This window comes from Gastrolobium bilobum, unplaced genomic scaffold, assembly GCF_033153095.1.
Source record: "Gastrolobium bilobum isolate Gb01-03AN ecotype WA unplaced genomic scaffold, APGP_CSIRO_Gbil_v1 utg14062, whole genome shotgun sequence".
Taxonomy (NCBI): Eukaryota; Viridiplantae; Streptophyta; class Magnoliopsida; order Fabales; family Fabaceae; genus Gastrolobium; species Gastrolobium bilobum.
This window is the reverse complement of record NW_026898155.1, coordinates 107,533-251,711: the sequence shown is the minus strand read 5'-3', so window position 1 is coordinate 251,711 and position 144,179 is coordinate 107,533. Positions and strand designations below refer to the sequence as shown.

Sequence of the window (144,179 nt, the reverse complement as noted above, 5' to 3'; positions counted from 1 at the left end):
TTACACGTCGATCCTAACAGATCTGAGAAGAAGATGATCCTATATGCGATTCAACTCGTTTGAAGGAAAAAGACATAGAATCATACGATCCTAAGATCTTCCAAGCGATTTTAATAACCATGGTTGACCCTCTCCTCTCTACTGCATTTGGCCTACGACTGAATTGCGACCCTTTTCTTCCATTGGCGCATGCTTCTGACCTATGACCCTATTTTTCCCTTTGAGTTGCTAATTTGTAAAAAGCACTTTCTATTGCATATATTGAGTTGACTTCCGACTGGTATAGGCTGCAAATTTTATTTTGTTTTTATTGTGAGCTTAATATTATTTGAATATTGAGTGGGTCTTGTTTGCTTAAGTCTTGAGTAGGTCTTATTTGTTTGTTTGCGAATTCGCCTGCACTTTTTTTTTCTTAAATGTTAAATGTTAATTCTTCACTTTCTATTATTTTCTTAAATGTAGTTATTTAAAATTGAAATGCTTAATATATTATTTTTTATAATTAAAATTAGGATGAAAATACTTAATATATTACTTTTATTATTAAAATTAGGAATGTAGGATCTTACGATCCTTGCGGATTCCAATATTTACGATCTTCCTATCCCCTTCCAATCTTAGGTAAGTTCTCAATCTTAGCAACCTTGGTAGTGTCAAAGCTCCAAGTCAAAATCCAATTAATAAAGCATTTTAAGGGGAATATTTCACTTGTTAATGACACTGAAGACCATACCTCTAAAGAATTGTTGATACACCTGTGCTGATAACAACCATTCCCCTGGGTCATAGAACCTCTTACAAATCCTGTACGTACTAATGATGAGGCCATACACCTGCCATCCAAAAGGGAAAAATAGTTAGCAAGCAACTCTATATCTCCATGTTGTCAATAAAATAAATGAAAAGCAAACTAGGGGCTAGGGCATAGGTTGGCCGTCACAAATCTGACCTAGAGTTACTTCCTCTGATTTCACCTAGCATTCTATCAGGTGCTCGTGCACTGTTAATGTCTGTACATGATCCATCAGAGTATGCAACAAAATAGGTGCAATAATCAGCCAATGAGGATTGTCCACCTGCAACAACCAGTGAATACCGAAACTTCAGCCAGATCACATAATTTACTAACAAAACATTACAAGGGCCACAAAGGTGTAGTGACAAGAAAAATCAATGTCCTGTAATGGGACAATAAAAACAGCAACTACACGTCAACGGGAATGCAATAGCCTAGAATGTACAACAATTTTTTGACAGTTCAGCATTGATATCAAAAGAGAAAAGGCATGAAAACAGAGCATCAATGGATTAGCATTGACTTACATAAAAGAAATGCAGACATGATTCTACATACCTTTATTGGCTTGTGGAAAATACTGAGCCCACTGAGGGAGGTCTCCGCTATAAGTTACGATAGGACAGTATCCCTCTGCCTCCCTGTTATACGTACAGCCAGAAAACTGTGTTGTGTTGCAATGATAGGCTCCCTTCCAGAGATTGCAAGGGGAGGTAACAAACTCAGTACCTTGGTTGCGACCCCAATCAAGACTGTCTGCCATGCTATAATTGGCCATATACCATCCACTATCTTCTAAGAGAGCTAGTGTCATTTTTGAAACTACAGATCTTGTATCCACAGAACCAGTCATAATCTCATTCATCAGAAGCCTTTTTTCCCAGTGAGACCCTGCAAGTCATTTACAAATCTTGGATTAATCATATACAGTGCCTCTAAGACCATGGTTTTGTTGTTTGATTATTTTATGCACCTCTTGGACAAGATTTTAAACAAGCAGAGAGAGGGAAGGTGAATTCTTTGTTAAGAATCTTACCAAGAAAGAGGATGGAATTAACTTAATATTCCATTTTGCATATAGGAAGTTTAAATAAGCAAATTCTCTTAAAAAAAGATATGGTAACATCAATAGTCTTGCTACAAACACGGGCTGGATACTTGTATTCCTTTAGCACTTATGGTAGTTATTCTTACAAACAAAATGTTGGTCTTGGAGAGCAATTTAAACTGTGATGTAAATGTAAATGTAAATTGAGCTTTTGCCTGCTAAAGGAGAAAAATACAGATGGCCACGGTAATAAATTCCAAAGGAAAGGACAGAAAGAAAAGGATGACCTAGGCATATTTATTAACAAGAAAAAAAATTAATGAATTAAAAACCTGATGTGCCACGTCCTCCACCATCTTCCAGCTCTAAACCAGTAAAGTTTTTTGAGAACGCCTGCCAACAATTCACTCATCAGTCAATTATTGAATCTTTTGATTTGATGAAGAACACCTTAGGTATAAAAACAGTAAACAGGCAATGAAAAATATCAAAGCGGATATGTTCCCAAGCAAATACCATATAATGATATCGTGAATGCATGACAACACGAGGAAGCACCACACGTGTTACCATCCGTCCAAGTTTTTCATCCATAAGTTGTTCAGTAACCTTCAAAGGCAACAAGTAATGATGAAAATTATAAAAATGTGACATTATTGAAAGCACTGATGAACAGAAATTTTTTTAATATACATATTGGAAAGAAAAACAGCATATTTCTAAAAATTAGAACAGACACACAAATGAGTCACTCAATTAAGCGCCAGGAAACTTTGGTATCATTCATTCACTACTTTTCCCCCTAAAATATTTTATATTCATTATAATTCCTCAATTTATTTTAAAGACAAATCAAAGAAATTGGGTAGAATCACCAGAACCATTAAAATTTCTGTCTCCACAAATACAAGCAGAAATTTTACTCAACTTTCAGGTATATCACATTTCATGTCTATGTGACATGTAATAATTATTATTATTATCATAATAAGAATTTGAGAAAAATAATCACCATTCAGGATCTCAAACATTGCGAAACAGACACATTATTAAAAAAAGGAAATAAAATTGATCTTACGTCACAAAAGGCAGCCTATACCTGATTACGCCGTCTTTTCCTTTCATCTCTAAAATGAGCGAAGGCATGTGGATCAAAACCAAGAACATGCATAACCTAAAAAAAAAAAAAAAACTAATATACTGAATACTACCACAAATTGCCTTCCATTCTTCCAATATATATATACGTATTATAAATAAATAAGCTAGAAACAAGCAAACCTCATGTATCAGAGTAGCTGAAAGCAAAGTTTCTTCCTCAGCAGTCAAATGGCGAGGTGCAACATTAACATGTCCTGCAAAAAATAAAATTACTTTCAGCTCTGAAACATCCCAAATGCAAGATTAAAATGGCCATTTAAACCAACATATGTTTCTAGGATAGTGCACCAGCTATAGCACGGCCCCATTGATCCCGTTCACATGCCACTGCCCAAGCGAGTGTATTTCCAATTGTAGGTCTTGTAGTCACCAAAAGAACTAAGTCGGCATCAGAGACACCCTCTGAGGAAGGTGACGAAAAAGGTTATCCTTACATTCACAAGTACAAATCTTATATTTAAGTTTTACAAGAACTACAATGCATGCAACATTGCAACAAATAAATTGTACCCTCAATATATCTACGAGGAAGCTGTACTCCTCCATCTTGTCCACATGCAGAATATCCACTTAATTGCAAGTTCCCCTTGACAGGCTCAACAGCCAATGCTCTCCTAAACCAGTCTGCTGTCTGCCCTAATGCCTGCAATAAGTCATCAAGGGTAAATAAGATTGCCCAAAGAGACATAACAAGATGCCATAACTGACGCAGCACCAAGTAATCTTCATATAGGAAAAAGATTATCGGCCTAGTGAAAAAATTGACCTTACGAAGGCGACATTTTTTGTCCTCTCCTGAGATATCTTCAGAAGTGCAGTTATACCAACAATCACCAGAGATTGGAGGACAACCATGAGGATTACAAGAAGGGAAACCAGGAAGAGAAGTCATGGGAGGCTCCCCAAGCTGTTCACAGAAAATTAAATATTTAATTTAATTAAAATCCATTGAGAAATAGAATACCAATGTCATGGCTAGGTAATATACGTTCTAAATTTTTTTTTTCATTCATATTAAACACTCACTTTGACAATATCACCAATTTCTCGACAATCTCTCTCAGGGGAGTGGCCAACAGCATCATAATTTAGATATATTCTGATAGGTTTCTTTGCATCCTTTTGAGACCCTGATGATGTTGACGCTTCAAGTAATGCCCTACCTTTATGCTGAAGGGGCTTCAAGAGACCAGGCTCGTAAACCTGAGGGGTAATTGAATACACCTTGTGACCAGGTCGCTTCCTCTGTTCAAGAATCTGGTCATGTATGCAAGAATGAGAAGCAATGTTCTTAGTATTCATTTCCAAGTCTCCCCGTTGAGGTTCGTGTTTGTGGGGCTTTGCATTGTGGGCTTCCACCCATGCCAATATCAATATAATCTGCAGCATGAAGCAGACGTTTAGTAAATATCAAACTTGAGCAACCATGGCGCCTATATTCATATATGCAAAAAGCAAGCAATGAGTAAACTCAACCGTTGTTAAAAACATTTGTTAGGATATCAAAATGGAAACATGTGAACCCTGTACCTATGTCTATAAGAAGGTACAAAATCTTTTTCCTTTTTTTGGGGTCATACAAACAAAATTTATTTTAAACTTCGCGCATCAGAGTGCCACCACTGACAAGAGCCAAACCTAGGATCAGCAGAATTTCAAAATTAAACATGTAAAACAGAAGGCAAAGGGGGACCCAGAAACGACCAATGAATACTCCGCCAGAGAGGCCAGCTGAATAACTTTCATTTAAATTTTGAATAAAAAAATATATAGAGAGAGCAAAAGATAGAGACGCTAGGAACCAAATAAAACAAAATCTTCAAAACGGAAATAATATGCATGACTAAACCAGCACCTCCAAGATCAATCATTGCTCATACGACAAAACCCTAACCTTCAGAGTTCTGTTTCAGGACAAACATAACAAAAATATGGTGTACATATCAACTTCAAATATTTAATTTCTTACTATTTACAGCAACCAATCATGTTGAGCAGAGTATTCAGAAAGGCCTGAACCCAAAACGACAGAGTAAAATTGAACTACAAGAAATTCAATATAAATAAACAAGCAGAAACTCACGAACTAGCAGAAAGTTTACCTCCAAAGCAACTACGGCAAATCGAACCTTGCAATGAAATCTGGACCGCGACAATGAAGTGCGCCGAACCATTAGCTCCATGAAAAGATGAACACTCAAAAACATATGGCGCCGATTCCATCAAATCGCCGGTGAATTTTCGATCGGCTTTAAAACGCACGAAAATCTTCGGCTCGTACACATTTTGGACAGACAAACAAAGCGAAAAAAGAAGTAACCTTTTCAGGTAACAGAGGTTTTGATTTGAAAGGGATAAGCAATGTTCGAAGATACAAGTAAAGTGCAAGGACTCTGACTGAGGAAAAAGTGCTATTCTGGTGAAGAGTGATTCAGAGAGAGAGAGATGGGAGCTTTCAACTCATATTGTGACTTCAGAAGTAACTGTTTCTGATATCTGGAAATGAAATAGAGGACACTGACAGTGAACGGAAGAGAGAGGAGATGGACCACAAAAATCAAATAATTTCAGAGGAGTGGGTGGACAACATCTGTGTTTTTTCTTAATCTTTTTGTGTTTATCCAATTGATAAAAAAAAAAAAAAAAAAAGGAAATATAAACACATATTACTTTTTGCCTTGTAAGGTTCTCTCAGTTTCACCTCCTTAATGACTAAGTTTGCTGTTTATTTTAAAATAAAGTAACAAAACATTCAATATTTTACTACATAATAAAGTTAAAATTTCATATTCAATTATTTCTATTAAAATCTTGTATCTATCTCTTATTCTCATTAATAATGATAAATTTTAATTAAATCTCATGTATTTATTACGTGAAAACAGATTGATAAACTTAAATTTTAATAAGAAAGAATTTACTCTGTTACTAAATATATTTCTTGATAAAAATGATAAAGAATGCAACTTTAAAATTAAAATTAGTTTATTACTCGTGCGATGCATGCACGGTGAAAAAATTTGATTTGTTTATCTCATAAAAGTAAACATAAATTTTAAATAATTTTTTTCATTTGAATTTTATAGCACATAATTATTAAAGAAATAATTAAAAGATAAAATAGATAAGAGATTTGCAACTTAATATTGGATTGGATGTAATCTATAATAGACTTTAAGAATATTACATTAATGATGCCAAACTTCTTCCTCAACAGCTTTGTTCATACTCAATTTTCTCTTCTACAACAAGGTGTATCGTACTTCAGCAATAAAATAAATAAATAAAATTGTTGTGGTCTATATAGTGTATTAATGATATAGAATATAGAAATAATAGTTTATTGCTTATGCGTTGCACAAAGAAAAAAAATTAATATGTTTGTCCTGTAAAAGTTAACGTAAATTTTTTTGAATCTACAGTGACGTCATAAACGTCTACGATTGAGATTTATTCTTAGAGTAGAACCAATGTGTTTAGACTGAACCAAAACAATTATCATTAGTGTTTGTAATGCAACTTCAAAAAAATATTACAAGTAAAATTTTATAGGACATAACACCCAATTGCATCACATAATGTACAAAAAAAAAACTAATGCCCTTCTTCAGTCTTAAATTAAACAATGTTGCTCAACAGTACTTTAAAATAACGTATTCATGCTTTCACATATTTAATTAATTATCAACATGATCATGATAAAATAATAGAGAGCAATTGTTAGACAAATAATTAAAAGACAAAATAAGTAAGTGGTTTGCAACTTAATATTAAATGGTGTCTATAATAGATTCTAATCATGCAATATATGAAGAAAAAGAAATTAAAATGTTGTGTTTGACATCATGGTAATAATAAAAATGGCCCAACTTGCACTTGCAAAACTAATAAAATCGATTTCACGATGCATTTTGATCTTGCTCCTGTCAAAAATAAATAAAAAACAATGCATAAAAGAATGTCAAATAAAAAAAAGTGGCATGCAGTCGAATTAAGATGATAAAAAAAATAATTGATTGTGCATGGTATAACGTTTATGCATAACAATAAAAAACTGGAAGAAAAATAGATCAAACCACACAAAAATGACAATAAAAATAATAAAAAAGGACCCTTTTGTTATTTTTTCCCTATACCAAACAGTAATGTTCTTCTGCACAGGACCAAATCAATTACGCTAATAAATATTTCATGGTAAACTATGTTAGATATAAAATTAGATATTTTATAATAAAAAAATATCTAATTTACAAATCACTAAAATTTTAGTTTGGATTGGATTGTACATAATCCACGTATAAAGGCAATGGAGAAAGGGGGCAGGGAAGTGCAACTTAAAACGCGCATCTCTTGTTTAAAAATAATAATAATAATACGCGCATCTCTTATGTGAGGTTGAACTTTTTGTTATGTGACAATTATTTATCTGTTCACGTGCATTAAATACTCATCTCCTAGCAAATGTTGATTTTGTGTTTTTTATGGGTATTTTTTTTATCATTTTAATGCGTAATTGATGATTTTTATATTCTCTCTTTTTTATTTTCTCATTCTTCTTTATTTTAGAGAGAGAAAATATAAAAAATTATAAAATATGTACCAAAATGACATTATTTTATCTAAAATTTCAAACACTTTTCTTTTATTTATATTCCTATTATTTGTCCTATCAAGGGTTTGCAGTTTATTAAACCCGCCCCGATTATTTACCCAATTGAGATATTGGGTCACTGATTTAACTAGTTGATCACTGGTTTAATTGCATGACTAGACAAGTATATGTAAATCCATAATCTATATTAAAAAATAATAAATATTCTCAAATACATGTAAAAAAATTATACTAATTTCGAATATTTTAATATGAAAAATAATAAATTACACATCATTGTTCAACAAATGATCAATTAAACTTATAATACTTGTGATATTGATACTTTAAGTCGACATCTATAAATCAAATTAAGATTCGTTGAATATTGTATAACTAAGATAATAATTAGTATTGTAAGTACACAATTTATGAAACTCAATAAGTAACAACAGACTACTCAAATATTTTCAAAAAAATTATTTGTGTGTGAAAGTGAAAAAAATGCATCAATTGATAAGAATAAGTTATTTTTTTTTTTTTATAAACCAGGCTGGATCACCGGTTGAACCAACTAGATCACCAATTTTTACAAAAACAGTCTTGATCATATCGGGTCGCACAATTCCATTACATAACCAATTTAATATAAAAATCGAATCAATTATACGATCAGTTCATCTATTTTCAGGTTGACCCGATTGGATCGAATCTATTTTAAAAACATTGGGTTGCAGAACTCATAGCAATAAATAAAAGAGAATGACTAAAGTTATTTTTTATTTTTTATTAGTCGAACCTATAATTTGCAAAATCCAAATGATGCCGATTACTGTTTTCCAAAACTACATGTGGAGGATTTGAATTTTAATATTTTGGATATAAAAGGTATGTTTCCTTCTTCAAATAAAAATTGCCTAACAAACACTTGGATAAGAAAACTACTTATTACCAAATGAAAGAAGATAACATAACAGAAATTGAGGAAACTATATTCTTTACTTACAACCTAATACCTGAAATAAATTTCTAGAAATAAAGAATTGATTTATTATGATAATAGATTTTTGTGCATCAGACAATGATAGGATTTTAGTTTGATATATACCACAGATAATTATTTAAAACACGTCATACTTAAATATTCACTCACTATAATACTAAAATAAATATTATTATTTTTTATAAACTACAAATATCCTTTACGGGAATCAATTCTATCCGAAACAGGTTCAAGATTAAAGTTTTAAATTCCTTTCAAAGATAATATTAAAATAGATATTTATCTAAGGATGTACAACGTAATGATTCTATTCTCTTACATTTTTGGAAAGAAAAAATATTTAATAAATAATATTTTTATTAAATATGATGTATTTAATGTTGATAACATGTTATACGATTTTTATATTTAAAAAACAATGTATTATAAAAAAAAGTAAAAAATAAATAAGAATTTTATTTTTTATTTCTGTTAACTTATGCCTCCGGGAAATCCGTTCATTCTCCAGAATAAAATAAATAAATAAACTTTATCAAATGCTATTTATAATCACTATTTTTCTTGACTAAAAAATATCACGCACACCTTAATTCATCAGGAGTGAACAAGCGGCAAACGACGTGGCAAAAGCTATATCTGACGGCCGTCATTGAAATTTGTTTATATCTGATGTTAAAGTTCTTAATTCCCAAGACATCATATTTCAAAATATTGTAAGATAAAACTGAATATTGTGTACTCATAGTTTTAATTTATAAAAAAAAAGTATCTGACTTCTTGGCCATGCTGGACTGTTTAGTACTTTAGTGAAGCCAGCAAAGACAAGGAATCATCAATTCATCATAGTCCTTTGCCTTAATAGATGCAAGTAAGGGAGGGGTCCACATTATAAAGAAGGACCAATGATTCATTTTAAAACACTTGGCCTTTTCCTATGAGCGACATAAATGAATGTTATATAACACTATAACATGGCCACTCAGGCACTCACAACAGAAAATGGTTTCCTGGTCGCGAATCGCGAATCGCGACTCTCTCATTTATTGAATACCGGCCAAAAATATGTGATGGATTTATTTAAATATATTACATATAAATATATTATATATTATAAATTTATACTTTAAAATATAATATGTTCAATTTTGCTACTCTAATATATATATATATATATATATATATATATATATAATTAGTATTTCTTATATTATAGAAGATAATTTTATCTCATACACACACATAAAAATGTACGAGATCAATGTTTTCATTTCCTCTTTCGTTTTTTCATATTGATCTCACACACTTTTATATGTGTACAACATATAAATTTATCTCTTACAACATCAAAAACATTAAACCCTAATGTTCATTTTTCTCATGTTACTTGAGAAAATTTTATCTAATGTTCACCGAAATGACGTCATTTTAGGGTAGAAATCATGTAACCTTTGTAATTTTAATTTATTTATGGGTTATAATAGTGTTTATCATTCTAATTTTTTAATATTTCAATCCCAAAGATTAAACATTAAACAAAGTTTTATAAAGTAATATTAGATATTTATTTCCTATATATATATATATATACATACAGAGTTCATTTTTTTTGCAGTGGATGTAGATAAGTTATTTACATTAAATCCAAAACGACGTCGTTTTAAGGGGGAAATCAACGTATTTTTGTAATTATAATTTATTTCAGGATTATAATAGCTTTTTTAATTTTAATTTTTAATTTTTCAACCCAAAACGACATCATTTTAGAAGTGAATGTAGATAACTTATCTGCATTTATTGTAAAAACATTAAAGTCATGTATATAATGAAAAAGACAGTACATACAGTGAATGCAGATGAGTTATCTACATTCACTGCTAAAACGACTTCATTTTGGGCTAAAAGATTATAATAAAAAAACTATTACAATCCTGAAATAAATTATAATTACAAAAATACATTGATTTCCACATCAAAACGACGTCGTTTTGGGTTCAATATAGATAAGTTATCTACATTGACTGTAGAAAAAGCCAACCATATATATTCTTACACTAAGTTCAAATCATGATGATGAAAAAGGTAATATTACGAAAATTACAATTTACATTAGTTCATCAATATTCAAATCAGATTAATTAAATTTTCAAACAACGGGATAGAAAAAAACAAAATAAAATATTTTATAGGAAATTAACTTGTTATATAGCAGGAAAATTACTGTTCGTACATGCAGATAGAAAATCATAGTGAGACCTACTAAAAAATTAAACCAAAAAAATAAATAAACACAATCCCAATTTTGAATGTGTATGCAGATAAGAACACTAATTTTCCTACAATATGACAAGTTGATTTCTCATATTTTTTCTCATACTTTATAACGTGAAATACTCATCAAATATATTCTTAGAGAATAATATAAAGTATTAAAAAAGAACATCACCTAATATCTTAAGATTTTGGGTTAAAATGATTCTTTAATATAGTATCAAAGCTTCGGGAACCACGAGGTCACGAGTTCAATCCTCATCGAGTCATCGTCCCACTTTCAGGTGGAATTAAGAAAAGCACAAAGCAAACCAGACCAACAATGGGCTTGTGCCATATCCATACTTCAAGCCCAAAGGGCTCTTGAGTAAGGGAGTGTGTTAGAGAATAATATAAAATATTAAAAAGGACAATCACCTAACACCTTAAAGTTTTGGGTTGAAATAATTATTTAATATATATTATATGCTATACAAAACAATGTTTACGCTTTCAAGTCTCATGTTACATGTTATTATCCCACTACTTTCCCCCCTCCAAAAACAAGTTTGTTTTTGTAACCTACATATCCTGTAGTTTCTCAATAATCCAATTGACTTTTAAAAATCAACTAAAACATAATTTCTTTATGATCAAATGCAATCAAACAGTTATATAATAAATGAATAAAAACATATACTTTCAATATGCGTATTTTCATTAAAATAGTTTACATGTTATTGCAAAAAAAATTAGTGGTGATTAAAGTTATGCAATTATTTGACAACTTATTATTTCCCAATATAAGTAAGTTATTCTTTATTGTACAGTAGCATATAAAACATCTCATTGTTACATGATTTAGTCATCAGGACACAAAAAATAATAATTTAATTAAGTGAATTTTTTTAATTAGATATAAAAAATAAGAATGATTTACCCACAATTTATGTTATCTATTACTACCTAATTAGTGATGTCAAATTACAGAAATAATTTAAATTATAATTAATATCAAAACAAACAATTTTTTGTCTCTTATAAATTAATTATGATTTCCATGATTTTTATTGTGTTAAATGTTCCCTTTTACTTCAGTCATTTTCTTTTGAACTAGTTTTGCTAATGATGTGTAACGAGATTTTCAGTGATTCTTCTATACTAACATGAGACGACGACAGTTGCCTAAATTCCTATTATGAATAATTAGGAACAAAAAAAAACCAAATTAATTTTTATTTCATATGATTATGTTATGTAAGAAGATCTTGACATACAAGAGTGGATTCATCGTAATAAAAGAAGAAAGATAAAAAATATTAAAATAATTAAATAAAAGACTATAAAATAATCATTAAAATATCTCATATGACATAATCATGTTAAATAAGAAATTAAATGATTCATTTAATATAAGAAAAGGACATTTATTTGCAAATATAGAATGCTCAGTTGCGTTGAGCCGTTGAAATAGTTGCTCCCTTATTAACAATAACTAGTGTCCATCTCTCCTCTTTAGAGAAGGGAAAGGGGGACCGCAATGGGTAGGAGTCCTTTCGTGTGAAGTACTCAACATTAGAAATTAGTGCCCCCACCCCACCTCCCTTTTCTTCTTTTATTTTTCAATTTTAGCTTCAAAGTTCAAATTATTGCATTTTTAAACTATTAGGTTGCCTACCACCACGTCACCAAGTCTATGGGTTTGTGTGTTTTCAACTACAACACTACTGTATTTGACTCTCGTTCTTTCATCCCAAGGAGGTTTGTGTGCAAAGCTAGGTGGCTACGGCACTGTGATGAGCTTTCATTTGATTGTCCCCAAACATCTTTCGTTTCCAGAGTTGTTTCAGAGTATAATAATACTAAGATAAAGAAATACCATTTAATACGTTTCCAACAAAAAAAAAAAATACCATTTAATATTAAGCAGTGAAATCAAGAAGACAAATTTAGCACTGTGTGATGACTGATGACAGATCATAGGAACTGTACATACTGAGGCCGCGCCAGCCAGTACTTTCAATTAAAGCTACGGTCAAATTAATTATTAGATGAATAAAGCTCAAGAAGTTTATGATAGCTACCCACGTCAGACGAATGGCAAATTTATTTAAAAGAAATGTTGTCAATATATTTTTTTAGGCAAAATATTTTCTTATATTATATTATGGGAAAAGTGTCTATACATTTAAATTACACAACTTACATCCTTTCACTCTCACAAAGAGGTGGGACCCACAACTTTATTTTTTTTGTCAACTCTCTCTCCTCCTTTATCTATCTCTTTCTCTCTCTTAAAATGACACAACTTTACATCCTTCAAAATTATACACACTTTTCCCTTATATTATAGGAGAGTTGTTTCTTCTGCCAATTCTTCAATTTTCATGGAGCATTGTTTTTTTAATAAATATCAACGTTATATAAGATGTGTCTATAATATAAAATATTTATCTCCTTTTAGATGAAAAATTGAAAACTCAATTTTTTAACTATTGGGGTCATGTTTTACATTTATTTAATAATTAAAAATAAAAAGGGATACAATTAAATAATTAAAAACATTAAAAATATATGAATAGCATTCCTCCATGTAAAATCCATCTAGCTAGGCTGACATCGTAATTAAGGTTATGTTTGATTGTTGTTTTTAAAAATAATTTTTTAATTTTCACAACAAAAAAATTAAATACTGGTTTGGTAAGATCTATTTTGTAATTTTTTTTTTTGAAAATTATAATTGTTTTTTTGTTTTTAGAATTAAATTTAGAGAACATGTCTGAGTTATTTTTGTTTTCTGTTTTGATTTTAACTTTCAAAAATAAATAAATATAGAAAATAACTATTTTCATAACAATTTTACAAAACAGTTTTAAGAACAAAAAAATCAGAACACAATCAAACAAGCTCTAAATTTCGGTGATCTTGGATGTACATAATAACTTTCTTTTTACTTTAGGGAACATAAATAATTATATTTGATAATTATAAAGAATCAATACTAGTCTAAAAATATAAATTAAAATATTAAATAATAATTTATTGTTAACTTAAAACACTTTCATACCTCTGTTAAATTAAGAAAATATGAAATTGTTTGAAATCTGTTTTGAAAAATAATTTTTTGATTTTACGAATAAAAAAAATAAAAAATCTGTTGTTTTGTAAAAAAAATGTTTTTAAAACTGTAGCTTTTTTTATTTTTAAAATTAAGTTTTGACAACATTTTTGAGTTATTTTTATTTTGTGTTTTAATTTAAAACATTCAAAATTAAAAATTAAATAAAATATTTATTTCATTAACTATTTTACAAAATAATTTATAAAAAAAAAATCAAAACACGATCAAACATGTCCTATATTTCTGGTTTTAACTATATGAGTTCCCACATCGAACCCTTAAGAATATTATATTTCTTTTGAATTAATCTCGTAAAATTATATTAAAAGCTACAATTACAGTAAAAAAATAATAATAAACTATTCATTTGCTAATTGTATCCGACAGTGATACAGTGATTCCGAATCTGGTAGACGTAACCTGTAAGTTCTTAACCGCACAGAGAATGAGGAGGCAGAGGATGAGTTTGGGAAGCATTTGGTTTTGTGCGACGTTCAAAAAGTGTGCAAAAAAATGAAAATAAGGGAGACAACATATTAATAAAACTACCAAGTAAAAATTATTTTTTTAACGGGCATTAAACAAATCACATATTCGATTATACATTAACTAATGTAAAATATAGAAGTTGACGTAGCTATCAGAACCTTTTTTTTTTTTTTTTTGGTGTTTATTCAATCATTAACAGTCCAAAGTACAGTTGGGCTCTCCACACATTTTTATTAGTTATTAGTTGCTATCTTCTATATACATGTTGCCAGCGCAGGGCTTTAGAAAAAACAATTTTTATACTTTTAAATGTTTGCAGTATACAGAATTATGCATCAGCAGGACCTTCTTTATATACCATCTAATCTAATCAAACCAGTATCTTTGGTCCTCGACCTGAAAAGATATTAACTAATGTTACTGAAAGTTGACTATTTTGCCTCATAGAAACCATAATTATATTCCTCTCGTACCATGGACATGTTATGATACTCCTTACCATTGTTTTTTTTTTTTTTTTTTTTTTTTTTTTCCGTATACTACTCCTTACCATTTTAAACTACAACTAATTAACCATGATTTACGAAAATTTCATGGATAACACGATTGGTGACTTACCAACTTAAAAGTGTTACTTTATGAAAATCTGATAGAAATGATTGCTTTTACGTTGTGTGATTACATATATTTCCCTTATTTATGCTCCAAACGAAAATGACAGACTAATTTACTCCGTGAGAATCAAATTCAATGCTCGACGACCTATGTACGAATCATCGAAACTTTCCAAAATAACACAATGAGCGTTGCAGCGAAGGGAAGTACTGTTTTACCCGAGGCCGAGTTTTATCGTTCAAACATTAATTTAGTTTAGCATTACAACCTTCAATGAGATTATTTCAATTAGATTAATCCCAACTACAAGTAGATTTTTCGGTGCCAGAGCACATGGCTGTGTGGGCCTGTGAGAGGGAGACAAGGTCGATGCTGTGTTATAAGATAAACTAATGTTTGGATGAGATCAGAGTCAGAGAGGTGCATGTTTCTGAGTTTTGACTTATTAAATTAGAAACTACGCAACCGTCATTTTCAGTGAGAGCATGAATGATACTCGAATAATAATCTCAGATTCAACCAAAATGGTGGGTCATGCTTTAGCTACAAGTTGGTCAACTTTTTATTCTCTTCATATATATTCGTAAGTTGATACTGTACGAGCTATCGACTACATCTGAGTCACACTACTACACTGTCGCGGTTTTACGTTTAGCGATTCAATGACTAAAATAATATGCTAGCTAAACAAAGCAAACAACACATAAAAGATACAATACATTTTGGACTATATATTGAGTTATTTTTTTTTATATCAACTAATCTTCAACGTCATTAGATCAGAATTTTAAGTGTTGAAAATTGATAGACAAAGTAAGCGTAAAAAAAAAAAAAAGTAAATAAAATAACTTATCGTATATGTATGGGTTATACATGTATAATGTTACATGAAAAATACTATTTGGTCTTACACAAATATAAAAGAAGAGAGAGAAAATGAGTTGACGAAAGAAAAAATAAAAAATTGTGGACTCCATGTCGGTTTGTTTGTGTAGGAAAACAATCTTTTATCATGTTACATAATAGATACATTTCCCTATATATATATATATATATATATATGGTCAAGATCATTTTACACCAGTGTAAGTTACTCTCTTAATCTTATCCGTTAACTCCACTTATATTTAAGGGCTCAATTTTTTTAGTAATGTGAGTCATTGCATATAAGTGGATCAATGATCAAGATTGAATGTAAGACTTCTAACTCTTACACTCGTGTAAGAATATCTTGTCCTATATATATATATATATATATATATATATATATATATATATATATATATATATATATATGTTGGAGTGGGCTGTTGATTAATCATGACATTCAAAACAATATAATATGCACGCAACTGGATGCTCAAGTAAATATTTGGTAGGGGTTTACCTAACAAAAATCGGGGTAGGAACGTTCTCTCTAACTCCCTAACAAGGGACGATTTTTCAATGAGACAAATGAGAATCTTGCAAAAAGTGAAAGATATACTTAACTAATATGTAACAAATCTTCGTAGGATCTTCCATCATGGGTCAACATTTGAACCAAGGTTTAAATTGATATCATCCAACCACACCAAACAGAAATAAGTTATGCACAATTCATACAATTTTAATATATCACTAATAGTATTGATTTTATAACATTTATCCAAAATCATAAAACATACAGTGATCAGTCTGTTTTTTTAAAAGAAAAGTCAATTAAGAAGATCCGAAAAAAAAGTATTTCACGTTTTTTTTAGGAAGATTCTATTGGATCCATGGAGGAATAGAAAATAGAGCTGTGAAAATCTAACTCACAATCATATAACGACAGCCCTTGATAAACAACATCATGACCAGTTAAGCTACGCCCTACTGATAATATTTCAACATCATTTTTTTTTTTGTATATAAATATATTTCAACATCATTATTTATACAATTTCTGTCCGATGAACAATATTACCCACGAAACACACACCGTCAGCTTGTTATGCGAGTACAGATTACAAGCTTAGGCTTAGCATCTAAGAAAAGTGATGTTGTGCCGTCGATGTGATCACCATACCTAAATATAATTTAGGATTCTCAAATGAAAGGGAAAGCAGAAAAAGATTGCATGTCCATAATTTAACTCAAGTGAGCGATTTAGTTTCCTTTAATTCAAAATAAGCACTACGAAAAAATTTCATGTCTGATGAAAGTTATGCTTTAAAAAATTGGAGGGTAAAGGTAAGTAAGTGACCTGCTTAGGATTTGATTTGAAATTAATATATTAAAATTAGTTCCACTTGAATTATCTCTGAAGTATAATAGTAATATTATATTTTGTTTGTGTGCCGCGCCTCAGATCCATCACAAAATGAATTAACTTGTCACGTTTTACCAATCCGTCTATAACTTAAAAAAGTGATTTTTTTTTTTTTCAATTTGTGTTGTCTAGAAAAATAAAGGGTATCAAATAAAGATCAAAGGTGTTTAAAATGATCAATGACTGATATTTTATTAAAAAATATAAAAAAAATCTTGACGGATCAACCCAACTCATTGTAGGTTTAAAATGTTTTGACCCGCGTTTACATGGAAAAGGTTTAAACGGATTGACGGTTTGAGAATCACAACTCAACCCAAACCAACCAACCATATTATATATTTTTTGGTAAACTTTTTTTCTTTTTTAAAATTAACTCAACTTTAATTATCTCTTTGAGGTGAGTAAGTTCTCCTGGTATTTTCATAAACTTCGATTCTTTTTGAGTTAGTTATTGGACTAATCCGGAATGCGGAGTAGGTCAGGGATGAAGATATTTAAATCTCTCTTAAAAGTGATATATGGGTTCAAATCGATATCCTTTCTTTTCTATTTATTCAGCTCATTTGCTACCAAAGTACTATTCTTTTTTTTAATATAAACTTTAACTGCTATAATCATCGATTACGTTAACACAGAGCTTGGTCCATTTGAATGATTTTGGTAACTAGTGGAATGATTATTCTGTATTTTAAGGCCCACTCGACCCCGAACACAACGACTTGAGAACGTGCGACGGTGCTAATGGGCAAGTCCTGGCCCCAAAAAAAAAAAAAGACCAACGGAGTTCATCTTTTTGCTAAAAAATTAGTGTAATTCATTTGCAGCGAAAGTGATCTCACATGATAATAATGACCTTGAGTTAACACCCAAAAAACTAAACTTCGAATAGTTTGTGGAGTAGGGATTTGAAAATCTTAATTTTTTTTAAGTACATTTGAAAATCTTAACTTAACCTAAAGCATTTATGATAATTAAAGAAATAATTTGAAATCAACTTATGTTCGCAAAAAATATATTTTGGACTAGTTAATGGTGCGAATAACTATCCATCGTCGGGGATTATTCCATTGGAGGCGAGAGATGGTGATACACCTTATTCCGGGGCTTAAGTAATCATATGATCAAGGATAAAGTATATAAAATCAAGATCCATACCTCAAAGAGTTAGAATATACAGCGGAGTTGTGTGATGAGTTTCCTCCTAATACTTTAGTTTAATTAAGAGTCGTTTCCTCCTAATACTTTAGTTTGATGAGATCTTCTATCAAGTAGTTATTTGTTTGTTTTTTTTTTTTGTTTTTTTTTTTGTAATACGTAGTTATTTGTTTTAATATGATATGGTCTAATTACTGTCCAGAACAATTTATTGGGAAAAAAAATTAATTTATTATTTTTTAAAGAAAAAATTATGAAGTTACGGCTGTTTTGAAAATAATTACACATTTATTGCACAATATTACATCCAATTTGGGCATCACCAATCACGCCTAAATTGAGCGTCACGTCAAGAGGCAATCACGCCTAATTTAAACGTCATTCATCAGGTATCAGGTGTTGACCCCTGTCATATTTTTTTTCCAAAAAAAAAAATTAACAATTTAATCGTAAAACTTCTGAAGGCCATAACTTTTGACTCGGGTATCCAAATCAGGTAATTCTTTTTTTGATTACATATAACTTTTCGAGATCTACGCAATGACATCTCATTTGATATATTTTATTTCTCATAAAACAATTTAAATTTGCAAGAAATGTATTATAAGAGCGGTTAAATCCATAAGCCTCTGAGTTCTGGGTTTGTGATTTAATATAAAAAAATAAATAAAGATTTGGTTTGTGATTTAAATTAAAAGTAAAAATTAAAATTATTATTAAAAAGAAAATAATTATAAGCTTCTGGGTTATTATTCGTGGTCTGAAATTAATGATGGCTTATGAATGTTTTTCAAAAATAAAATCCTTCTTCCTTAGAGATTTAGAATATTTATTTAATTATTTCCTTTATTAATACAGATTTTTTAAATTAATTTTTAAATTTAAATCACAAATCAAATCTTTATTTTGTTTTCCTTTTTAATTTTAATTTTAATTTAAATCACAAATCAAATCTTTATTTATTTATTTATAGTAAATCACAAACCTAGAACTCAGAGACTTCTGGATTTGAAAAACAAACCCAGAACTCAAAAATCAATTTGAAAAATCTGTATTAATAAAGGAAATAATTAAATAAATATTATAAAAATCTAAGGAAGAAGGATTTTATTTTTGAAATTAATGATTAATGTTATAAGCTTCTGGGTTATTATTCGTGGTCTGAAATTAATGATGGCTTATGAATGTTTTTCAAAAATAAAATCTTTCTTCCTTAGAGATTTAGAATATTTATTTAATTATTTCCTTTATTAATACAGATTTTTTAAATTAATTTTTGAATTTAAATCACAAATCAAATCTTTATTTTGTTTTCCTTTTTAATTTTAATTTTAATTTAAATCACAAATCAAATCTTTATTTATTTATTTATAGTAAATCACAAACCTAGAACTCAGAGACTTCTGGATTTGAAAAACAAACCCAGAACTCAAAAATCAATTTGAAAAATCTGTATTAATAAAGGAAATAATTAAATAAATATTATAAAAATCTAAGGAAGAAGGATTTTATTTTTGAAATTAATGATTAATGTTATAAGCTTCTGGGTTATTATTCGTGGTCTGAAATTAATGATGGCTTATGAATGTTTTTCAAAAATAAAATCCTTCTTCCTTAGAGATTTAGAATATTTATTTAATTATTTCCTTTATTAATACAGATTTTTTAAATTAATTTTTGAATTTAAATCACAAATCAAATCTTTATTTTGTTTTCCTTTTTAATTTTAATTTTAATTTAAATCACAAATCAAATCTTTATTTATTTATTTATAGTAAATCACAAACCTAGAACTCAGAGACTTCTGGATTTGAAAAACAAACCCAGAACTCAAAAATCAATTTGAAAAATCTGTATTAATAAAGGAAATAATTAAATAAATATTATAAAAATCTAAGGAAGAAGGATTTTATTTTTGAAATTAATGATTAATGTTATAAGCTTCTGGGTTATTATTCGTGGTCTGAAATTAATGATGGCTTATGAATGTTTTTCAAAATAAAATCCTTCTTCCTTAGAGATTTAGAATATTTATTTAATTATTTCCTTTATTAATACAAATTTTTAAAATTAATTTTTGAGTTTAAATCACAAATCAAATCTTTATTTTGTTTTCCTTTTTAATAATAATTTTTATTTTTATTTTTAATTTAAATTACAAATCAAATATTTATTTATTTATGTATAGTAAATCACAAACCCATAACTCAGATGCTTCTGGATTTAACTGCTCTTATAATACTATTCTTGCAAATTTAAATTATTTTTGTGAGGAATAAAATATGTCAAATGAGATGTCATTGCGTAGATCTCAAAAAATTATGTGGAATCAAAAAAAGAATTATCTGATTTGGATACCCGAGTCAAAAGTTATGGCATTCAGCAATTTTACGATTAAATAGTTAAAAAAAAAAAATTGAAAAAAAAAATGACACGTGTCAACGCCTAACGAGTGACGCCTAAATTAGGCGTGCCTCCTGAGTGACGTTCAATTTAGGCGTAATTTGTGATGTCCAAATTGGACGTGATATTATGCAATAAATATGTAATTATTTTCAAAACTGTTATAAATTCATAATTTTTTATTTAAAAAACAATATATCAAATTTTTTCCCAATTTATTGATCAAAATAGCATTCTTATCATGCTATAAACAAACACCGAAGGAATGCCGTCGTTTTCAAAATTCAAACGATAATGATCCCTATTCCCTGGTCACTTCCAAGATATGTCATATCATATATTAGACCCTGCTTTCTCATCAATCGGTAAATTTTAATTAAAAGTTCACGACAAGGGCCAAAACCAAAAAATTGCAAAATAATACTATTCTTGAATGAAATCATTTGGCACATAAAAATTTCGACTAACACGAGAAAACATTATTGGTGAAATATACCATTTAAAAAAAAATAGAATCACTGCAAATACTACCAAATAATTTTTTTAAGTGATTTGATTTGAAATTTCATACTGTCATGGATAGATGATGGATTTGTCTATGTTACCGCGTACTTTGCAATGGTTGAAGAGAGGAGCTAGTTTACATGTAAGACATTCAATTTAATAGATCTCAGAGAATGAGTCTATGAGAGCGATGATGTTCAACCTTTGCCTTATTTAATGGAACATGAAATTAAACTGTGCCTTTCGATCTCTTTATTTCATATATCTTCATTTTTACTAAAATCAATACTTTATGTCCAATGATTCAATTTAGTATGTTCTTCTCTTCTGCAATTCTACATTTCTTTTTTCTTTTTCTTTTTTTTTTGTTTAGACACTTTTTATATAAGCTCGGGAAAATAGATAAGGCCTAGGGAGTTTGTCAATTTTTGAAAATCAAAGATAAGATGAGCAAATATATAGTGGTCCCAGCTCATGTGAACCGTTCAAAGAGGACAGAGAAGAGAGATAAAGAATAAAGAGAGAAAAAGAATTAATTTTAGACAAAATATCCTTATCATTGCCCACTTTAAAGTCCATTTTCATGTTAATTCTTTTATTGGTCCAACAAGGCATGACAGAAGACGAGCTCATCTTACGTACAACAGGATTACAAAGTTCCTTTCCCAAAGTGAGAAAACATGAGACATGAATGAAAATAACTTTAAAGACGAGGGTAGTGTAAAAGTATTACTTTTTACTATATTTAATAAAGGGAAAAATGTCTATACATTTAAATTACACAACTTACATCCTTTCACTCTCACAAAGAGGTGGGACCCACAACTTTATTTTTTTTGTCAACTCTCTCTCCTCCTTTATCTATCTCTTTCTCTCTCTTAAAATGACACAACTTTACATCCTTCAAAATTATACACACTTTTCCCTTTAATAAATAATGTATTGAGTATTCAGTGCAACGAAAACACTGAAAATAGTTTGACTAAAGACAGATGACGATGAAATTCATACCATGCCCTGTGAAGTTTACTTTATTGTACTTTGGCTTTAATATTTTTACGATGAATATAAATAAGTTATCTATATTCACTCCTAAAACGATATCGTTTTGGGTTGAAAAATTAAAAAATTATAATGTCAAAGACTATTATAACCCTGAAATAAATTTAATTATAAAAGCACCTTGATTTTCACCTCAAAACGATGTCGTTTTAGACTTAATGTAGATAACTTAACTACATTGACTGCAGAAAAAACGAACCCATGTACTTTTGAGTCAAAATCATTGTTGTCAAAATCAAGTTTCTAGGTAAAAACGAAAGAAAATGGTAGCAACGTAAATCGCAAAATTAATACGAAATATAAAATTTCTATTACTTAAGGTCAAGATACAATAATATATATATATATATATATATATATATATATATATATATAGGGTTATATTTATTTCATTCAACATGAGATAAAACAAATTTCTACATACACATAATAAAGATGGATCTCACCTCTATTTTTTATCTGTCCAATTATTTGTGGGTTTCTTTTATAATTTTATTTCACTAACATAAGATATCACATCTCTGACAATATAAGAAAAATATTTTCCCTATATATATATATATATATATATATAGGGATATATATATAGGGAATAACATCTATCCTTTTAAAGGATATAAACTTATATCCTTTTATATCCTAACCGTTGATTTCTGCCCATCAACGGTTATAATTTATTGGACTAAAATTATTAATTAATTAATAATAAATTTAGCCCATTAAGTTTGGCCCAATAGATTATAACCGTTAATAGACAGAAATCAACGGTTAGGATCTAGAAGGATATAAACTTATATCCTTTAAAATGATAGATATTTTTCCTATATATATATATATGCATTTAATTTGGGGAAATGAAAATAAGTTTTTTATTTTATTTTAAAAGAATGTTCATGAGTTAAAAATTGACCCGGTTCAGTTTTTTGGTTTAAGTAAAAATGTAAAAATTTATATTTCTACCGTTTTTATGTTTTTACATGAAATTTTTATCATTTTTGTCTAGGAGAATTTTTACTTGTATTTTAACATATATCATTTCAATAAAAATATACAAATTTTTTAAAGGTTTTATAAGAGTTATGTTGTAGGAAAAGTGATTGTGTAATGTTATAGAGATTCATTTTGCGTGCCTTAATTTTTTATTTATTTTTTTGTTTAAAAAAGTGTGGGCCCCACAAAATATTATGAGTGTAGGAAAGTTTGTTGTGTTATGTTAAAGGATAAAACGAAAACCCATTTTTTATATATTTACGCTAATTTTTAAGAACAATATTCAATACGCAATTTATTTCATATTGGGCCAGCGTAACAGTACTTAAAATAAGGCAACGAAAAAGAAAAAAAAGGCGACGAATCAAGGGACAATGTTGTGTCATCTTTTTACAAATGCTGCGCCATAGGAAATATATCTCACGACTCACGACTCACGATGCCGCGTTCGAGTCTATTGGCTTCACGGTTATTTTTTACCACATTCTCGCAATCCATAACCTATGTTGCATCATATTAAGACAGGATGTGGGATATGATTAAGTTTAAAAAATATCATATTTCAAATATCTTACGACATGTTTTGATATTAAATAATAATTTTAATATATATAACATAATTTATATTTAATACATATAGCAGTTTATAATAAATCTTATAATCAATTAAATATTCAAATTCTAAATATAAATATAAAGTAAAAATAATTTTCTTATCAAATTTTATAAAAGAAAAAAATTGGTTTACAAATTATTTTTCATGATTAGTTAATAAAATAAAATAAATAAAATTTAGACATAAAAAAAAACGTGCTGGATGCTTGTCAAAAAAAGTTGACCACACGTCGAAAATGCAAGTTGAAATATGTTAAAGCGTTGTCAGAGCGTATCGATGTCTGAAACGCAATTTAAAAAAAAAAATACATGTCGGCACCATTTCCCTTCGTGGGTCACGTTTTAAAATCTTTACTGTCCATATTAAATGACATTATTTGTTTCATACCTATTTTTTCACTTCATATGTGTTGTATTAAATTAAAGGAAAAAATATTTATTCTTTTAAAAGACATATAATTATATTATTTTAAATGAAAAAAATACAAATTCGTATTTTTAATTTAAAATTTAAATTAAAAAAAAATCTCACTTTCTCTCCCGTTATTTCTATTGCTTGTGTATTTCTTCTACTTAAAATGATATAATTTTATGTCCTTTAAAAGGACAAATGCTAAACCCATTAAGTTAATATTATTATTTTATTAAAATTAAAAATTAATGTTAAATTAATTATGTAAAATAATAATTAACAACATAAATAATTCTATTTATATGATGATGTTTAAAATCCTAAAAATTTAAATATACCAAATTTATTGCGCAAAATCAAAGTTGTTAAATATCAATATGTATCGTGTATCGTATCGAATCATAAGATATAGAAACATAACAAAAATAATAATTTCAAAATATATACAAAAATATTTGTTTAGTTATTTCCTTTATTAGTACAAATTTTTAAGATTGATTTTGAGTTTAAATCTTAAATCATAAATCAAATATTTATTTTCTTTTCCTTATTAACAATAATTTTTAGATTTTTTTAATTTAAATCTTAAATCAAATCTTTATTTCTTTTTTATATTAAAAACTATAAATTATTATTTAACTGGTAGATAAATAATTTTGCATACAACTACATCATAATACACCATAATATGTTATAATACACCATGTTAACATGAGAAAGGAATATAAAAAGAAAAATGCGTACAAAGCATTGCTAACTATAACATTCATCAACAAAATCAAGGTAACAATAACACCAAGCAAATATGGATTTAAAATATTAGCTTTTACCTATAATATGAAAATGCTATTCATTTAGTGTCATTTCATAGCAATCATTGGAGAGATGAGTTCAACACTTACTAAATATGTCATTTCTTTTCACCAAAAAAAAAATATATGTCATTTCTTGTGTGATTTTCGTTCCTTGTGCCTACGATACAGAAGGAAAAAAACTCATTAAATAAGTAATACTAATATGTTAACACCCAAAATTAATAGTATCAGCAAAAAAGAAGAAGAATGGATTAAATTTTTGTAAGGACCAAAAAAAATGTTGTCTAAACGGGATTTGAATGCAACTTAATCAAATAAGTAAGTATAAGTCATATTTTTTGCTTACATTGCAACAAAAGCATATGAACAGAATCAAACCAACTACACTAACCTTTGAGATAGACTTTCATTTATTGCAATCAAATTTAAAAATAATAATAAATAAATATTATTTGCAAGGATTGGTGTCGTTAGTATTTGGAATTCTAAAAATTTGTATTTACAAAAATTAAAATCAGATTTAGAAATTTAATTATAAAAGAAAAAGTATGAAATTTTAATTTAATTATAAAAATGTGTTTGTGGGTCGGAACTCCGGGCCGAGTCCAGTTTGTCACCTCTAACTATCAGCACATAATAGATTTTTATATTTATCCATAAAAATATATTTTTATAGTTGCGTCTAGGTTTTTATAATTTATCTCGGAGATGAACATTTATTTACTACAATAAGATTTATAAAATAATAATAAATAATTTTTTTTTGCAAGGATTTGTGTCGTTAGTCTTTAGAATTTCACAAATTTATATTTACAAAAATTAAAATCAGATTTAGAAATTTAATTATAAAAGAAGAAGGATAAAATTTCAGTTGAATTATAAAAATATATTAGCGGGCCGGCCCTCCGGGCCGAACCCAATTTTTCACCTCTAACTGTCAGCATTTTATACTTGCAATTTTTTTGGCAAGGATTAGTGTCATTAGTCTTTGGAATTTCACAAATTTATATTTACAAAAATTAAAATCAGATTTAGAAATTTAATTATAAAAGAAGAAGGATAAAATTTCAGTTGAATTATAAAAATATATTAGCAGGCCGGCCCTCCGGGCCGAACCCAATTTTTCACCTCTAACTGTCAGTATTTTATACTTGCAATTTTTTTGGCAAGGTTTAGTGTCATTAGTTTTTGGAATTTCACAAATTTGTATTTACAAAAATTGAAATCAAATTTAGTAATTTAATTATAAAAGAAGAAAGATAAAATTTCAATTGAATTATAAAAATATATTGGCGGTCCCGGCCCTCCGGGCCGAGCCCAATTTTCCATCTCTAACTGTCAGCATTTTATATAAATAATTATTTTTTGCAAGTATTTGTGTTATTACACTCTGCAATAAAAAAGAAGAAGTTTGTTTATAAAATAAAAAAAAAAAAAATTTAATTTCTTTCTTATGTTCTAAATTAAAATTTTAATTTTTATAGTTCTTAAATTTTAACAATTTTTTTTTACAGAGTGACAGACGTCATTTTTTATTTGAATTTAAAATTTAAATATTTTTATATTAATTATACATATTCTTTTATATAATTTTTTTCTATTTTAATTTATGATTTCTATATATTTTTTTTAATTGGTTATACATGTATATTAAAATTTTTATGTTAATTAATTTTTTTAAAAATACATGTATATTATTTTAATTGGTTATACATGTATATTTAAAAAATATATGTTAGAATTTTAATTTATTTTTTGTAAAGGATTAATTATGCCATTTTTTATTTTTCCTTTTAAATTTGAATTTTTTTAAATTTTTTATCGACTATAAATGTTTTTTTATAATTTTAAATATTTTATTGTTTAATCTATAGTTTTATATTAAATTCAAATTTATTATATATATCTTTTTCCACTGCATAAATATTAAATGCTGAACTCTTTTCCCGCATATCAAGTTCACATAATTTTTCATTTAATTTATTTTCAAATTTCAAATTTATTTTACAATATAAATAATTTTGTTATTTTACAATTTTTTTAATGGTTTTTTTTTTTATTCAGCATTAATAGGGCTAACAATTATCCATGTAAAAAAAAGTGGATATACAACAAAAGAAAAGTATAGGTCTTTTTTACTCATAATATACAACAACAAAAAAGTAGTGGGACATTAAATGAGTTGTCTGCCTTAACAAATGATTAACTTAATTTTTCATTGATTTTTTATTTTGAATTTTAAAATAAATTATTATTTATATAATTTTTTCTTTCCAAATCCTTTCCCACCATTCAAATTTGAAATTTAAAATTGAAATCCAAAATTTGAAATCAATTCAGAATTTGAATTTCAAAAGAGTGAGCAATTCCAATATAGAAAGCATTTAAAAGAGCTGAGTAATTCAAATGTACAAATCAGGAAGACATTGAATGAGTTGTCTGCCACCATAAATGATTAACTTAATTTTTCATTATATTTTATTTCGATTTTTAAAAGAAATTATTATTTATTTAATTTTTTATTTCCAAATCCTTTCCCACCATTCCAATTTGAAATCCAAAATTTGAAATCCAAAATTTGAAATCAATTCAAAATTCGAATTTCAAAAGAGTGAGCAATTCCAGTGTAGAAAGCATTTAAAAGAGCTGAGTAATTCCAATGTACAAATCTGTGTGACATTGAATGAGTTGTCTGCCACCATAAATGATTAACTTAATTTTCCATTGATTTATTTAAAAGAAATTATTAATTATTTAATTTTTTATTTCCAAATCCTTTCCCACAATTACAGTTTGAAATTTAAAATTGAAATCCAAAATTTGAATTCAATTCAGAATTCGAAATTCAAAAGAGTAAACAATTTCAATGTAGAAAGCATTTAATATACAAATCAGTGGGACATTGAATGAGTTGTCTACCACTATAAATGATTAACTTAATTTTTCATTGATTTTTTATTTCGATTTTTAAAAGAAATTATTATCTATTTAATTTTTTATTTCCAAATCCTTTCCCATCATTACAATTTGAAATTTAAAATTGAAATCCAAAATTTGAAATCAATTCAGAATTCGAATTTCAAAAGAGTGAACAATTTCACTGTAGAAAGCATTTAAAAGAGCTGAGTAATTTCAATGTACAAATCAGTGGGAAATTGAATGAGTTGTCTGCCACCATAAATGCTTAACTTGATTTTTTATTTCGATTTTTAAAAGAAATTATTATTTAATTTTTTATTTTCAAATCCTTTCCCATGCAACAAAATCCCAAGATTCATAATATTTGTATTTTAATAAAAATCATTTCTTTTTTCAGTTTCAACAAAAATTGGAAAAGCTTGAAAACTTTTACCTTCTTTTGATATTGAAATCTCGAATAAACTGAAACGCGGAGCGTTAAATACTGGACAACAATTGAAATTTTATCTTATCTTACATTGTTTAAGTGCAACCTTTATATTTATATTAATTAAACCTCAACGAAAATGCCTAATACATGATTGTTAAGCATCAAATGGCTTTACAACAACATCAACAAATTCCAATATTTACATTATAACAAATTCAAACATCATGCACCATAACTGAACACCACACAGATGCAGCATAACATCTCACAAATTAAAAATATTCAAGAACAGCTTCAACGATTAATTTGTAAATATAGTTCAACAACAGCAAAAAATAATAATCCCAAATCGTCATCACAGACGTTCTTAAATTATCAAGCACGAAGAAAATATATCCACAACTCGCAAAATACAAAAAAAATCCCCAGCAAGCCTTAAAAAATCCTTGCAACTTTTGCAGTAGTATTGCAAAGATCGACAAACCCTTCCATCCTAGCACGTTTGCAGAAGAATGACCCTCGATGCAGATAAATTTTAAACTCTTCACCCGTTGACATTTAGTCCATTGATTATCATTCAATTTTTGTATCGGGTAGCAAAAAAACGTAGGAAAGCATTATGCAGCATTCAGGGCGTTTACTACGTAAATAACTAATCACAGTAGTATGAAACCTTCAGCCCTGGAAAATGAAAAAAAGAGAATTAGTATACAAAAAATGAAAACTAAGTCATAACAACTTCCTTGTAAAGTAAACAATAATAATAATAATAATATAACATTAGCTACACATATGAATGAAGAAAAAAATGTAGGCAAGAACCACACAACTTGAAATACAACGAAACCTTATGCCCTACAAAACGAAAAAAAGGGAATTAGTATACAAAAAATGAAAACTAATTCATAGCAACTTGTTTATAAAGTAAACAAAAATAATAATAATATAACATTAGCTATACATATGAACGAAGAAAAAAAATGTAAGCAAGAACCACACAGAATGAAATACGACGAAACCTTCATCCCTACAAAATGAAAAAAAGATTATTTACGTCTTGTTTATAAGAAAATAACATTGCAAAGATCAACAAACACCTTCCTCAATCCTGGCACGTTTGCAGAAGAATGACCTTCCATTAAAATATGAAACGAATCGGATAAAGCCAAAGAAAACAAAAAATAATACCAACACAACAACCCCTACAAATAGAAATGAAGAAAGAAATCGTAGGCAAGCTAAAAAAAATAAGAAACACAACTTCTCTATTTATACAAAATGAATGCCACCCAAAACTCTCCAAATCTTTTCCCACCATCCATATTTTAAATTCAAAATTTGAAACCATTTCAAAATTCGAATTTTAGATCAGATGAGCAATAAGCAATTAAAACAGCTGAGTCATTCCATTTCAAAATTTAAATTTTAGATTTCCAATGTAAAAAGCAATTAAATCAGATGACCAATTCCAATGGGACATTCAATGACTTGTCTGCCACCACAATTGTTTTATTTTTTTCGAATTTAAAAACTGATTTTCGATTTTTAGAAGAAAAAACTTTTTCCAACTTACCAAAGAAGGAAAGTTTGCAGGTGCCATATAGTGTGAACAGAAATCTCAGAATTAAGCAGGGAGTAACACATGGCAAAAGCTTCCAACATTGAACTCTCCTTTATATATATATATATATAGATTTTCGTATGGTATGGTACACGATACGTATTGTGCAGTACAATACAGTATCATATCGTTCGATATTAAACCCCTTCCCGATACACCCTACGTTACATATCATTATGCTTGTGAATCTTATCGTATGAATCGCATCGTTTATCATACGATACTGATAATTATGCTTATAATAACAATATAATTATTGATTTTTCTTTAATAATAAATTTAATTTTTTTGAATGTTTGGGAATTTTAAAAGATTAAGCTCAAATGAAAATTATTTATGTTTCTAAATATTATTTAACTTAATGAAATAATATCAATTTATAATTTTAAAAAAAAAATGTAAATATTGTTAATTTACCACAATAAATAATTATATATGAGATTTTTTTTAGGTTAGGAAAGAAAATATTCAATTATAAAATTCTTATTAATATTGTTAATAAATATATGTAAATTATAATTTGACTCAGTGTTTTCTATTGAGTCACGTGGAAAAAACCAATCACGCCGATGACGCCAATAGGACTCAAATCTGACACCGCGAGCTATATTTCCCAGGTCTTGCCATTCTGGCGTATCTTTTGTAAAATGATGACACAATAGTCTTGTTCCCAAAATTTGTTAAATTTATTTTACAGATAATGCCTTTGCAAAGTCTATATTGCAAAATCTGGAAAAGCAAGTCGCGTATCTCTTCCTAATTTTAGAGGATAGTTAAACGGATAAAGCAATAGATGAGAAGATTAAAATAGCTTTCTATAATCCATGAATTGTTATTCAAATAATCAGTTTTCTATATTTTATGAATTGGTATCAAGTTATTTATAGTTTACACAAAGATATATGAATTGGTATCAAGTGATCCATTTTGTATTATAATTTAGAAAGTGGGCATTTTTTAAATTATTTACCGGCATACTTTACTATTTTACAATCTTTGAAGTTTTCAAAAATTAAAATAATTGTTATTGGTTTTTTGTATCATCCTACTGCTAAAAAATATAGTAAAGGTATTTGGAATTTAGAAACCTCAATATAAATTGGCAAACTTTTCACCTCAAATGAACACATTTAGCACCTTCAGAATAACAATTAACAAAAATTATAAAGTAATATTTTTGCTAGAACAGTTTACTTTGACAATGGGAAAATGAAAAAGAGTGACATAAGTTAAAAATAACTTTTATTCTGCGCCTAAGCCTTTTGAAGCACTCTCAGTGATGCCACGCCAAATCAAGCAAGCAGAAACGGTGGTGCTGGAATTGTTAACGGGCCCATAGACCTTGGAAGTTTAGGAGTACGAGCAGGGCTAGGAGGTGGAGGAGAGAAGAAGTAGAATGAACCCAGTCGTGGTGACGGTGGTGGCGGTGAGGAGAAGAGGAACGACGACGGTGGCGGTGGTGGTGACGATGGTGGTGGCGGTGAGGAGAAGAGGAATGACGACGGTGGTGGCGGTGGTGATGATGGTGGTGGCGGTGATGAGAAGAAGAATGACGCCGGTGGTGGTGATCCCGCCAGTTGTGGAGTCTTGCTTGGCATAAATTGAAGAGACAGCTGCGGCATATGCTGGTTGCTGGCTGGTGTTGTCCATGGTTTGGCTTCGCTGTCCATGTATTCTTCGTTGTCCATCATGTATTCACCCTCTTCAGGGTTTGAGAAAGAGGGCATGGTGGTGTAGGAGTAGACAGGAGCACATGAATTGCAGAGTAACAGAGCCAAGAGAAACACAATCAACATTTGAAAGCTACTCATATTTTTTTTCTTCACTCGTTACACCACACTCAAAACTCAAAAGTCTTAGGGTTACAATAAAAATGGAGGTGTATGGTACGTACTTATAGGGCAAAGGGTCAAAAGCGGTGACATAGTCCACCCATTTCCATCTATTAATTTGTTAGTATGAACAACCAATCAATGATTTGGGAGAATCTTGATTTGCTCCAATCAGACGTATAAATAGGGGAATTTTTTTCAATGCATTTAGTAGTATCGTATTTCTTTCTTAAATAGTGATTTTTTTTTTTTCCATTTTCACCCTAGTTTTTATTTATAATTTTCTTTAAATCCCAATTTTTTTTTTCCCTTTTAGTATGAAATGTGGGTATTACATTAGTATCCAAAAAGTTCTCATAATTACTAAATTAATTTTCAGAAATTGTTTTCCTTATTACAATTAAAATCACACATTTGTTGAATTAATGATGATAATTATTTTTTCTATTAAATGAATATGTAGTAGGTTATACTTTTTCTTATTTGATCTATATTATTTTCTATATTGATTTTTTCTTCTTGTGTATATTATAAGGGGTTTATACTTCTCCTTTCATAGTAGAAGTTTCAAGCTTGTAGCAAAGACAATAAAAAATGTACCGCACATATAAAAAAAAAGAAAAAAGAAAAAAGAAAAACTCAAATGGATGAGTCTAGGCAAAAAAATTGATATATTGTTTTTTAAATAAAAAATTACGAATTTATGATAGTTTTGAAAATAATTATATATTTATTGCACAATATTACGCTCAATTTGGTCATCACCAATCACGCCTATATTGGACGTCACTCAAGCGTCAATCACGTCTAATTTAAGCATCACTTATCAGGTGTTGACACGTGTTACATTTTTTTTCCAAAAAAAAAATTAACAATTTAATCGTAAAACTTCTGAAAGCAATAACTTTTGAGTTGAGTATCAAAATCAGGTAATTCTTTTTTTGATTCCACATAATTTTTCGAGATGTACACAATGACATCTCATTTGATATATTTTATTTCTCACAAACATAATTTAAATTTGCAAGAATGATATTATAAGAGCTGTTAAACCCAGAAGCCTGTGAGTACTGGGTTTGTGATTTGATTCGTGGTCTGAAATTAATGATGGCTTATGAATGTTTTTCAAAAATAAAATCCTTCTTCTTTAGAGATTTACAATATTTATTTAATTATTTCCTTTATTAATACAGATTTTTTAAATTGATTTTTGAGTTTAAATCACAAATAAAATATTTATTTTGTTTTTCTTATTAATAATAATTGTTATTTTTAATTTAAATCACAAACCAAATATTTTTATAATAAAAATAATTTTTTTTACTTTTTTTATTTAAATCATACATCAAATCTTGATTTATTCTTTATATTAAATAACAAACTCATAACTCAGAGACTTCTGGGTTTAACCACTCTTATAATACCTTTCTTGCAAATTTAAATTGTACTTGTGAGAAATAAAATATGTCAAATGAGATGTCATTACGTAGATCTTGAAAAGTTATGTGGAATCAAAAAAAGAATTACCTGATTTGGATAACCGAGTCAAAAGTTATAGCCTTAATAAATTTTACAATTAAATTGTTAATTTTTTTTTTTAAAAAAATGTGACACGTGTCAACATCTGATGAGTGACGCCTAAATTAGGCGTGATTGCCTCTTGATTGACGCCCAATTTAGACATGATTGATGACGTCCAAATTGGACGTGATATTGTGCAATAAATGTACAATTATTTTTAAAATTACCATAAATTAATAATTTTTATTTAAAAAATAATAAATTAATTTTTTTACCGTAACCTGAGGTTAAACTTCTCTCATAAAAAGAGAATAATAAAACTCATACTATAAATGTGCTTTCGGATTGCTCCAAGGATGATTGAATTGTATTCTATTTCTACGTTTTATTTTTTTCTGGTAAACTATTTGTATGTTTTAATTGAGAGGGTGATGAGCAAGGTATATGATTTGATCACTCGATACACAATTCAAGGAATATAATTTAAAGACTTGATAGTTGATACCATTCCATCACAGAATTCATCCAGCTGTCATATTCAGCGGGATTCGTCGTAATTTTTACTCGTTCCAAAGTTCAAACTTTCATCCTAAATTTTTCTCCTTTTCCCACCTCATTTTCTGACTATACATAAATTATATTAAATTTGAAATTAAGAACAAATGAATTAAATTAAATAACAATTAACAATGTAATATTTTAAAATTCTTATAAATTCAAAAATACAAATTTGTTATCCATAAAGACACTTTATGATTAGCTTTGTCTTTATTTCTCTATAAAAAAATATATATTCCCAAATAAATCATTAAATTGTCATTACTAATAATAAAACATTTTTTAGAATTTTCAGTAATCCAAAAGATTGTGTCCAAAGAATAATTATTTATGATTTTAAATCTTATTTTATTTAATAATTTATGCCAAATTAAAAAAAAAATTGGTAGAAAGGCCAAATTTCAATTTAAACCCAAATAAAAAGTTATCTGTCCAGTGGAAACTATGGTGTGTGGTACAAATATACCCCGTTATCTGTCCAGTGGAAACTATGGTGTGTGGTATAACGCTAATCATGCGTAAACAAGGCAGGAAAGCAGCTGTGTCACAAATTTATTGCGGGATTTCTCATTCAACGCGTTTCATTTTGTATTTCAAACGAATGTTATTAAATTCGACTCGGTTATTTATCTGGTTGAGATACTGAGTTATTGGATCACTGGTTCAACCAGTGGGATACTAGTTTAACCGCATGTCTCAATAAGTATATGTAAATCTATAATTTATATTAAAAAGATTATAAATATACTTAAATATTTGTAAAAAAATATACCAATTTCAAATATTTTAATATGAAAATAATAAATTACACATCATTGTCCAACAAAAAATTAATCAAACATATAATATTTGTGATACTAGTGTTTCAGGTTCAGTAAATGACATCTTTAACTGTAAATCAAATCAAAATTATCTGCATATTACATAATCAAGATAATATTAATGTTGTAGGTACATAATCTATCTAAGTTAATAAGTTACATATTACTCAAATATTTCAAAAGAAAACAAATCATTTGTGTTTGAGAATAAAAAAAGAAGACATTAATTTAGAAAAATAAATTAGTTTTTTTTTATATAGACCGAGCTGGATCACCGGTTGAACCGATCGGGTCATCGATTTTTATTAAAACCGATCGGGTCGTACCGATTCTGTAACATGGCCGGTCCAATATAAAAATCGAACTGATTACCTGACCGGTTCCGATTTCTGAGTCGACCTGGCCAGGCGATTTTTATAACATTGATTTCAACGATCAAAATGAGAACGTCACCTTCTTTCTTAGTTAAAAAATTATCTCCCACCACCACTATAAAAAAATAAAAAATATAGAAATTATACTTTATTAAAAAAATCATATTATCAACCAGGGCATTTTACTTGGAAAATTTTCTCTCTCTCTCCATGTATGTGTGCTTTTTTCTTTCTTTCTTTCCTTTTTTTTTTTTTTTAACGGAATTGCGTTTATATGATGCCAAAAGTACTAGGCATCTCACTTTATAAATCCTATATCTCATGTTGAGTCCCATTTAAAGTCAATTTTCATGTTAATTCTTAGATTGGTCAAACAGTGCATGATGAAAGACGGACGGTGATAAAAAATTCGCACCATACTCAAAAGATCTTAGCCCAGCAATATATTAAATGGTCCATGGAATTTGAGAGTCAAAAAACAATACGCGGTTTACTTGATTTGGGCCAACGTGACAGTACTCTGAAGCAAACAACGGATCTACCGGGCCCTCTTGAAGCGATTTTCAATTATTCGAGGCAAATTAAAAAAAACTAAATTGATGAACAGGTTTATAAACCCAATATTATTTAATAAATATTTCTTAGAAAAAAATGTGTGTCATTTTAAATAACATAACTTGTATCATTTCATAGACATAAAGCGATGGGATTCACATTTTAATTTTTTTTCTTTATTTTTTCAGTGAAACTTACATTTTTTTTTTTTTTTTGATATCCTTGGAACTTACATCTCTTTGTGTCTATAAAATGACACAATTTATATAATTTAAAATAAAATACATTTTTCCCTATTTATTAACATCTAAATTCGTAACACGAGCTCTGATAAATTTAGTTTACCGATCATGCATTTTTATTTTTATTTTTACATTACATAGGAATTGAACACACACCACTATACTACAAACACCTAACACATACCCCACACCACTAGGCATCCTAGTGGATCCCGATCATGCATTTCCAATTATGTAGTCTTGGAGTTGTTTTATATGAATATATTACAAAACAACCACCTATGCCAGCTGAATCGCCAAGATGCTGTTGTGTGATACAATTCCGGGCTCCGGCCATCCGTCCAAAATTATATTTTCTTTCTCATTTCTATACAAATATTAACTAGGATCATATATAAATAATTATTATTATTTTCAAAATTAAAAACATAAATAAGCTAACTATTATTATGTTATAAATTAAAATTACATTTATTCAGTCAAATAAAATATTTTTAAAAAAAAAAATACCAGAGACTTTAATCTTCTAACAAATTGTAAAAATAAAATAAAAATTCGGATAATGAACCCAACAAGTGAGGTTCTTAATAATTTAGAAACATCATTATAAATTGGCAAACTTTTTCACCTCAAATAAACCCGTTTAGCACCTTCCAGAATAACAATAAGAAAAATTACAAAATAATATTTTTACTAGAACAGGAAGCTCTGACAAAGTGGAAGAAAAAGTGAAGTATTTATTATTGGGTTTTATAATTTTCATTTAACATGAGAATTTGAATTTTCCTACACACCCTTCGATTTCCATGCCAACGTAGGTTCTACATATAATTTTTTCTAACATATGATCCCACATGCTTTTTGTGAGAATTCAATTCTCATATTGCATGAGAAATATAAAACCCTTTATTATTATAGGTTAACCATAACATTTACTCTTCGCCTAAGCCTTTTGAAGCACTCTCAGCGATGCTATATGCCAAATCAAATTACCCCATACGGTGGTGGTGGAACTGTTAACGGGCCCAGCGACCTTGGAAGTTTAGCAGAATGAGGAGGGCTAGGTGGTGGGGGAGAAAAGAAGTAGAATGCCGCCGGTGGTGGTGGTGAGAAGAAATAGAACGCCGCCGGTGGTGGAGGCTTACGTGGCCTATATTTTGGAGGAAGTGGCGGCGTATGCCGGTTGCCCGCTGGTGGTGTGCATGACTTGGCTTTGAGGCCCATGTATTCACCACCCTCTTGAGGATTTGAGAAAGAGGTCAGAGAGGGATAGGAGTTCACAGAAACACATGAATTGCATAGTAACAAAGTCAAGAGAAACGCAATCCACATTTGAAAGCTATTCATCTTTTTTTCTTCACTTCTTACACCGCACAGTCACACTCAAAAGCCTTACGGTTACTACTTACAATCAATAATGGAGGTGGATCGTACTTATAGGGCAAAGGGTCAAAAGTAAGTAGTGACATAGTAAACTCTTTCCCCACTATTATTTTTTGTTATATTGTACAAAATAAAATTATTTTTTATACGTAATGTATCGAATTCATATTTTATCTTTTGCTCACATGACTCGTATAGGTCTATACGTAAGAAATAAATTTATCTCATGTAACATGAAAAATATTAAACACTTAATTTTTTTAGTATGTGCAACCAATCAAATGATTTCGGAGATTCTTGATTTGCTCCAATCAGACATGTAAATAGATTAATTGTTAAATTAATTATGAGAAATTATTTTCCATATTACAATTGAAATAACATATTTGCTGAATTAAAGGTGATAAATTGTTTTCATTATTAAAATTAATATGAAGTAAGAGATATTTTATCTGATTTGATCTATATCTTGTTTGTTTCGTGTATTGTTATTATTATTTATTTATTTTTGGGTTCCAAGGATGATTGGAGGTTGCTCTTGGTATTCTACTATTCTTTATTCGATGTTTAATGGCATGGTATTTGTTGGTACCTGACTCAATATATGAACAATCATCTCAATGATAAAACTCATTCGTGTGGGGGTTAGACACTTTAGTTGAGACACATAAGATTTGTTAGTTTATGTATTCGTATGAAGAAAAGTTTGAATGAGTGACATTTTCGGAGAAAATTTTTGTATACTACCATTGTTAGGTGAAGTTTGTGTGTGTATGCTTACTAGGAAAAAATTATTGTAATTCATTATTCTTATAATGAAAGTTTTTTTAGATTAGGTTCCGTAACTTTTATTACTATGTCTTAAAGGTAATTTTTCATGTTAAAAAGTATCGTGTTTTTTTTTTTTCTTTTTCTTCATTTTCTGCATTTTTTTGATTTTTTGCGAATAGGGCCAACTTGTTGATAATAGGCCAACCTCTAAATGTCGAATTTATGTGCTTCACTTGACGAGTTAATGATTTATGATTATATTCGGGGAGAGATGTCGTTTCAACATATGGCACTTTGTAAATAATAAAATGGTGAATAAAATATGGGGATAATATTTATCATTTTAAATGATATAGAATTGTGTCATTTTAAGTGAGAGAAAAACATAAACTAATATTTTTTATTTAAAATTTAAATTAAAAAAATCATTCACTTTTTTCCCTTATAATTTTTATTCATTGTATCTTTCTCTCACTTAAAATAACACAATTCTATGTCTTTTAAAACAACTCATAAAATAAAACAGTGACTTGTTTATTAGGCACTGAGCCAAACCGGATAAATTAATATGTTGTGGGCTTGTTTTTTTATTTGTTAGGAGGAGGAAGAGTAACAAGAATAATGAATGTCAAAGAAAGCACCAACCATCCAACAAACTTTTTTGGCGTGTCTTATATTTTTCTCCTTTTGGGCAGGCAGGTATTGATTTTTCACCGGAACAATATTCAGTACTTCCGCTGCTCTCTGTCCCCACTACATAGTGCCCACTTTCCGGAGAATTTCAAACAAACTTCTAATCTGAAGAGTTTGTGGCAATCGATATTTAATTGTTTTTTAAAATATAAGGACATACATGATTACGCAAGACTATACTTTTTTATTTGGATAATATAATATAGGAATTAGTATTTTTCATATCATAATAGAGAATTTTATCTCCTACATATATATAAAATTGTATAGGGCTCATGTTTTTTTTTTCTTTTTTTTTTCTTCTTTTCTCATGGTCTCATATACTTTTATGTGTATATGAGATAATTTTATTCCCTCCAACATGAGAATTTTTTATTTTTTTTTGGTAACTAAACCTGTCATTTAATTAGATTCAATTTTAATTGATTTAATCAGAGTCTAATATTTCAAAAAAATATGTAATATATTAAATGATAAATTAATCTATTAAAAAAAGTATTACAAATTTATTATTAAATAATACAATAATATATTTAACTTTAAACTATAAATATAATATTTATAAGTTTAGAACTTTAAAAATTAAATATCATAACAATTCTAAGACATCACATAATGTTTAAAACGAGTTGGGTAGCCCATTAAAAAAACAAAACCCTGTCAAAATAGTTTCGTATTGATTTTCAAAGCTCCTAAATAGTTTTTGTCTAATTTTGACGGGTTTAGGCTGTTCTTGATCATTTTTAGAACATTTAATTTTGTGAATTGCTTAAGCTAAAAACTTAATTGATTAAAAAAATTAATTCTGTCTAATTTTTTTAACCATGATATATTCAAAGTATAAAAAATAAATAATTTAAAGAATTAAGAGTTTAATTTTGAAGATAGATTGCAAGATCTTGCAAATTACAAATCACAAATTGTAATCGAAATACATGAACAATTATAATAAATTATAAAATGAATAGTACATACCTTTTTTAATTTAAACTTTTTTACCATTATAGTATAACTAAAAAAATATTAAGATAATATAATTCAAAAAACAATCAACCAGCAAAATCAAGCTGTTACTTGGCAATTATGATGCACCGACACTGATATGGGATACCGGACACGTCATGACACTTCGACACGTTAATTCTAAAAATAATATATTTCGAAATGTTGGGACAAGTTTTGATATTATATAATATTTTTAATATATATAATATAATTTATATTTAATAAATATAACAGCCCATAATAAGTCATATAACCAATCAAATATTCAAATTTTATAACATAAATATAAACAAAAATAATTTTTCGTATTTGTTAATTTTTCATGTCAAATTTAATAACAGAAAAAAATTGATTTATAAATTATTATTATTCTTAGGAATTTTTGGCATTTGAATTTTTTCTTGGTTACAAAAAAAAAAAACCTCTTTTACTATAACAATTTTTATAAAAATCGATTTGGCCTAACTTCTACTTCTAAAAGGGAGTGAAGCTACTAAAAAAGGCACTAAATTTTAACAGGGGAAAGTCCAAAAAATTCTTTGTGCTATTGCTTTAAATCACTTACACCACCATGTTTTTTTAATCACTTAATCTGCTATGATTTTTTTATCCACACCACTGCTTAACGTTATTAGGAACTTAACTAAATATACTTATTTTACCTTTTTTAGCACAAGAAAATAAAGTGATGAAAAAAAAGATCATATGTTATAAAAACTTAGAACACTTACTAAAAGATTAAAAGAAAAAATAAATATGTCTAAATAAAAAATAGAATGAAAAAAATGAAGAAAAAATAAGGTCAAATATGTTATAAACCACACAACACTAACAGAAAACACTAAAATTAAAAAAAAAAATTAGTCCACATAAAAAAATTACTGAAGACGAATAATAGAAGAAGAAATTGTGATAACAAATAAATTAAACAAAAAAAATCACAATTATGAGTTTTCAATATATTTGATTGTATATTTTGTCCTTGATTTTTTTTTTTTTGGTTGAAATGTGCTTGATCTATTTTATTCTCTATCTTTTTGTTGGTAAACGTTTTTATTTTTATTTTTGATATGTTTGTGTTTTTTCTATTTTTTTTCAATTTTTGGTCTATTTTATTATGATTTCCTTCTTATTTTTTCCACCCTTCTGCCACCCCATCTCCTAAGATTTTCATTAAAAAAAAAAATTAAAAAAGAGAGTGAATAAAATATAGATATAAAAAAGATCAAACATATCAAAATAAAAAGAATAAAATAGATCAAGAATAAAAAAGAAAAAATAAACAAAACCAAATATATTGAAAATTCATAACTGTAATTTCTTTTTATTCTATTTCTTATTTCATTTCTTATCTTAAGTTTTATTATATTTTTATTGTATTTTATATACATTTTTGTATTTAGACTATTTTTTATATTTTTAGTTTTAGGTTTTTTCTGTCATTGTTGTCATTTATAACATATTTAGTCTTGTTTTTCATCTATTTTTTCTTCTAATTTTTTGTGCTTATTCTATTTTTTAATTTAGACATAATTTATCTTTTTATCTTTTATTTTTTTTTATTAAGTATTATAAGTTTTCATAACTTTTGGTATTATTTTTTCTTTTTTTATCACTTTATTTTCTTCTTCCAAGAACGACAAGGTAAATATATTTAGTCAAGTTTCTAACAATGTTAACCAGGGGGTGGATGAAAAAAACACAGGGGTTACGTGATTAAAAAAATGCAATGATGTAAGTGATTCAAAACAATAGCACAAGATTTTTTTTTACTTTTCCCATTTTAATATTAGGCAATTTAAAATTATAATAAGTATCAATCATTATAGTTAATTGATTTGATAATTATGTTTGCCTAATTCTATATGAAATCGAAGATTAATTTCATATATTTAAGTAATTGATATGTAATTGCGGTGATCAATTTGGAATTCACGGGGTTGAATTAGAAGTAATTAATTCCATATTTATGGGTGATTAATTATGAAATTATGTCAACATAGAAAATATCAGGCTTTTACTAAATTGGCAGTGTTATTGAGCCAGGCCCTGTTGTTGCATTGTAATAGATTTTTAAACTCAATAAATATCCAATGTTAATTTATTACTTATTTAATTCTATCCCAAGTGTCATGCCCATTTGATTTTTATTTTCAAAAATTAAGAAAATAATTTATCCAAAGGTACATTTTTCTTTTCTTTTTTATAAATCACATGTATCCTTTGGCTCACGAGAGGCAATTCTGTTTGGGGCGGGTACAATATTAAAGTTTTAAACCCCTCCCATATATGGTAATAGGAGCATTCATCAACCGATTCAAACTGCGGTAATCGATAACCGAAAAAAAAACACAAAATTTAATTGGATCAGATCGGATCGATTTTCAGTTTGGTTGGTGAAGCACAATCTTACCTTCTACCTACTTGGACCTCTCCTCAATCGTAAATCTAAAGTAATATAGCAAAATTCTAAACCCAAGACCCAATAACCCATCATGTTAGAGAAAGTGGGTTCTATTTGATCTATGTTATGTTTTTTATTTTGGGCAAGATACATCATATATTTTTATTGCATGGTTATTGTTATATAACAGCTCCTCTATAGGATGAAAATTTGGGTTACTTCGTATCTCAGGCAACCACATTGTAAATTTTCTGCTGGAGGTAAAATATGATAATTCAACTTTTTGATGTACTATATTGAAAATTAGATTATCGTTTACTGATTTATTTATTTTTTTTGGAAATTGTTCATAGGGTATTCCTTAGCCGAAAGCCAAGGACTAATCCTCTCCAGACGGAGAGATCACGCAATCGTAGGTACAACCTCTCCCAACAACGCTTTTTTCATACCCAGAGCCAGGGGTCGAACCATGTCAGAATGTTTAAAGGATCCAGCTATCTACCAATTGTGTCGGGCTTTTTTGGTACTAATGCTTTTAAATTGCACAATAATCATCATGCAAACCTTACAAAGCCGATACATATAAAAGATATGTTATTTGCACAAAAATCACCATCCAAATTTTAGGATTTTCAAAAAATTAAAAAATCGATCCAATCCAAACTGAATAAAACTGGATTGGATCAGATGATTTTTACTTGCAAAACCGATCCAATCCACATCCCTAGACGGTATTGGTGAGAATTGAACACATGCTCTCACCCATTTGCTAAGCTCTTATACGCTAATTAAGCTACCATTATTTGATATCAAAAGGTACCTCAACTCCCGCATATATTAGTCACAACATAGAGGTTATATGATCATTGATTCTACATTTATGTAAATTTGATCCTGTATTGATGGATAATTTTTTTATAAATAAGTGAGAAGTAGGAAATAGATTTTTTCATGTGGAAAAAATGACATTGTTATATGGAAAGATCACAATCATACAAAGGTGAATCAATAATTTTGATTTTGTAACTATATTTTTCAATATTTTCTCTCTCTTATTTTATTACCATCATAATCCACCTTTATATGATTATTATTCTCCATATAATCATATCCTTGTTTTTTTTAATATGAGAGGATCTATCCATCACTTATAAATATAGGATTACCCATATATAAAAAATTAATCACCCATAATTACGAATTCAATTAATAAAATGATTGATACCAATAATTACTTGGATTTGATCCCTACGTCTATACATGAATTAAAGGAGATATCATTAATTTTTACTGGTATTAATTGTTTTTCAAGATTTACGGATTGAATGCTTCTACATTGGATACTGGTGGGGCCCTATGATGCACGGACACGGACACGGGACACGACACGACACTCCGACACGTTAATTCTAAAAAATGCTAAATTTCGACACGTTAGGACACATTTTGATATTAAATAATATTATCATCAATTTTAATATTAAATAATATTTTTAAGATGCAAAAGTATATTTAAATAAATATATATATATATATATATATATATAATAACAGATAAAATTATATTTAAATAAGTACAGAATTTAATTAAAATGAATAAATTATAATCAAATAATTTAACATTCAGTTTTTATTTAGGAAATTTAATTATATAAATTTTTATTTTGTTAATTTGAATCAACACACCGGCATGAGAAGTTAAAGTTGTGAAAGTACAAAACTAAAAATTCAAAAGATCAAAAAAAAGGAACACGAGGTGAAGGTGAGAACTAAGGAGTAAATTACATCTGTCATTTTCTCTCTCTTTAATAAAATAAGAAACGTGTGGTAGTGTGGCATTGAAGATGAAAACCGCATTCTCTCTTTCACTCTTTCACTCTCTCTTTTTTATTTAGTCTTTCACACTCATTTTTCTCTAACATTTTCTGAATCACCCCAAAAGTACCTCTGATTTCTCTTCTTTTTCATAGTTGATTGATAGTCCGCCTAAATCGAGAACCCACTCAGGAAACACTCACTATAATATAAAGGCTAGAGGGAGCGATTATATTCCTTATCTGCGCGAAGAGGGGCTATTCCTCACTAAGAATAAGAAAGGAAGCTATCTTTATATGCTGGAGCCTTACAGAGACTTTTCCAATGGTGTTAAAAGGGAGCGAGCAAGAACTGGGGGGGGGGGGAATGCTGTGACTACTGATATAGATTATTATTTACCTTTCTCGGAATCAGAGGAGGTTTGAAGATCTCGATTGTAAGGAGAGGATTGACCAAAACGCGTCCATGGTGAACGATTGTATTTTTCCTTTTTTTTAATTGTAATTTTATTTTATTTTACAAAAAAAATGTCAAAACGTGTCCACATACGTTGACCGCGTGTCCGATTCGGTCAAATTCGCGTGTCTCACTAATCAACATGTCCCAAAAAGTCAACCATGTGTCGGATGCGTGTCCGAACGTGTCGGTGTCCAACACGTGTCGGACACGTATTTTTTTCCAAAAATCACGTGTCCGTGTCTAAGAGGTGGGGCCAATGTGATCACAACATATCAAATTGATAAATAATTTTCAAATTAAATTATTTTAATAATTTTTTAAAACAATTGTAATATAATGATAAAAAGTCCATTTTATTTTATATTAATGGAAAAGTGTTTGTCATTTTAAATAATACAAAGTTATCTCATTTTTAAAGAAACTATGTCGTTTTGGTGTATTTTTACATCCTTTCTCATCCACTTTCTTTTTCTTCCTAATTTTATAAAAAAGAGAAAATGTAAAAACATACAAAAATTATGTAGTTTCATTAAAAATGACATAACTTTGTATTATTTAAAATTACAAACACTTTTCTCAATATTAATAGTTATAATTTATTTTTTTAACCAAATTTATTTTTATTTATTTTTATCAAATTAATGTGTTTTTTAAATAATTTATCAATATAATTATAACTCATTGGCCTTATTAGCGAATGCAGCATGCCACGTGGCTGCACTCTGACAGTCTCAATAGGGTGGGTAGTGAGATTTGTTTCAATACATACCCTAGCAAGATTATCAAATGCGGCCATATAACACAACTGTCGTTGATATTCACTTAATTTATTATTAATTAATGTGAAACTTCCATGAATTTGAATAACCCTAGTCCTCTATAACAAGGACTCAGGAGAAATAGAAGAGATCGAAGAAGGAGAAAGAAAAAGAACTCAAGGGAAGAAGGGAAGAGTTTTGATGCAATTTTCTAATATCTTCACATTACCCCATTCTCAATATGTATATGACTAGGTGGTTAGTGGTTACAACTAACGTCGTTCCTATTAGCAATAATAAAAAATCAAAAACAAAGCTGAAATGTGTTTTTAATCACTAAGAAAATTGCTAAAATAGCTATAGGGCCTTGCCACTAATTTTGTGCTGCAAGTTGCTTTTTCATCATCGACTTATGAATTAGGTTTATACTATTATTCAAATTATGAGTGTAAATAGGTTGGATCGGTTAGGTTTTCACTTAAATATGTTAAGTATGTGTAAAATACTTTAGACTTGACTTGACCTGTTAATTTGTTTATGTCCAGATTATAAATCTGAGTCTGATTTATATTTAAAATATAAAAGTCTTGACCGAAGTTTATTAGTCTGTTTAAGCCTATTAGACATTTAATAATTAAAATAATATTATTTTATTATTCAAATCATTAAAATAATTAATTATTTATTTTATTTAAATTAAATAATATGATATAAGCTGGCGTATAGACTTATAGGGCCGGCATGCAATAAAGGACCTAGAATTTTTTTTTTAAAGTCTGCACACTTAGAATAAAAGAATAAAAGATAAAAAATTTAAAGAAAATTTTAAATATATTAAAATACAAAAGAATATAAACAAAAAAAGAAAAGAAAACTTTAACTTAATATAAAAAATAATAATCAAGAGTCAACTAAACTGTTACAATAGAACATTTTGGATCCTCAACAAAAATTACAGGCCACAATTTAATCTCTTAGGAAAATAATTTCTACTTGTGATCCCTCAGAGTTCAAAATAGATCCGGATAATCAAAATTATAGTCTCTAAAATTAAAAAAGATTCATATTAATCCTTCAAAAGGACTAACACGGGCCTATTTCAGAATTTAAAGGGATCACAAGTCGACTTTTTTTTTAAGAGATTAAATTGGATCCTGTAATTTTTTTTAATGACCAAAAATATATTTTATTCTTTTATTTCCCAAAAAATTTGTGTGTGCACTTGCACACATACAGATCTGCCACTTCCGGCATGTTAAAAAAAGCTAATGAACTATTTCAAAATATATATTTTTTTAGATTTGAGCTTGTTCTATTTAACATTATGCAATAAGCTGAGTTTGGCTTGTATAGTTTGAACTGTAGGCCCTTGTTAGATCATCTGATCCATTTACATCCTTGTCAAATTAGTTAGTGTTAGATGAGACTTGATACGTTTTCATTAAAATAAGAAAAAAAAGTTAATTGCAACCCACAATCGTAATAAAAAGTATAACATAGGAAGCTCGGTAAGTTATATATCCAATTTTTGTTAGAGTTATTATGATATCTTGTTTTATTTAATAAATATTATGTTAGTTTTTTTTAATGCATCAATATCTCTAGTGAAATATCAAATATTTGTTCATTATTAATTTTCATAACAATATTTAAAATCAAACAAAGGGTTTGTTTTTTCTGATGTTACTTTAAATAACTTTATCTAATGTTCATCAAAACGACATCGTTTTGGGACGGAAATCATGGTATTTTTGTAATTTTAATTTATTTCAGGGTTATAATAGTCTTTATCACTCTAATTTTTTAATTTTTTAACCCAAAACGACGTCGTTTCGATGAACATTAGATAAAGTTATCAAAAGTAACATCGAAAACTTTTTTCCCTTAAACAAATTATTAACTAAATAACCAACAAGCAGCAATAGTCAGTAAAAACATTCAAATATCTTAGTATACTCGAATAAATAATGGTTGGTGAATATAATCGGTATAGGGGTGTCAATATGGATTGACACGACACGAATACATCAACACGAACACGACACGAATTTTCATTCGTGTCAAAATCTTCAACACTGACACGACACGAATTTTTTGCGGGTTGACACGACACGACACGAATAACACGCAAAATAGGAGACAAAACGGTAATTGACAAAAAAAATTAAAAAAATAGATCGAAAATAAATAAAAAAATAAAAAATAATAATAATAATAATAATAAAAAATAATAATTAAAAATAATACGGGTCGACACGAACACAAATTCATAAACACGAACACGACATGAATTTTTTGCGTGTCATTTTTTCCAACACGAACACGACACGAATTTTTTTACGGGTCAACCCGAACACGAATTTTCGTGTCGTGTCGCGGGTCGACCTGCGTGTCAAAACCCATATTGACACCCCTAAATCGATAGACTGCAACCAAATTATGCGATAACTCTATTTAAATAATATAAAAAAAGAATTTAGTTTTTAGTCAATGTTTGTGTCAGTTTTTAACTTTTAGCAAATTTGGTAGTGTATTGTTAAGACTTAGTAGTGTTTGTTAGAAGATTTATTTTGGGATTGATGGGAAAGTGTAAGTGGGTATTGAAAAATATCATGTTTGGTTCAGGTTTTTGAAAAGAATACTAGGCAAATAGGATAGATGGGGAAATGACTTTTGTGTTGATTTTTGGATGAAATTCACTGTTACAGAATACCAATTGAGATAGTATTTTGAGATAACTAGAGAAGTGAAAGAACAGGTGTGAAGTTTCTCCCGAACATAGATTTTGCAAATTTAAATAAATTTTTCTGGTAATATTTCGGTCAACCAAACAACTTTTTTTATATTTTTCTACCAAATTCACTTTACAATCATTTTCCTAATAATTACATTTCTCTAATCTTAAAAAAATTTATCCTTAACTAAACGCCCCGTAGAACCATCTCCTAAGTAGAGATTCATAAGAGTAGGGTGGGCCTGAGCGGCTGACAACATCGTTTTGTGAGTTTGGCTATTATAACAACATTTATTCAAACTATTTTAATGATGGAGTATAAATAAAAGATTTCATGATGCCATAATATATAATTTAATGCTATAATAATAAAAAATTAGAATCAAAATATCCATCGAAAAGTACAATTTTTTCTTTATTTTATTTATCGTTTCGTAACTTCTCTTCATTTATTTAATGAACATTTCAAATGGAGAAAAGCTTGAACAAAAAAATTATATAAGAAAAGTTAACAAATATTTTTTTAATGCTTCAGATTGAAAAAAAAAAAAAACTTAAAATTGTATTTACTTTTCTTTAATTTAATTTATAGAAATATTAAAACTCTCCTTTTCCTCGCATGTCTTCACATCTTCAACTACATTTCATAAAGACTGAAAGTAACTTGACAAGTAGCTAGTTAGAACTGCTTGGGATACGATTTTTTTTTTTTTTCAACGAGGCAGTGGATCTAAAACCTTATTAGCTTATTTAGTGGTGATTTTTCTTTTTCTTTTTGTGACGCTGTTTTTTATTTGAAGTATAATAGTGGGGCCGTATCTACTTTTGAGAACTGGACCGTATGTTATAATCTATAATTGCATCGATTAGATGCATTAATTAAGAAAAAAAACATTAAGATAATAACCAAAGCAATCTTTTTAATAGAAAAAGGAAAAGCAGTTCGTATAATAATTTGTTTGAAAACTTTGCCGTCGTAGTTTGACTATTCTCGTTATGGGCAATGACCCTACCATAATCCAAGGGGGCAATGAACATGAACACTGTCTTTCCTTATTAAATTTGTTGTGGAAGTTACATAATTTGATAGAATTCAATTTAGTTCAATGTTATAAATATAATTATAATAATATTTTATTTGCAATCAAAGTTTTTTTTTTTTTTTTTTTGTCAATCAATAGTAAATCAGATTAAATCAAGCTGATATTTTGGTTCTGCCATTGCGCGTGGAGAGTGGAATGAGTTCAAGCCTCTAAGGTCCAAACAAATGCATGGCTTATTATCTTTGCATGTGTCAATGGGCCCCGTTTTGATCCTAAAATCCCCTGATTTTGACTCACTTCGGGGTTGGGATGATGGGTATGACCAGCGGTGGGTGGATCTTATTTTATTTATTTATTTATTTTAAAGTAGGAAAATGATGACCACGCTCAACAAACGATCACTGACCCTCGTTCGCAAGGCCTAAACGGCGTCATTGAGCTGCTACCACAAGATAAAATCATAATTAAAAGCCCCCCCTCCCTTTCTCCTCCTCTTCTAACACATTTATGTGTCCGTTTTTCAATTAAATTTTACGAATTTGATTTTGTTGATGAGAAGGTTTGTAATTAATCATGTATATTTAAAACTTTTATCTAAAACACAATTCTGATAAAGTAATGTTATTTGAGTTTACTGTTATCAATTGTTTTTTGAAGTAATTATTAAAATGAGTATGTACATATTGCTAAAGTAATAATATAATATTAAATTTTAAAGATATTTTTGGCAATATACATTCAAGTGAATTTTTTATTATAAAAATAATAAAGTATTGTTTTTACAATTGATTAATAGTATCATAATTTTACTACAAAATTATCAAACTTGTTAGCACAAATTCCGGAACATGTTTACGGGTATCCAAATATGCTTCTAATTTTTTTAAGAGCTTTCCTTTTTCATCAAATAGGGAGACTGGTTTTTTGTCATAAGCCCTGGAAACTAGAAAGAATGCTTCAAATATTGTTAGTATTATATTTATTATTTTCTTTTGATAAGATAAAGTTTAGAAAACGAAATGTTATCCCAATCTAATAACAGCACTCTCCATTCAAATAAAAGTGAACTTTGCTATTCTTTTTTGTTACATTTAAGATGCAAACACTAGAGCTTATAAAAAAAAGTTTGATAGATTTTAATACTTCTTACATTAAAACGAAACTCGAATCTTAAATACTAAGGGGCGTTTGGTTGAAGATAAATTTTAAGAATACTAGAGAAATATAATTATTAGGTATCCATAGGGAAAGTTGAATAGATGATGAAGTTAAAAAAAAGTAGTTTGGTTTGACAAAATTTTACCAGGAAAATACATGACAAAAAGTGTGTCAACAGTGCTTTATCCGGGTTTTCTCAAAAAACCACTCTCAAATCGAGTTTCTAAATAATGCAAATTACTATCTTTCTCAAAAAGTCATGCATTTCACATAGATGAGTTTTGGTCAAAAGCTGTTGAACCAAACATTATTTTTCTAAAAATCAAACTTCATTTACCTGGGAAAATCTAAAAAAGCATGAAACCAAACGCCACTAAATTAAATGTCAATTGAATTACAAGCTCCGAACAATATTAAGAGAAAAGTTAATAATACATTCTTCGCTATTATCTTTTTAATTATTTCTTAATATTAGGTAAAATTTTGGGATGATCCTATATATAGTAAACTCAAGTCATTTGTGAAACTAATATGAAATTTTATCTGCTAATAAAGGGAATTCTTAAATAATTGTGTTAATGTTAATTCCTCAACTTATTATATAATTACTTTTTTTTGTTTAAAGACTATTATAGCAATACTAAATGAGCGTGCTCCTACTTTATTATTTAGAGGAAGGTTATTCTTATATTTTTTTTTACAAACTCTTACAACCATATTTTAGCATCGTTGATTTTCGTCAATCAACGGTTATCATTTATTGTGAATTAATAATTAATCAATGAGTTTAATTTACGAAAATCATAATTGTTGATTGACTGGAAATCGTTGATTGGCAGAAATCAACGGTGTTAAGATATGATTGTAAGAATTTGTAAAAAAAAAAAGTTATAAGTATAATCTTCTTCTCTTATTTATATTTATATTTAATACTTTATATTTATTTTCACCTTTGTATGGTTATGATTTCTCATATTTAATATTTTCACTTTAAATATGGGGAATCATCACCATACAAAGATGGAAATAAATATAACCGTTGGATCAACCTAATCGATCTAACGATGAGATTAATTGGTAATCACTTGATATTAACACAACTTGATTGTCATAATATCCTTCCCCATTATTTATATGTACTTTTTATAAAAGTTTCAATGTAACGGCTCTATTTCCACAGCATTTTGAAAGTTTGAATTTGAAATTGTTTGAAACCAAGGTTTTGCAGGCACACAGCTGTCAATCCGATTTAAGGCTGAAACTTACAATTACAATTTCGAAGGAAGATATCTTCGCAGTTCGTACGATTGCCTCATCCATTTGGATATCGCATACCCACTTCTGTACTTTTCCAATTGCAGAAAGCACTCGAATACCTTTTTTTAGATTAGAGGACACCGAAGGGAAAGATTAATGGAGAGAAAAAGAATGCCAAAGTAGGAAAGGAAAGCAAGTTTAAAAAAGAAGAAGAAAAAAGAGCAAGGTGAGCATGAAAAAGAAGATGGATTTATCTTCCCAAATGAAAAGAAAACGGGAAAAAAAAAGTACGAAAGCTTTATTAAATTCTAAAGTAATATCCAAATCAATGTTTAATCACAAGATTTTTATTCTGACGATTTTTCTTCTTATAACTAGGGTGAAAGTAGGTTCACTTGGACCAAGCTTTGTTCTGAAAAATCAAAGCCTACGTTAAAAAAATTTAATTTAGCCTAGTCCAAGCCTAATAAGAGTCTAACTATTAATTTGGCTTGGCCCGTTTATAAAAAAACAAATGGCCTTACCTAGTCCGTTAGCCTGTTAATTTTTAACTTCCAAGTAGAATCATAAATCAACCTTACAAAATACTCAAATCCTGTTGCTAAAACAAAAAATCATAATTTCAACGTCCAGACATTATCATGAATCACAACAAAACTCATACAATCTGCATTTAAGTCACTTTCAAAAGTAAAATAATTAAACTAAATAACATATATTTCATCAGACCCAACAAATAAATTCATACTATGTAAATTAAAATAATTACGTGAATCCAACAAACACATCATAATGCTTGTAGTAAGTATAATCTCTCTCAAAAAACTTTTTAATATATTCATATACACAATCTAACATGTTGAGATGTTGATTCCTCCTACATAAAAAATAGTTATAAACTCTAAAATATAACCGAATATAATTAAATTATAAATAATTGCAATTGATTAAATTTATATCTTTTATTTTTACTTCAAGACATACTTATTCTATTTTATTTTATTTAAAATAAATAATATAATATAGGCTGACCTGTAAACTTATAAGTCAGGCCTTGTGAAAGTGGGCCTACGGCCTTTTTATTAAACAAACTTTTTTAAGGCCTAAGCCCAACCTATTTTACGAAATACACTAAGTCAAGTATGACTTAACGTAAGCTCCTGTAGGCCGACCCGACCTAATTTCACCCCTGCTTATAACGATTACATTTTCTAGCTTCCTGGTTTTTATGTAACCAGAAAAACGAATTTTTTATTTATTTATTTTCTTTCTACTCATTTTCTGGTCCCACGAATATCAGAGAACATTAATCTTCTGTCTATTCATTTTCTATACAAAATGACTGAAGCATACGGCATAACGGGAGTATTCTTCATATTCTGATTTCCTGTTTCTTGCGAATGCACTGGACTTTTCCGATCCGGTATCAGGTTAAAAAAAAAAAAATTTAAACTAAAAGAAATTATGGCTATTTTCCGACAAGCAGTTTGACAAAAGAAACATAACAAATTGCTCCCCGACTAAGGAATATGAACATAAATTATTTTGGTTTAAATAATGCAGTAAATAAACAGGCTATTAATTCGAAAACCAATACCAAAAAAACAAACAAACAAATAGGCTACTACTAGAAGTCTTTGAACGGTCCCTCTAAGTTGATTACTAACAACTCATTCACTTTAAGGTGGTGTGGCAGACTAGCAGTGACACCGATCCACCTAACCAGCAGAACACAATAATTCATCTGAGAAGAATCAGAGTTGGAAGAAATTAAAATATATACATTAAGGTCTCTAAAAAACCACTTCCCATGTCAGCAATACATTGAATCAAGCTAAGAAAAGAAAGCCATGGAGACTTCCCTAACGATCCAGCTGCAAGGTCACATATATATATCTACATAACTGGGTGGCTACAAGAGAGTAAGAACCTCTATAACCTCATACTACTAGCCTACTACTATATCCGAAAGATACAATTCAACGATAAATATGTTACACAATACGACGGGAAGTGGATATTACATACATTATCTCGGTTAGCATAGACAATATAACTTAAAAAACATAATCATCATCCTTCGTCGCTTCGCTCCATGTCATTTGCACACAGTCTTGAGCCTCTTTGCAGCTTGGACAAATCCCACAATGACCTGCAACTCGTCCATTTGCTTCACAAGAGAGAAACACAATTTCAGATCATAATAACAGCAAAATACTTGATTAAGTTCTACATCTAACATCCGGAATCTCTTGAGCACATACACCACTATTCACATTTAAAAGTAAGAGGCCTTATCCATTAGGCAGATTTTAGTGACATGCTTGTGTCATATACACATCACTTTGCCAGGAACTGATAAATTAGCTTACTCTGTAAGAGATTGGAACCGGATATGCAGTACACCCCTACAAAAATCTCATTTACAAACCGTAGAATATTTCAATAATTCCTGGAAAGACAAACAAATATGTAAGCACTAATTTTTAGGTACCTGCGACATGAAATGCCTCTGAACAACAGCTACTAGCTGCTCTTTTGATGGGTTTGGGATGGCATCCACCTACAAATCAATTATAGAATTAAGTTAAATTGACACACACACACACACGGCCATAAGCAACTTTCGTGGGAGATTTAACCAAACAGTAAGTTTTAGGAATTTACTAGATTGAAATGTCGCCAATATCTCCACAATGCAGCCATTTCAAGTTTGCTCAAGTCAACCTTCTACCAAAAATATTTAAAAATAACGTCAATAATTAAATTATCAAGGAATAAATCATCTATTATGTCGGTGGATTGGAAAATAAATCATGACAAAAAGAAAGAAGGTAAAGTTGATATACCGTGGACCCATTAGGCATAGAAACGGATCCCTTAGACTGTGAATCACCAGAGAAGGACCTACTCATGGTCTTGTGAGATGATCCCAATGATCTATGCATTCTGTGCCTCGATTTGTGCGACTTCTGTGTGTCGTCCGATGCTGAGAAATAGAACAAAGAATAAAAAAATCCGAAATAGTGGTGGGGTCAATAAAAATTAAAGTAAAACACTAAAACTTTAGAGATAGCAAAACCAAAAGGAGAAGACACAACGGATCCAATGTTAAAAAAAACAACAATTAATTAAACCCACGGACATGGAGGCCAAAACAACAATTAATTAAAAAAAAAACTAACTCGTTAAATCCGACTAGCGAGTGTGTGTTCCAAAACAACAATTAATTAACTAATAAAATATCCTGTTCGATATATGCCTACCTTCAGTGCTGGGTGCACACACAAGCAGGGATTACACAAATGTATATTACATTCCAGGAGAAAACAAAATGATAAACTTGTTTATTAGTCATTATTAAGATGATCTTGAAATAAAACATAACATCAGTACCAGTTCGCATGCAAGGCAGTTAGAAGTTGTGAAGGGTAAACTCACCCATATCTGATCCATTCCACTGCACATTTTCAAATTCGAGGTCATCATCTTCCTCATTACCGGTGGGTGCTTCAATCACACTGAGAGCATTCCTCTGTAGCTTAACTTCAATACCATTTGTAAGAACCTGCATTTGTTTATACCAAGAAAAAAGTAAAATAATCGTCTAGCCTACAAACAATTGGCAGCCTAGTTTCATGAATCGAAGCTCATATAGAATATTCAGAATTCAAATTCAAATATCCCAACAGGAAGCACCCGAGACAAGCTTGATGTCAATGCAATTTGTTAAAAATATAAAATGTATAACCAATCAGTTTTGTATACACAGGCAAAAATGAGAGAGAGGGAGAATTGGGGGCAAAATGAAGAATTTTATAACCAACGCTTTAAAGAATATCATTGATTCTGATCGAAGTAAAATAAACGTTAGCTTCTTATCCACATAAGCTTAATCTATATATGAAGGACTTCCGCATTCAGGATATAAACCATAATTAGTCATATGAAACAAAGATCATGAGTATTTATTTCATAATTTTTTGGGGTATAATCTGAGCTTGCATGTAAATTATCACTGGAAAATGATATAAAAAAAGAAAGAAAAAAATGCATGTAACGAACATGCAACAATCCCAAACAAAACATCTCCATCAGTTAGAGTAAAATCCGCCAGTGAAGATGATTTATTTAAAATAGGAAAAAATGCCAAAGGGGCGTAAAATACTCAATTATGGGTCCAATACCAAAACCAAAGCAAAGATCATTTAATTTACATCCGTGAATGAATAAAACCAAACAAAAGACCCATTAAACAACTGATTCTTATAGAGAACCTCATAAAACACCAGATCCAGCAATGAAGTAAGACATGCAATGGATAACAGAAGTAGCGATTCAAAATTATAACTCAAAACTTATACAGAGGAATAAATTCTATTCAAACTGAAAATGATTTTGAAAATCTAAATTAAAAGATAAGCACGAATGATTTGGGTTTAGAACAGATTAAAACCTTTTGGACTAGTTCAAAAATAAGAGACCTTCAATTAACAGGGGCTTCAGAGCAATTAAATTTGATCAGGATTGGATGAGTGAGGAAATAAAAACAGAAAAAATAGGAAAATTGACCGACATAAGACATTGGTTTGAATCACTTGCTTTCATTAGTAACCCAAAATTAGATTAAGGTAATGAAATTTACCAGCCAATGCCACCCTCCTAGACCAACGGCCTTCTTAACCACACCTTGAAGACCAACGAGCACCGATTTGGTACGGTTATTTCCGGTTACAACCACCTTGGTATGACGAGGGAGCACAGAGAGCTCCTCTTCGCTGCTATCTCCACAGCTCTGCAACTGGGAGAAGCCACCATTGACGGAACTTTCCATTGTTTCAAGCATTTCCAATTCAGCCGCTGAAAAGAAATTACTCAAATCAAATATCGAAATTGCATTCGTACGGAAGATCGTGCATTGCTGATGATGAATGTGCGTGTTTCAGGAGCAGAGGAGATAGGATAGAGGAGAAATTTGGGAAATTCTGCAGAGAGAAAAACACAGATAGAGAGAGAAGGGATGAGTGAGAGTGACTGCTATTGTTTATTGGTGTGTTGGTATGAATCCCGACGAGACGGAATGGGCCAATGAATGAATGCCACGTCAGTGAGAGGAGGGTGGGGCTCTTTAATCATGCGCTTGGAGAGAGCCGAGGTTACGGCATGAACATCATACAATACAATACCACTAGCGGATTTGGTTTTGAGGAGTTACTCCGCTTCACACTTTGACTGACATACCCTCACTATTTATTAACTATTAGATTAATTATTAAACAAACTATCCTCCACTTCCTTCCAATTATCTCATTTTTCCTTTCTTCCTTTTTTTTTTTTTTTCCTTCTCTCTCTCTTCCAATAAACAACCAGAGTCCAGAGCTATATCATAGCCACCACACCAGATATTATATATCATGTCCAATTTGTATTTTTTTTCTCAAGTACCTTATATGATGAAGATTATGAATTTCATCTTATAAAACCTTTCAGGTTGAGATTCCAAATTTAACCAGAAGTAATTTTGTAAACTTAAACATTTAGTTGTCAATGGCCTAAATTCAGTCCAGAGAAAACTCAGCTGCCCAAGTACGTAATACTACATTGCAATTGTACTTACTATACACAGAGAGTTACTTACTAAATATATAATCTGTTATTAATATGAAGGACTGCAATGATATTTACGGTCAACTTTCAATTACAGGAAATATCAACTTGTGATCAATTGCAAATGCAATTATGCATACATTCACTTTTATAATGAAGAAATAGAAAGCAAATAGTATTCGATCATTCTAGCATGAATCAAACAAATAGAAGAGAGAATATGGAAGCGGACATTTTGTAAAATAATAATGATATCTTGTACACTTTAATTTTTATATTTTTTTTTCTATATTTTCTTTATTTTAGTAAAAAAATTATTCTCACTTTTTTTTATAAATATAATTAAATGTAAGGAGAGACCATCAATTTATTATTTATAAATTGAGAGAACGGAACAAATAAAGCAAGGGATTTGCATTTGTCATTTAACATGACACAACAAACGTTTTTACACACACAATATTTTGTGGGACTCACACTTTTTGAAGAAAAAATAAATTATGACACGCAAAACAAATTTCTATAATATTACACAATTACTTTTCCTACAACGTAACTCTTGTAAAACCCATAAAGTAACGTAGAATGGAAAACTTAAATAGACACCAGAAATTCATATTAGACCCCACTTGTGCAGAAGGTTGTACCTCCCGTCGGTATTGTCCTATCAAATCCAACACAGGAAATTAACACTGTCACAGTCTCACAGAACCAAAACATATATAAGAATAAAACCAGATAGCTAAAACATTTAATTACTAATAATTATTATTTTTTCTCTTTTGTTCATTATTAAAGAATAAAATCCAAAAAAAAAACAGATATATCCTCAGAGGATGGGTCCTTTACCTGATATTGATCAACGGCATAATAAAGTTGAACAAAAAAAAATGAACTCAGGGGTTGTTTGATTTCAGTTCTTAAAAACAATTTTATAATTTTAAGAAGGGATAGGATATCGTGACATTCAAGTTATGTTACACCCATGTGACACCCAGTCAATCTCACCGTTAGATCGCTTATGTTGATCCAACGGTTATATTCATTTCCATCTTTGTATGGTCATGATTTCTCAAATCTAATATTTTATATTTATTTCTATCTTTGTATGGTTATGATTTCTCATATTTAATGCTTTCACTTTAAATTTGGAAAATCATGACCATACAAAGATGGAAATAAATATAACCGTTGGATCAACATAAGCGATCTAACAGTGAGATTGACTGAGTGTCACATGGGTGTAACATAACTTGGGTGTCACAATATCATATCCCTTTGTTTATACCTATTTTACTTACTCATTTTCAATATTATCGGATCAAAATCTCAGAAAGAGTGAGAAAAATAAAAGTTAGTTAAGATTATGATCTAACGTTGTTAAAAATGAGTAGGTAGGGTAGGATAGACATGAAAAATAAAAATAAATACACTATTCCATATATATTTAGAATTTATATTCTTGAAATTGGCAGAAATAGTAACAAAATGAACCATTTCTCGAACAAAAATTATCTATGCATTATTGTTGCCAGTCCTCAAGGAAAAAATAAAAATTAACAAATATCATGTAAATAGTAATAAACTTCATGCAAATATCATGTCCTCAATTGTCGGTACCAGCATTCAATTTTTCCATTCAATTCATCAATTAACAAATTTATTTTTGCAACAAATATTTTCAATTCAAGCACCACATATTCACTATTAATAAAACCAACCATAAATTCTCAATTGTGCAACTTGTTTATGATCTATACAGACATCAATACAATCAAAATTCCAACTCTTGGGGCCGTTTGGAAAGAAATAAATTTTAGATTATTAGAAAACTCACCTTGGGAATCCTAGTTATCCACGTTTGGTACAAGGATTATTATATTTTTTCTGAAAATTAAAATTGTGAATAAGAATTTCATGAAATAACCCAGTTGGATTCCCGCTATTGAAAAGTATTTACATAATTTATAGGACATAAATAGCCATACTTTAATATTTTCATGACTAAAATACTCTTTCTTGTTAAAGTCTTAGCTTACTCTACTTCACAAAATCATGGGTTCCTCTCTTTCCTTTCACAACACCTTTTTACTTGGTTCCTCTATGCTTCACGCCGCTTTGCTGCAATGACCCTAACCCTGCATTTTGACCCTTTTGTGGCATATCAGATTTTTTGTTCCAAAATTCATCAAAGGTTAATATTCTAAAATCAGCTCATATTCTCAAGTATCATTGACAATCAACCAAATATAGAATCAAGAAACTTAAGTCAGCATTCCTGGGAATATTTTGGTTTATCAAATAGTTTTTTGTTAATATTTTTGAAAAATTCACTTTCCCAACATATTACTCATAATCGTGATTCCTAGAAACAAAAAAAATTACACCTCTACCAAACACCTCCTTAGTATTTTTGGAAGTCATCGAGCAATTCAACACGTCATTATTTTACATCCTCTAAAAATAAAAACAACCATTTCAAACAACACTAGGATTTAAGTTACCCCAAACAACTATCTTCTCAATTCAAATCAACATTCAATGTAAGTATATTCATTCCTCCAAAACGTACCATGAGAGTGAAAACATTGAAAGATAATGAGTTTCAATCATAAGACTTGGTTTAGTGACACCAGAACTTGGGAGAAAATTAACCTTCAGCCTAATCCGGCTTTTCTCAAACAGACCTCCACTACTTTTTATTTTATGGCTCTCCTTTTTTTCTTTTTCTTTTTTTACTTGAAAGTCATCCTATCTCATTACCAAGTATGGGGTGATCTTCAACAAGGTGCATTATTCAAGTTGCCATTTAATGCATGGAGCCTAAATAGAGAACCTTTAACTCTATATATTTTAAGGGTAAAGTGTGTGTCATTTTAAAGGATGTAAAGTTGTGTCATTTTAAGAAAGAGAAAGAGATAGATAAATGAGGAAAGAGAGTTGACCAAAAAAATAAAAATGTGGGTTTCACTTCTTTATGAGAGTGAAAGGATATAAATTGTGTCGTTTAAAAAGATAAATATTTTTCTCATATTTTAATAGTTTGTTAACTTTTACGTACCGAGAGATTAGTTTTATTTAGCTAAATAGGTTCTTTTTTGGAGCACCCTTTTATCGGCCTGAGGTCATTCTCTCCAAAAACCCTTGGTCCCAAGTCCTCTTAACCATTCGTCAATTTTTTAAAAATAAATAAATAAATTTTTTTCATTAATTACATCAATTTTTTTTTTCCTTTACTCATCCTAATAGTGAAGTCTTTAGGAACTTTTGACCAATCCACTTGAACTGTTTGTGTGGTGAATTAAGGTTGTATTATTCCATGGGCGTAGTATTTCAATATAACAAAGGTATAGACCGAAACTCAGTCAAGAATCACCGTGAATCGGGTGAAGGCTGACAATGAAGAGGGGGGATATATTTCAAAAGAGTAACAACTCTGATCAATGTGCATAAGGTGTCGAGTATTTACGGCGTAGAAGATTCTTCAATGATAAAATAAGTCATAATCATTTTGACTCAGTGGGCACCATTATTTGTGAGGCAAACACACTCATCTTAAGCATATGGGAGTGAGATCATCTAGGGATCTAAAAATCTCAATTTAAACCAACAAAGCTAGCACAATTGGTAAATAGCTGGGTTCATTAAACATGACAGGTGTTCGTTCGATTCTTGGCTGTGTATGGAAAAGATTTTGTTGAGAGAGATTTACCTACTTAATGTGATCTGCCGTCTCGAAAGGATTAATTTGTGGCTGTCAGTTGGAGGATATCTTGAAAAACCAACAACAACAACAAAAATCTCAATTTAAAGACCAAGATAGTAAACCCTTGTATAAGAGCTTGTTTGGATCCTCTTATTTTAAGCTGGAAGCTACTTATAAGCTAAAGCTTAAAAAAAGAGCTTAACAAAAGAAGTTAAAAGCTGTTTGGAAATTACATAAAAAATTTAGTTTAAAAATTACTTAAAAACACATATTTCAAGAAAATTATCTCTTTTTATCTTTATCACTCTTCATTTAAAAAAAAAGCACACAATTCAAGAAAAACAGATAAGAGCTTAAAAAAAGCTCCTCCTATGAGCTTTTAGTTTTCAGCTTTTTTCTTCATTATAAAAAAAGAGTTTTTCGTTATAAGAGCTTTCCCCAAAACCTGTTTGACCTAGCTTATGCTTATAAGTAGCTTCTAGCTTAAAAATAAGAGGATCCAAACAGTCACTAAACCAATATAGTCGATGCATTGGACTAGGTCAATGTGACTGGTCCATAACAAAAGTCCTCATCTTGGAAGTCTGCAAAGTTAGACCGCCAATATATATGGAAGCTTCATCCGGTCTACAATAATTTAATATGTATCTATTTAGGATACTGATTGGATAGTCCATAACCGACATTCTCTACCTTGTGAGTATGTTTCCGATCGGTCTTTACATATTGCCTTCAAAGAAAATCGTTGGTCTGAGCGGTTTTCTTAGAAATTGAGGTTTGGGATTTCATGCATGAGCTGATTCTTCGCATGTGGTTGAGCCAGTCATTTTCATAATTAGATATTTGTTAAATCTGTTATGTATTAGTTGACTTGTTGGTTGGCATAACAATTGAGTAGAATCGGGTGAGGAAAATGAAATCTTTTTGAATTTTTCTGTTGCAGCATGTGTCTCCTCGCTAAGTTGGTTGGCGTGTCTAATGGTACGTCACACGTGAAACAAAATTCTGGGGTACATCAATTCGTTTGTTGTGACATTTGTTTTGGTGGCTTATCATGATCATATATATCACCTTATAAGGAACATTTCTTGATTCTCGTAGTGCATTGTCATGACAAAAATTTGGCGATCACACGTTGAGTTTACGGAGGAACTTTTATCTGTCTAAATAATAATTGTAGCTCCTTTGGGCAACTGTATTGTTGCATGAAGTTCTTATATTTTTTGGTCTTACTAATTAGTACCTAGTGCATATTTGGAAGCTTTTATATATATATATATATATATATATATATATATAATGGTGGAAATTGAACAAATAATCTAATTGAACTTACCTAAATCTCTTATCACTAGACCAATTCTAATGACTTGGGGCTCTTATTTTATTTTATTTTTAGTATAACATGGAGCTCTTATTTTTAGTTGTTATTCTCTTTATAAACAGAAGATTAGTCAAACATAATTTTACAAAAACTCTTATTATAGGATAATTTTTTTTAAAAATGAAGAAAATAGAAAAAGATAAAAGCATCGAGGAGAAGCTTTTTTTAATATGTATGCCAATTTTTTGGAGTTCTCATAATTATTTTCCAATTTTATCCCTATTCTAAATTTTTATTTTTAGATTTTATCATTTACTCTAGTAACAAATCGTTTCATATCTCTTCATCCAAAAAACGTGACAATAACTTTACATAATTATCAAAAAGTTTTTAAGTATTTTTTTAAACTAAACTTAACAGTAGCTTTTAACTGGAAAAAAATGTGTCAAACATGTACTTAGTATTGGTTTTGGAACTAATTTTAGTGCTTAATGTATTATTTTATTGTTTTTATAATTTTTTTAAGAATAGATAAATCACATGTATCCTCAACGATAAACAATCATATTCAGAGAAGGTCCAATATTAAGGCTTTAAACCTCTCCCAAAAATGATACTGTGGAGGATCGAACTCATGCTCTCGTCTAAAGGTGACAAAGTGGGCGCATCGCCCCGCTTTTGAGAGGGGGCTGAAAAACTCGGCCTGCCCCTCCCTATTTCACAGGTCGGGCGGGTCGGCCCACCGAGTCGAGCTCATTTTGTGTGCCCTACTCTCATCCCTACATGCTTAGCTCTCATATGCCTACTGAACTATCATCGTTTTGTTATATATGTACATTTTTATTCATATATAATATTATATCTGCCTCCTTTATATACTTTTTCTCAATCCCATTAGACCATAATTTAGGAAGGAGAGAAAAAAAAGAGTAAAGTTCAATTAAGTTTATAATTTAACAATATTGGAAATAAACATATAAAGTAATAATAAAATAAAGTAGGCATAATATTTTATTATTTTTTCTTCTGACTCTTGGTATTCACCAAATTTTATCTTTTATTGTTATTGTTATGGGTTTTATAAGAGTTGTGTCATAGGAAAAATGATGGTTTTTTCACCCTTTTCTCCTTATTAATTATTTAGTAATCATTTTGTCCTTTATTCAGAACTATGTACCAATTTGCTCCTCTTTAATTGATTAAGCCAAAAATTTAATCGATTAAATAGTCAAAATAGATTAAATCTCCCTATTTAATCGATTAAATTTCTCATACACAAGGTTGTTCTTCTGATAAAGAGGAAGATTTAATCAATTAAGTTGAAGATTTAATCGATTAAATCTTCATTTGACCATTTAATCGATTAAAGAGAAGCAGATTGGTAGATAGTTTGCAATAAGGGGCAAAATAATTATTAAATAATTAATGAGGGTCAAAAGGGTGAAAAAGCTATAAATGATTGTGTTATGTTATAGAGATTCGTTTTACGTGCCGTGATTTTTTTCCTTCAAAACATGTGAGTCCCACAAAATATTGTGTGTGGAGAAAATTTTTTGTGATCATATTAAATGATGAATGCAAATCCCTATTATTATTGCTATCATTTTTTAAAATAACCAAACTTGACAGGCCCCACTTTTAATAAAATAAAGGCAAAAACTAACTCATTAACAAAGTAGCCTAACTCGCCCCATTATTTGACTTTTCGCGAGTTATTTTAGCGGTCTCATGGTCAAGGAATGGCTGGTAAATCTAAACACTCGTCATCTTGTTATAAAATGTTTAATTGTAAATTTGTAAGAATGACACTAAAATCAATGTTATTAAATTAGAATCAATCATGGACTTGGTTAAGATATCGAGTTAATAGATTACTAATTTAATTAGTGGGTCGCTAATTAAATTCTATAAACTAAATTTGTATAAAAATTTAAATAAAAATAATATGATGATGAAAATAATTTGACTTAGTAATTAATATATCACTCCCCTTCCCAAACTAGTTAATGATTCAATTCCCAATTCAACCAATCCGACCAATTAAGTCATATCTATCCGTTAGACTAGAGTGATACGACGTTATAATTGTGAAAAGTAAAACATTATTGATGTAGGTATATAATTTTTTTTTTATTATATGCATAAAAAATTAGTTGTACTACCTTTTGCTGATGTATTATTTACAATTTTCGAGTTTCCTACATAGTTCTTCTTAAGGACGGGATTTATATGTGAGGAAATTTGGGATTGGTTATACCCCTTGCTATTCTTTAATCTTTATTGATATGATTGCCTCTTCACTGTCACATTAACTTTTCAAGAGGTTGAAACCTTATTAATATCATTATTATTTGGTTGGGGAACCATCGTATAGGTGAAAAATGTTGATAACCAATCAAAATTTTATACTTGTGAAGGATGATAATGTGATCACGGAGATTCCTGAAAAATACTCAGGGGATGTTTGGTTGAGGAGAAATTTTTTAAATACTAGGGAAATGTAATTACTAGGGAAATGGTTGGAAAATGAGTTTGGTAGGAAAATGTAAAAAAAGTTGTTTGGTTTACCAAAATATTACCAGGAAAATTTATTTAAATTTGCAAAATCTATGTTCGGGAGAAACTTCGCACCTGTTTTTTCACTTCCCCACTTATCTCAAAATACCACATCTCAAGTGGTATTCTGTAACAGTGAATTTCATCCAAAAATCAACACAAAAGTCATTTCCCCATCTATCCCATTTGCCTAGTATTTTTTTGAAAAAACCTGAACCAAACGTGGTATTCTCCAATATCCACTTACACTTTCCTATCAATCCCAAAATAATCCTTCAACCAAACACTACCTCAAGAAAACCCTCAATGGTGGGTATTCGTGTTTGATTGTGAAGATGATTTGGCAGAAACATGCGTATATTTTTCACATCATTTCCATATTTAGATCAAATTTGTATTATCATTTTATGAGTTCTTACAAAAAGCTAGTGATTTGGTATTTATCATTTTAAATGACATAAGTTATGTCATTTTAGGAGAGAGATAAACATAGAAAAACGAAAATCATGGGAGGAAAAAAGTGGGTGGTTTTTTTTAATTTAAAATTAAAATTTTCTGTGTCTGTATCTCTCTTAAAATGACATAACTTTCTGTCATTTAAAATGACAAACACTTTTCCGAAAAGCTAATGTCTGTGAAAAGTTTTATGGCAAAAATGGTTTATATTTTTTAAATATAAAATGACAAACCGGAAGCATTTTAGTTTCCTTTCGAAAAAAGAGAGTTATATAAAATAAAATACAATAGTAATAAATAAATGATAAACATATAAAAACACTTTAAAATATTCATATCTTTCTTTGGTCCGCTTTGGGTGAAGATCTGGGTTTGCTCTCCAACCGTTTGAGAGATGTTTCATATTCGCTTTCGGTAGAGGCTGAGCAGGACTTGTGTATGTTCAGCATTGCTTCAGTCAGTCATTGGATTGGATGGTATCTAACTGCCACTGGGCCTCCACAGGCTAGAATCATCACAATAAGATTGTTTATAAAAAAGTTTTCAACAGCAACTATTGTCCCTTTGGAGACATCTGTTAAGGTTAGAACGATACAAAGAATATTGATAGATTAGCATGGACCCTGTGCACGCACAATTCGAGAAAAGGTCCAAATTTATTTTCTATCCCATGCTTCATGGTCCTAGTTCTTTGGTATATTTCCTTTTCGGCATTTTGTTTCCCTGTCTCTTCCTTTGATTCTGGTCACTAGGGGTATATTTTCTAAAGGTGTGGTCCGTGTGGAATGGTAGCACTCTTAGATGTTTGAGGTTTCGTGCTTATGTAGGTAAAGATTCAGTATTTGACGTGTTACATATTTGATTAAAGAAGGATTACTATTAAGTCTGCGATAACCATTCAACCTGAGGAAGGGTGCTGCTGCTTTTTTCTTTTTTTTTAGTGAACTCAGGTTGGGAGAGAGGAGATTTTTATGACCGGCCCCAAAGTCCTAGCCTAAGAATTAAATCCATGACTTCATCAGCCATTAGAGCCCAATCTTTGACTTGTAGTCAACTTACCAACTAAGCTACACCTTACGATTTGCTAATGCTTTTAGTAAATAATGATTTGCAAAAATCTGTTTATCTTTTGCGTGCCTATGTTACTTGTACTTATTTTAGAAGAAAATAGTCATTTTGCAAAAGTCTGTTTATCTTCTGCGTGCCTATGTTGCATATAACCTATTTTGGATGAAAATAGGAAATTTGAGTTCAATTGAAAGAATTCTGTCTCAAGCACACAAATAAGTGCACGCAATATTTCTTCCTATCTCATCATTTTTATTCTAATATTTTAAGGTTTAAATAGATAATATAAGCTAACCATAAAAGTAATACCTACTAACGTTAGATTTTTATTCAATATTAGTAGCCTTGTTTAATTGAGACACTTTGATTGCATTTTAATTTTTAATAGCAATAATAGTGTCAAAGGTTACTCGTCTAGTGGAGTCAGAGAAAGAGAAAAATATTTAGGTATGGAAGTTTCACTAATGAAATATGAGAATAATGAAAATAAGAGAGTTTAGTGGTTGATATTAAAATCTAGCCGATTAAAGAATTTAGTGAACATCTCCTTCAAATGAATGGAGAGTGCCTAAACTGCATCTTGTAGTTTTTTCAACTGTTTTTCTATAGTCTCAAATAACAAAATAAGAAAAATAATCATCCATTGCTTAAATAACCCAACAATTCATAAAATAATAAAAATAACCGTAATAGCCCTCATGTTTTCTGTCACTTGATTTTTTTATTTGCTTCAATATCATATTCATTTCAGTTGGGTCTTGTGTCACAAACACATGCCACGCTAAGCTTCCTAATATGTTCTATGCTGCGTTTTATTAATGGTTTCTGGGGGTGTCAAGTTCCTCTTCTCATTCCAAAGTTCCCCCGGCTTATCCTCACGAGGCAGCAAACCCCTGTAATGCAATTATGATGTAAATTTATTTTTTCTGTCCGCTTATAATTCGAGAAAGCATTTTACCTTATTATTTTCAATTTGTCATATTTTTTATGCTGTCTTAAATCCAATTGGAAGAAAATCTCTGCCTTAGTATTTTTATGCTGTCTTTCGGTTTAGTGTCCTCAATATTATCCTGCCAAGTTGGCTTATTCACGGAACTTTAATTGGCTGTGTGCAGCAACCCAATTATATGAGGATCATCTGAATTCAGAAGCGGCTAAAGTACTGAAGGACAATCCTTAGAAGTTAGCAGCAAATATGACAAAAGCAAGTAATGTCTAGTGGGTATGTCGGGAGACCTTATTTCCTCGGTGGCTGTGGTTATTGAATTAGCATTTATTCTTTCTAAGTATTACTTTTGGGTAAAGCTATTATCATGTAACATAGTCTAAAGCATTTTTCTTACTCAAACAAAAATCTTGTGAGTCCCATTCATATAATAAAACGGTTTTCGTTTTATCCTTTAACATAATTCAACAAACTTTTCTACACTCACAACATTTTGTGAGGCCCACACTTTTTAAAACAAAAAAATAAATAAAAAATTAAGGCACGCAAAACGAATCTCTATAACATTACACAATCATTTTTCTTACAACATAACTCTTATAAAACCCATAATAAAAACAAAAAATAAAAAATGTTGGTGCGAAAACCAATAGATGAGTAGATAAAAATTGTTATATCATGTTACATTATGTTAGTTTTCCCCTTACTTTTTATGCTCCAAGTTTGAGAAAACATTATTTTGTTTTTTACACACAAATATTGCGTTTTCTGTGGAGTCACTGTGGAATTTCAGAATTCGTAGTTCCACCACTAGAAAGCGATCAGCTTCTACACTCTTGTAACTAGTTTTAGACAACACCTGGTGCCAAGGATGATTACAGAAAGCCCGAAGCCCAGTTCTTAATCTTAAGTATAGTTTAATGTAAAATTGTAAAATCTTTTGTAGAATTTGCAATCTTGTAGTTGCTCGTCATCCTTTTTGGAATCCATTATCATGTGTTTCTAGTTGGTTCTCACCATTATCTACATTTCTAAGGTATAATAATATCATGTAAATCACTTTTAAAAATGAAAAAGAAAACTAATAATGAATGGAAAATTTTAATTGTGCGTAAATATTGACAAAAATAATCTAGGTAAATTTAGCATTATAAAATAATAAAATATTAAAATTCGTATACAGTGAATATTATTTATATAACTTCAACATTTTCGCTAAGAATATATAATTCCATTTAAAATTAAATTTTACATGTTACATTCTCTATCTGCACAAAGATTCATAATTTTTGTTTCGTAGTTACTTCTTACTTTTAAAGAATTTGTCCGAACAATTCAAGTGAGTTTTGATATAATATAATCTTCAAAACAATTATTTAAATGACCCCATTAAAAACTAATTAAATAAAATTCACACATTTTATGCATACCCCATTCATTCTAATTATGGACAGATGTTACCAAACCAAAGTTCACTATTTTTTTAGGGGGTTGGGTTGGGGACATAGCATGTTCACAGACAAGTTTTGTGAAAAATGTATTTGTTCTGATATCATACAACCGTTGGTTTTTTTTGGTCGATGGAAAAATATTTTCTCATGTTCTATGAGAATTTAATTTTTATGTTATAATCTTCGATTTGCGTGTAATTTTTTTTTTTTTTAATAAATATGAAATCTACCATTAGTTGAGTCTCAACATGAGAATTCAATTCACATGCAATGTGATAAAATCAAACACCTTTATTTATATGATAAAATTACGAGATCTGAAAAAGGAAATATATGACAAGTAAAAAGAAAACATAAATAAATAATTGAACAATGCCTTTGTGGATGTGGTGGACATCAACCACATCATCATATTCATGCCTGATGCCAAACTCCATCACGCGGAGCCCGAGTCGGGTCTCCCCACAATGCTTTGTGGCCTGAATGATATAAAACGTGAAACCTGGTGTGTGTATTCAATTTGTATGTAACGCAGTAACTATGCTTCGGAGCTTGAATGTTTGACCCATTAAAGATTAAAGAGAAGCTGGAAAAAGAAAAAGTTCCAAACAAACAAAAGGCAAAGCAAAAGCGTTTTGGCATATTCCACCGTCGAAAATCGTAGCTCTTGAATTCATGTTTGGATCCATCCAAACGCACTTGGAAACGCTTTCATTTCTCTTCTCTCTCTCTGAACCTGAGCTAGAGCCGAGCGGAGCCGAACCGTTGTGTGGGCCCCACCACACTAATAATTAGGTGATCAGGAGGCAGTCCACATGATATGCAATAGGCATCCACGCGGCAAATGCCACTCACTGCAACACACTCGCGTCTCCTTCATTAATCACGCCCGTTATTTCTTTGAACGGTATTTGATTTGATGATGCAGGGCCTCAGGGAGATGTGGTGGGCTTTCACACATGGTATAATAACCGTAAAACTAGCTCTGATGTATTGTTAAATTAAACAGGGAGAGATTGTTCTACAACTAAAACAAACATCCAGCGAAGAAGGGGGGGGAAGCACATTCATTCCTCGTGAGTTCATTTACTCTGTCCAGTCAACAAGATTGGTGGTGGTGGAATTGAACTGAGAAATGACTTCGGACGGAGCAACGTCGGCGGGAACAAATCGGAGGAAGCCATCGTGGAGGGAGAGAGAGAACAACAGGAGGAGAGAGAGGCGTAGGAGAGCCATAGCAGCCAAGATATACTCTGGCCTTAGAGCTCAGGGTAACTACAATTTGCCAAAACACTGTGACAATAACGAGGTTTTGAAGGCTCTCTGTGCCGAAGCTGGTTGGACCGTCGAAGAAGACGGCACCACCTATCGCAAGGTTTTACTTGTACTGTTTGTTCATTGGTTATGGCGATCTCGTTTTCCGATTTTGCATATCTTTTTTTACTGTTTGATTCAAATCTGTCCATAATTGCCTCGTTTTTTCATTGGATCGAACTCGTCAACTTTTTTTAGTTTCTTAGTCGAATGAATCTGTGCTTTCAATGCTCCTCATTAATTAGTCCATTTCTTGTATTATTTATCTATTCTGTGTCTCTTGTGCATGAGAGAGAGAGAGAGAAAGAAGCTAAGGACAGCAGGGAGAAGAATTTGTTGTTATTTAATATTTAGTCCAATTAGGTAAATATCCTATTATAAAACATTGGAATCAGGAAGGTAATTCTTTTACTTTCTAACAAAATAACCACCTATGGAAAAAAGAATCAAGCTTTGCTGTTCTAGTTGAACAAAATTGCCATATTATTATTTTATCTCATTTATTTACTAATCTGTTTTGGGCTATGGATGTTGATGATTGTTTGTGATTAATAGGGATGCAGGGGAGCACCCCAAGTTGATGCTGCAGGCACCTCCACCAGGAACACCCCTTTCTCTTCACAAAATCCAAGTCCTCTTTCATCATCTTTTCCCAGCCCAATTCCTTCCTACCAAGTTAGCCCTTCCTCCTCCTCTTTCCCAAGTCCTTCTCGTTTGGATGCCAACAACAATGCTTCAAATCTCATTCCATACATTCGAAATGTCTTCCCTGCTTCTCTCCGTCCACTGAGAATATCAAACAGCGCTCCTGTAACCCCACCTCTCTCATCGCCAACATCGAGGAATCCTAAACCAATTCCCACATGGGACTCAATTGCCAAAGCATCATCCATGGCTTCCTTCAATCACCCTTTCTTTGCAGCTTCTGCCCCTGCTAGCCCAACACACCGTCACCTTTATACCCCACCCACTATACCTGAATGTGATGAGTCTGACACTTCCACCGTTGAGTCTGGCCAGTGGTTGAACTTCCAAGCATTTGCACCTTCTGCATCTGCCATGCCAATCTCTCCAACTTTGAATTTTATGAAACCTGTGAGTCAGCAGCACAACTTGCCTGATAACAGAATCCAACCCATGAGAAATTCAGAGGCACACTTTGGGGAACCGGTGAAGGCTTGGGTTGGGGAAAGGATTCATGAAGTGGGATTGGATGATTTGGAGCTCACACTTGGAAGTGGGAAGACGCCTAATTAGGCAGCTAACAAAATTGCTTCATGCGGGCTATGTGAGACTGAGACCCAAAGATTGTTTTTCCTTCTAGGATGTTCATTCAACTTGGGGTTAAAGCTCGATTTAACAATTACATCATTCGGCTGTGTTGGCACAAGCATTTTATGATCAAAATTATATCCAAAACTTGATCATCAGTTTATTCACTCTTTTTAACATATCATTTTCCTTTCAATTATAAAGGATTTTAAATATCGAAACAAATAGAACAAGAGTTGTTATTTGAATCCCTTCCATTCACTTGTGCTTTCTTCGATTTTCTTTTTCTTTCCTTTCTTTTAATATTTAACAAGAGTTGGTATATAACATGCGTACTACCGATGCTAACTAGTCCAATTTAAAATGTTTAGGAATTTCTGTTTAGCAAAACAGTGCAATCGGATCCCGTCTGAATTTGTGGTTTCCAGTTAGATTTGGTGCGTGAGAATCACAAATCCCAGTTTCTGAATAGAATTTTTATATAAGTACGGCAGGTAACCCCTAATCGCCTCTTGGATTCTATGGTAGTCTAATTCGGCCTGTGAAGGGAGTGTGGAGAGGATAGAAAATTGGTTGAGGAAAACCACGTTGGGCATGCTAGAAAATAATGCGAGGCAAGGAAGGACGCAAACACAGGCTTCAATTATTATTATTTTTTATAAATTACAAGTATCTTTCACGAAGACAATTCTGTTTGAACCCAGAATATCATATCACTTGAACCAATCCCATCCCATTTGATATTTTGCTTCAATTCTAACAGAACTTCCATCTCATCGAATAGGTTATGAACTATACGAAATTAGGATACCAATCTTCCAAAAAAGTGGAAGATAAAATAAAAATAAAAATAGTGGGACATGGAAGCATTATCAATTGTACGGGATTCCATTTTATAAAGTTGGAAATTTATTACAGAACAGAAAAAACAGACTAGAACAGCAACTTATCAGCAAGTATCCTAAAAGAAATGCCCATACCTAAAATAGAGATGCACCTTCTGTCAAAGAACAAGGTGAGGTCTATAATTTTCTGGTAAGATTAGGTGACACACAAACAGATTAACAACATCAACATCAATCGCGCCATTAAGCCAAACTAATTGGAGTCAGCACACACACACACACAGAGACGGATTTAGAAGGAATAAAATTATAGTATTCAATAATAGGAAAAGATAATCGACCCCACGTCTTGCAACGTCTCTTCCAATTAAACTACACCTTCAGTCATTGAATCTGTGTCTACTTCAAAGTTTCATTTTCTACTTTTTCCTCCTTAACCGACTCAGTCTTAAATTCGTTTTTGGTTGTCACATGGCATTCCTGGTATCTGAAGCATGTTAATAGGTGATCATTAACGAGCCCGGCTACTTGCATGAACGAGTAAACTACCGTCGGTCCCACACATTGGAAACCTCTGCGCATCATGTCCTTGCTAATGAGTTCTGCTTTTGGGGTCTTCGCAGGCACTTGACGACCATATCGAAATTCATTTCTTATTGGCTTGTGGTTAACAAATCTCCAGCAATAATTGCTGAATGAACCAAACTCCTGCTGAACCTGTAAAATGATACGTGAAAGGCCATGTGATTTTGGGATGCATTTATTTTGACCATTTTTGACGACGACTTTCCTATTTTTCAAATCATAACTCATAAAGAAATTCTAACATATTTGCTTGAAACACAGCACTAACTTTTGAGTTACCTTAAGTAATTGTTTAGCATTTTCCAAAATGGCACGGAGCTTTGGTTCTGATAACAACGAGTTGCCATTTATTTTCGGTGTTTGCAACTTCTTCTCAGTAAAATGTGCAATTGACGATGGGTCAAAATTTTCGAAAAACTTCCTATATCACATATATCAAATAACGAGTGTCAGCTAACATGAAAAGTTTCAGGGTTTAAAAAATTAGTAGATCCAGAGATAGATATGCCTGAATATGTCTCTCTGGTTAAGAATCGCTGGCCAACTGTGTTCTGCTAATGCTTGTGAAAAGACTAGAAGCTCAAAAAGCTTTTTATCATCATAGACTGGAACACCCCATTCCTCATCATGGAAAGCAGTATAAAGAGGATCTGTTAAGAATCAAATAACATTTCTTAGTAAGGCAATTCTATCATGGGGGTAATATGCACACTGTTAAACCAAAAAAGAAGTTCCCAATTCCATAAACAAAGAGACTATATTGCAACATTAGAAATTTAGAATATCACAGAAATAGATACAAACACAAAAAAAGGCAAAATGGTTTGTAAAATTAAAGAGGGAAAGAGGGAGATACCCAAACTTGTTCCAAGTGTTTTATTATGTATTGTAAAATCGTTACCGGAGATACTCTCTTACTCTTTGAAAGCAAAACCAAACTATGTATACTTTTATAGGTCTTTCAATGACCCAAGAATTTTTTAGCTATACAGAAAGCATATGAATGGGAAGTCAGTCACAGACCAAAAGGATGCAAGCTAACTAACTACTCATTTTCCATTATGATCAATGATTCCATTTCCACTGCCTTTCTTAACTTGATACATAAAAGCATGGATAGAGCTAGAAAGCTGAAGGCAACACTTTAAAGAAACCGTTGGGGCCCGCCAACCCAACAGAACCAACACCACGGATAGTTGCCATGGAAGGCCCTGCGCTATTATTATTGCTCTAGACACTCTTTATGATGACGCTTGGTTCAGAAGGAATAAATATTTAGTATCATTGTTGTACCAAAGATTCAGTGCATCCCATCAATGAAAATATTACATGTCATTTAAATATTTTTTTTATCTGACAAATATTTTCTTTTCCTCTGATGTGTACTGCTCTCATTGATGAAATGCACTGAATCTAAGTAGTACCAAAGATTTATTCCTTGGTAAGATGAAAGAACTATGATTATTATCATTCAAATATTGGCAATTAATTTAATCCAGGTCATCACTGTCCAGGCATAGAAGAAATAAAGGTAGTTCGAATTTTACAAATTTTTTTTTTTTGGGTACATAGTAAATAAATAACATATAACAATTACAAAATAAAACCCATTTTAGAACATAGTCACCATAGAAAGCGAAGAAGAAAGTTGGTACGCTATCCGGTTTTTTCACGAGCATGGTATCAATTGTCAAACATTTATTGTTTATAATCACAATAAATAAATATAAATAGTTCACTTTCACCCAAAAAAAAATAAAAAAATGAACGTTGCAGGCACACTTACCAGAATTTGGTGTGATCCAATCACACCTCTTGGGCGGTGATGAGGCCTTGGGAGTTGGAGACAAAGCAGTTACATCGACGGCATGCGGCACAACCCTTGCCGGCTTAAACCCGTTACGTTTCACGGTCGAGTTGACCTTTTTGGCTGATGAGTTGCTGGAAGAGGAATGCGAAGAGCATGTGCTGTCCAGAGACACATTACTTCGTACAACGGAGTCAGGGATTTCCGTTACCTGCATTCTTGGGCGCTGCGAATTCTTCAGGTTCTCCTTCTTCCGTTTCGGGTCTTCGGAAACGGTAACTCTGTTTCCGGCCGGTTTTAAAACGGCTCTCGGTTCAGAAGCCGGTTTAGCATAAGTCTGAAGCTTCGTGGCGACGGGCATTTGTATTTTTTTTTATTTTGTAACAGTTGGAATGCAAGGTTTCGAGGGGGTGTTTGGTTGGAGGGTGTTGAAGCTTGGTTTGGAAAATTATATAAATGGAGAATGGGAGAGACGAAATATTCTGATACAAGGGAGTAGGGAGCAAGCTTAGGCAAAGGGTCACAGTCACACTTAGTTCGGTAACGTTAAGAATTGGGTGTGGTGTTGTGTGGTGTGTTCTGTTTTGTTTGTTGTTTGGAGGGTTGCTTACCGTTAAGAAAAAGAATCCAAAGCTTTCCACCACCAAAAGGGCACGTAATCGTGTTCGGTAGCCATTACCCAACGGCTAGGTGACCCCTCACCCTCAATTGACCACGTCTATCTATAACGTCGCTCAATATGGGCTGGGCCTTCCTCACCTGTCCAACCCTTGCCCCATTTTTTGGGTTAAGAAAACAGGCCACCAGCCCCAAGCCCTTTGAGCCTGGCCTTTGTCACACAACCTCATAATTTTTTTTTTGGGTAAATTTTTTAAAACCACCTCGTAGTTAGTTGTCTTCTCAAAATATCATCCTCTCATGTGCTAATTAACATGATCATATCATGTGGGATAATCATAATCATATATGAGTGAGTTAATGGTGATAAGAGAGAAAAAATATAATAATAGAAAGTTACACAATCATCACCGTTGATTTAATTATTAATGATTAAGATCCTTCCACGTCATGTTAAATTACACGTGAGAGAATCCATTTCCAAATATCAGCTTAAACTTACAGCTCAAACAATTCACCCCGTTAGAGTTTAATCTTTTATATTTAAATAATTAAACATATTTATCACTTTTAAGATGAAAATACCCATAATATCACCTCACCTCCATGGCTGCTATCGTTAACAATCAGCACAGCCACCACCAAGTGATTGACCCCCTGTCGCTGCTCACTGGCCCTGTTGCAACTTCCCTCCAGTCGCCACCCCACCCGTTGGTCACCGTGGTTATGTTGTTTTCTTCCATCAATGTGATCCCGGAACTTGGGTTTAAATCCAATGAGGGTGATTTTGAAGTTTCACTTGCATTTTTTTGAAGGAATAAGCCCGCTCAAGTTGTTGTATGAAAAATCAAAAAGTATTGGACTAAAATTTTCAAATGAAACTAATGGACTATTTGGATTTTGAAGATGAATAGGTATTTATCCATAAAACTAATTGTTTGAGAGGTTAAGATTAGTCAATTTGGTTAAGGTGAAAAAGCTTGGTAGGAGGAATCAATAAATGTGATCAAGGCTAAGATAAATATCTTTTAGTTCTGGGTATGTTCGTAACACTGGTGGGAGAAAAACCTCCAATGAGTTATTTGATACCTTAGGTGCAGTCAACCTTTAAAATGAAGTAGTTTCATTTGGCAGCATTCTTGTAAATGAGTTTGTACTAATTAGCTGAATAACTTCCATATAATTACCTCAATACTGGATCCTGGAAAAATTATTATACAGCCGAAGAGATGAAAATACGTCGTGAACAAGGACTGTGTTTCAATTATGATGAGCGCTTCACGCGAGGACAGAGATGCCAAAATCCATCCACCCTCCTGCTCCTTGATGAACAGTCAACCAGCATTTCTTGATGAGGAGCTTAAGAACCTTGGGGACAAGGTTTGTCTTGAAGAGCGGGGGATGATACGTACCCACAACAGTTAGCAATCTCCAGCATGTGTAGCACGTAGGATAGGTTTAACATCGGTTATTTCATAGAACGATTATTTCATAGAACGGTTATTTCATGTTAATTGTTCAATGAACAATTACTTCGTGTTAGTGTCAGTTATTTTACATTTTTGGCAGTTTCCTAGTTATTTTACGTTTATCAGTTTTATTGTAAACTCTATTTAAGAATTGGACATCAAATGAAAATGCGGGGAAAAACTTGTTTTTGTTGTTTTAATTTTAAGATTCTCTTAAGCTTGTCATTTTTGCCTAAAAGGAACCTATCACACATTTGCACTACAATAAGCGAATAATATTTGAAAGTTTTTGTAACACAAAATCACTAACATATGTTTACAATTTTATCATAGATAAATGATATACTTACAACTTATTTTCGTTTACAACAATATCTTAACCGTTATTTTTCGTCAATCTGACGGTTATAATTTATTAGAAATTAATAATAAGTTAATAAATGTGACCCAATAAATTATAACCTTTAGAATTACGAAAATCAACGGTTAAGATATGGTTGTAAGAGAATTTAAATGAAAATAACTTTTTGTCATATATATATATATATATATATATATATATATTATACAACCCATCACTACCAAGAACACCTTCAAGAAGAATTTGGTGAGAATCTTATGATGTCACAAAGCAAGAGTAAGGATGAAATTCAAAATAAACAATTTTATCTTTGACAAATTGACTTACACTGACTATATTCTTTGTTATAGATGGAACCAAAAAAAGATTATTGAGAAATAGAGTAGTGTGTGATTTTAAAGGAGATGAAAATTGTGAAGAGTCTACTGCTATTATAGCCAAACCTTGTCCATTTCCTAGCATGACTTTATCAACTCCATTCAGTTGTGTACTTTGAAGAAAATCTTGTGGGTCTGAGGTGACATGATGGGATGCCCTAGAATCTGGAAACCACTCCAAACCTTGCTGAGATGATGGAGGAGTAGGAAGAAGGCCTTGACTGTTATATGGAAGGGTTTGAGTAGTCAATAAAGCATGGGGTTGAGCCTGATTTTGTTGAATGCCCCGTTGTTGTGATTGTTGGAGGGTGTTTTGAAATGTGTTTATGCCAAAGAAAAATGGAATTTAGGTCTGATTAACACCTTGTTGTGCTTAAGATGTTTTGGTGAAAATTGATTGATATAGTTGAGGAGGAAAGATGCTTTGATGTGGTGGAAATGGTGGTGTTAGTGAGGTTAAAAATTGAGAATTAGAAGGTGGTGGTTATGTGGGTACAAAAGTGGGGTCAAAACGATGCTAGCATGAGTGAACCCCATGTCCAATTTTATAACACACTTGACATTGCAAATTACTTCTTCCACGTCCTCTACCTCTGTTTCCCCTTCCATTAGAGAGTCCTCTACCTTGTCTAGCTAAAGCAGATGCCCCCTTAAATATTGGGAAGTGTTGCTGCATGCTCTATTATGAAGATTGAAAAACAAGGGCAAACAAAGACTGGTTTGAGGTTGTGTTAGAGGGTTTGGAGGGAACATATGCAGTATAGTCTATATTTGAGTAATGAGTTGCATTAACAGATATTGAATCACTAAGCAAGGACTCCTGATGTTTAAGGAACCTACACTCTTGAGACAACAACTCAATTTCAAGGTCATCAACTGAAAGTGGGCTCTCACGGGCATGGACAGTGGTAATAAAAGACTCATACTCTTAAGGAAGTCCTTTAAGAATAAGCTCAACTTGTTCTTCATCATATATTAGGGATCTGATGGCCACGAGTTCGTCCTGTAAGTGTTTTTATTCGAGCAAGGTACTCGGAAATATTTCTTCCTCCCTTTTTTATGCTTCGTAACTCTACGCGCAGTTGTCTAGCCTTTGATTTCAGGAGTCCATTAAAGTATTTGTGTATCTTCTCCTATGCTTGCCATTAATGAACAAGACCCAACACTTTATTCATGATGGGTTATGATAGAGTGGTCATAAGCCATGAGAGGAGGGTCTGGTCCTAAGTTTCCCACGTTGTATAAGCTGGATTAACTTGATTTGCAGTATGATCTTCCTCAGTAAGGTATCTATGAGGAATTTGTGGGTTGATTAGATAGCGTTGAAGTTGATGAGACTTTTTATCACTGGTTCAACCAGCTGCTTCTAGACAAGGAAGTTATTCTCTATGAGTTTTACTATTATATGATGGGCATCAAGCCCATATTTGGATTCGGCAGAAGCCATTTAGTAGGGAAGAGTTTGGTTCAGGCCCTCAAAGTGAGCTTCGATACCATCAATGAGAAACGAATAAAATAGGAGAAGAGAATAGAGAGAAAGACGAAATATTATATTTTTGACTTAGGGTGTGCATGACAACCTTCTCAGAATCATTTTTTTAAAATTTCTGTTCTCGAGAACATAAATGGATAGAAAACTCGTTTGGTAAAATCGTTTTATTTTTTTGTTTTCGGGATGAACCGATTTAATTTTTGTGCTGGGAAACAAATAAATAAAAATAAAAAAATCCTGTTTTTTTTGTTTTAGGGCACAAAATGAGAAATACTTATTTCTCTCAATCACCCACCACCACTACCATCATTATCACCACCACCATCATCGCAACCACCACCATCATCGTAACACGACTACCGCCACCATCATCGTCGTCGTCGTCGTACCACCAGTGTCATCGTCATCACTACCACCGCCGCCACCACCGCCCATCACCATCATTAACAGCGACACTACCACCACTGCCATCAATGTCACCACCACCATCATTACAGCCACTGCTGTCACCACCACCATCACCACCAACCACCAACCACTATTACCATCGGCGCAGCCACTACCGTTACTACAACCATTTCCATCACTACGTCATCGCCACCGCGCCACCACTACCACCTCCACCATCAATCGCAGCCACAACCATCACCATCATGCTATCACCACGACCACTACCATCATGTTATCACCACCACCATCGCTGTATCACCATCACCACTCCACCGCCACTACCATCGCCACCGCGATTACCACCAGCACGCCGCCACCACCATACCACATGAAAAGAAAAGTGATGTCCGAATTTTTTTTATGCTTAATAGGAATTATTTTTTATTATATTATTTATTGTGTTATCAAACGTAATTCTCATTCTCAAAATAAAAATAGAACATGTTATCAAAAAAATTTTTTCCTCAAAAAATGTTCTAAGACACAAAAATAGAAAAAAATAATTTATTTTCAGAAACAGTATCAAGGAACATATTGATTGTTATGCACACCCTTAATAAAAAAGAGACACTATGCAATACATAAATAGAGCTGTAGTGAGACAGCGTGGCAAGAAAAGAAGTGTTCTAGAACATGTACAACTCATCATGAGATAAAATTGCAAATAATACAAATACAATAATATCCATGATATCCACTAGTTGTTACATGTGAAATAGGATCAACGGTTAAAAAATTGAAATATTTTTTTTTAAAATAAAAATAGAAGTATTAACCAACAACTAAATATACCGATGTACAAGGTTGATATCGGGTCAATGAAATAACCAATATGTTGCTTGAACCAAACCAATTGATGGGCTAATTTTTTGGGCCAACCGGTCCAGTCCGATTTAATAAGAGAGTATAAGTGCTTCACAACGATATACATAGATTCTGTTATTATTTTAACTTTCTATAGTTAATACGCCAATTAATTATTCACTTAAATAAATCCACGTCGTTATCATATTTAGTAGAGCATCTTATTCATATACTTTGACATGTAAAATTTATTTGATTTGTTAGTTGCTTTTCTATTTTTAATTATAACTCGTAGAAAAATAAGTCAGTTATTTACTTAAAACAAAATCGGTTAAATTCCCTAATTTAAAGCAAATTTTCCAGTATTTTATATTCATCACTTATAAATATCTCAATTATAATGCCATAACCATATCCCTTAATTAAAGACGTTCCTTATGATCAGCGTATTTAATTTTATTTGAAAAAAAAAAACTCGTATATATCATTAAAAAAGTAAAATAAAATACAGAGATTAAAATAAAAATAGAATAGAATAATAATAATCCCAGGATGGGGATCTGCGTAAGCAATTAGCAAGCATTCGTCTTTCTTTGGTTCTTATCTCTGCAGCTGCAATTCCCTTTCTTTCTGACCAAAAACCCTAAATCAATCTATTTATGTATATGGAAGGGTAATCAATCGTACTACCGAATATGGAGTCAGAACTGAAAGACCTGAATTCGAAACCAGCGAAATCAAATATCAACGGAAATGGCAATAGCAATAGTATTCGAGATGATCGTCCTCTGCTGAAGTCAGATTCGGTCTCATCGTCGGAGAACGTGGAGCTGCAAGACCTAGAGAAGAAATTCGCCGCTTATGTTAGGCGCGATGTGTACGGAACCATGGGACGGGGAGAGTTGGCGACGAAGGAGAAGCTCTTGCTGGGTTTCGCGTTGGTCACTCTCCTTCCTATTAGAGTTGTTTTCGCCTTCACCATTTTGCTCTTTTATTACTTCATTTGTAGGGTTTGTACCCTATTCTCCACCCCGAATGGGGAGGACGAGCAGGAAGATTACGCTCACATGGGTGGTTGGAGGAGGGCTGTTATTGTTGGCTGCGGAAGGGCCCTCTCTAGGGTCATTCTTTTCATTTTTGGCTTTTATTGGATCCCTCAATCCTATCACTCTACCACTCAGGTACCTGTTTTTGTTACTTAGTCATGCATGCGCTGCACGGTTTTTTTAAATTATGCAACTTAAATTGCCTTTTTCTGCTTCTCGATTTTCAGTTGCTGAAAAAACCCTTCTGAATTTGTTTTGGGATTTCACTTACTGGATTTATCGTTCTCTCGCTTCTTTTAAATCAATGCACGGCCAATTCTATACGTTGGTTTTGAGATAGCAAAACTATTATTTCTAGTCTGATTGTTTCCACAAAGATAGAGTCTAACTCTGTATTCCTTGTTGTCTTTGGGAAAAAGAAGTATTGCATGCCATTCAGTTTAGGTAGCAGCTTTTCAGATAATATAAATAGCATAGTAGTTAATTGCGCCGCAATAGCGCCGCGAGCCGCGCCGTATGGGCGTTGCGGTGCCTCACTGCAAGAAACCGCTTCGCGCCGCATCGGAACGTAACAGCGGCCATTGCGATCGCAAATCACGGTCATATTGCTGTCATGAGGCAAAATGCCAATTTTTCCAAAATTTAAATGTGTAACAGAAAATTTTTAAGGGTTTTTTAGTCTATCTGTGTCTCTTTCTGTCACTTCTGCTATCTTTGCCTTTAAAAAATGTTTCTTTTTGTCATTATTTCTGTCATATATCTATTCCGCTATTTCCGCAACCACAACCCGCTATAGCGCTATAGCATTTTTCGGGGTTGGCTGTGACATGCCGCAATCCACATTTGATAACTATGATAAATAGAAGAAAATGTCATTGACTTGCGTATTGTGTTTCTCATATCAATTATAAAGACAAGGTAACAAGATTGATTAATACATGCCTATATTTGTGAATTACGTGATTTCTTCCTTCTTTTTTTCCTTTTATTTTGTTGTACTTTCTGTACGCGTTTTGCCAATATACCTACTGAGGAACAGTGTCTTCATTCACCTTATTATTCTCGAAAGGACGATTGAGTGTATTTTAGCAATTAATAGATAACAAATTTTTATCCATCTTATTTCATTGTATTTTGCAATCAAAATGTTCTGTCTCGGCATATGATTTTAATTCTACTTATTTCTTCTGTCTGTTTCAATTTAAGAAGGAAGGTAATAATCATCAGCTTGAAGAGATGGGAAGACCTGGCGTAATAATTTCTAATCATGTGTCATACTTGGATATTTTGTATCACATGTCTTACTCGTTCCCAAGTTTTGTTGCTAAGGTTTGTGATGTGAGAATTTTTTTCCTCTATGAATGTATCTTGTACATATGTTTGTTACTGACATTTTTTTTAAATGTTTTATTTAAATCGTGGATGTCGTTGATGAAGAGGTCAGTGGCTAAAATTCCACTCGTTGGTCTCATCAGGTCTGTTGGCTTTTTATTGGTTTCTCCTGGTTTAATTATATGCATTATGGATCATTGCAAACTTAAATCCTATTGCTTCATTTCAGTTCTTCAGATCTTTATTTTTTTCTCGACTCAAAATTGAAGTTTCATATTAGTAATGATCAAAATGTAGTTCTGAAAGTGAGAATGCTGCATTTGATATGATTCAATGTGCATTATTTTCACATTATAAGGGATTATTCAGAACGTAGAGCTTATATATTTTATGGTATGTTTTTTCTTACAGCAAGTGCCTTGGCTGTGTCTATGTTCAGCGGGAATCAAAGTCATCAGACTTCAAGGGTGTTTCAGGTGCATAGATATTTGGCGTATGTGAACTTTGTAATAAATATGAAAATGATTTCAATTTAAATACAGTAAAAATGTAAAATCCCTTTTTTCCTCCCTCTTTCTCGGTCTTGTGTGGTTCTTCTCTTTGCATTTTTAATGGCATACCAGTTGCGTGATGTATTTTGCCTTTTGAATTTTAAATTTCTAAGAAAACAATGTTTATCACATATTGCTTGAATCTGTGAGGGTTTATTGTTATATATATCCTAATGAAAATATTGGCGCGGAAGTGGAAAAATATGTGTATTATTATTAGTGAAAACAATGTTCCCTTTAGCTCCGACAGCCTAACTTACAATCAGCAGAAGGGTGAGCCTGTTAAGAATTGGTTTTGGATGTATATGAAGTCTGAAAATATTTGTACAGGAATAGAAATAAAGTGGAATTGGCCAAAGGATGAAAAGTGGGGATGCTATACTTATCATTTATCAGAAAATTGCTAAAAAAGAAAAAAATTGGCCTGTTGATAAAGATATAACACAATTCATATAGTAGCATTTTCAATTGTATCCATTGCTTCTCATGCCTTAATTAAGCTATTTGAATCTGCAATCTGTGATTGATATGAAGGTAGTTTTTTAAATGCAGAAATTAAATGATTTGAATATACAATTTAGGAAATAATGAAAGATAATGTCATCTTAAAAATGCACATGCATTTAATTTTTTCTTTTCTGTGGTATATGTGTTACCTCCTGATTGTTTTATTTTAAAGTATGAATTGGATTAGTCAATGTAAAACTCTATATACCATTTGTAGAAAGAGAGTGCCTGATCATTGGGGGTAATTAAAGGATTTCACTTTCAGTAAAAGTTTCATTCAGTCTGTTTGGTAGCATCATATGGTTCATTAACATTGTAAATTCTTTGCACTGACAATTGACCAAAAGCAAATATTCATTATTTTACTTAATTTTAACTGATTTCTTGTGGTAATATGTGAATTTCCCTTTTAGCTTTTGGATATGCTGTTGCTATCAGTCATGTCTGGAGGTGCCCCAGCAATCTTGCCATATTATGCGTGTTCATGGGAATTAGTCAGTCAAACTAGGATCTTAATGCCCCGTTTAATATATATAATTTTTTCTTAGTGTTGCAAATTGCAACTGGTGGCTAGACTTGATTTATATCCGATCTTTGCCTCTAGGACATATAGGTTGGTAAAATCTCTGGTGACGCTAACCTGTGAACATTCTTCCTGCAGCTGTTGTCACTGAAAGAATTCGAGAAGCATATCAGAATAAGTCTGCTCCATTAATGATGTTATTTCCAGGTTATCATCCTCTCTCTTTTTTTCCCTTTTCATTTTGTTTTTGGGAGAGGGGGTTGGATCAAGGTCATCATCCTTTTAACAAAATTGGGATTGAGTTCTCAATTCGGAGCAGATTATCGATACTAACATATAGGCCTTAGGTAGGGTTGATTTTGTAAGGATGCTATCATATAAAAATATTGATGTAGATTTTTCACTTTCATATGCAACTTTTTGTATTTTTTGGTAAAACCAATTTTATGATCAAAGTTGCAACATTTCTTTACCTAGTTTATCCTATTATTGATTAAACGAATACTGCATACATGTTCTCATTCACAGACAAAAGTTTATGTCTTTGACTCCACCGACTATAAAATTCCTTTTGAAAGTGAATGCCCAGAATTCTTAGTGTTTTGAATTTATTGAAAATCTCTTTTCAACCTAAAGATTCATTTTTTAAGTTCATTTCTTAGTGGCTTCATCTCTCGTATCTCTTTATCTTCAAATGTTACTCCTTACCATGAATTTCTTCTAGTTTATTTACATATTCTGTTGCTAATATGTGAACTATTTGTTGCATATGGTGGCACCAGCATGGTTCATATTATAGTCAATATTTGGTTCATATCAAAAGTGATTTGGATTATCTAAATTATTCATGTGTATCAGTGTTCTTGTAATCATTTAATTTAATAATATTGGTTATTCTACAGAAGGTACAACCACAAATGGAGACTTCCTCCTTCCATTCAAGACTGGTGGTTTTTTGGCAAAGGCACCAGTACTTCCTGTAATTTTAAGATACCATTACAAGAGATTTAGCCCTGCCTGGGATTCCATATCTGGGGTAAGTACTTTTATAGTAATGAAGTTTTCATTATTTTTGCCAAATTCTGATAATAGAAGCTAATCCTGTACCCAACATCTAAGCTGCTCTGCTTTGATAAGTATGTCATATTTTAAACCTAGACTTGTACCTTAGGATATGAATATTTATTTATTATACCTTGTGCTGAATCGAAGTTTGTTTTCATGTTTGAAAATTGTGGGGAAGCTAGTGGAAGACTTGGCTTCATATGATAGCTGGAACTTGTCAGTCCGTAATTCAGTATAAGAGTGCCTAAAACATTTGCTTCCTACTTGTGTAAAATGTAAAAGGTTGTAGGTTCATTTTAGGCAAATGGAGACCAGCTTTTGTGCTTCAAAGTATGCTGTGCTAGCCATCTAGGAGAAACAAATTGTTTCTTCTGTTAATCATTTTTTTGTGTAGAATATTATGTGCGCATTTCCAATAATGAGCTAATAAAGTTTATTTACTTGAATTTTTTGCTAAATTTAATTTGGAGATATTGTCATCTCCTTAGCAACATTTGTTTTTATTCTTAATTTAAGTTTACATTCATTTTGGCAGGTGCGCCATGTAATTTTTCTCCTCTGTCAGTTTGTAAATTATATGGAGGTGGTACGGTTACCTGTTTACTATCCCTCACAGCAGGAGATGGATGATCCCAAACTATATGCTAATAATGTTAGAAGATTGATGGCTAGTGAGGTATTTATTCTGGTTTTAGATCCAATAATGCTTCTCTACTGACTACTGTAGAGTTAAGTAGTTAGGAAGGATATGGGTGTTTGCCTATTATGTTGCTGGACTCAATCTTTACACGTACGTGTGTGTGCGTGTGTGTTTGCCTATTATATTGCTGGAGTCAATCTTTACACGTACGTGTGTGTGTTTGTGTTTGCCTATTATATTGCTGGAGTCAATCTTTACACGTACGTGTGTGTGTATATTGCTAGAGTCAATCTTTACACGTACGCGCGCGCGCGTGTGTGTATTATATTGCTGGAGTCAATCTTTACACGTACGCGCGCGCGCGTGTGTGTATTGCTGGAGTCAGTCTTTACACGTACGCGCGCGCACGCGTGTATTATATTGCTGGAGTGTGTGTGTGTATTATATTGCTGGAGTCAATCTTAACATGTACTTTACATGTGCGCGTGTGTGTATTATATTGCTGGAGTGTATGTGTGTGTGTATTATATTGCTGGAGTCAATCTTTACATGTGTGTGTGTGTCAAAATTTTGAGAAAAAAGATAAAAAAACATCATTTAATAAGTGGTATTTTCATAAAAAAACATCATTTAATAAGTGGTATTTTCTTTTGTTCAAAAAGTATATTGTAAATTAATTTTGTAATGTTTTGTTGGAGTAGAGAATATATTGGATTAGTTTGAAATTTTTTGAGCATGATATGCATGTATAAAGTGCCCATTCAACTGTGGATTTTTTTTGGGGGTTGGGAGAAATTGACTCTCTAGAAAGTGTTAGAATATTAGGACTTGGTGTTTTAGGAGTCTTATGATGTTAACTTAGTATTAGTAGTCTTGTTAGTGGGGCTCGCTCGTACGAGTTGTACCTCACTACTAGTCGACTTAGATAGATAGAATAAATAGGTGTTAGTGGTATGTATCTAATATAAAATATTTCTTTCAGACTCTTGTTTCCACCGAAAGTTATTCATTGTTGTAGACATAGTCGTGAATCAAAATAAATTTTACACTATTGAGTAATACTGTTGGATGATTTTCTCATAAAGTCTATCATTAGATTGAAAGTTTTTATCGTATTGATTGTTCTTTTTAAGTGTTATATTCGTTTGAAACTGTTTTTATGCACATCTTTGATAAGTCATAACTTATACAACTTTTCAAATATAGAAAAATATTAGCTTTTCTGTTTGTGCGTACCATACACTGCTGTTTTGCTCAACAAATTTATACGAATGATTTTATTCCTTTAATTTTCATTTTCTTCTAGCAAGGCAAAGTGGGGTGCGCTCTTAAATAGTACAGTCTCTTTTATTTTTTACAAGTGTTGTTTGGTGAATGTCAAAATCTTCATTCCTTTGCTTTCTTTATTTCAATTCCATACTTGTGTAGCCTAAGGTACTCGTCTCCATGGTATGTATTCACTATTTTGTGGAAGCAGAGGTTCCTTGTGACCAAGGGGAGCAACATTTATTGTATTGTTTAAATGTTATTGCGTAACTGCCATTGGTGCCAGCTTGATTTTGTCTTGTATGTTCTTTTTGCAGGGTAATTTGATACTTTCTGATATTGGACTAGCTGAAAAACGAATATACCATGCTGCTCTCAATGGTAATAATAGCCTGCCTAGTGTTTTGCATCAGAAAGACGATTGATAATTTCATGGCCCCGATCTCAAATGATATGTAGTTCCAGTCGAGTTTTAGTTTCCAACATTTTTTTTAGTTTCGAACATTGTGTTTGCTTATGAATGGACAGCTTGTGTGAGGGCTGTTTATAGCTAATATATTGACCTAAACATCTGAATGTTACTTGTGTAATATTCTTGTAAATAACGTGATCAATAATTTGTTTTAATTGCTGGTGAACACAATTCAAGAGTTAAGGGTTATCTTTTGTTCACATTTTGATAGTGATAAATGATCTAACTCATTTGAGAAAGGCCTTGTAACCTTAGATCTGAATCTTCTGTTTCATGTTCCTGCAGGTTTGTTTTCCCAATGCTAAATTCTTCGGATTCGTGGTCTGTATATTCGTTGTATGGTTCTATTATTTATCAGGAAAGAAAAAGAAATTAATATAGAAAATCCTGTGCAGAACTAGGTTTCATATTTGAAAATGTATGTATCTAATAACTGCCTCTGGATCATTAATGCGATTTCTGATAAGAGGCTCGATGTATCTATATATTTTTGGTCAACTTTTCGAGGATTAGTAGGATCCTCTCCAATATAGGGCTTTTTAAAATATAATTGCCGATTCTAATTATTTAATGTTTTGCTCTAGTTTAGAACAAGCTTAGCTGCAATTTTACTTTTTATTTTTATTATTTTTTTAGGGTGCTAAGGATAGCCGAGGCCCCTAACGATCAGGCATACTCAAAAGGGAAATGCTCAAGATAATTTAAAAAAGTCTACCACATGCAGGCTGCAATTTTGTAACATAGTCATGAGTTTAACCTGGACAAAGATGAAGCTTCCTTTATGGGGGTTTTAATATTTGTGGGGGCGCACAGAAGCACGCCTTAGAAGCCTTTCCTAAGGTTAGCTGCATCGCAGTGTGCACATTAATCTGAATTTACTCAGAAGAATCTTTGTTATGAAATCGGATACCACACATCACAACTGGATGTTCCTCGTGTATGGGACCCCAAATTTAGGCAGTAATGTGTCTTAGAGCGTGACTAAGAGTCAAATGGAGTAATTTTACCTGTTGTACAGACACATAGGAATAGGGAATGAGATCATTGTTGCAAGAACATGAACTCAGTTATACAAAAAAAAAAAAAAGAACATGAACTCATAAGTCACGACTTGCGCTCATGAAATCATGAACACTTCCCTAAGAAATTCAGATATTTAAGGTGAAAAAACCACGTTTAGTGTTTACGGCCTCACGCAACGACACAACTAGGCAGCTTGAATCCTGCTTAGAATAGCAGACTGAAAAGAAAAGAAAAAAAAAATCCTGCTTTGAGTTTACGGGTGAAAAACTTGGTTTAGGGTTTGGTTTTTTGCTGAATTGGAATATCGTTCGCACCAGATTAATGGTAGAGCTAGATATCAAAAAACCCATCTTCCAAATAACTTTTGCAGAAGATTTTGTCTAATAATGCATATTTAACACCAGTATTTAACAATATGTATCAAGAATGAACAGTATATAGAAGTTACAAATATAAAGAAAATTAAGAGACAGAGAGAGTGCTGATACATAAAGACTATAGCTTGAAGTCAGTTTCCTTGCATTGCCTGCAGATATATTTACTGTGCTGTAGATATATAAAAGTAAGAAAAAAGTTGACTAATCTGTTCTGAAAAAAATAAAAAATAAAAAAATACTTGTGTATGCATGCCAGAAAAGAAGATTGCATATTTGTGGAGTCAGTCATTTATATTCTGTCACAATGACATTAGCTACTATATGAAGGAAGTGTCACTTGCACTTCTATATGAAAAAGATCTATCCCCTTGTTGACAGACTGCGGAGGGAAGCTTCCCATTAGGCATGAACAGAGCTTTTCCTCAATATTGGTATTGACAGAAATTAGAGGGCAGAGAGCATACTGAATTGAGTCCATGCCTCCTGCATTGTAAAATATACACTTAGTAATTCGATTTTTGTAAAATCATGATGAATGAAATACATATCTGCCAACAATGATAAGGCATTTTAATCATTTTCTACATTGCAATAACTTCCTAAGAATTGACCAAACCATAGTCATGACACAAGTATTGATACCATACCTATTGACTATTGTTACCCGTCCACAATTATATTCCGGAGAGCACGTGATCAATTAAATATTCATTAGCATGAGCATGGCTTCAGCACCACCATCATTAAAAAATAAGTATATTTTTGTCCTTTTTACATGTGTGGTTACCTCTTGAATCATACAGCAGCATATTAAGCTTCGTAAGCTGTTTCCGCTAGTTTCGAGCACACAAAAAGATAAGAAATAAAATCGTACTGGGTGAGGACACTACGAACGTAATTAACTCATGAGGTTTGTTGGTCCTACCAAGTTGCTGGTTAACAGCGAAGGTATAACTATATTTGTGCGCCTCATTTTGAGGACATATACCATTTGATTTTAACAATGGAATAACAAGCATATTAGTAAGTAGGTGAAACATATCATGAGTCGCTTTTATATTTGCACTGCAAACTCTTAAACTCTATAAATCAGTCACAGGCTAAGGAAGAAGAATGCCGAATATAGAAGCATTAATCTAGATTGTCAGCAACTACACTGGTTCTATCAACACGTCTCAAGAATTGAATGTATTAACCATTTGAAAGAAAGTAACTTGAATGGTCCAAATCAATTGCATCCTAAATTTGGTCTAATACCAAATCAGTCAGACTGCAAGTACATAAGCATTGTTTACTGATTATTTTATGATAGAAAAATGGTTTTTACAATTCAAGTTCAGGATTATGTTTGTTGCTTGGGAACTTATAAAGATGTCACACTATTAAGCTTTCCATTCCTCATAGGATAAAAAGCTTTGTGCTATTCCCTCCCCAACTGCAACTAGACTTACCGAAAAAAGTACTTCGGCGAAATTTCTTAAGAAGAACATATTCATAATTTAAGCAAGATAGAAAATGTCATGACATGGAATGGGTATGACCAATTTTAAGCAAGATTGTAGAATAATTGTAATGCTAATAAGTTGCCACAAACATGTTACCTGTAAAATATCAAAAACTTTTTCGGCGGTGTATTTTTGATTTGAAGCAGCACCCTTTTGCTGCAACTTGTCTGGATGGAGACAGAGTAAAGCTCTCTGATAGGATCTTTTCACCGCATTCCCTTCAATTATATCAACTAGAGGCACAGGCTTCCAGCCACTCTCCGGCCAAAGCACCTTTATGCATCATGATGAACGTCATTTTAATAATTAGCATGGACCTCAAAAGCATTAACCTCTTAATATGATTTTTAAGGCATATCAAAATGCTGTCTTTTTTGACAAGCAAGAAGAAGAAATGGAATTTTCAATCCATTGGGATAAGAATAGCAAGGAGTAAATAACACTATTGTTTTTTCTTACGTATTGTAATGTTGATAGCAGCGAGCGTATGTTTCCTTCCTTCCCTTTAGACCATTTTTGTATCTTGTCGTCAATGACCTACACAATATACAGAAATATATACTTAATATCGTTGTTCTTCTACAACCTCGAAACAAAGAAAGCATGTGTAGGTAAGTTACTTGGATTTCTCGATTTTCTTGGTTTTCTAAGACCTCGCCCTCATCTTGGGCTAATACTTGTATCTGCAAAATCCAATTCGGGAGCTTAAAAACATAAGGCACATAAAAGGCAAGAATTTAACACTTTCTACTGAAACCTTTTTAACTTAATGATGGAATACCATGAAATTCCCATGGAAGGATTCGTCTTTATCTCCAATAACAGCAAATGAGATATCAGGAATCGCTGCTAACAAAATCAAGTTGTTCCATCACATAATTTTATCATCAAGTATTCAGCCAAAATCAAATCATATATACATGAGTTTAAAGTTGATCAATAATCAGTGTCAGTGTAAAACTTTTTCCACTGTCAATAAATAAGTGCATGCCACATTTATATAGTAACTAAGGTTTTTTACTTTCCATGAATAGCTTCTAAATTCTACTAGATTTTTGAATAGGTAGCACCATATTATTCATTGATTGTGTATAAAAATTAAACCCATCTACATCTCGAATATAGACCATACTGAAAAGAGCATTTTTTTTTGGGAATGATTTAACAGGTAATTAAGAGAAACACAACATGGAAATAAAGGATGACCACAGAAGAATTTTAAATAAAATCTGCCTCATAATATGTGCCCTGTAATTATATTTTCTTATTGTTAGATGCTGGCCACATACATAATAATCTTTGTAAGTTTGTCATGTTCTTGTCACCGTGCTACATATAAAGAAGAACATATTCATAATTTCACGAATGTCCAAGTAAGTCAATTCTTAACTGATGGAATATTGGGCTTTGGATAACTAAGTAGTACCTGATGCTGATATATCATCCCGCTGAGACAAATTATTAGCAGACATGTTGGTGGTCTCTTCGGCGGAGTTCTCCTTCTTGGACTGTTCAGTATAACCTTCCACCTGGCATAATTGAAAGAAATCTTAAACACCTTAACTAAATTGTTGTGAAACTAGAATAACATGAGATTTCTCACTAAAGATACTCAAACTATCGAACTCCTTTTCATAATGTGAGTTTTCTCTTCTAGTCATCTTCTTCAACTGTGAAGCACTTACTTCATTCTTTGTCCTTAAAGCACCTCTCTGCTTGTATGAAGAACCCTGAAGTCGAGATTTGGAGTCAGATATGGGTTTTGTTACAGCTTCTTGGTTGAATATTCGAACAAACTCTTTGACCTTTCCTTTAACTCGGCCTTTCCCCACATTCTCGCCTAAGCTTGATGAACCGGATGCAGCTTTGCTATGTTCTACATCTCTCAAGGAAATTGTCTTTTCTTTTTGTTTCTTTGGATTCACGGCACCATCAAAAATAGCAGACGACTTTTTTGTGCTTTTCGTCATGATTTTTTGTCCCTCCCTTCTACTGTTCTCATCATAATCTGACGTATGAAATTAAGGAAAGTATCAAAGGGTGGTAAAGTAGTAATATATATGTGTGTTTGAGTGTGTGTACACATTCACACACACATAGAGAGATAGAGAGAGAACAAAATGCTGAAGATGGCTTTACCTTGTTTCTCATCACTTTCAGTGAACAGAGAATGTAATGGTTTGGACGCAAGCTTCTGACTTTCGCTTGCTGCTTCAGTTTTTCCAGAGAAGCCTGTGCCACTTATAGAATGAGTACTTGATTCTGAGATAGAACAACCAGGATCATCTTTAATAACAGTTTGAAGGCTGCTCAATGTATCTGATTGAGCTTTGGCAGAAGCTATTTGTTCTACAATATGTTGCGAATCTGCCCCATTTCGAGTGGTTGCGGAAGTAGTTGACACATCTTGTTTTCTGTTTTTTGTCAAAGAGGAAGCATTGTATGCTGCAGGACTATCATTTTGTGTGGTAATTTCACTGACAATCCATTCAGTAGCGCTTGAGCATCTCTCAAGTTTAACCTTATCTTTTGTCCTTGAGGTTCTCTCTGTCCTAAGAGACATCACCAATGGCACCCCTTTACTGGCCCATTTGTATATTGAGAAATGAAAGTGATCGTTGGTGGTACTAGGCGAAACTTCACCAATAGATATGTCTTGTTTCATATTGCTTCCTTTGTCTGCTTTATCAGATATGCTCAAGTCTGAAAACTCCTTTGATAGAAGACTTTGCCTGTGAGATGGTTTTAAATCATTTTTCAACTCCTTTCGTTGAGATAGATGAGAATCTGAAGAGCCTAATCCATTTGAAGTAGCAATTCCATCGTTGCTGTTGTTGAATGGGTTCCTCCTCCTAGTAGGGGAGCCAAATGTTGGAAGTTCCGCCCCATTTGTCAATTTGGCAGGAAGGCTGGTCATTTGAAGATGAACAAGTCATTAATGCATTCATTGCTTTGAAATTCAAAGCAACTAAAACAAGAATTTCTCATTTTACTGAACAGTAGAAAAGAAGTTAAGGCAAGAGACAGCTTAATATGTTATTTATTGATAAAGAGCCAATCATGTAGTAATAATTTGATAGTTCATCAAATAACTAATACATTTATCAACTTTTCCCTTTATGTTAATGTTTATATTTAAACATTTCAATTGCAAGCATTTTGTTTCCGATTTAGGTTCTTAGTTATCAATGGTGTTTATATATTTTACTCAATTGATGAAATTGTCCTTCTATCAATGCGCACGTGAAGGATGAACTACATTTCTATTTTGTTATTTAATGCAGTTCATTTTTGTCTTTAAACACTTCAAAACACAAATTACACGACACAACTTTATTTTTAGCAATTTACTCAATTAATTTTAAATATTTGACAATTTTTTTTAAGTTTTGATGATCATATTATAACCATTTTCCAAAATTAAAAAATAAAGCTAGTTGAATTCACCCACAAAAATAAAACCTAAAAATTCAAAAGAAATCAATTAAAATTTCAAAACAAAAATGTTAAAATCGTTATCATTAAAGATGAATACTTGATTAACATCTCGTTACAGAAAAAATAAATGAGTATAAATTAAAATTTTAATTTTTTAGGACGTACTTCTGAATGAAGTTTAGAAACATACTCCCAATCATCCAACTTAAAAAAATAATTCCACCATTCTAATCCTACTCATCTATATGTTGTGTAATTCTACTATCACGGAAATATTTATACTTAGCCACCCAACTAAGAAGGGGAGAAAATGAAAGCTAATATATACTATATTGATGAACCCCATTTGTGCTTCGGCAAGAAGAAGCAAAGTCATTTTTTTTTCCCGAAGATATTTCAATCAGTTTATTGTTTTGCAACTAGTTTGATTTGGGGTGAATTCCGAGAATAAGGTTTTAAATTCCTCCCAAAAACTGTACTGGAGAGGATCGAATATATATTCTTATCTCTACCTGCTCAATTTTCTGATACCAACTGAACTATTACTATTTGGTAAAATGAATTTGGATAACAAAAAGATGGAAACAATATGTATAGAGACGGAGGATAGCACCAGAGATATTAATTGAAAATTATATTATTTTAGAAAAATGTAAGACTATTTCCTTCTCTGCATATAGTTAGTAAATTTTTCTGTGTCTCAATAGAGAATTCTCACCAAAGTAAAATAATATGTTTACTTCTCAGTAACAGTAAATATTTCGCTTTTTAAAATAAAAAATAAAAAATGCATAATAACATGTTAGATATGCACAATGTAAAGGCAGATTGATAAAAACAATGATTGCTAAACGCTTAAAGTTTAAATTAAAAAGTTGCCAAAATTAGAACTTCAAAATTTGTTTTTTTGCCAAAAATACAAAGTTTAAGCGCATAATTTTCAGTTTGACAAAAACAAATTTTTGCAAGAACTGCTCTTATTTGATTTTAAATTCTAGGGTTCGCTTTTTCGGCAGCGGGGAACTCATTGGTTTTTATTTTAAAACAAATAAAAAAAATCAGGATCTAATATCGTATTTTGATAAACATGTATCTATAATTGCCTTGAATTCTATTGGGAAATATATTATTTTTTATAAAAATTCAGTAAGTTAAGTAATTTAAATAATTTAACTTGGACTACAAATCGTTAACAATTTTGTAAACATGCATATACCAGCATGTAGTTAATTTGAATAGTAAACTCTACATTCAGTGTGCTGTGTGCATAAAAAAGAAAGAAACCTGAAGGGTGCAGGGAGACATGAAGGTTCAGCTGGGGAAGGCAGAGGAATGGCAGGACTCAACACTGTGTTAGAGAAAGGGTTCCCAATCCCATCACGCTTCTTTGGCGTTGAACTCACGCTCGGAGATGGAGATGGAGACTCCTCTCCTCCAAAAATGTCATCGAAGAAGTCAATATTGTTCTTGTTTGGATGGTAACGCCTCCTGTTTCCACTATCCTCCCCAAACACTGGTTTCTCACGTTCACGAGGCCACGTACACCAACCACCTTCACTTTCATCATCACTCACGCTCCGCGTTTCGTTAACCGAAGACCGCCGTGGTGGGCCCCCAAACACGTCGTGAAAATCAACGTCCGAATTCCTCTGTGGTGGAGAATAATAAAATCTCTCCATTTTTATTATTATTATTATTATTCACTGTTCAAAACTGGCGGGAGATATTGTTGAGGCAATACAATACAGAGGTGAGTTTTTGAGAAGGGGGAGAATTAAATCGATTTTGTGATTGCGAAACCACAAAAATATGAGTGAATGTTGATAATTGCCAAGATTTTTCAAAGGATAAATCAAAAGTAGTGATGCAGATAACTGACGCACTCTGCTCCATGTTTTGGTTTTGGCACTATTTTTGTGATACTAATTGAATCCCCTGTCTATAACTATATGATGACTAGTCAGAACACACCACAGCCTCTCGTTGCTCCCCAGTTTCGTCTTCTTCTTCGAGAATAGCGTTTTTGTATTTATCATGAAAATTTTACATTATCTTATGATGAAAAATATTTTTTTGGGTCATATTAATTTAGTTGTCACTTTTTTTGATGATATGCGTAGGATAAATTTCTCATATATATATATATAAGGTTTTGATTTTTTAAGGGAATAGATTATTTTACTTACTTTTTTCTCTATCTACCTTTACTTACCATTATTCAACATCATTATATCAAAATCTAAATAGAAGTGAGAAATAAAAAAATAGTTAAAATTTTGATCTAATGATATTAGAAAATGGTAGATAAATAAAAGAGATAAATAGAATAATCTATTTTTTTATTTTTAAGATAAGCAAATGACTGAATGAACCAAGCCAAACTTTAATTAAAGCCTTCAGATTTATACAAAATAAAAGAAAAAGAAAAAGAAAAAGAAGGCCCTAGTAGATACATCCGTGTTAAAATAAATCTTACTAAAATTTGTAAATATTTATAAAAAAAAAAAATACAAAATTTTCCAGGCAGTACGAGTACATGTGATTTCAGGAAAGAGCCAAATCGTACCAGAAAAAAATTGATGACAAAATCGCAACAAGCGCCAAAGCACTGCAGCAATTAATTATGTCATTTCCTTTTTCGACTGCTTCTTACATTTTCCTACTCAACGCAGAAAGCCAGAAACCAAACAAGCAACCAACAAAACATCCAAATTTAACAGGGGGAATAGGTTACAAATGTCACGAGTGAAAAATTTTAAATTCAGAGGAGCTATCTGAACAGAAAGTGACTAAAACCAAATTCTTCAATTTTTTTTGTTTTGTAAAAATATCAAAATATATATTTATAATCACTATATGTCACAGGGGGGACAAAAAGAGATATATATACAAGATACAGGGATTACATGTCACGCATCTTCAGAGGTGGTAATAAATAAACTAGAACCGTAGTATTATCAAGCTTGCCACCATAGACCAATAGCAAAAAATGATCCCATGGGAATAAAACAAGATGCATAATACGTAGAATCTAGTAGTAATCACAAATATATATTTTATACCAAACAAGCAACCTACTCAGAACATTGAAGACTCGAGATATGAATTTCAAACCTATATGTGCTGACAAATATTACGCCACCAAAAAATTAATGGTTCATATTAGGTAATGCAAGTAATATGCTAGAGTTAATTAGAATCAATTAAATGCCCGAATAAGTTGTTCGTCCTGCATTTTCAGGCTCTGTTCATTTTAATCCCTACTTCTTTAATTTTTTGAGTCCCTGGATTTACCATTTGAGTTCAGTGCTCCCTACAGTCAACTTCCACCTAAATGAGAATATTAAGTGCTAGCATTGCTAACGTTTTATGTTGGGTCTGACTTGGCAAATACACATGTCACTTGTAGCTGATTTGTGCTAACAGAAGAGGACATAACTGTCCAATTTAGATGATACTTGACTGTATGTAGGGAATACATTGAACACAAATAACAAATAAACTGACTAAATTGCAAACACTTTAGAACTAAGGACTATAATGAATACTTCCTGAAAATGCAGGGATTAAGCCTAATTGGTCAAATACAAAACAAATATATATCTTTGACAACAATGCACAACCCAAATTGTCAAGAAATCTTCTTAGATTTGGTTCAAATCTCAAGACACACACACAAGGAAGTGGGTAAGCTTTTAACTTCTTATGGGTTGGGAAAACGTAAATAAAAACTACCATGCGATGCCCCGGGCCTCTACCGATCTCTTCTTCTCTCCACAAAAACAATCAAAGGAAAGCTACAGTCATATGCATTTAATGTATTAAGGGTAGGGAAATATACAAATAACAATATTAGAAGTCATGAACAGTGTCACCGCCAAACCACATGATATTTATAATCAAGAGACAATGAAATGATGCTGTATTAATAACCAATGTAGTAACATTCTCCCATGCATAAAGTCCAGAATAGAAAAATCTTATCTGACCAAAACGAGGTGAATCACCATTACTTCCACTTTCCAGTTGATAGGTGAAATTGAAATAATGTTGCTGCACTGGGGACCGGAATATGGTGCACCTGATGCGTAAAATCGGCAAGTGCACCGATCGTACCAAGTAATAAAGAGTGAGTAGAGTATCGTCTCCACGAGGATTGAGGCACCTAAGTTGTTATAATTATTCCTCTCTTGTTGGATTAATCAAAATAGGTTGAGAATGATTGTAGTTCATGAAACAAACTAAAATAATTAAAGTAAAAATGTAAATGATTCCAAAAGTGTTTTCAGAATGCAAGAACAAAAGATTAAGGATTGGAAAAATATTTGAGAAAATATTGCGGTAAGAGAAACAAACACCTTTCCGATCCCCACCTTGCAACTTGGATTACGTTTACATTTACCTATTCAATTGATCGAACAATTCATCATCTTTTATATGATTAGTTAAGCCCTAATCCCTTAGTGATCTTAACCTAGTCAACTCTATTAGAATCCTAATCCCTTAGAAATCCCTTTTCGAGTTAACCCTTAGAATCAATGAACCTTTAACGTTCGCTGTTCATGTAGCCTATCCCTAGTGCGTACATGAACAGTTATCTTATTCTTTGTCAGGAATTAGAATTCCAACATCCCTATCGAAAACCCTAACCCTCGCAATCCTACTAGATTGATCAGTTCCAATAGAATTATAAATGAAGAACAAGAAAAGATAAACTCAATTAAAATAGATAAACGTAAATTTCAACCAAGGTACAAGGGGTTCACATCAAGGGTTGTGACCCTTACCACAATGATAAAACTAGCCAGACATGTTCATGTCTGACAAAATAACAATAAAAGAGAGTAGCATTTAAAACCTAGAAGAGAAAGGGAAGATGAAGATCTTCCGTCTTGATCGATCGAACCCTTGAATCTCCGAGAAGCTCCAAGGAATCTCCGCTCTATTTGTTGTTTTTCTCTCCTTGATTCTCCCAAAAGTCCTTTTTCTTATGTTTTTGATCCTTTTATTAGGTTTTGGGAAAACCTATTTCCCTTTGCACTCCAATTGGGCCTTATTTTAGCTGATTCGCACTTAAAAATATATCGCCCGCGCACGGGGCGCCAAGCCTGGCGCCCCAAACTTGGGAGAAACAGAAGCTGAATCTGTAAACGGCGCCCCGGGCGCCAACTCTGGAGTGCCGTGCGCCAGTCCCGCGCTCCGTGCGCCAACTCCCGCGCTCCGGGCGCCAGGTTGGAGCGTCGTGCGCCACATCCCGCGCTTCGTGCGCGACCGAAACAGAAGCAAATCGTCGATTTGGCGCCCCGTGCGCCAAGTACCGCGCCCTGTGCGCCAGTTTGGCGCTCCGTGCGCCAACCTCCGCGCGTCGTGCGCCAGCGGGAAATTTGGTTTCTCCGTTTTTGCTCCTTTTTGCGGTGTTTCCTGCTATTTAAACATATAACTTGAGTGAGAACATGATTGAGAAGGAATAATCAATATTTCTTGCATTTAATGACTATTTTCACTCATTTATGATTAATTCCTTGCTTCTTTCAAGTTAGAAAACATCATATGCTAGACGCACATCAAACAATTCCCAGATTTAGATGTTGCTGTCCTCAGCAATAAACAGAATTTAAGCATGGGAAGAAAGGTTCAATCAATCAAGCACAACATTGCACAGACAATCATAAAGATCACTATACTAAGCATGAATGATTTCCACGTCAAACTTAAGATGATGCTCATCAACTACATTCAAACATCAGAGTCTAACTTGATTACCCCTCACAAGACATGATATTCACTCATCACTCAGTGTTTGGGGTCATTCATCATCACTCATTTCATCATCACAGTTGTTGTACTACCATAAGCTTGATCTTTTTCTCAAGTTCCTAAAGATGAGGAACATCAACACATGCCTGATTGATCAAAAGGGCTTCTTAAGGTTATAACTTGGCTTGGCTTAAGGTTAGAATCTTTTGGAGAGTAGCTGAATAATTATTGAGATTGAAACACCATTTTCATTAATACTCAATCATCTCTCAATTCAAGTTTCAGTACCACTCTTTATTCGAATTCATGATTCCTTCCTTTTTCTCACTTTTTCCTTCATCATTGCTTGTCAATTTTTGCAATTTATTTTTCTTTCTCTTTATATTCATGTGAGAACTATTCTTTTCTTTTCCTTTTCAACTGCTTAACTTCTAGTGGAGCTTACCTCAATTACTTCTAACTTTTTGATTATTGACATTTCAATCTCAAACAAGGTAAGTTCTGATGGAAGTGGTCTAAACAGTTTAATAAGGTAATTAAAAAAATTGGTCTCAGGCTCAACATGGCTAACAATGGATGATTTCTCAGGTAGCTATTTGGCCATAAGCTTAATAGAACAAAATGCCTCTATCACTTCAATCAACACATGCATTGGAGAGAATTAGATCAAGTTCTAGAGTACCACTGCAGTGAGGACTCTCAAAAAAAAATTAACTGTATAGGCACAAACCTCACAAGCTGTGGTATCAAACTAGACTCTTCTTGATTTCATTTCAAGCATCATTATCATAGAAATCAAACAAACGAGCAATCATAATCTCTATTCATGCTCTACGCAATGTCATGACAATCTTGCATATCATGCAATGCTTCCTCATATTCAACCAAGGAATTGACTGAGTAGCACATCTAAATCAGGACTGTGCTTTCACATAGCAGGAAATGAAACTAAAAACACAAAATTTCTACCAAAATGAAAAAAAAATAAAAATGAAAATAACTAGAAAGGTTAAAATAACTCCCCTGAAGTGGCTATGAATCTGCTGAACCTTTTTCTGTGTGTGATACCTCGATTTCCGTGTATGCGGCCCCAATTCCCAGATTTAGAACATTGCTGTCCTCAGCAATAACTAAAGTAGTCAGAGAAAATACTGCTGCGCAAGTATAAACAACACACATGTGAAATGTCAAACAGAAAATAACATGACCAATGTACTGGAGAATTACAACCCAAAATACCAAAGAGGTTCAAATGACCCTAACATAAACCTAGATGGTCAAACAAAGACAATGAAAATAAAACATCACAAGAAAAATTAAACACAGATAAGAGAAAGGAAATAAAATAAAATAAAAAAATAATAAAAACTCATTGGGTTGCCTCCCAAGTAGCGCTTGTTTAACGTCACGAGCCTGACGTACCCCTTGTGATCATGGTGGCTGGTAACTCGGGCTCAGTGATGACACTATACCCTTACTCAGAATTTGTGTCCCGCCATGGTTATACTCATATGCATGTGGATAAGGATGAGGGTTCTCAGAAACTTTAAACTTAGTCCTCACATGCTTTTCCTTACCCTTGGGCTTTTCCATCTTAACCTTTGGCTTGCTTCCTTCATACCACTGATGGATTTCCTTCTTTGTGGGGTTTAGTCTTCTCTGAGATTGTCTCACATGTTTAACATTGTCTTCCATTAGCATCTTGTGAGTACAGAAAGAATGGTTGATGCCCTTCAAATCAGAAATAGACCACCCAATAGCTGTCTTGTGCTCCTTGAGCACTTTCAACAACTTCTCTTTTTCATCCATAGACAACTCTTTATTGATGATAACGGGATATTGCTCTTTATCTCCCAAGAATGCATATTTCAGCGTTTCAGAAAACTCTTTCAACTCTGTTTTTGGTGCTACTGTAACTAGATCATTTTCTTTCTTTTCTAGCACCTCAAAAACAACTTCTAGCTCTTCTTGTGGAGTAGCTTCATCTTGAGCCTTCAACTCTTCTTCAAGCTCTTGATAATCACTTTTCTCTTCCATAATCACCTCTTCAGACACATCAAGTCTGAAACAATCACTGTGATCAGATGAATTCTTCATAGCATCGAAGACATTGATAGTGATTTTCTCATCATTCATCCTCAACTCGAGCTTTCCTTGTTCTACATCAATCATAGCTCGAGCTGTGGCCAAGAACGGTCTACCCAACAGAAGGGGTATTTCACTCTCCTCCTCCATGTCTAACACGATGAAATCAGCAGGGAAGATGAACTTGTCAACTTTAACAAGAACATCTTCTATGATTCCACTAGGTCTCCTCAAAGAACGGTCAGCAAGCTGTAAAGATACCATGGTTGGCTTCAACTCAGAAATTCCCAATGACTTGCATATTGACAATGGCATCAAGTTGATGCTTGCTCCAAGATCACAAAGTGCCCGGCCAACATTGGTGTTGCCTATCGCAATTGGGATGTTGAAACTTCCCGGATCTCGAAGCTTTGGTGGGAACTTCTTCTGAATAATGGCACTGCACTCCTCAGTAAGTGCTACTGTCTCACAATCCTGCAACTTATGCTTTCTAGACAATAAATCTTTCAAAAATTTAGCATAGTTAGGCATATTAGCTAAAGCTTCAGCAAAAGGAATATTAATATGCAACTTTTTAAACATATCTAAAAACCTGGCATACTGTTGCTTCTGTGCTTGCTGCTTGAACTTCATAGGATAAGGAGGTTTCTCAAAACGAGAAAAATCCATCGGTTTCTTTGGAGCTTCAACAGCTTTCTCTTTTGCGTCTCCTTTGTCTTGCCTTGCAGGTTCTTCTTTCTCAGTTGCAGGCGTTTCTACCTCTTTTTCTTGCTCTGGCTCGATCACTGGTTCATCAACCTTCACTTTCTGAACCCCTTTTTGCTTGTCTTGAGGAGTGATCACAATTCCACTCCTGGTTACAATAGATTTGCAGTCTTCCTTAGGATTCACAATAGTATCTCCAGGAAACTGCCCTTGAGTTCTTTCAGCCAACTGCCTAGACAACTGGCCTATCTGACTCTCCAAGTTCCGGATGGAAGCATCCTGGTTCTTGTGGTAAGCTCTTGTCTCATTAATGTGATCATTAGTGGTCTTTGACAGTTGTATCATTGCTTTCTCCAACTCAGATGGCTCTTTTTGTGGCAGAGGAGGAGGTTGTAGATAGTTGTTGGATTTATAATCCAAGCCACTCCCTTGGTTCCTCCTTTGAAAGTTATTTCCTTGGCCGCCATTCTGATTCCTTTGGTAACCTTGAGTATTCTGTGGAGGCCGTGGATCATACCAAATTCCATTGACCTGGAATGGTTCAGCTTTATTGAGTGTAAGGCACTCATTAGTGTCATGCGGCTCCTTGCAATACTCACAGTTAAATATATCAACCTTGGATGTTGAGAGCTGCATCTTGTCCAGCTTGGCATTCAAATTGGCCAATTGCTGGGAAATCACTTTGTGCTCAGCTAGTGATGCATCATTATTCCCCAATTGTAAAATTCCTTTCTTGGGCTGAATAGATGGGAATGCTGCTGCCATAGACGCATTCTCATTCCTTGCCATTAAATCCAGCAGCTCTAAAGTCTCATCTGCTGTCTTCTTTCCTATGGTGCCACCAGCTGCACCATTGACAATCATTCTGCATTCTGGCGTCATCCCATTATAGAAGACTCTGACCTTCTTTGTATCTGGCAAGTCATATTGTGGACACTTTCTGATCAGCTCCTGGTATCGAGTCCAGGCTGCACATAAAGTCTCTCCTGGTTGTTGGGTAAAATTGGTGATTTCATTCACCAACTTATTGTACTTTTCCATGGAAAAGTGTTCAGCAAAAAATTTAGCCGCCAAATCCTCCCATGTTCTGATGCTGTTGGGAGCTTGTCGATCCAACCATTTGAGAGCTCTCCCGGTCAATGCAAACGGGAACAATCGGAGTCTGATCGCATCGTCTGACACTCCGTTGTGTTTAGTTGTATCACAGATCCTTAAAAATCTGTCTATGAAGTCATGAGGATCTTCATAGTCCTCTCCACCAAACTGAGTTTTCTCAACCAAGGTGATGAGTGCTGGCTGGATGTCATAATTATTAGCAGCAATCGGTGGTTTGACAATACTCGAGTTTGGCCTTGTGAATTGAGGAGCCAAAACTGATTCCATCAGCTCAGCTGCTGGTGGATTTTCTTCTGCCATCTCTGTTTCTACTTCAAAGTGTGAAGTAGAATTTTCTGCTTCAGAATGTGAAGTAGAAGCCTCTGCTTGCCTCTTCTGCTTGGTATGTTGTCTTATCCTCTTTGCAGTCCTTTCTATCTCTGGATCGTAAATCAAAGTTGCAGGATCAACTGTACAACGCATAAACTCAAGCAAACAGATTAGTAACACAAAGATCCAAGCAAGAAAATCAAAAGTTATAAATAACTTGGCGTAATCAATCCCCGGCAACGGCGCCAAAAACTTGATGCGTAAAATCGGCAAGTGCACCGATCGTACCAAGTAATAAAGAGTGAGTAGAGTATCATCTCCACGAGGATTGAGGCACCTAAGTTGTTATAACTATTCCTCTCTTGTTGGATTAATCAAAATAGGTTGAGAATGATTGTAGTTCATGAAACAAACAAAAATAATTAAAGTAAAAATGTAAATGATTCCAAAAGTGTTTTCAGAATGCAAGAACAAAAGATTAAGGATTGGAAAAATATTTGAGAAAATATTGCGGTAAGAGAAACAAACACCTTTCCGATCCCCACCTTGCAACTTGGATTATGTTTACATTTACCTATTCAATTGATCGAACAATTCATCATCTTTTATATGATTAGTTAAGCCCTAATCCCTTAGTGATCTTAACCTAGTCAACTCTATTAGAATCCTAATCCCTTAGAAATCCCTTTTCGAGTTAACCCTTAGAATCAATGAACCTTTAACGTTCGCTGTTCATGTAGCCTATCCCTAGTGCGTACATGAACAGTTATCTTATTCTTTGTCAGGAATTAGAATTCCAACATCCCTATCGAAAACCCTAACCCTCGCAATCCTACTAGATTGATCAGTTCCAATAGAATTATAAATGAAGAACAAGAAAAGATAAACTCAATTAAAATAGATAAACGTAAATTTCAACCAAGGTACAAGGGGTTCACATCAAGGGTTGTGACCCATACCACAATGATAAAACTAGCCAGACATGTTCATGTCTGACAAAATAATAATAAAAGAGAGTAGCATTTAAAACCTAGAAGAGAAAGGGAAGATGAAGATCTTCCGTCTTGATCGATCGAACCCTTGAATCTCCGAGAAGCTCCAAGGAATCTCCGCTCTATTTGTTGTTTTTCTCTCCTTGATTCTCCCAAAAGTCCTTTTTCTTATGTTTTTGATCCTTTTATTAGGTTTTGGGAAAACCTATTTCCCTTTGCACTCCAATTGGGCCTTATTTTAGCTGATTCGCACTTAAAAATATATCGCCCGCGCACGGGGCGCCAAGCCTGGCGCCCCAAACTTGGGAGAAACAGAAGCTGAATCTGTAAACGGCGCCCCGGGCGCCAACTCTGGAGTGCCGTGCGCCAGTCCCGCGCTCCGTGCGCCAACTCCCGCGCTCCGGGCGCCAGGTTGGAGCGTCGTGCGCCACATCCTGCGCTTCGTGCGCGACCGAAACAGAAGCAAATCGTCGATTTGGCGCCCCGTGCGCCAAGTACCGCGCCCTGTGCGCCAGTTTGGCGCTCCGTGCGCCAACCTCCGCGCGTCGTGCGCCAGCGGGAAATTTGGTTTCTCCGTTTTTGCTCCTTTTTGCGGTGTTTCCTGCTATTTAAACATATAACTTGAGTGAGAACATGATTGAGAAGGAATAATCAATATTTCTTGCATTTAATGACTATTTTCACTCATTTATGATTAATTCCTTGCTTCTTTCAAGTTAGAAAACATCATATGCTAGACGCACATCAGCACCCATCTAGGACCACCATAAACCCACTGTCCCCCAAATTAATAGCTTGAAGACCCTACAAAAAAGTAACACAAACAATGACTATCTATTGACAAAAAGAATGCAATAAAATAGAGATCTCTTTCAGGATTACGAAATAACAAACCAGAACTGATTATTTACAAACAGAAAGTGTTTGACTGTTTGCAACCTAGTTAAGTCACTCTATGCTCAGAAATTGCAAAAATAATATCAAGTACAGCTGAAAAATCAGGGAAATACTTCTCAAGGGCTTAAAGCAATCATCAGAAAACCATCACATTACAAAAATTTTGATATCGAAAAATATTCAGATAAAAGATACAAGAATAGTAGGATGTAATGTCAGTGCTAGTTCTATCATTAGGATTAGGAGTGTTATTGGGTTGAGCTTGTAGTTGCACTCCACTTGTAATTACTCTATACTATTAGTATGAATAGGAGTATTAGGCCAGTTTTTTATTTCACAGCATCAAAATTATTTAATTTAACTACTTAAATATATTATCTCTTCTTTTCTACTTACCATCAAATCCCTATAATTGCAATAACAATATTCCAAAGATTATAGCATAGAGGTGAAGGCAACCTGATCAGTAAGTGCTATGATGCATGCTGTAGAGGAACCCTTAGCTTTTGTACTCGAGTGTGCTTTTTCTAGCACCCTAGCTGGGTCAATTGAACCTTTGGGCTCCTCCTGAATAGCATCTACTGAATTGGACATGAGTTCACGTGAGTACTGTCCAGCAACAACACCAAGATCAGTCCAGCCACCAACACCATCTGCCACCTCTATTGCTTGTTCCTCAGAACATATAAAATGTGCATCTTCTCCACCAGTTTCTTCTATCAGGATGGGGCAAGTAGCATGACCTGATATTAACTTATTAAGGGTTTGCCTGATGGAGTTTTCCTGCAGTTATCATCCAACCATTTCATATCAGAAATAAGATTGCATAATCTCAGGATATTTTTAACTATCATATGCATGTTCTTGGTAATATAGCGTGTACGCATTGTTTGTAGATCTAAATTCAACATTACACAACTGAGGGAAATTTTTTTAGTTAAATATTAATAACACCCAAGTTTCATGTCACCGTCATGGAAATCATTGTAGAAGAAGTACTCCTATATAAAATATAACAACCAATAAATTTTAAAATATCAAGCCACTTTTGCCTATTTTTTTACTATTCAAGGCCCCTTTGATTAAAATATCTTCATTCTTCAATCCCTTTAAAATGTCCTTAGACAAAAGATGGATTTTTGTTACAGACGCAACCACAAACAGTTCCCTAAAAGTGACATAACTACCATTTCAGCCAATTTGATACATGGTGAACAACCATCAGCAGCACAGTATTTAAATCATTGATTTAAATGTTGAAAATTCTATTGTTTCACATGTCGATGATAAGCTATACAAATCTTTAGACCCTGACTCTGTGCAAAGGTAGGAACTGGGCAAAGTCTTCGCAACATTATAAATACAATAGTCATTATTTAAACGATTATTGGGTTGATGATGGTTTTTCAAACTCAAGCTCACATTTCTGCCATTCTCCAAACTTGTGTTTAAACAGATAATACTTGTATTCTTTCTTGGCAGTGAATGGTGACTATGCTTCAAAGCCAACTTATGTAAGGAGCATTCATTAACTACAATTCTGGATAAGTGAGCAGCCACTGTTTTACTCTGAAATTTGCTGGCAGTTGAAAATTGATGAGATCCAAACAATGCAAAATCAATGTGATATCCAGAACATTGAAATGAAGGCCCTGATATAGAACTATAGAAGGAATGGAAAATGTGCCAACTACTGATGAGGTTCTTGTTTGTTTGGCGAACAAGGTCCATGCAAGATGAAAAGTTGAAAGAATGAGAGAAATTTGAAGTCCCAAACCACAACTTCCCTCGTCCTATGAGGAATTCGACAATTGAACTATGAATTGCAGCTCTAAGTCTCGAAAAGTAAGTGGGTGGCATTTTACTAACAGAAGAATTATTACATAGGTTAAGGTTTTTACGGAGGAGAAACACCACCAGAATATATGCAAAACACAATCTCATAACTCACGATTCATGAGTACCTAAATCGCAGTATATATCTTCACCTCAAATAGGTAACGAAGAGTATTCATTCAAAATATCGTACCAAGAATCGAGGGATAAATAATAACGGAGTAGGGAAGAATCTTACGGTTCCGGGAAAATTATAGCAGAACGGAAGCGTAGCCAACATAAATCCCTTATCATAAAAGCTTGGGACGATAACCTGTTACCTTCTTTGTTACCAAAAAAAAAATAAAAATTAGACGAAAAACAATAAGGTAACCAAGGAAAAAGAATATGTCACTTGTAAAGTACAGGATATATTTACCCACAAAATTTTTTATCATCTTTATAATTAATTTAATTATGGGTTTATTTTTTTTAAAGTTACTTTAGATAATTTTATCTAATGTTCATCGAAACGACGTCGTTTTGGGACAAAAATTATGGTGTTTTTGTAATTTTAATTTATTTCAAGGCTATAATAGTCTTTATCATTCAAATTTTTTAATTTTTCAATCCAAAACAACATCGTTTCGATGAACATTACACAAAGTTATCTAAAGTAATATTAGATACTTTTTTCTCTTTAATTATTAATAATTTTCATTAATTTAATAATTATAATTTATTAAATTTATTGTAAATTAATAATTAATTAATAAATATGACTCAATAATTTTTAATAAATTATAATCGTTAAATTGATGAAAATCAAAGGTGAATAGATTAATTACAAAAATGATAAACTTTTATAGTGGTAAATATATCGTTCGGATGTTTGTAATCATTCCAATTGAAATTGACATTTTGTTGAAGGGTAACATTTAAAGTTAATGTTTTAATAGACACGGGTAGTATTTTTTTTAATAGATGGAAATAACGGTTGGATCAATTATGTGGATCTAACGGTTATATTGATTTTCATCTTTGTATGGTTATGATTCTCTATATTTAATATTTTATATTTATTTTTACCTTTGTATGATTATGATTTCTCATATTCAATGCTTTCATATTTGGGATAGGATATTGTAACAACCAATTAGTGTTACTACCGATGTTACTACTAATTAATTTTACCGTTAGATCAATTATGTTGATCCAACGGTTATATCTATTTCTATCTTTGTATGGTTATAATTTCTCATATTTAATATTTAATATTTATTTATACTTTTGTATGGTTATAATTTTTCATATTCAATACTTTCACATTAAATATGAGAAATCATAATCATACAAAGATGAAAATAAATATAACTGTTGGATTAACATAATCGATTTAACGGAAAAATTGATAGATAGTAATATTGGTAGTAACACTAATTGATTATTATAAATTATAATATCTTATCCCATAGAAATATGATGAGTTATTTATTTTATTTGTAACTATAAGAAAAGATTAAGTGGTCAATATATATATATATGGTCAATATATATATATATATATATGGGGAGGGATCATTTGACTCCAGAGTAAGATTTAAAAGTCTTACTCCTCATCCCAGCCATTGATTTCCGTTCATCCAACGGTTATCATTTATTTGAAATTAATAATTAATTAATGCATTAAATTACTAAATGATAACCGTTGGATGAACGGAAATCAAGGGCTGGGATGAAGAGTAAGACTTTTAAATCTTACTCTGGAGTCAAATGATCCCTCCCCTATATATATATATATATATATATATATATATATATATATATATATATATATATATATATATATATATAGTTAAGAATTCGACAGTGGAAGTTAGTCCAATGATTGCAATTATTGGAGAATAATATTATAGTCACTTAAAAACTATATCTAATTTACATCTTCCATTGAATTGATATTAACATCGATTTTTATATTTGAAATTCACAGCTGATAATAAGATTGGAATTATTTTATAAACCAATATTTGTATTAGAAATATTAAAAAAAAGGAAATTCATTTTTTTTATATCTTTCATATTTAATTACATTTTGTTAAGACTTTTTTTTTTACATGTTATCTTTTTATTATTCATTGCAATATTTATCAACTTGGGATTTTGTTTTCTTTGTAGAATTTCGGCATTACGAGTTAGCAGATTAAGGGATTAATTTTTAATATAATTTAATATAAATGTCATTAATGAACTTTTTAGAAATTTTACATAAATTTCATATATGAATATTTCACCGAAGGATTCACTAAAGTGACAATAAATTATATAGAACTTTACAAGAGATCAGTTCAGAAAAGGCTTGAAAAGGGAGTGAAAACTTAATAAGGAAATATATATTTTTATGAAAAACCTATAAACGTTGGCCGTACTCCAAATATAAAGAGGCTAGAGGTAATTGAGTGAATATATCTCTAAGAAAATACCTTTTATCATTCTATAGTAACAGATTTTGTACAATATAAAAAACTCGTAGATCAATTTGAAGCATTTACTTATTACTTTTTATATCAGAAAATAATTTTATATCACAGCAAAGAAGGACTAACTCACGGTATAACCATAACCCATATCCAATAAAGTATTAAAAGTAAAGCCACGGGGCCATATCTACAATTTAATTGCAGGCAGCACACTTATTACAGAAAAGACAAAGTGAAAAAACATCTGTACATGTAAATAAATATCCAAGAAGTGGTTTCTACAACATGTGACTTAATCCTATCAGTTTCTGAATTAGCAAACTCAAGTGATGCTAAGAAAATGAAACGAGAATTGGCTGATTTACCGGTCACAAAAACTCCGGGGGGGGGGGGGGGGGGGGGGGGGGGGGGGCCAAGAGACTATGAACCATTAAGGAAAGCTGGCTCGTGGAGCTTTGTTGCTGATGTAATTTGGCAATTGCCAGTTTTCTACGGTTGAACTCCTCTATCCCCAGATGAATCCAAGTTCCCTTCAAAAGGGGTAAGTAAAGCAGAAAGACCACCCCTGCTTGCCCCCACACCGATGCTTAGACCAAGAAGATCACGAGTCATGGGCTGGCCAACAAATGGAGGAGACGAGCCCATCATCACACCCTCATTTCCACATGGAAGTCCAAGCCCGAGGTTATCATCTGCCTCTTGCTTAACATAACCATTCCATTGTGTTGTTGTGGTGTCATCTTTCCCGAAGAAAGATGTTGTTGTTAAGCCTAAACCCCGAAGCAAGGATGCATTGGATGCACCCATTTGAGCTGCCTTTTGGAGTAATGCTGTAGCAGATAACGCAGGTTGTGGTGCAGTGTAGTGGCGAAGATCATGTTGATCCGGGAATAGGGATTGTTCATTGTTGGAGAGATAGAGTGATGTGGAGAGAGAGAGGGATGTGGGTTCTATGGTAGAAATGGAAGTGGGACAATCTGAGCAAGCCAAGCTTGACATGAGATTTGAGAATGAGGAAGTTGATGGTGCTGTTGAGGATGTCAACACACTTGCAAAAACAGTGCTACAAGTAGTAGAACTTGTAGGGGTTCCGGTTGGGACAGGGTTAACCAAACTCGTTGACGTCGGCGACAGCCTCGTTGGATTTTCCGGAATGTCTGATGCCGATGGGAAATAGAAGACATAAAATGAGCAAAAAGAATTAAGAAAAGTTGCAATTAGGTAAATTAACCTGAAAGGCTGAAACAGATAATAAAAGAAAATAAAAGAGGCTTTTTTTTTTATAAATTATTTTAGGAAGAACATTTTCTTTTCCACCAGTGAACTTCGAATTTCATGCATTATTTTCTTTCATAAATTATTCTATTACATGACAAAATCGAAACCCATTATTTTATATTATAACCCGAAACAGAGAGTAAACAAAGCTAGAAATTGAATGCGCGTAGAGCAAAAAGGGAAGCAATTATAGTGGCCTTTCCTGTTATTCTCTCCCTTTACTCTGTTCAGTCTCTGTCGACGCTCAGTGTCTCATCCATAACAACTCCACCCTATTAAAAAAAGCTAAACCCCACATAAAACACGCACAGATACAGCTTTTAATTAGTCTTTTTCATCTCTCCATCCCCGCAGGCCACATCATTATCCATCAAACTGACCTATTTATTACTGGGCTAATTTTGTTACTACTTACTACTCTCCTTAAACTTGCCCAGTTTCCCAAAGCCAGAGGAAAACAAAAATTTAAAATGACAAGAAAAAATAAACAAAATCGGTACAAGACAAACAACACACATACTTCGAGTTAAAATCATGTCTGCATCGTGCGTCTAAAACCTCTATTATTTATATTTATTTAAAAATCTGGTGAATTGAATGTTGACGAAAACGATGGGTAAGAAATTCACACAAGTTTGACCAAGGAAAATGCAAGTGCAAATAGCTTTAACACTACCTGAGCTGTGAATGGACAAAGATGGAGACACCACATGTGAAGAGGGAGTAAGTGGAGGCGTAGGGGGGGAAGCAGCTAGTGTTTTGGGCCCGCCACTCTCTTCCGCTAAGACATTGCAAGAAGCTCTGTGCGTCATGAAGCTATCCCTCCTTTTCACAATCCACCAATAAGATTATAAATATTATTAGGGACGTTAAAAGGGAAAAGTAATTAAAGAAGCATTTTCAGAGAGAGAGAGAGAGAGAGAGAGAGAGAGAGGAAAACCTTGAGAACAAGGTGCCGCAGTGACATCTGTACTCTCTGGTTCCGCAAGTTTTCATATGGGCTTTCCAATCGGACTGTACGGCGTATTTCTTGGAGCAACGTTCGCATTTCCACTTCTTCTCGCCGTGTTTTCTACAAAAGTGCTTCTTTATGCCGGTGAGGTCACCCAGCGCCCTCGACGGGTTGTGGTGGACGCAGGAAGCCTCGGGGCACACGTACACTTTCTTTCGGATTTCTTTGCTCTCTCGCTGCCGGAGCTTCCACGGCAGGTTATGGCCTCGCCGGTGAAGCTGCAAGTTCTGGTCGCGTTGGAATCCCTTGTTGCAGATCTCGCACACGAAACGGTTCGTCGTCAACAGAGTCTTCGGCGACAAAGAAATCACCTCAGCATCCGGATCTGAAAACGGTAAAAATAAAAATAAAAATAAATCCAAAATAACATTTGAGTCTCTAAACTTGAAAAGTAAAACCAATTAAGATAGATAGACAGATACATATATTTTATAATTATTGATAAATTAAAAGTAGTTAGTTATACCTGGCATTCCAGGTAGGCTTCGCTTCTTTTTGGGCGGTGGCGGTGGGATTGCGACGGTAGCTTCTCCGGTAGCTGTAGAAAGTAGCGGTGGTGAAGGATTATTATGAGGTTCCGTCATAGCTGCTGAATCAATTCAATGAAATGAGTATAATAAACTGTTTTAGTCTCTTCTACTTGGAAACTGAAAGATCACTCTCATCTCAAGTTCTCAATACAAGGCTATTCTATATTCCTATGAAACACAACACAAGGATCACTGGTCAACATTCTGAGCCGCTGTCTGTGTGTGTGTACACAAGGCAGAAAGAGAGTAATGATATCGAATGAGTAAATAGAAAATACCAACTAGGCTAAAGCGGCGCCAGTTAACCATGGTTAAGTTAAGAAGGGGAGAGAAGGTGAAGAACTGTAGTGTATTTTTTTTAACTAGAGTCGGGCGTCAAATTTCCCGTGGCAAATAGTGTGAATCCCACCGTCCACGTGTTACGAGGACCAGATTGAGGATATTTTGTCGGGAACAAGTTCATCGAGCGGTGCTTGTCGTGTAGTAAAAAACCTATGGGGAGTAAGTAACTGTTTATTTTATCTATTACAAAATTTCGCTTCTCTGCTTGTATCTTATATTTCCAACGCTTAATTTTTTGTGTAACTTTTCAAAGGTTTTTGACCAAAATTGACCGGTACTTTAATTGCCTATTTCAATTATTTTATTTATATTTACAAATTTTTATTTACAAATTTTTTGATCGAAAATATTTTTGGAATTTAATGGGGAAAAAATATAAATAAAAAATAAATTCCCCATTTTAAAAAAACATATCCAAATAGATACATCCTATGTATTAAATTTTTTTTCCTGAAGGTGTTATTATATACACGACAACATCAATTTCGGAAAGTTTTTTTTTTTCTTTTTTTTGGAAATGCAATTTCGCAAAGTTATTCATGGATAAGCTCATTTTCAGTTTGGTTTTTTTTGGCTTTACACAGGCACTTACTTGAATTATAATGTACAATTATTTTCTTTATTTAAAATGTTTTATATTAGAAACTAATTTCCTAAAATAATATATCAGCCAAATTATCAGGACCAATGGACGTTTGCCAGTGCAAAATTGTAAAACAAACGGAGCTCGTATAAAACAATTTTAAGAATCGTAGATACGAATTGTTTATTTCTAAAAAGATTAAAGAATTATAAATATGAGTTAGCGTATGAAAGACAAAATTCTTACTTAAAAAGGCAAATGAGACTTTTTGTCCTTTCTGTGTAAAGTGATATGAGGGTTATAATGCTTATAATTTTATTGTTTTTTTTAAGAAATAAAAAAAGGGTGTTAAAATATATATTTGTTATTTATAAAGTTTATACGGAAAGTATATAATAAAAGTTTGGTATGTGAAATTAATGATATGCAAAATGCAAAGGCCAAGTCCCCTTTTATTTTAAACGATGCTATAATGATGATAAAAGCGAAGGGCGTTTAGTCTTCTTGGATGCATAATGCATATGCATAATTAAGCTTCGCTGGTCTGCACTGCACCCCACTCCAGATTTCAGAATTAAATCCTGTCTGTGGGACCCGCCAACTGTAAAGTCCAGCTTCAGACGTGGAACAATAACTAAATTATTAAAAAAAAACAAAACGGGTTAGGCATGCAATTCCATAATATCCAACACGCTTGAAATGGATTTCAGGATCCCATATATGCTCCACCAAGTCATTGTTTCAAAAAAAAATTGTGAGTAAATACTTTTTTTTTTTTCTCTAACAAAAAATACGGTCTCCATTTTAGTTTCTTATAAAAATAAATTAGTCAGTTAGTTCCTAACAAATTTAAAGTGAATCCATTTAGTTGAAATTGTAGTCCCTCACAAATTTAAAAAAGACCCATATTAGTCTCTCAAAAGGATTAAAATGGGTCCACTTTAAATTTGTTAGGGACTAACTGACTAATTTATTTTTGTAAGGGACTAAAGTGGGGACCGTATTTTTTATTAGGGACCAAAAAAAATGTTTATTCATATTTTTTCTTCTCTTCTCTTTTTGTCCACACTTTATACGTAAACCGAAGTTATCGTTTTTATATGGTTATAATTATGAGAATTGTTTATCTCATTTAACATGAGATAAATTCATTTATTTACATTCTTTTATATAGGAGAGAGGAGAAAGAATATTTGTATATATGGAAAAAGTTTTATTAATAGAGACAAAACTCATTTCGATGATCTCTATTGCTGGAAATGATTAGTCTTCGATTATCGGCTTGAGATATATTGAGAAAACTCAAAAATAAAGAGATAGTTAAATAAGTAGATCTTGTTTTATTGAAAAGAGATCTTGTACTATGGCCTACAATATGGAAATATCTTGTAAATCAACAAGATAAAATTCGTCATGCTTATCTTAAACTCGATCCGTTTCAGTGCAAACATCAAAATGATCCTTTCTTTCGGCCAGAGAAGAAGCGACGTCATTTTTGCTCTTCTTGATTTGTTTTCTATTGTTTGCCTACTATAGTAACTACTGAAAGAACTTTCTCAACTATAAAGATAATCAAGAATAGGCTTTGAAATAATATGGAAGACCAATTTCTTAATGATTCTTTGATTATATACATTAAAAAAGAAATTATTTTAAATTTTAGCACATATTTAATTATAAAAGAGTTTAACAACATGAAAACACAGAATAAGAGTTGAGTGAAGTGATCTTAATTTCTGTAATAAATTTCTTTGAATTTTTTTTATATTAAGTCTATATTATATTGTAAGTACTTTCATTTATAATTAACAATCAAAGACATGACAGGCAATGTGTGATATATAGTATAGAAAGTAAATAATCACTAGCTAACTAAATTAATCATCAACTAACCAATTAACCAACCACATTTATGCGGTAATATCAATATCTATATTATATTTTTATCATATAATGAGAAAAATTATTTTTTCTATTTATTCCACGTGTTAATTAAAAATTATAAAACCTTAAAATTGGGAAGTATGTAAATTATAATGGTTTGAACAAATGAATTTTTTCTAAGACAGCTCTAAAGCAGTAATGCTAATATATTTAATATTTAAAATTTTAAAAGTTTTTCATGGTTAAGTTTATCTTGTAGACTTCAGCCAAAGTAAAACTACCTTCGACGCTCACGTACATCAATCCGTAATGTTATTTGTATAGACATCTTTGTTTCTTCCTTCCTTTTTTTTTCACATCCAATCAACGGTTCCCATCGTTTTTGTAAGAAATGTGAGCATAAATTTTTTGTGCGGGTAACATTCATGTATAGTTTTGAACAAATTCAAAAAATAACCAGTGCACACGACAAGCAAAAAATGTCCAAGTTTTGCTTTTGATTTTCCTTCTTCTTCGTAACGGTATTTTGCACTTGCTATGCCATGAATAATGTTAAATATAATTGTACATTTTTTATATAATTTTTATTCTTAAACTTATCTTATTTTAAATATTTATATTCTAATTTTTTTTTAAGAATGAATGTAATAGCACAATCAAAATTATATTGTAAACGACTCTCAATATTTTTTTTTATATCGATAATAATTCAAACTCAAAACTGTGATCCAGGAGAATATTTTTAATGACAATTGTATTATGAATAAATTGCAAATTATATATTCTCAAAAATACATATGTAAAGTATGAGAATTGTTTTTTCTTTTCTTTTCAGAAAATATGTAAGCATGGGTGTTACATTTTCATTGGATGAATATAAATGCAACAAAAGCACTTAAAATATCTCCGTGAACAACATATCACAGAAACAAATAAATTCTTTATCACTTGAATTAATAATTATAAATTTAGAAATTGATCTTTTGTCATGATGGAGACTTGATAGGACGTAGAAACATGGCTGTGAGGGGGTCCTAAGTGTTCTCCCTTCTCACCCTACGCTTGCTTGCAATTTGCATAATGTCAAAAAGAAATAAACTGTCCGTGACTAATCATTTCAAATTTGATTATCTTTTTGCTGCTTTTCAATCCTTTCCTCATTTGATGCGAAGGCCTTACCTTTATCATGATGGTTACTAAAATTAATTAATAGAATCATGAATTTATTTTATTAACTTGGTTAAAACGATGGAGCTGTGTCTCCGTCGTTACTGTTTAACAAGTAATACAACGCAAGCGGTAACCTTAACCCTATTACTTCCCTCATAATAGATCTACCTATAAAGGCGATCTATTTAAACTTTTTTCATGGAAAAAAAACCCTTTTTTCCACACCTCATCCCCACTTACAGCTAGTTTACATGAAGGCATCCAAATTTTAAATAAGTTATAACAATGAATGAATGAACCAACAATAAACTAACAATATTCAAGTTAGCTCAACTAGTTTTACACTATTGGATATATATCTAACTTTTCCCGTGTATTGAGCATGGTAAGGTTTTAAAAACTTTGTAATATGCTACCATGGTTGAAATATACGTAGGCCTGTGTATCAAAAGAAAAAAAAGAAAAAGGAAATATACGTAGGCCTAACTGCTAGGAAATCTGTCTAAACTGTAGTTGATCATTGATCCTATGTACTGTTGAGGGGCACATTTCGGCAATGAACAAATGATCTCTCATCTAACTACGTTCCAAATGTATATCATAATCACATTCCGTATCAACAGAATTCAAATTGTGCAGTGTAATAGAGAGAGAGAGAGGAGAAAATGACACGGGAAGAAGAGATGCCATGGCAGGGCGTGCTGTGTGTGATAGCTATTTAATCACCCAAGGATCTCACTCAGCACTACGTCAGTGGCGCATCTTTGAAGGCTAGATACTGAGGCCTGAATTTTGCAGCAGTCGACAAAGGAACCAATCGAACCATGCAGTATCAGCAAAATAAAAATTCATGAATGGCAGGCATTATATATTTGTCCCCTCATTGCATCAATTGGCATGTGCTCGAATGTGTAACGCTCGGGACCAAAGTACACTCCTGTCCTCTCCAAAAGCGCAATACCTTCGTCCTTGCCATATCTTGAAGCGTATAGTCTCAGGTATTCGATGTCCTAAACAAGGCAGAAAACATGGAACCTAAGATCAGAAAGCAAAAGAGAAACTACTTCCAACTTATGACTGCATTTGCCATGAAAACAGACCTTCACGGAAGAAACAGCTATGTAGCACCGATACTGACACGGGACACGTGACACGACACGTTAATTCTAAAAAATGATAGATTTTGACACGTTAGGACACGTTTTAATATTAAATAATATTTTTAATTTATATAGTATATATTATAGTTAATATTCAATAATTTAACAAAAAAAATTATCTAAACTTATAATATTCATAAATTTTGCAAAGAAACATAAGATATCTCAAATATTTATATTAAACTCAATAAAACGGTAATCGTAATCCAACGAATCTAATAGTTGGAACTAAAAACTCAACGCAACTTAACCTTTTTTTGAATTTCTATAACGCGTGGTGGAGTGTCGGGGAGTGTCCGAGAGTGTCGAGAAGTGTCGGACACGACACGTCAAGGTTTTTGAAGTGTCGGTGCTTCATAGAGAAACAGAGATGGGCAAACCTTGTCACTATGACTACTAGCCACTAGGCTGTATCTATTGCATTTATATTAAGACAAGTATTTCATTAAAATAAGAGGAAAAAGTAAACGCTCTACCTGCAAGCCACTAAGAATGCGCTCTAGTCTAAGAGAAGCCACTGGTTGATGAGAAGTTGAGAACACCTCACCGGGGTAGTATAGAACTCCATCCCCAGGGGGAAGACCATGCCTAAATTTTATCTGCGTCCACAAAGTATATTGGTTGTCAGGAAAATAAAATGTAGTATCACAAGTTTTAACAGCTCTCTTCTATTCCAAAGAAAAACAGCATAAACAAGCTTGACAAACACCTCCGCGCTGGCTGCAGTTGCCTTCTCATAGCAATTGGCACCCCAGTATAAAAATCCTGTGCCGCCCTCTTTCCACACTCGCCACATGACAGCTCGGTGTTGAGTGCCTCGCATTCCCAGATGCCAATTTGGATGAGGATCCGATGGCCCCATACATACATATGTCCACCATTCCTGTAACAAAACCACCGGCAAATAATAAGCAAGAAAGAGTATACGCACTAGCCCAAAAGTAATATGCATTCTACCATGCATCACTCGTTATTCCTCTGGTTTATGCTTTTTGCATTATGCATAGAAACATAAAACATGAATAAATATTCACAGTGCAGATCAATTACTGCAACAATAAGTGCAGTCACTTAAGATAATTATCGATTTTAACCCATTGTTGGTGAATATCACCTATTCACTGTCTATAGCCAAAAAATGTCTATGGGAGGGAACAATGATAGAAATGCATCAATGTAATTGTGTTAGCTGTTGATAATCAAAGAAAATGGGAGTTCAATCTCAACTAAAAAATCACAATTAACATGGGAGAAGAATGCTAGATACACTGAGCACAGGTATCTGTGTGCATGTAATAGATATAGAGACTTTAGTATCCAATATACTTAGAAAATCACAATCAGTTCCTTAAACAAGCCAACCTCGGCCTCGGTTTTAATGATTAATAGGCTTTAATCTAGAAGGCAAGAATCATGCAAGCAGATTCAGGTTATAAGAATCCCTATCCTAAAAAGTTGATGCTAGTCCTATTTCCAAAAGCCAGAGCATGGCAAAGACAACAGAGGAAAAGCAACCAAGAAAGGACACAGAGTCTAAGCCTCATAGCAAACTGGCAAAATTAAACTATTATTATGAGAAATCCACTACATGCTTAGCTCAAAAATCAGACAAATCAATTACCCTACAAATATACCCTATAACAGTGCTTACTATATGTTTGAGATTTTGTTCAACCTTGTTGATGAAGAAAAATAAATATCAACCGACTCAACAGAAATTTAGTGCACAAAGAAAATTACAGAACTAAGGAAAAAGCAATGAAATTATAACATTACCTCACCATTCTCTGGTTTTAGTTCAGCAATAATATCCTTGACCAGGTCCTCTCGATTACCTAGAACCCATTCGCTGCAAAGACACATTCAATTTCTTAGCACGCCTAATGATACGAGACTTCTGTTTTTCTTCCTTCCCTCTTTTATTTTCACTATTGTAAAATCTATTTCTTCCATAGGCACAAAAAATGAGACTAAGAAATATTCCCATCAAGGTATCTGTTAGAAATAATATTAATTTATTATAATTAGAATAGTCTAGAATAGTCTAGATTGTGGGCTTGGCCCATTAGGTCATCCCATTAGGTCTTTTAGTCTCTATAAATAGAGAGCCTCCTTGTACAGACTTACACACTTGAATATACAATATATTTCAGATTCAATTTGGTATCAGAGCTCTCGATCTGAGGGCTCTGCTTCTGCATATATATCTTTTCCTTTCTTTTTACTGTCGTGCATCATACCGGCAACCATCCTTTCACACCTAACCCTTATTTAGTCACAAATTTCTTGTCCTCAACCTTATATCATCAGGAAAAAGATCGTCAGCCTCCGTTCATCGCCGGAAACCGCCACAAAACCACCGTCCGCCACTGTTCACCGCCGTCAGACTGCTTTTCCGGCGACTTTTCCGACCAACCACCACGCGATCAGGAGCGGCTCAGGGAGGCGACCCTGTCTGTCCAAGCCGCGTGTTGATCAGAGCATCCACGCGCCGCCACGCGCCGGTGGAAGTCTCCGGCGGCCGAACCACTGTTCCGGCGCGTGAGCCACCGTCCGGCCACTGTTCCAGGCCGGACCACCACCATCTTGCTCGCCTCCTCACCCTCTTTCCAGATCTGGTCTCCGTTCGTTGTGGGTCCCATCCGTTTGAAAGATATCAGTGAAAAACCCGCTGTTTGGACACTTTTGTGCAACGTTTTTGCGCGATTTCTTGCTTTCTTGTAGTTCTTTGCTATTTTCTGGTCATCTCCTTTTATTTTGTGATGGAGGGCTCAAATAATGCGTCCAAAAACACGACTGACATCATCTCCGGTACTACCCCATCTCCATTCTTTTCTCGGGACAGTGATTCCAATTGGAACAGTGGACGCGGTCGCAGACGTGGCCGCAGACAGAGGCCTCGTTGCAATTATTGCCAGAATCTTGGGCATTTTGAAGAACGCTGCTATAGGAAGTACCCTCATTTGAAGCCACCGTCTGCCAAATTTGCTCAAACTGATGTTACGTCACCTTCGACTGGATTAGTAACTCTTTCAAGTGCCGACTATAAGGCACTTCTCAAGAAGGTTTCTTCTCAGCATCCTACTGAAGACACTGGTAATGATGTTGCATGTTTTTATCACTCATCTCTTGGACCCTGGATAATAGACTCAGGTGCTACTCATCATCTTTGTGGTAATAAAGATCTCTTCACTTCACTTTCTTATTCTAATAACCTACCCCCTGTCACTCTTGCTGATGGCACTAAGGCTTCTGCTCGTGGAATTGGGGAAGCCAACCCAACTCCCCTTTTAACTTTGAGTTCTGTTTATTATATACTTGGCATTCCTTTTAATTTAATCTCTGTTAGCCAGTTGATTCATTCTCTTTCATGTACTATTACCTTCTCTAAACAATCCTTTTCTGTGCAGGATTCGGGTACGGGGAAGACGATTGGAGCAGGCGTTAAGTCACGAGGTCTCTACTATCTGATTGCACCACCTTCTCCAGTAGCCTGTTCTCTCACAGAGTCTCCTGAGCTAATTCACAGCCGTCTGGGTCATCCAAACCTCTCCAAGCTTCAGCATATGGTTCCCTTTTTATCCAATCTTAAGTCTTTAAACTGTCATTCTTGTCAGCAAGGAAAACACACTCGCTCCTCCTTTGCTAATAGAGTCAATAAAAGAGCTGATGCTCCTTTTTCTATTGTTCATTCTGATATTTGGGGTCCGAGTCGAACAACGTCTGTTTTGGGTTTTCAGTATTTTGTCACCTTTATTGATGATTTCTCCCGTTGCACTTGGGTTTATTTAATGAAAAATCGTTCTGAGTTATTTTCAATTTATCAAAAGTTTTCTGCAGAAATAAAAACTCAATTTGGTGCTTCTATTCAAATCTTGCGCAGTGATAATGCAAAAGAGTATGTGTCTCTTGAATTTTTTAAATTTCTGGATACACAAGGGACGATACACCAGACTACCTGTCCCCACACTCCACAACAAAATGGAGTCGCTGAACGTAAAAATAGACATCTACTTGAAACTGCACGTACCCTTCTCATTCATATGAACGTCCCACTCCGTTTTTGGGCAGATGCTATTATCACCTCATGTTTCCTTATCAACCGCATGCCCTCTTCTGTGCTAAATAATGATGTTCCCCACAGTATTTTGTTTTCCGGAGCACCTTCTTATCCTCTGCCTTTACATATTTTTGGTTGTACTTGTTTTGTTCATGATCTTACTCCAGGTAAAGACAAGTTGACATCCAAGGCCTTCAAATGTATTTTCCTTGGGTATAAACGTTTTCAAAAAGGGTATCGTTGCTATTCTCCTGATCTCAAGCGTTATATCGTTTCTGCTGATGTCACTTTCCTTGATCAGCAGCCTTTTCACTCTACTCCGTCTCCAGTGTCCCAAGTTGATCAGGTCCTTCCTGTTCCTTTTCTTGACTTGTCTTTACCAGTTGCAGGTGACCCTATTCCAGAGGAGCAACCAATTACCTCCATACCTGCAGATCGTCCTCTCCTCACATTCCAGCGTCGTCAGCCTGCACCTCCTCTGACTTTGCCTCTTGATGACTCATCGCCCTTTCCCGTCGGCTCTTCTCCTCCGGATCCTCCATCAGAGACTCCTCCCATTGCCCTTCGGAAAGGTATTCGATCCACTCGAAATCCTCATCCCCTTTATTCTTTCTTGAGTTATGACAGACTTTCTTCACAACATTTTACTTTTGTTTCTAGTCTCTCTTCTGTTTCCATCCCTAAAACCACAGGTGAAGCACTATCTCATCCAGGGTGGCGCCAGGCGATGCTTGATGAAATGCAGGCACTTCACTCCAATGGCACTTGGGATCTTGTTCGTGCTCCTCCCGGGAAGTCTGTTGTTGGTTGTCGATGGGTATTCACAGTTAAAGTTGGTCCTGATGGCACTGTTGATCGCCTTAAAGCTCGCTTAGTGGCCAAGGGATACACACAGATCTTTGGTCTTGATTATGGGGATACCTTTTCTCCTGTTGCTAAGATGGCTTCTGTTCGCCTGTTTCTTGCCCTTGCCGCCATTCATCATTGGCCCCTTCTCCAACTTGATATTAAGAATGTTTTTCTACATGGTGACTTGCAGGAGAAAGTTTATATGGAGCAACCACCAGGTTTTGTTGCTCAAGGGGAGAGTTCTGGAATGATATGTAAACTTCGGAAATCTTTATATGGCCTGAAGCAATCTCCTCGGGCCTGGTTTAGCCACTTTAGTTCAGTTGTTGAATCCTTTGGATTAATCAGAAGCAAAGCCGATCATTCTGTCTTTTACCGGCATAGCTCTTCTGGCCAGTGCGTTTATCTCCTGGTCTATGTTGATGACATTATCATTACAGGCAGTGATCAGACCGGGATTGATCAGTTGAAAGAGCATTTATTCAATCAATTTCAGACCAAAGATCTTGGCAGACTTCGATATTTCTTGGGGATCGAAGTTGCACAGTCTAGGCGAGGCATTTCCATCTGTCAGAGGAAGTATGCACTGGATATCCTAGATGAGACTGGCATGTTAGGCTGTAAACCCATAGATACACCTATGGACCCCAATGTTAAGTTATTACCAGGACAGGGGGAGCCACTGCCAGATCCTAGTCGCTACCGCCGACTAGTTGGAAAATTGAATTATCTTACTGTGACAAGGCCAGATATCTCCTTCGCAGTGAGTGTTGCAAGTCAATTTCTTGATTCTCCCTGTGACTCCCATTGGGATGCAGTTATTAGAATTCTCCAATATATTAAAAAGGCGCCAGGAAGAGGTTTATTATATATAAATAAAGGGAGTTCAGAGATCTCTAGTTATTCAGATGCTGACTGGGCAGGTTCTCCTTCAGATAGACGATCCACCTCAGGGTATTGTGTTCTCTTCGGAGGAAATTTGATCTCTTGGAAGAGTAAGAAGCAAACTGTGGTCGCCAGATCCAGTGCAGAGGCAGAATATCGGGCAATGGCAAATGCAACCTGTGAGCTCATCTGGCTGAGTCAATTGCTGAAGGAACTCCATCTCTGTGAACAAAGGCCTATGAAGCTCATTGGTGACAACCAAGCCGCTTTGCATATATCCTCTAACCCAGTCTTTCATGAGAGGACCAAGCATATAGAAATTGACTGTCATTTTGTTAGAGAAAAGATCCAGTCAAGGGAGATCGAGACAGCATTTGTCAATTCCAATGATCAACTTGCGGATGTATTCACTAAAGCTCTTAGAAGTCCCCGAATAGATCATATTTGTAACAAGCTGGGAGCTTTTGATATATACGCACCAGCTTGAGGGGGAGTGTTAGAAATAATATTAATTTATTATTATTAGAATAGTCTAGATTGTGGGCTTGGCCCATTAGGTCATCCCATTAGGTCTTTTAGTCTCTATAAATAGAGAGCCTCCTTGTACAGACTTACACACTTGAATATACAATATATTTCAGATTCAATTGTATCTAAAATAACACAATTGTTCAGTAACCTAACCGAGGTTCAAGTTACACTTTTTACTGAAGTATGGCTTAGTGGTATGAAAATGAACCACAACAGAAAGGTTTTAAAATATGGATGTGGTCAAGGAAGACGGAGAAGGGGCACCCTTAGTCCTCCAAGAGACAGAAAACCTCTCACCCAAACAGCACAAGCGTTTAGATGACTTCTAAGTCCTTTAATAAGAATGAGCAATATATGGTATCTAACTATTTCTAACGGAAGATAAAAAAAAAAAAGGAGTGGCACTGACTAATAAACTGAGATCCTGAAAATTTCTTCATGAAACACATCACATAAATTGAGATTCTGAAAATGTTTCACCACTACGTAAGTAAATTTGGGGAACATCTAGCCACAACTTGAAATTGCATCACCAAATATTTTAGAAAGGGACAATGAAGAAATAAAGGAATGTAAATAGGTATAGCTCAGAAAACAGCAAATAGCCAGAAGTTACATGAAAAAATAAAGTTTACTGAACTCTTGATATATATACAGTCAATATAGAGTACCTTGTACAATAAATTTGATTATGAGGACGCAGAAAACTTGGAACTTTAACAAAAGCCTCAAATGGAGTAGGTGCAAGAGGCGCATCATTCGGCCCTACATAACACACAAATCATACAATAAGATACTTATATTCAGAGAAAGAAATATCAACTACATAAGCTGAGATAAATTTGTGACTGAGTAATGAGTATCATATAAACACATAAAGATTACATTTTTTCCACTGGTAAAGGCGATAATTTATATTATCAATAATATAACTCACATGAATTACTGGTAAGTACAATCTGAAGCCGGACTTTGCCAACCAAGAAATTACGTGACAGGTAAAATATTAAATTCTAAGGATTAGCCAGTAAACAATGTATACCATTCTACCCATATTCTTATTCTAAGGTTCAATAATAAGAAAATATTTTTTTTCACATAGTAATATATAAGATCAAAGATGGAAAACGTTCAGCAGACAGAAACTGCAGTCACATGTCGAGAAAAACTATTCTTAGATCAGATAACTTTAATTATGAATGAAAGAACACCTGGATGAGACCAGTTTCAGCATTCCAATCAACTAATGTAGGATATAAAACAGTCAGCTGTTACAACCATGTGAAATATTTGCAGTCATTCAAAAAAGTGCATAAACTAAATAAACCAGAGCCATTGCAAAGATGAGAAACAACCAAAATGACAATAGAAGGGAGAAAATATCATGTAGTCCATGCATAAGACTTAAAGAGGTAAGGTTAGAATAATGCAAGGTAGATAACACATACCACAATAGTAAGTAGTTAAGATACGAGCATCTGGAGCATAAGCATGAATATCACTGGCCATGTTGCGAACAGAATCATATTGTTCCAAATTCAGTGGCTGAAAAATATATGAAAGCAAATCAGCTTATCAAGATCATAGTAAACTGGACCAGGTTCGTAGTTATACCACATAGGACAATCAAAATATAATGAAGCTAAAATTCAGCAGGAAAGCAAGAAAACAATTAACCCATGAATACTGCAAAAGTCACTTGCCTATTTATTTAATTTATTTATTTTCAGTAGCAGTATCCAATCCAGAGTTAGGATAAAGGTAGATAACTAAAACCAAGACGTCATCCAAGAGCAGAGTTCTTATTATATTGTAAATAGTAGCACACATACCTCGTCCCACAAGTAAAAGTAAGCTTTTTTCCAGTGAGTCTTGGTTCTCAATATCTCAACTTGTTTCTGCAAGTAATCCTTCGCTGCATCATTACTGTGGCTGTGGCACATCACATCAACAGGTGGGTTGAATCTCATCAGTTTTCATCACAAATATACCTGACAGAAGCGAATGGGGGACAACAGACTGTATACCCAGAGACTACTTGACTATAAGGCACAGCATATGCTGCCAAGCGTGGGTCTGAAAAATATTCATCTGATTTTGGATGATCCGCTACAATGGCAAAAGGAGGGAAAGATTCAGCAGTGCTATCATTACTTCTTTTGGGATTGATTCTGTCAAACTTATTGCCTTAGAAATATACCTGGCCATGGACATGTATAAGTCAAAACACGCATACCATCAGCCCATCTGCAAAAATAGGGGCTGATTTTATACTGAAGAAGCCATTTGAAATGCTGATCCAATGCCTCATACCACTCCGCTGTTCCATGTTGAACACCAAAGCGATCCTCAATTACAGTATCAGATATCTAGTGTAGAGTAAAGGAAATAACCAAGTGTGCAACAAATAAACTTTCCTAATTTCATAGAGATTGTTAGAGATATATAAAACCATTAATGTAGCCTCACCCAACAACTTAAGCTTTTGAGTTGAATTGATTTTTTACATGGTATCAAAACCTCAGTGTCCCGAGTTCAATCCTTGCCACCCCCCATTTTCTTTGTGAAATTTCTTAGCATTAATGAATGGAAAATGTGAAATAAGTCCTAAATCTTAATTACACAACAAGCGGAAATATCACACTCTACTCTCTGAGTTTTTATGTAGTAAGCAGTAAGATTTTAGCATCTAATAACCCAACTGAGACAATATAAATGCCAGTTACATTTTCTACAAGCTGTTATTGGAAGAGAGAGGGGGGGGGGGGGGGGCCGGTTTGCTTTTCTGACATTTGATATGGGTAGAGGATACACCAAAAATAGCAGGAAGCGAAGGAGTTTCAGGAAGTACAAATTCCCAAACAGTCAGATTTAACTTCACCCGTAGAGAGAGGCTTGAAATGGCATCCTCATCCATTACATCTACTGACCCATTATCTGAAAAGAATTCAGAAAATGATGGAGACACAAGAATCCTTCTTAGAGATGTAGTTGCAGATTTCACCCTTTCAACCTAAAAATGAGATGCTTACATGAAAAGCCCATAATAACACCAAAAATTTAAGAGAGTATCAGAATGACAAACAGTGATTAAAAAAAACCCACCACTTCCTCTAATGGTTTTCCATCAACGGGCTCAACAATGTCAAGGCAGCCCTTAAGCTCCCTATACAATTGATGTTTCTCAACCTTGCTTAAACTTTGAACAGGAGATCTGTGGAATAATTACATTTGAAAAAGTCGACAAAAAGAAGTTGTGAATTAAAACGTGTAACACAAAATCAGAAGTAACAAAATTATTAAAAGAAAAAGGCTCACTCTGCATCTGCTTTTATAGCAGAAATGAGAATCTCTCCATCATATTGTCCTGGGGGTTGAGCACTAGGAACATCAATGGATATCCAAAGAGCAGTAGTCTCTCTGTAGAAGCAAAATAATGTAAAAAACAGAGTGAGAAGTAGTCAGTCATCTAGCATCTTGTGCACACAGCAGTGGAAGAAAAAACAAAATGTTAACCATACAATTACCCTGGAAATAGGTTTATTTGACTAACTGGAAGATCAAGGGGCACAAGAGCATCAGGCACACCTAAAATGGGCACAACCCGCCGCAACAGGAGTGACTGCCCAACAATCAGTCTGCCAAAACTGATGTCAGCATAAAATTAAAGTAAGTCATATATTTGTTCTACAAAATATAAAAACCCCAACCTGTCTCCAGAAGCGGAGCATAGGTCACTACACTGAACCTGTACAGTCCCTGCAACACCAGAACCCCACGAAACCTTTGGTCGGATAGCTATTTGTACACTCTCCCTCTCATTTCTAGCTGCCAGCAGGTTTATCTACAAGATAAAGCAAAAACTCTAGCGTCAGAAGCAAAAGAGAAAATGATTTAGAATTTTATAGTTTCTTCTATCCAATACTATTACAACTTATTTATGCATAAACTCCACCCTCAAATTTCAGGTAAAGAAATTTGAGGTTCCAAAAGTGAAAGTCATAGGTGATCAACTGAGCAGTACTCCACTCATATCCTCAACTTCTTAATATTAAAAATTGAAGTACTAAACTCATTTATTAATTAATCATATTATATAAAACCATTGTGACTTTAGTAGTAAGTATAGCTTCTGAAGCATGCTTCAAGTGTAATTAAGCACGCAATGTGTAAATATAAATGCAAAAGTCAATGTATGAGTAATTATCATATGTGATAAATTGTGAAGGAAACAACATTTCAATTAACACTCATGCAGTTCCTATTCATAAACAAAAAACACTTCTTGAGGTCCTATTCATATTTAATTATGTATATATTGCGTGGTGCAAATTTTAAAATAAAACACCATAAGATTTCTCGAGGATGAGTAGGGGGTGTAAGCCACTTCTATAATATAAGATAAAAATACTAACAGGTTCCAAATGTCTAGGCATATCTTGAGGTCCAACGTTTGCTGTGCTTGGCATGCACCATACATGCACTAAATCCCTAGTTGGAATTTCTGTAGGGTCAATTGATCCCTTGAGCTGATTCAAACCATTTGTGCCACCATCATTCCACCCATAAGCTGTACCGCCTCCAGCAACACCTTCAACTGGTGGCACAACCACATCTTGAGGATTTCCTGCCCAATGCATCAACATATGAAGGATCAATTAAATTGAAACACTTTAGTAAAGATTCATTTCAAGATCAATGTACTACCAGCAACTATTGTCTTTCACAAAATAAAAAATAAAAAGTATCCTATAATATAATCCACCGGACCTCTTCCTCAAAAGGAGGTTAAAATGATACAAAATTTTAAATGTCTTACTTTTGTACTTTATTTCTATAATTGTCTCGTTGAACTAGATGGAGCACAACAACTAACCAATTGCCACAAGATACATATGTAGAACTCATCAAGATTTTGCACTTCTTCTCACCCCCAATCCAGATCGAAATAAAAAGAGATGTAAATGAAAAAAGAAGGTTGCAGATAGACAAAACTCTCAAGGAAATCAACTCATAGCATTCATATACACAGCTCCTCACTCACATCTCACAAATGAAGTTAAAGTTATTTTCATAACAAAATAATGTCAAATATAACTACATACTTAAATTTCGAGTAAGCTCATGGATCATGTAGGTTCTCCATACATAAGCCCTTTCAAACCTCATTGTAGACAGCTGTTAGGCTTAATAACCGCCATAGATCGGTTCGGTCTCTAAGGCAATAATACAATAAGAAATCCAATCCATATGAAAGCAAAAAAGAGCCGCGACGATTGTAAGCACAGCACACAAAACGCGGAATCCATATGATTACACCCAAATTGAAGCATAGGAAACGATAATTTCGAGAATTCATAAAAGGTGAAACCAGCAAACTTTTGTTATTAGATTCAAATTTCAAACTTAAAAAAGATTGGCAAAACCGAGTAACTGTAAATTGAGAAAATGAAAGGGAAGAAAAAGCGCGATGGACGTAAGTGAGAGAAAAGAGTATAAGGAGAACTAACCGGAGACGGAGTTGTCCATATCGGAGCCGGTGGAGGACATTCGACTGCTACGGTGGCTGGAGTGGGGAGAAGTGATCGCCTTTTGTTTGAGAGTAGACAAGATTTTTTTGTTTTTCTTGCCAATTCCAATATAGAAACTAGGAAGGAAGACGAAAAGAAGTGATAATGGTAAATACTAACCAACTACTTATGCTTCACGCACTCTTTCCCTTTGGACTTTATCTATTTATCAAATATTCTTACGGTACAACTTTGGTTAGCGCATTTTTTTTTTCTTCCCCCGAAATGTTGCAACATACATTTCATATTGCTCTGAATCTTAATTATGTGAATTATTTGGAAGTGTTGCGAATTTTTTTTATATCTCTAAGAGTTAAACGCATGACTTGTTTTTAATGAAAGTAGAATATAAATTAGTTACTGTAATCGCACTCCTAATTAAACATTGGGGAGATCGATTTACTATAAAAAAAAGTTTACACCTTTTACAACTAATTTAATCACCGATGATTTCCGTCAATCTAATGGTTATAATTTATTGAAAATTAATAAATGTGACATAATAAATGTTATTAATTTTTAATAAATTATAACTATTATATTGACAAAAATCAACGATGATTGTAAAAATTGTAAACTTTTTTAATGATACGTGAATCCGTTCCCTTAAACATTACCTACTGTATAAAAAAAAAATTCTTCGTAGACATTAAAGTTTCTATTTGTTTCAAAAAAAAATATTATTTTTATTGTCGGTTTCAGCCTTTCATTCCAACTTTCAGCCAGGTGTTGGTTTCGGATTTTGCATGTATGTTACCGTGGAGAGTTTTCCATGTGGAAATATAAAATTATTAGATTTCAGAAACAACGATATTGGTCCCCTGATATTATCAACGAGATTCTAACTTTCTCACTGTTTCTTTATGATATATTGTTTATGTATTTTTTAAACATATATAGTTTTTAATTAAACCATCCATTCCTTGTAAAAGTAAAACTTCATCACTCATCCTTAAACAAGCTTCCAAAGGCTAAAGCTTCCTTCTAAGGGCAAAAGAATTTTCCAATACAAGTTGATTAGATAAATTTTTTCAAACTAATATATTCAAACACGTCATGAAACTTTACGGGATTCGTTTCGTCACTAATTCTGACAGGATTGATGTCATGTCAATATCACGTAGATAGTTCCGTCACTGAAAAATTTCAGTAGGCCATAACTTTTGAATATTCCACATAATTTTTGAGATATACGCAATGACACCTTATTTGACATTTTTTCTTCCACAAACATAGTTCAAATTTGCAACAATGTTTCCACAATCACAAGAACGTTTAAACTCATAAACTCTTGAGTTCTTTCGGAACCAACACCATGAACTACAACATGTGTCATTGATTTCTTAGCCTAGTTTTCTCAGGGTTAGCCTCTAAACCAACAATTTTTTAAACAACAAGAAAAGTACTTTATGGCTTTATGTAAAAAGAAATGTTGTTGTCTATTGTTGCCTGTGCGCGTTGATGAAGAGGAAACCATGATTAGAAAATTTTGGGGTACAGATACTTACTTTCTAACAAGTTGAATAAGTTTTACATAATGAGTCATCATTCACATAGATATAACGTGTCAATCGATGACATGTGCTGCAACTCATAGTGTTGGTTCGGAAAGAACTTGAGAGCTTTTGGGATTTAAATGCTCTTGAGATTGTGGTACCATCATTGCAAATTCGAATTATTTTTGTGGGGATAAAATATGTCAAAAGAGGTGTCATTCCGTAGATCTCGATAAGTTATGTGAAATAAAAAAAAATCACCTGATTTGAATATCCGAATAAAAAATTATGACCTTCCGAAATTTTACAGTGACGAAACTGTCTATGTGACGTTGACATGACATCAATATAGGATCAATGACGAGACTAATCTCGTAAAGGTGCTTTAACTATTTTTGTGGGAATAAAATGTGCTAAACGACGTATTTGACTGTATTAATTTAAAAAAACTTATCCAATTAACTTCAAATCTGCAATTTTTTTTTCCAACAATATTAGAAGGGTGCTTTTGCCAGGAAGATGAGACCAAATGGCAAACTGATGCGGTGATGCCCAATGATTCTTAAAATTAAAACGTAAGGATATCTCAAACTAGTTAGAGAAAAGCTCGTGCAATTAATGCAACTAAATCCACAAGTCAACTGCGATCATTTACTCCTTGATTGAGAGACCCGGGGGTTCCTCGATGAGAATTTCGAAAATATGGATCAAACGAAAAGTATTGAACTCCAAACTAGCGAGAGAATTTATTATGTTCGAGATCACCATTTTTTAGGTGCTTCTTTAATTTAAATGAAAGGATAAAATTGAAAGAAAAAAAAATAGAGGAAAAAGAAATTAGTGTTATGAGATGGAGCAACAAATCATTGGATGGTCCGCAGCATATTAAATATTTCTCCAAACTACATTCATTTGATCCAGGTTATCGCCGACTCAAACTTATCAACATTTTCTATGAAAAGAGAACGACAATCTTCTACACTTGATCTCTCCCAAATGCGATGTATCAAAATTGCTCATTTCCATGCCCTGTTGCCACGAAACTCTCATTCTTAAAAGCCGATGTATACGAAATCATTGCCGTAGCGGGAGACTCCAACGAGGTACAGAACTCAACCAAAACATCTCAATTTATCCACAACGATTATACTCTCCTCTCCCTCTCTCATCACCAACTGCAAAAATACTTACTGAGCCCCTCAGAGTCACGAGAAGACAAAACATTTATACAAGTGGCATTAGAATCCAACTTCACGGACGATGCAAAATGGAACCTCTCTTACCAAAAAGAGTGTACTTGGTTACAAAGACTCCCCTACCTCTCTCCCCATCTTCGACTTCTTTAACTGATCTTTTGTTATCAACATCGCACTTTCTTTGCGTATACCTACCTATCCTTTTCATCCTAGTGAAAGCTTTGGTTCTAATCTCATAACGATATCACTAAGATCTCTCACTACTTATCAATTCAGTTCATTTAACAAAACTTCTTGATTCAAGTGATTTGTGTAAGTTAATTTCATCAGTAATACATTTATTCAAGTTCAACAGTAATCATTCAAGAACATGACAGGGGATCTTCCGAATTTATGAGTTTCACATAAACATACCTTTATCCATAATTGCGGAAGAACTTTGATGGTGAGATCCTTTCTCTGAGTCTTTACCCTTCACTGTTCTTGTATCTTCTTTGATAGGGATAGGATACAACTATCATAGGCAGACTCAGATGGAACGTTCTTTCTTGTCAGAGACACTTACACAGAAAACTGACCATATAACACTTATGTAACTGCACCTATCAGCAGTTACTCTTTTAATAACTTCCCTTTACTGTCAATTACCATTATGCCCTTTTATTAATTAAATCAACTGACACTTAATATTATACATGAGACACAATAAGTTTTACATTCTCCCACTTGACTCATGTCATGAGGTGTCCCTTCATGATTTAATCAACATTCATTATAATGCGCATTTATTAGGCTAAAGGTTCCATACATTGACTTCATCATAATTCATTATTAGAAATAAAATCAACAAGAGTCATGGCGGTTGTATGCTATCAAGTCGGCATAGTCCCTTCCATGTACTACTATATTGACTCTTCTTCCTAACATGATACTTTAATGGGAAGTACACATTATGTCCAACAATAATGTCTTCATAATGGACCACAAATATTTTCAATATCATCACATATACTTGCATGCATTCATAAATTGAAAATAAGACAATAATAGAAACAAATATTCATCAATGAGCTCAGAGTGTCAACACTTAATACATAACAATAATTATCATCATTCATTAGCTGACATAATGCCCATTCTACATACATGACCAGTAAATGTCTTGGGCGGTAATCCCTTCGTCAAGGGATCAACTATCATAAGATCGGTGCTAATATGCTCTATAGACACTCTTTGTTTCTGAACCTCTTCTTTAACGGCAAAGTACTTTAATTCCATATGTTTAGCACCTTTGGAATATTTGTCGTTTTTAGAAAAGAAGACAGCTGCGGAATTATCACAATAAATTTTCAGCGGCTTTTCAATATTGTCGACCAATCCAAGCCCTGAAATAAAGTTCCGTAGCCATTTAGCCTGAATTGTGGCTTCAAAGCATGCCACAAATTCAGCTTCCATAGTGGACGCAGCTATTACAGTCTGCTTCGCACTTTTCCATGATATAGCTCCTTCAGCTAAAAGATACAGGTAACCACATGTAGACTTTCTTGTGTCTACGCATCCTGCAAAATCTGAATCTGTGTATCCAATCACTTCAAGGTTGCTAGACCTTCTATAAGTAAGCATGTGACCTTTAGTTCCTTGCAAATATCTCAGAACTTTCTTTGCTGCTTTCCAGTGATCCATACCGGGATTACTTTGGTATCTACCCAACATCCCAACTGCAAAGCTAATATCTGGTCTCGTACAAGTCTGAGCATACATTAAACTCCCAACTAATGATGCATACGGAATTGCCTCCATTTCTTTTCGTTCCAATTCACTTTTAGGACATTGCATGAGACTAAACTTATCTCCTTTCTGAATTGGAACTGGAGACGATGAGCAGTTTTCCATTTTGAATCTCTCTAGAACTTTATTAATATATGCTTTCTGAGACAAACCTAACAGTCCTTGTGATCTATCACGGAATATTTCTATTTCTATCACATAAGCTGCCTCACCCATATCTTTCATTTCGAAGTTACTAGAGAGAAACTTCTTAGTCTCATTCAAAAGACCAAGATCGTTAGTTGCAAGCAAAATATCATCAACATACAGAACCAATAAGATGAACTTGCTCCCACTGATCTTCAGATATATACATCGATCAACGATGTTTTCTTTAAATCCAAAGGAAACAACGGTATCATTGAACTTAAGGTACCATTGCCGTGAAGCTTGTTTAAGTCCGTATATTGACTTCTTAAGTTTGCACACCATGTGCTCTTTACCCTTTTCTATGAACCCCATTGGTTGGTCCATGTACACATCTTCATCTAAATTTCCATTTAGAAAGGCGGTTTTCACATCCATTTGGTGTAACTCTAGATCATAATGAGCCACCAATGCCATAATAATTCTTAACGAATCCTTCTTTGAAACTGGTGAAAAAGTTTCTTTATAGTCAATGCCATCTTTCTGAATGAATCCCTTTGCAACTAGTCTGGCCTTGTAACATTCCAAGTTACCATGAGAGTCACGTTTGGTCTTAAAGACCCATTTACAACCAACTCGCTTGCACCCTTCTGGTAACTCAACAAGATCCCAGACCTTATTCTGTTCCATAGATTTCAACTCATCTTTCATAGCATCTAACCATTTATCACCATTTTCACCATTCATGGCTTGTGAAAACGTTACTGGATCATCCTGAATACCCATGTCAAATTCAGACTCTTGTAGATATACCACATAATCATTAGAAATAGCAGGTCTCTTTTCTCTTTGAGATCTTCTTAATGCTATTTGTTGTGGTTCTTCTACTATGGGTTCATTCGGTTCATCAACAATGATCTCTTCATAAGTAGTAGGATCATTAACTTGTCCTTCGTTATTATTGATTGGTTCAATAGCATAAGGAACAATAACTTTACTAGAGCTACAAGGTAATGGAACTTGTACTCTCACTTCATGAATATCCACTTTACGTGGTGTTTCACTCCCACTAACTTCACCATTCTCAATGAACCTTGCATTTCCAGATTCAATAATCCTTGTAGTATGATAAGGACAGTAAAATCTATACCCTTTCGATTTTTCTGGATAACCAATGAAATAACCACTGATTGTCCTTGCATCTAGTTTCTTTTCTTGCGGATTGTAGTATCTAATCTCTGCCTGACAACCCCAAACATGCAGGTGTCTTATACTAGGTTTCCTTCCAGTCCAAAGTTCAAAAGGAGTCTTTGGAACTGACTTACTAGGAACCCTATTCAATACGTACATGACAGTTTTTAGAGCATAAGTCCACAATGAAACAGGTAAAGAAGAATTACTTAACATACTCCTAACCATATCCAGTAAGGTCCTATTACGCCTTTCTGATACACCATTCTGTTGCGGTGTACCGGGCATTGTGTATTGAGCACAAATACCACGCTTTTCCAGAAATTTAGCAAATGGGCCCGGATGTTGTCCACTTTCATCATACCTTCCATAATATTCACCACCTCTATCAGACCTGACAATCTTCACCTTTCTGTCTAATTGCCTTTCAACTTCATTAATATAAATCTCCAAAGCATTTGCAGCTTGAGACTTATCATGCAGCAAATAGACATAACCATAACGTGAATAATCATCAATGAAAGTGATAAAATATTTTTCTTTATTGAAAGCATTAACATCAAACGGACCACATACATCAGTGTGTATAATTTCAAGAAGCTGAGTGCTCCTTGTGGCTCCTTTCTTTGTGTGTTTTGTTTGTTTTCCTTTAATACAATCCACACAAATATTTAAATCAGTAAAGTCTAAATCCGGAAGGATTTCATTATTTACCAATCTTTTCATCCTTTCTTTGGAAATATGTCCCAAACGTTTGTGCCACAAGTAAGCAGAACATTCATTAATTAAGGCACGTTTAGTACCAACATTATGATGCAGAGTCATAAGCGTTTCAACATAAAGATTATCAAGACATAATTTATATAATCCATCACATAAAGTACCATTACCAATCAAATGATTGTGCTTGTACAAACTGAAACTACCACTACCAAATTTAAAAGAGTAACCAGCAACATCAAGTTTGGAAATTGAAACCAAATTCCTAGATATACTAGGTACATAAAGAGTTTCACATAAATCCAAATGAAATCCACTATCGAGAATTAAACGGTAAGTCCCAACAGCTTCCCCCAGAACTTTCACTCTATTGCCCATAAGGACAAACTTTTCATTTGGCTTTGTGGTTTGGGTCATAAGAAATCCCTGCATTGTATTAGAAACATGAGTAGTACAACCAGAATCAATCCACCAAGTATTATAAGGAACTTCAGCCAGGTTTGATTCATAACATACATAAGCACTAGGCTTACCTTTCTTTTCGAACCAAGCCTTACGTTTCAGGCAATCCTTTTTGAAATGCCCTTCCTTTTTACAGAAATGGCACCTCATCTTTGCATTACTTTTCTTTTTGTGGATTTTAGAAGAAGAGGCCTCATTCACTTTAAGGGGTCCTCCTCCTCCTCCTCCTCCTTTCTTCTCATGCTTCTTTCCTTTATTCTTTTCAGCTCCTTGATGCTTTACATAATTGATAGAATGAGCTCCCTGATTCTTAAGTCTGGTTTCCTCCTGAACTAACATACTGTGCAATTCATGCACATTCCATTTGTCTTTCATGGTATTATAGTTCATTTGGAAAGGACCATACTCAGACGGTAATGAGTTCAATACGAACTGCACCAGGAAGTTCTCATCCACATCCATTCCCAATGCTTTCAGTTTTGCCGCAATGCTTGTCATTTCAATAACATGCTCATGCATAGTACGCGAACCATCAAACTTCATGGTGGTCAGTGTACTCATAAGTGTCCCAGCAAGAGACTTATCAGCTGTTTGGGAGCGTTCTTCCACAAGTTTCATCATTTCGATGGCACTTTCAGTTTGTGGAAGAGCTGACTTAATGTTGCTTGCAATGCTCATTTTCATGTACATCAAACTTAATCTGTTGGATCTTTCCCAGTTCTTAAAATGATCCCTTTCATCCTCAGTGCTTTCATCAGTAATAGCACCAGGTATCTCTTCTCTAAGAGCCATATCCATATCCATTACCCCAAGGTAAAATTGGATTTGCTCTTTCCATTCAGAGAAGTTCAGCCCATTAAAAACTGTAACAGTTGAGAGCATGGAATGTGTAGCAACTGGTACTTCGAGGAATAACATTTAAACATTAATGCTTTGATACCACATGTAAGTTAATTTCATCAGTAATACATTTATTCAAGTTCAACAGTAATCATTCAAGAACATGACAGAGGATCTTCAGAATTTATGAGTTTCACATAAACATACCTTTATCCATAATTGCGGAAGAACTTTGATGGTGAGATCCTTTCTCTGAGTCTTTACCCTTCACTGTTCTTGTATCTTCTTTGATAGGGATAGGATACAACTATCATAGGCAGACCCAGATGGAGCGTTCTTTCTTGTCAGAGACACTTACACAGAAAACTGACCATATAACACTTATGTAACTGCACCTATCAGCAGTTACTCTTTTAATAACTTCTCTTTACTGTCAATTACCATTATGCCCTTTTATTAATTAAATCAACTGACACTTAATATTATACATGAGACACAATAAGTTTTACAATTTGTTGTTTGGGGTTCAGAAACAGATTCGTGGCATGGATTTGTGGAACTTGGATTGTATTGAACATGATTCGGATTGTACAAGGTTTCTACTAAAGACATGAAGAGGAGAGAAAAAGAACAGCAAAAAGAGCATGAAAAATTTGCCTTTTTGCGAGCAGGTCATTGAAGAAGAAAATTGGAGAGGATTTGCAATCAGGTTGGTGCCTTCGCAGTTGGAGTGGGTTTAACACGGTCGTAAGTTGGATCTATAACAGGACTCTGTTAGATTTGAGAAATGTGAGGGTTGAAACCGGAGAGTGAGGGTTTTGACTTGGGCCGGTGTCCGTGTCTGCAGTGAATTAGGGCAAGGAAATGAATTTTCCAACAGGAAACATTACAAGCGAATTCCTACAACTTGTACCATAAGAAAAGGTACTGAAGGAACTCGGGGTAGCAATGTAATCATCAATTTGTTATTTTTTATATAATTAATTTCTAATAAATAATTATATTTTTATAATTTGAATTTAAAATATTTTATATACATCTTTATTATCAAGTAAGATAAATATTTATTCGTATAATTTAAATTTTGAAAATCTTTCATATATAATTTTCATTTGCATATTTGATTCCTTAATATATATATATATATATATATATATATATATATATATATATATATATATTATTATCAGTGCAGTACCAACAAAACCAAAACGCATGGAAAGACTAGCAAATGCTAATCCCTTTCAATTATTTTAGAGATCGAAACAAATCAGATGATAATTGATAGATTTAACCATAAGAATATGACCAAAATTTCCCATTAAATATCAAATTCTTGTCTCTGTCTTCGTTGGCGTCTTGGCTAACTTGAATGCATCAAATACTGATTCCCTCTGTTGAACTTCGGCATTCTGGACAGAGTGCTCTGCATCAATTGAAGACCTCCTTAATATCTCCAAAAGCGACACACCTGGCTTTTGAGGTGTGGAATTTAGGGTGGTATATTTGTTCTGCGTATTTCTTTGGAACTTGGCTGAAACAACTTTTGGTGGTTGGCTCTCCTTTTGAATCTGAAAGTTACATCCGAACAAAAACGCATTACAGGCATTGGCAAAGAAACCAGCACAACAGAGTCATGTCCTATCGACACCATTGTTAATATTATACTAAACATAGATTAAAACAAATACTTGTAGATGTTCTTTTCATATGATGAATTGACCGTTGAGCTTCGTAGTAATGATACTTGGAATAGAGCATTTGAAACACATCATTAAAAAAATAATATATTATCATGTAATTCTGTGTTGTCAAAAAAATTTAAACTTATTTACCAAAAAAATTTAAACTTAATGTAATTATTAACATAATCAAACTTTTCAATCATAAATAAAGGGTAAAAATGATAATACAAACAAAAAAATTACTGTGATAGTGCTTCAATTTAAATTTTTTGAAGCAATTGCAACAATAATTCAAAGGACAAAACAGTTTTATTTATGGTAGACTGTGCTAGCTTTCTAATTTCTGATAGTCATTACCATATCTGAAGAATCCTCTGACATTAATACTGAAGTCCTGCTGTTGCTGTCATCTCGCTCAAATATAAAAGATCGGACCTTGCTTGATGCACGCTTAGAAGAGGGCATAAAACGATTTGAAGCCCGACCGACAAAAGATGACTGCAATATTTACAATAAGAGAACTCAGATGACACCTTAAATATAGTTTAATAGTTTATCACTTGTATTACTGATGAAAACACATTCCTGTGATTCAAGTATATCGTTGAGATTGGTGTCAGATAAGTATCTAGAGATATAATGAAATTATTTAACAACTTTGCTGGGAAAAGGAGCCCATCATCAAGTAAAATAGCTTCATTTGTTCCACATCTAGCAGTTCAAACTAACCTACCTTTGATGATATGTTTATGTTTTGTCCAATGAGTGGCATATCAAAGAAGGCTGCAGCGTAAATTAATGGCAGAAACAATTAGTATTTTCACAATCTAGAAGCCTGATTGATATACATTGCATAGGTTTTGCTAACTGCGCAATTTGATGAAATTAATATATCTTACCAGGAGTTCTTCCTTTTCTCTTGGTCTCGGGAACAATATTTAATTTTTTTATGAGACTGAAAACTTCCCTGCTACTTTCATCCTCAGCCGGTGAAACGAATGTAGCTTTCTCTTCCTGTTGCACATTACAATATTTAGAAACAGCAAAAGTCAAATCTTATTTGATTACATGAGTACCTCGGTACATGCAAAGATGGAAATGCAATAAACTTCAGTAAAAATAAAGTGACCGTAAATTTCAGTAGACATTTATTAAGGTTGGTGAGAAGTGAGAACTCACAACTTTATAAAAGTGGCATTGTTTAGCTAGCCTCTCCTCAGTTTCCTCATCATCAGATGATATATATGCATCATCTTTATCTGTAAACATCTGTGGGATCATCTGCTTCACCTTTTTCAGATTGATCTTCACAGCTTCTGATGGAGCAATGTATTCTTCGGCTTCATCATCAGATTCATTTTCAGTTTCTATGATTTCCTCATCTCCCTCTTCAATTGAAGTTTCTTTCAATTTTGAACCACAGTTAAGTTTCTGGAGTAAATTATCCATTCCAGCTGTGTCCTGTTGCTCAAGCCACTGCTGGTGGAGCTGGTCCCGCTTTTCTCTATCAACTGGCTTTTCTTCGTATGCAGTTGCTATCATATCATTAAGTTCCTCGATATCGTCATCATCTTCACCTTCTTCTTCATCTTTGAAATGCTGTAGGTCATTATCACTGTCATCTTCCTCTTCCGCTTCTTCATCAACAAAAGCCTTTACAGGATCACCGCTTGAAGGTAAAGTTAAGTCAACCGATCCATGTATATGTGGATCTATGTTCTCCTTGCCATTGTCCTCATCATCCGAAGAGCTGAAGAAAAGAAACAGTTGTCATTTTTCACTTTTTAGAACAAGTGGGAGGCAAAATTAAAAGGTCGTGATTTGTCAAAGAAAAGGATACGTAGGTCGTCATTACTTATCAATTAATTGCTATCACATCGTCACTACTCACAAGAGTTTTCCAACATAAAAATACTATACTGTTATTTTACTTCTATATACGTGTATCTAACCCAAAGTAACAACGAAGTAACAATGCTAGCTTCATAGTAGCACTAGCAACATTGTCACCAGTTTCATGTGATGAATAGTCAGTGGCACTAAATCTGAAGAAAATAAAGCAATAAACTTATAAACACTTACACATCATCATCAGGAGGAGCAGAATCAAGTTTCAAGTTCATTGCAAGCATAGATGAGACAAACACTTCTTCAGAAGGATTATTAGGCTTCTCATTTACATCCTCGTCTTCAGTATCACCTCTTTGGGAGGCAGAAAAGAGTTCCTATAAATTGCAGTAAAACACGCAATTAGTATAGAAAATCTACAGTTAAACGCAAGCACTTATTAAATGGCTGATAGAAAACCTGAGTATCACCAATAGGAGCTCGAAATGCATGCTCAGATTCTGAACCCATATCCTGAAACTCAATGGATACAAGGATTTAGATAGCAATGACGTCTCAAGATTACGTAAACACACATCTCCCCAAAAAACTAAGTATGAACAAAAAGATTACGGGGAAAAAAGCAAAGCAATTATCTTCTACATAAGATCATTTGAGATTTCGAATGTCTCAATTGATATGCTATCATCACATTAAATAAATCAATAAAAAAATCAGTGGCAGCAGATACAAATCCCGCACTCCAAATACATAAGCAAAACTAATGCATAAGATTTTCTACTATTTTGGGCTCAAGAAATACCTAATGGAATTGTATAATCAAACTAAGATATTACTTCCCACTAAAATGCACTATCTGACTTACCACGGCAGAAGGAATGCTTTTACAGCTTGAATCATCTGCAGCATCGTTAGATCCACCAAAATGCGATTTGTCTAAATTGCTGGTGGTGGCTGCAGGGAAAGTTGGCGGTGTTTCTTCCGGTTCTGCCTTTTTTACCTTATCAATTATCTCCTCAATCGGACAGGCATGTTCAGAACCATCACCAACAAAGTAGCCATCATTATCATCAAAAGAAGCACTAGATCTACAACCAAAGTATGCATGAGTGTGTTGCACGAGTTTAAAAGAAAAAGAAAACCAAACAAAATCTTAATGCAAATCGACCTACTTCTTTACAATCTCTAATTTTCTCTGCCGGATTTTATCCAATATCGAAGAAATTGGTTTCTGAACGAGAGGAATCGGTTTAAAAGCTGCATCTCTAGTTTCTAGTCAAATTGAGGTGAACCGTGTGAGTCAGTATAAACTCGACACAAAACAAAACTAGATTAAAGAACACAGCTTCCGATAAATATTTATACCTCGAAGAAGTCTCTGAGAGTCAGCTCGAAGCCGTTTTAGATTTTCCCGTCTTTCCTGTTAAATCATGGAATACACAAATTAATAAACCAAGAGTCAAGTTTATCAGAATGTTTCACTGAAACAACGTATAGACCTTCTCGGTTTTTCTTTTATTGGAGATAGATTCTTTACTGCCGTCACCGTCGTCGATTCTCTTCTTCTTCTTCTCATTGTTCTCTGAAGAAAAGTCTAAACGACGTCGTTTTCCCTCTAATTCGTTGGTATTCAGATCCCCAACTTCTCCCTTCTCCTCCGTGACTTTTCCGTCAAGCTCCTCACCGACAGAATCAAACTCCAAAACCCTCGTCGCACCCAAATCATCTTCGTTGACAGTGACACCTTTTGAAGTGTCTTCAAGTTCGGGGCTAGATTCACCATTTGACTCCTCCAGTTGTCCGCCGTTTGCCAATTCAGGAAAATTGGTAGGAGACGTAGAAGGAGGAGAATATTCAGAAGCCCTAATTACTTTCTTCAGACGCTTCAGCTTTCGCTGTTCCTGGACGGGAGAGGAAGGCAATAGCTCAAAATCTTCGTCGCTCTCCATGTTTGATTTGATCCGAGTTTCTGTGTTTGATTGAACAAAATAATTTGGCTTTGAAAATTAACGCCTCTAACCTCGTCAAATATCATTCCATGATTCTAACCTAAAGAAATGGCGGTAAATGCTTTTGAAATTTGTGTAAACGCGCTAACTGAAAATGCTATCTTTTTTTTTTATTCCTTTCACCGGGCCAATTTTCGAATTTATCATGTGTACATTTTTATTTTGGGCAAGTTATCTTTACAAATTTTTTTGTTTACAAATTCTTATAAATTACACTATCTTTTTTATAAGAACATTAATTTTACTATGTTCTTCCAAAAAAATTTGTGTAATTTATAAAGATTTATCAAAAAAATTTGTAAACGGCTCTTTCCCCTTTTATTTTTACCCGATTGATTGAAACCCTCATTTTTATTATTAAGCAGTATAAAATTTGGGAAAAGTGTTTGTCATTTTAAATGACAGAAAGTTATGTCATTTTAAGAGAGATACAGATACAGAAAATTTGAATTTTAAATTAAAAAAAACCACCTATTTTCTCTCTCTCATGATTTCCGTTTTTCTGTGTCTATCTCTCTGCTAAAATAACATAACTTATGTCATTTAAAGTGACAAACATCAAATCCATAAAATTTACGCAAAGCTTTCCTAAATTGATAAAAAATTACAAATAAATGCAGAAGGTAGAAAGACATTTTTTTTTATATAATTTAAAAATTTTCGACACAGAGGAGAGGACTATCGCTATGACAAAGTTAGGATAAAACATTCATTTTAAGAAAATCTATACCGAAATTACAAATTATTTGCTAATTAAAATTTTTGAATTTAAATTTAAATTTTGGAATTATCATTAGCTCGTTTTGTGGTTGAGAATAAAGTACATAGGAAAAGTTCTTCAACAAACATATATAATTCACTAATCTTTTTAATATTTTA

At 32.8% G+C, this 144,179-nt stretch overlaps 11 protein-coding genes and 1 non-coding gene across 24 annotated transcripts in view; 3 read left to right on the top strand and 9 right to left on the bottom strand.

Moving 5' to 3' along the window:
* Positions 1-5,500, bottom strand: part of LOC133313319 (uncharacterized) — a 9,977-nt gene extending 4,477 nt beyond the window's left edge. For both annotated transcript variants that reach the window (XM_061514673.1, XM_061514674.1), the window contains exons 1-12: positions 5,108-5,500; positions 4,032-4,385; positions 3,772-3,912; positions 3,516-3,648; positions 3,294-3,407; positions 3,126-3,199; positions 2,944-3,018; positions 2,361-2,453; positions 2,177-2,237; positions 1,355-1,687; positions 950-1,076; positions 734-833 (exon numbers count right to left, since the gene is read on the bottom strand). In XM_061514673.1, coding sequence (XP_061370657.1) covers positions 734-833; positions 950-1,076; positions 1,355-1,687; positions 2,177-2,237; positions 2,361-2,453; positions 2,944-3,018; positions 3,126-3,199; positions 3,294-3,407; positions 3,516-3,648; positions 3,772-3,912; positions 4,032-4,385; positions 5,108-5,212 — 1,710 coding nt within the window. In that variant the 5' untranslated portion in view covers positions 5,213-5,500. The remainder of the gene's footprint in view (positions 1-733; positions 834-949; positions 1,077-1,354; positions 1,688-2,176; positions 2,238-2,360; positions 2,454-2,943; positions 3,019-3,125; positions 3,200-3,293; positions 3,408-3,515; positions 3,649-3,771; positions 3,913-4,031; positions 4,386-5,107) is intronic.
* Positions 5,501-31,585: 26,085 nt separating this feature from the next.
* On the bottom strand, positions 31,586-32,104 carry LOC133313336 (leucine-rich repeat extensin-like protein 1). The gene has a single exon (XM_061514702.1). The coding sequence runs from the start codon at positions 32,102-32,104 to the stop codon at positions 31,586-31,588; it is 519 nt and encodes a 172-aa protein (XP_061370686.1).
* A 21,341-nt stretch (positions 32,105-53,445) lies between these two features.
* On the bottom strand, positions 53,446-56,730 carry LOC133313327 (uncharacterized). 3 transcript variants are annotated; one of them, XM_061514693.1, is made up of 6 exons: positions 56,322-56,730; positions 55,118-55,244; positions 54,526-54,680; positions 54,344-54,406; positions 54,171-54,239; positions 53,446-53,846 (listed from the first exon to the last, which is right to left on the bottom strand). In XM_061514693.1, exons 1-6 carry the CDS (start codon positions 56,520-56,522, stop codon positions 53,775-53,777), a joined length of 687 nt encoding a protein of 228 aa, XP_061370677.1. In that variant the 5' UTR covers positions 56,523-56,730; the 3' UTR covers positions 53,446-53,774. The 3 variants fall into 3 exon arrangements, with proteins under 3 accessions (XP_061370677.1, XP_061370676.1, XP_061370675.1); XM_061514692.1 differs by having other exon boundaries at positions 54,344-54,403; positions 54,526-54,665; positions 56,322-56,729; XM_061514691.1 differs by having other exon boundaries at positions 54,526-54,665; positions 56,322-56,728.
* Positions 56,731-65,883: 9,153 nt separating this feature from the next.
* Positions 65,884-65,985, top strand: LOC133313353 (U6 spliceosomal RNA). Its single transcript, XR_009751809.1, has one exon. It is a non-coding gene; the product is annotated as a U6 spliceosomal RNA (small nuclear RNA).
* Positions 65,986-69,810: 3,825 nt separating this feature from the next.
* On the top strand, positions 69,811-71,614 carry LOC133313318 (protein BRASSINAZOLE-RESISTANT 1). Its single transcript, XM_061514672.1, has 2 exons — positions 69,811-70,165; positions 70,660-71,614. The coding sequence occupies exons 1-2, from the start codon at positions 69,926-69,928 to the stop codon at positions 71,359-71,361; spliced, it is 942 nt and encodes a 313-aa protein (XP_061370656.1). The 5' UTR covers positions 69,811-69,925; the 3' UTR covers positions 71,362-71,614.
* An 815-nt stretch (positions 71,615-72,429) lies between these two features.
* LOC133313350 (uncharacterized) lies at positions 72,430-74,974 on the bottom strand. Its single transcript, XM_061514714.1, has 4 exons — positions 74,593-74,974; positions 73,315-73,456; positions 73,086-73,227; positions 72,430-72,938 (listed from the first exon to the last, which is right to left on the bottom strand). Exons 1-4 carry the CDS (start codon positions 74,972-74,974, stop codon positions 72,621-72,623), a joined length of 984 nt encoding a protein of 327 aa, XP_061370698.1. The 3' UTR covers positions 72,430-72,620.
* Positions 74,975-80,746: 5,772 nt separating this feature from the next.
* Positions 80,747-88,651, top strand: LOC133313320 (lysophospholipid acyltransferase LPEAT1). 5 transcript variants are annotated; one of them, XM_061514678.1, is made up of 9 exons: positions 80,747-81,365; positions 82,437-82,559; positions 82,668-82,705; positions 82,974-83,038; positions 84,282-84,350; positions 85,046-85,179; positions 85,744-85,884; positions 87,432-87,495; positions 87,872-88,651. In XM_061514678.1, exons 1-9 carry the CDS (start codon positions 80,880-80,882, stop codon positions 87,889-87,891), a joined length of 1,140 nt encoding a protein of 379 aa, XP_061370662.1. In that variant the 5' UTR covers positions 80,747-80,879; the 3' UTR covers positions 87,892-88,651. The 5 variants fall into 5 exon arrangements, with proteins under 5 accessions (XP_061370662.1, XP_061370663.1, XP_061370661.1 ...); XM_061514679.1 differs by lacking the exon at positions 87,872-88,651 and adding an exon at positions 81,608-81,622 and having other exon boundaries at positions 87,432-87,852; XM_061514677.1 differs by lacking the exon at positions 87,872-88,651 and having other exon boundaries at positions 80,747-81,377; positions 87,432-87,852.
* Positions 88,652-89,047: 396 nt separating this feature from the next.
* Positions 89,048-95,718, bottom strand: LOC133313313 (J domain-containing protein required for chloroplast accumulation response 1). 2 transcript variants are annotated; one of them, XM_061514664.1, is made up of 9 exons: positions 95,214-95,718; positions 92,631-93,400; positions 92,177-92,499; positions 91,918-92,020; positions 91,273-91,340; positions 91,112-91,174; positions 90,951-91,028; positions 90,588-90,764; positions 89,048-89,469 (listed from the first exon to the last, which is right to left on the bottom strand). In XM_061514664.1, exons 1-9 carry the CDS (start codon positions 95,606-95,608, stop codon positions 89,431-89,433), a joined length of 2,016 nt encoding a protein of 671 aa, XP_061370648.1. In that variant the 5' UTR covers positions 95,609-95,718; the 3' UTR covers positions 89,048-89,430. The 2 variants fall into 2 exon arrangements, with proteins under 2 accessions (XP_061370648.1, XP_061370649.1); XM_061514665.1 differs by having other exon boundaries at positions 91,273-91,337.
* Positions 95,719-104,823: 9,105 nt separating this feature from the next.
* On the bottom strand, positions 104,824-107,975 carry LOC133313351 (probable protein phosphatase 2C 55). Of its 2 annotated transcripts, none has more exons than XM_061514715.1 (3): positions 107,865-107,975; positions 106,250-106,573; positions 104,824-105,494 (listed from the first exon to the last, which is right to left on the bottom strand). In XM_061514715.1, exons 1-3 carry the CDS (start codon positions 107,904-107,906, stop codon positions 105,147-105,149), a joined length of 714 nt encoding a protein of 237 aa, XP_061370699.1. In that variant the 5' UTR covers positions 107,907-107,975; the 3' UTR covers positions 104,824-105,146. The 2 variants fall into 2 exon arrangements, with proteins under 2 accessions (XP_061370699.1, XP_061370700.1); XM_061514716.1 differs by having other exon boundaries at positions 105,410-105,697.
* Positions 107,976-110,543: 2,568 nt separating this feature from the next.
* Positions 110,544-113,399, bottom strand: LOC133313330 (zinc finger protein GAI-ASSOCIATED FACTOR 1-like). Its single transcript, XM_061514697.1, has 4 exons — positions 112,842-113,399; positions 112,304-112,700; positions 112,040-112,188; positions 110,544-111,242 (listed from the first exon to the last, which is right to left on the bottom strand). Exons 1-4 carry the CDS (start codon positions 112,957-112,959, stop codon positions 110,575-110,577), a joined length of 1,332 nt encoding a protein of 443 aa, XP_061370681.1. The 5' UTR covers positions 112,960-113,399; the 3' UTR covers positions 110,544-110,574.
* A 3,839-nt stretch (positions 113,400-117,238) lies between these two features.
* LOC133313324 (uncharacterized) lies at positions 117,239-130,038 on the bottom strand. Of its 4 annotated transcripts, XR_009751807.1 has the most exons (17): positions 129,880-130,037; positions 128,785-128,996; positions 128,080-128,213; positions 127,897-128,007; positions 127,688-127,789; positions 127,475-127,583; positions 127,182-127,382; positions 126,570-126,738; positions 126,397-126,478; positions 126,202-126,301; positions 125,818-125,914; positions 125,041-125,134; positions 119,821-119,893; positions 118,754-118,927; positions 118,521-118,643; positions 117,985-118,050; positions 117,759-117,894 (listed from the first exon to the last, which is right to left on the bottom strand). XR_009751807.1 is itself a non-coding variant. In XM_061514687.1 (16 exons), exons 1-16 carry the CDS (start codon positions 129,917-129,919, stop codon positions 117,733-117,735), a joined length of 1,983 nt encoding a protein of 660 aa, XP_061370671.1. In that variant the 5' UTR covers positions 129,920-130,035; the 3' UTR covers positions 117,239-117,732. The 4 variants fall into 4 exon arrangements, 3 of the variants coding, with proteins under 3 accessions (XP_061370671.1, XP_061370672.1, XP_061370673.1); XM_061514687.1 differs by lacking the exon at positions 117,985-118,050 and having other exon boundaries at positions 117,239-117,894; positions 129,880-130,035; XM_061514688.1 differs by lacking the exon at positions 117,985-118,050 and having other exon boundaries at positions 117,239-117,894; positions 126,202-126,295; positions 129,880-130,035.
* A 9,048-nt stretch (positions 130,039-139,086) lies between these two features.
* LOC133313334 (uncharacterized) lies at positions 139,087-143,240 on the bottom strand. Its single transcript, XM_061514701.1, has 12 exons — positions 142,791-143,240; positions 142,657-142,711; positions 142,464-142,563; positions 142,157-142,379; positions 141,751-141,804; positions 141,526-141,668; positions 141,396-141,488; positions 140,623-141,193; positions 140,343-140,457; positions 140,177-140,226; positions 139,801-139,941; positions 139,087-139,329 (listed from the first exon to the last, which is right to left on the bottom strand). The coding sequence occupies exons 1-12, from the start codon at positions 143,238-143,240 to the stop codon at positions 139,087-139,089; spliced, it is 2,238 nt and encodes a 745-aa protein (XP_061370685.1).
* Positions 143,241-144,179: the final 939 nt, after the last annotated feature.

Coding starts and splice junctions, on each gene's coding strand:
- LOC133313336 (XM_061514702.1), bottom strand. CDS start 32,104: ATGAGTAGCTTTCAAATGTTGATTGTGTTTCTCTTGGCTCTGTTACTC.
- LOC133313327 (XM_061514693.1), bottom strand. CDS start 56,522: ATGCTTGAAACAATGGAAAGTTCCGTCAATGGTGGCTTCTCCCAGTTG. Junction 55,245..56,321: donor TAGGAGGGTGGCATTGGCTG/GTAAATTTCATT, acceptor AAACAAATGCAG/GTTCTTACAAATGGTATTGA. Junction 54,681..55,117: donor GTGGAATGGATCAGATATGG/GTGAGTTTACCC, acceptor TTTTTTATTCTT/TGTTCTATTTCTCAGCATCG.
- LOC133313318 (XM_061514672.1), top strand. CDS start 69,926: ATGACTTCGGACGGAGCAACGTCGGCGGGAACAAATCGGAGGAAGCCA. Junction 70,166..70,659: donor ACGGCACCACCTATCGCAAG/GTTTTACTTGTA, acceptor TGTGATTAATAG/GGATGCAGGGGAGCACCCCA.
- LOC133313350 (XM_061514714.1), bottom strand. CDS start 74,974: ATGCCCGTCGCCACGAAGCTTCAGACTTATGCTAAACCGGCTTCTGAA. Junction 73,457..74,592: donor TTGGATCACACCAAATTCTG/GTAAGTGTGCCT, acceptor GATTCTTAACAG/ATCCTCTTTATACTGCTTTC. Junction 72,939..73,085: donor ATGCTAAACAATTACTTAAG/GTAACTCAAAAG, acceptor ATCATTTTACAG/GTTCAGCAGGAGTTTGGTTC.
- LOC133313320 (XM_061514679.1), top strand. CDS start 80,880: ATGGAGTCAGAACTGAAAGACCTGAATTCGAAACCAGCGAAATCAAAT. Junction 84,351..85,045: donor ATTAATGATGTTATTTCCAG/GTTATCATCCTC, acceptor GTTATTCTACAG/AAGGTACAACCACAAATGGA. Junction 85,180..85,743: donor CCTGGGATTCCATATCTGGG/GTAAGTACTTTT, acceptor TCATTTTGGCAG/GTGCGCCATGTAATTTTTCT.
- LOC133313313 (XM_061514664.1), bottom strand. CDS start 95,608: ATGGAGAGATTTTATTATTCTCCACCACAGAGGAATTCGGACGTTGAT. Junction 93,401..95,213: donor TGTCTCCCTGCACCCTTCAG/GTTTCTTTCTTT, acceptor TCAAATGACCAG/CCTTCCTGCCAAATTGACAA. Junction 91,175..91,272: donor CCTTCCATGGGAATTTCATG/GTATTCCATCAT, acceptor TGGATTTTGCAG/ATACAAGTATTAGCCCAAGA.
- LOC133313351 (XM_061514715.1), bottom strand. CDS start 107,906: ATGTTGGCTACGCTTCCGTTCTGCTATAATTTTCCCGGAACC. Junction 106,574..107,864: donor GCTATAATTTTCCCGGAACC/GTAAGATTCTTC, acceptor TGATAACTGCAG/GAAAACTCCATCAGGCAAAC. Junction 105,495..106,249: donor TCATAGCACTTACTGATCAG/GTTGCCTTCACC, acceptor TTTAAATAGCAG/GAAACACCGCAAAAAGGAGC.
- LOC133313330 (XM_061514697.1), bottom strand. CDS start 112,959: ATGACGGAACCTCATAATAATCCTTCACCACCGCTACTTTCTACAGCT. Junction 112,701..112,841: donor AAGCCTACCTGGAATGCCAG/GTATAACTAACT, acceptor TACCGTTTTCAG/ATCCGGATGCTGAGGTGATT. Junction 112,189..112,303: donor TGCGGCACCTTGTTCTCAAG/GTTTTCCTCTCT, acceptor GATTGTGAAAAG/GAGGGATAGCTTCATGACGC.
- LOC133313324 (XM_061514687.1), bottom strand. CDS start 129,919: ATGTCCTCCACCGGCTCCGATATGGACAACTCCGTCTCCG. Junction 128,997..129,879: donor TATGGACAACTCCGTCTCCG/GTTAGTTCTCCT, acceptor TGCATTGGGCAG/GAAATCCTCAAGATGTGGTT. Junction 127,790..127,896: donor CAAATAAACCTATTTCCAGG/GTAATTGTATGG, acceptor TTGCTTCTACAG/AGAGACTACTGCTCTTTGGA.
- LOC133313334 (XM_061514701.1), bottom strand. CDS start 143,240: ATGGAGAGCGACGAAGATTTTGAGCTATTGCCTTCCTCTCCCGTCCAG. Junction 142,564..142,656: donor CTCTCAGAGACTTCTTCGAG/GTATAAATATTT, acceptor CAATTTGACTAG/AAACTAGAGATGCAGCTTTT. Junction 140,227..140,342: donor GAGAAAAGGAAGAACTCCTG/GTAAGATATATT, acceptor TTTACGCTGCAG/CCTTCTTTGATATGCCACTC.